The sequence below is a fragment of the Monodelphis domestica genome, chromosome 1 (assembly GCF_027887165.1).
Source record: "Monodelphis domestica isolate mMonDom1 chromosome 1, mMonDom1.pri, whole genome shotgun sequence".
Taxonomy (NCBI): domain Eukaryota; kingdom Metazoa; phylum Chordata; class Mammalia; order Didelphimorphia; family Didelphidae; genus Monodelphis; species Monodelphis domestica.
In genome coordinates this window covers 123,229,992-123,361,558 of record NC_077227.1, presented here as the reverse complement: position 1 = coordinate 123,361,558, position 131,567 = coordinate 123,229,992, and the positions used below count along the sequence as shown (strand labels likewise).

General features: G+C 34.7%; 1 protein-coding gene across 8 annotated transcripts; it reads left to right on the top strand.

Annotated features, from left to right (window-relative positions):
- Positions 1–14,655: 14,655 nt before the first annotated feature.
- On the top strand, positions 14,656–115,507 carry ZFAND6 (zinc finger AN1-type containing 6). Of its 8 annotated transcripts, none has more exons than XM_016424971.2 (9): positions 14,671–14,880; positions 61,422–61,519; positions 63,896–64,056; positions 86,848–86,977; positions 97,032–97,202; positions 99,762–99,873; positions 101,282–101,382; positions 112,826–112,939; positions 114,363–115,507. In XM_016424971.2, the coding sequence occupies exons 5-9, from the start codon at positions 97,049–97,051 to the stop codon at positions 114,509–114,511; spliced, it is 630 nt and encodes a 209-aa protein (XP_016280457.1). In that variant the 5' UTR covers positions 14,671–14,880; positions 61,422–61,519; positions 63,896–64,056; positions 86,848–86,977; positions 97,032–97,048; the 3' UTR covers positions 114,512–115,507. The 8 variants fall into 8 exon arrangements, with proteins under 8 accessions (XP_056662069.1, XP_056662068.1, XP_016280457.1 ...); XM_056806076.1 differs by lacking the exon at positions 14,671–14,880 and adding an exon at positions 20,268–20,489; XM_056806090.1 differs by lacking the exons at positions 61,422–61,519; positions 63,896–64,056 and adding an exon at positions 88,607–88,710 and having other exon boundaries at positions 14,668–14,880.
- The last annotated feature ends 16,060 nt before the right edge of the window (positions 115,508–131,567 follow it).

The following is a 131,567-nucleotide window of genomic DNA, read 5'->3' as shown; positions in this document are numbered from 1 at the left end:
GACAGTCATATAAGGAATAACAGAAAGACAAACAACATACTGCAACAGATACCCATGTAAGGCCCCTTAGCACACTGACTGGGTCCATTGTGGAGGATTTATGGGAAGACATAAACAAAAATCACACAGGATAAAGAAGTATGTATGGATTGCAATCTGTTTCACTGGAGGGAATACCAATGTAAATGAATTCACAAAGTCAATCAAGACTTTTTTTTGTGTGTTTTCAAAATGCTTTCCTTACAACCACCTTGAAAAACAGGTATAATAACTACTAGCACTCCCATTTTAGAGATGAGGAAATGGAAAGTTTTCTACTTTTATGAATTATAAGTGTCAAAGGGACAGGAATTCTTTTTTTCTTTTAAATAAGAAAAAGTGACTTTCATGAAGGGCAATTTGTTCTCAGGCCTTCATTAAGGATACTCTTGATATTTGCATATATCATCATCACAAATATTGTATATCAATGGGAAAATAAACATAGGTTCACATTCATTGATCTTTTCTTGATTCTTATTTTTTATTTATTAATTTTTTCTAAACCCTTGCCTTCTGCCTTTGAATCAATACTGGGTATTGGTTCCAAGGCAGAACAGTGGTAAGGGCTAGGCAATGGGGGTTAAGTGATTTGCCCAGGGTCACATAGCTAGAAAGGGTCTGAGACCAGATTTGAACCTAGGACCTCCAGTCTTTAGGCCTGACTTTCAATCCACTGAACTACCCAGCTGCCCCCTTGATTATTGTTTTTGGTAATATTAAGGTCCTCACTTTTGTACCCTAAGTATTTAGCATTTTTCTTTTTTTTCAGAAACCTTAAATTTTAATCCTTCAATACTAGTGTCATTCTGGTATAGATCTCTTTTCTATACATGTAAAAGATAACCTACTAAGCAGCTTTAATTAGGTTATATTCCTTATTTTATTATCTTCTTTTCTTCTTAGATTTATATCCACAGTATGTAATCCTATTATATACTTAATATGATAAGTTGTAATCATGATAGAATTAATAGTAATGAATAACCCTAATTCTTAATTAACTATATATGATAATCAATAATCATATTGTGAGCAGCATAACAAAGGAAATCACTTGAAGTGCCTTGCAAAAATATGCTAGGGACACAAAATATAAAAACAGACAAGGGGAGTTTTACACATGTCTCCAAGCCAACTGGAATGTGCCCAGACATTATATCTCAGTTGGCTTTGAAGATACACAGCGGCCTTGGCCGCCTGTATTTTCACCATATATGGAACAGATGATTACTTCATAGAACAGAGATAAGAAAAAGACCTGACCTTGAAGAAGGAGGCCTTCTAAAACATGAAAATTCTGGTTGCCCCTTCTGGGAAGAAATATTCAGAAGACCACTCCCCTTTTAAAGGGAGGGTCTATGTAATCTGACTCTATGCCAGTTGACAAATGACCTCTAGGTCTTTAGACTGCCCTGGGTGGGTCTTGGACCCTGATGCTGTAATTTATTAATAAAATATTCAGTTTGGCTCAGATAATTGCTTCCCAGTATATTTATTATTTCCAATAGTCTAATCTATTTTCTATTTTTAGCATAATTTCTACTTTCTTAGGTAGTATGGTTGGGGTAGTAATGTTAAGAATCCAGATATGATGGCTCCTATAGCATCAATGAAAAATAGTGAGTCTATATAGATAATTTTTCATTTTTCCCTGTTTATTATTTTTCATGATTTGATTTACTTGTGTTTCTTTCTAACCTTTCTATAATTTTTTTATCTACTGCTTCTTACCATGTTATGAGGTAATGGTACTTAGAATCTTCCATCACCTACTTCTATAAGATTTTACGAAATTAATATGCTAATCTAGAAGGCCTTTCATTGCCACATCTCTCCACATAGCAAGGATATCAAATGTTTGCTGACTGATAGAATTTCTAGTTTTTTGTTTTGTTTTGTTTTGTTTTGTTTTGTTTGGGAGGTCTCTCATTTTCATGGTGCTCTTTCTGCAAATGTTTACATGGGATGAAGTGTCCCATTAAATGATATTTCTTATTGCATGTGAAAGCTGGATAAAGTCCATTTCTTTCATTTCCTTTATTTTATTTTCAAAGGAGAACTTGCGATCTATCCTTCCATGCAGATGGAACTGCTTTTGTCTCTTATTTTCACTCATGCTGAGAATTTCAATATTTATATGACTCAATTCCTCCAGTATCTCTCTCTCTCTCTCTCCCTCTCCCCCCCCCCCCCTCTCTCTCTCTCTCTCTCTCTCTCTCTCTCTCCCCTTCATATCTATATTTAGAGTTGCAAGTCAGGATCTTAGCAATCACATGGTTGAACTTTACAGAAAGGGAAACTAAAGCCCAGAAATGTGAAATGACTGGCCCAAAGTCATACAATAACTCTAAAATAAGCACCCCACAGACCATGCTCATTTTTACTGTTAATGTTTATAGAAAGTCTAAAAAATATATAAATTCTAAGCATTTCTTCTTTATTGAAATTTAAATTTATTTATTTTTTACATTAAAATGTCCAAGTAACTTCCATCCTTCTGCCCTTCCCTTTTTAAGAAAAGAAATCACTTGACAAAAAGATATATGTATATATAAAACTACGTCTTGTTTGTTTCTACTTACCTATTTTTCTCTGGAGGTGGATACTTACAAGGCAATCTTCAAACAATATTTCTATTGCTGTGGATAATGTCCTCTTATTTAGGCTTATTTTACTTTTCATAATTTCATATAGATCTGTCCCTGTTTTCCCAAAATTATCCTGCTTGTCATTTTTTATCCTTGCCATAGAAGTAGAAAGGGACTCCATGGGAATGAGGATCATTTTGTATTTCTGTTTTTTTCCTCCCCTGGGTTCATCACACAGAGGACAGCCTTCTGGTGATTAGGTACTCCATAGTTAGCTAGTCTAGTCCTAGGAAAGCAGATACAGTCTGTTCCCAGGAATGCACTTGAATAACACCTGCCAATTCTCTGAAAGGCTCCAGGGACTGAACTAAACTCCTGATATATTTTGCAACGAATGCCAGGTAGACACCCTCAGCAGGTCAGGAAAGATATGACATTATCAACAGCTGTTTTCAGCTTCTCTTGCCTCTGTTCAGAGCTAACTTGGCTGAAATATCATGAGGACATATAAAAACAGGAGAGGCCAGGCCTTGTGGGAATGTTTGCATTAAAACTCTGTTTCTTTGTGGATAACTCAAATGTGAATGCTGCCTTTTTCATTAAAACAAATCCCTGAGTGTATATGTGAATTCTGTGTTTGTATTTCTCTTAAACATTTATCTTTCCAGAAAAATCCATCACTCAAATGCCTTTTGTATTTTTGTTATTCTTCACTAAGATGGGTGAGGTGCCAAGATGAAGAACATCCAGACTGTAAAAGAACCAAATGGGATCTCAATACATTCTGGTCCTAGATGATAATTGACTTGTATCTCACTGCCTGGCAGGAAGAGATATCCTTAACATAAACACTTCCTCATGTTTAAATAGCACTTTGCAATTTACAAAACATCTTCCTCACAAGACTGTAAGGTAGGTAGTTTTATTGCCTCCAACTTACAGATAAGGAAGCTAAGGTTCAAATAACTTAAATGATTTACCCAAAGTGACTTAATTACTAAGTGGTAAAGCAAAGCCTTAAACTCAAGCTCTCTGATTTACAGGTTATAAATAGCATAGGGCCTTGAACCAAGATCTTACCAACTGAGAAAATTCAAGTTTTAAAAAATGAATTTATTTTATATTTGTTTATATAATAAATATGGAAATGTAATGTCTTTATATTTAAGTAAAAGCATTAACCTCATGAAATAAATTATTACAGATATGAGAAATCAGTACATATTTGGAAAGTACATCATTTACAGGTACTTTTTCTGTGTCAAGAAGGCTGGACTGTTTGATCTTTGCTAAGTACAGGAGAGAGAAGGAGGGAGAGGAAGGAAAGAAAGTAAACCTAATAAAGAAAGCATGAATTTAAGAATAATGTAAAAACAAGTCTAACTAGAATAGGGAATCCCAATTGCTCATTTCCTTTTAAAGTTTTCCATCCCATTCAGAATGATCAGGATATGTAATTATAAATAATGGCCAGCCCAATATGCTGAATCAGTCAGTCAGTCAGTCAAGAAGTATTTAGTATGAGTAGAAGAAGTGATGTAGATCCCAAAAATGTCTTTGCTATTAAGGAGGCTCTTAAGGAGCTCAAAGTTGAATGGGGGAAACAACATTCAAAGCACTGGGTGTGGCCAAGATATACATAGTCAGATGGGGGTAATCTCAGAGGAAAGGCCCTAAGATGAAGGCTTGGGAAAGGCCTCTTGCAGAAGATTGGACTTCTGCTGAAATCAGAAGGAAGCCAGGGTTGCCAGGAGGTAGAGAGGAAGAGGGTGAGAATCTCAGGCATGGGGGACAGTCAGGAGATGGAGGGCCATGTTCTAGAAATAGTAAGGAGGCCAGCATCACTGGATCCCAGAGAATGTCCAAAGAAATAAGGTAGCAAGAAGCAGGTGACATGGGGCTTTCAAAGCCAAACGAGAGGATTTTATCTTGGATCCTGAGGGTAAGAAGGAGTTAATAGAATCTACTGAATCCAGGGATGATGATGTAGTCATACCAGTATTTTAGGAATACCGCTTTGACAGTTAAGTAGAAGATGGACTGGAATGAGGAGACACTTGGGGCAGGTAGATAAACCAGCAAGCTATTTCAATGGTCTAGGTGTGAAGTAACAAGGACCTGATGTGAAGATGGCCACATCCTCAATGGTAAAAGAAAAATTGGGAAGAGGAAAGAGTTTTTGGAAGAAGAAAATGAGTTATTTTGAACATGTTGAGTTTTAGACATCTAAGGGACATCCAACTTAAGATGTCCAGTAGGAGGTTGGAGATGGGAGACTGGAGGTCAGCAAGAGTAGTCAGGACTGGATGAGTAGATTTGAGAATCATTTGCATAAAGATGATAATTGAAACTATGGCAGCTGATGAGTTCACTAGTCTAGTCTAGAGGTAGAAGTCTAGAGTAGTTCTAGTCTAGAGGTAGAAGAGGACAGAATGTTAAGGGATTCTTTACAGTAGAAGGAGGAAAGGAAAGAGTAGTCACAAAAATTTAGAGACGATTGTATTATTTCTTCCTCTCCCCTTTCCCTATCTTCCCAATTCACTATAAAAACTTTGTTCCTTCCCATCTTTTTTTTTTTAAATAGACTTTGGTCTCCTTCATAAATTGACCCATATGCCAACTTTCTCATCCCAATGAAACACCTACAAAGTAAACTAAACACAATTTGAGAGAATCCTTGATGAAAAGATGTGATAGTACCAGGGCATATTTTTACAGATGTATTTCTATAGTATATTATATCTTCACAGTATACAATAAAAAAGATTTGACCTGGTAAAGCAAAACACAGTCTTAAAGGGCCTCTTCCAACAAGATAGTTTTCCCATTCAGTTGGGATTTCTTCAAAGGTACCACTACAAAGACAATCCTGTTCAATGCTATCAACTGAGGCATAAAAAAAGGTTAGTTAAATATGTTTGCCAAAGCTATTAGCACCAGTTGTGTACTGTATTCCTCAACACATCTGGCCCCTTTATCACACTGGTGAGCACCTCTCAGAAACTATTTTGAAGAAGGGCCCAGACTATCCATGTTCCCATTTCTGCTTCTGATACTCTGGACTTTGCCACAATACTAATCCCAGTCTCCTTCCTCCCACCCAATTCCTTTTATGGATTTCTATGCCTTTCTCAATGAGAAAATAATGTCTTTAAAGATAAGAAGTGCTTTATATTTAGTTATTGTATTTATTTATTATTATATTTTATTAATATATTATATATATTTATATGCCTTTCTCAATGAGAAAATAATGTCTTTAAAGATAAGAAGTGCTTTCTTTTTCCTTGTTTTTGTGATTACCAGCATTTAACATGGTCCCTGAGACACAGTAAACATTTGTGGACTTAACTTTCTTCTAGACTTAACCTGACAATTATCTGTACAAAGTCTAAATTGAGGAGGTCCTTCAGCAATTCTTGCTTATAAATGATATTGTGCTGAATGCTTCAAGTTACAAAATACTACAGGACTTTCTTAACAAGATTCACAGACACTCTGAAGAGACTGGCCTAGAAATCTACATAAGAAAAAACAAGTAGTTGAAAAATACTAACTGTCTAAATGATATGCAGTAACTGAATTAGTTCCCCAGTGTGTGTGTGTGTGTGTGTATACACACACATACATAACAAACGTGTGTGTGTGTGTGTGTGTGTGTGTGTGTGTGTGTGTGTGTGTGTGTGTGTGTGTTTTGGACCAGCAGCTCTGATGGTCAGGGAGCTATACTCAAAATTAAATAGGAGGTAAAGTATTTTGGACTATATCTCAGAAATGGTTCTGAGCTTCTCCCTAGTAAATACTAGATCCTAATCCTGCCTAGTGGTTAAGACAGGAGTCAGTGGGGTTCTAGGACCTGAATATTTATAGAGGGTTTGAGGCAAGTTTAAGGTGTTTGCCCTCGAACTGCAGGTTTTGCTAGTAGATGTGATTGAAAGATTGATTCATCGTCCTATAGGCAACCTGGTAATGAGCCTTGTTGAATTTAGCTAGGCTGGCCCTTGGAAACCCAACAAGGAACCATCATCAGGCATTTATTGACTTTCTTTGGGGAAGAAAATTTACATGTCAACACCTGAAGCTACTTTTAAAATTTTTGAGGATAGTTTTTTTTTAAAATGAGGTTCCTGTAAGAACATTAAAAAATAATGAATATTTGAGGCTGTTTTTGTTTTTGTTTTTTCAGGGAATCAGTAGCAAGGTTAATCCTGTTGAAAGAATCTGGCACAACTATTTCCTAGCCACACTGAATAGAACGCCAACACTAAATTACCCATGGAATACTGCAAGTTTATGAAAGCATGAAAATATAGTTTAAGGACAGATTATGTTATGGTCCTGGCATGTTGAATTACTTGCCTCAGACATTAGTCATTGGTTGAATTTTAAATTGGCTACTTCCTGATGACATATACAAGCGCCAGGCATATCATCAGTGAGATAGCTCTATAACTTGCTATAGAATGTGTATTTCCACATTCATCAAGGATCTCTATGATCTGACCTCAACTGACCTTTCAAACAGAATTCCCTGCTGTACCTCTTCATACCCCTATACTCAAACCAATAGGACTAGTTGCTTATTCCCTCAACATGTCCCTAAGGTCCTTCCTACCCAGCCCAGCCCAATATCAAAATATTTTACTCATCTCTGTATTGCATCTTCACCAACAGACCAGCAGCATTCATAACAATAATATCTACCATTTCCATATAGCACTTTATGGTTTGCAAAATGCTTTATCAAAATAATTTTATCCTCATAACAACTCTAGGAGGCAGATGCTATTATTATCCTCATTTTAAAGATGAAAAACTGAGGCAAATTGAGACTAAAGGACTTGCCCAGGGTAACAAAGCTACTATACAGTTTCTAAGGCCACATTTGAACTTAGGGCTTCCTGACTCCGGGTCTAGTGGTCTATTTACCTAGCTGCCACTAGAATTTAATAAATTAAATAAATATTACATAAATAATAAAATATCTACTAATACATTTTTAATAAATAGTACATAAAGACATTGTACTACATTATAAATATAATGCCCAGTAATCATGTAGACATACGCAAAGTTATTGGCAGAAACACAAGATAATAAACTGAGTAAAAGTCACAAAGTGTTAGTTTAGTAGAAGGAGATTTTACATTGCTTTTGATAGCAGAGAGGGAAGGCTTCTTTGAAGAGATGATATTTTAACACATTCTAGAAGGATGGGCAAGTTTTCAGTAGGAGATGGGGGCTAGCTTTGGCAAGAAGGACCTCAGGGACATATTGAAGGAATAAGCAACTAGTCCTGCTTGGTCGGACTATAAGACTGTGAAGATGTACAGTAGGGAATCCTGTTTGAAAGGTTAGTTGAGGTCAAATCATGGAGATCTTGAATATCACTTTAATGAATTTGACCTTTATTTGCTGGCAATGGGGAGTCTGATAGTTTCTGAACAAGGGAATATTACCAGAACTGTGCTTTAGAAAAACACCCACACATACCCACAATGGACTAAAAGATAAAGAACTGGGGAGAAAAATTGAGTCAGAAATCATCATCAAAAGGCTATTTATTTTATGATTTGATTGATAACTTTTGTTATCACCTTCATTTCTTCTTATATCCTTCTCCCCTCCCCCCACTCAGAAAACTATCCCTTAAAAAATTTAAAAGGAAAAACATTTTAAAAGCAATTTAGTAAAATTGATCAACATTCCCAGCCTCTCTATTTTGAAAAAGAATGGGTGGGGGTACATTCTAGTATGTCTTCTTTGGAGCTGAGGCTGATCATTATAATTACACAGTTTTGCATTGGTTTTGTTGATGTTATTCTTCCATTTTACATTACTGTAGTTGTCATAAATATTGTTTTCCTGGTTGGGCTTACTTCATCTTTCTTCCATTCATGTACCAAGCAAGAGGCTATTATAATACCAGGTGAGCCATAAGAACCAAACTTAGGGTGGCAGCAGTAGAACAGGTGGGGGGTATGATTCATTGGAAGGGTTCAAGCAGAGGTTGGATGACCACTTCTCAAAAATGTTAGAGTCAGTTCCTACTTACATACAAATTAAACTAGTTGACCTGTGAAGTTACTTCTAGTTCTAAGATTCAGGGTGATTCTGTGATTGGGAAAGAAGTTGAAGAGGTCCAAATAGGGCCTAGTAAATGACTAGATGTTGGGGGGTGAGTGGGAGGAGTCAGAGATGCTTCCCAAATTTTGATACTGAGTTGTTGAGAGGAAAATGGTCCTATCAACAGAAATGGGCAGACAAGAAGGGGAATAAGTATTTGCACATCACCTACTATGTGTTGCATACTGTGCTAACTGCTTTATTAATTTCATTTGATCTCTATTTGAAACTAGGATGGAAGAAAAAGGAGCATATTTGTGGGGAAATAGCTTAAATTTTAGATTTAGTTGGAAATGGAAGTCTGTAACTCAGGAGAGAAATTGGTATTGATTATATACATTTTGGAGTCATCTTTATGGAGTAATAACCAGTTGAAGCCATGAGCCATCAATCAATAAGCATTTATTAAGTATTAAGGAGTGTGTGAGGTATACAGGGAGGACTAGCACCTCTACTGTGAGAATTTATTAAACCCTTTAAAGGGCTGTTTATCCACCCTTGGTATTATAAAAATGGAGACTTGAATCCAGGACTTCAATCCCCAGAAGTCCTTGCTCCACTTCCCCAAAATGCTTTGTAATCTCACTGAATTCTCACCTGGGCCAAGAGCAAATTATTATTTAAAGGTCTACACCTACGGCGGGGTCTCTCTGCTTTCCTGTTGCCGCTTCCAAGCAGATAAGTCTTTTTCATAATGTAGGTGAGGTTGTCTAGGCCTCTCTGGGCCATGTGCTTTCTTATTCTGTATTTTCTTTAATCCTTAACCTTTAATAAACCTTTAAAAATATAATACTCCTTGCAGAGAGAAACTAATTTCTACCTGCCTCAGTTTCCCCTTAAATTTTAATCTTTACAGTTTGGCTTACCACGTCGGAAAAACAAAATACTCTCAATGTTCTGATTCTTTTCTTTACTGATCAGCCTTTAATAGCTACTGCCTAGAAATTTTTTTAAAACCATGTTTCTCCAAGATGCTTTTTTAGAAAACCATCTTGATCAGCTCCTGCCAGCAGCCATCCGCTTCAGACTTTCTTGATTCAATATCGATCACCTTGTTCTGGCCCTGCCCACCCCGGCTAGCCACTCTGGCTCTGGCTCCTGCTCCTGGCCTCTCTCTGTTCTCACCTGGTGCTCCAGCTCCCTGTCCTGCTTCCTGCAATCCTGACCCAGATGAACCTCCCGGCCCAGCAATCCTGACTCAGGCCCAGGACTCATTTCTACCAGCTGGTAAAGATGGGGTCATTTTGCCTAAGGCTAAGATTAGCCACTGACTGGGGCAGGAGGAGGTATCATAGGAGGGGAGAGAGAAAAAAAAGGAGAGAAGAGACTTATGAACAGGAACTTAAAAACATGGCTATTTTACAAGAATATCTTTTAATTGCATTGATCCTTTTATTGACTTCACCTGTGTATCAGGGAAAATATTCAGCTCTGTACAACCTTTTAGCTAACTTTGGGGAGGCAGCTGAGTGTCTCAGTAGACTGAGAGCCAGGCCTAGAGACTGGAGGTCCTGAGTTGGAATCTGGCCTGAGACACTTCATGGCCATAGCTTAGACCTCATTGCCTACCCCTTACCACTTTGCCTTTGGACAATAGACATCTAAATGGATAACAACTCAAGGAACTTTAAAGACTGGAGGTTATATATTTTAAGGCATTTCAGACTCCAATGGTTTATAAAAAAATCCTTGTATTCTATTGCATTTTATTGATTGCTTTAAGGTTTAACTTTGTGATTTTAAATTCATATATTACTGCATTCAATATTATTCCGTTACACTGAATCATTTTAATGTACTGAGTTTAACTGTTAAATTCTGTTGCTTTTCCCCTATAACCATATTGAACAAATATCATTGTAATTAAGCTCATATATGAAAAAACAGCTTTTCTATTTTTGCCTTTCTAAATTGTCACATAGAGGATAGATGGACTTCATCAGAACTGGTTACAATTGTATAACAACCTTTGGAAAATTTACTGTGTTAAATATCTCAAATGATTTTAAGGGTTTTTTAAACATGATTTTTTGAATTTTTTTTTTTTAACAATCTCTGGTTATTTTGCCTGCCCCTAACACGAGGTGTAAGGCCCATTCTAGTAGCTGAAGTGAAATACAATTATAACCCCCAACCTTCCCACATTTCTAAATACGTGAATGGAAGTTGGGGCAGTTAATCTCAGGGCATTTATATCCCTAAAAAGCCTCCAAAAAGGAGCACCTCTCATTTATAACTCTTCAGCTCACTACTTTACTTCCACCAGAATATCTAGATTTCTTGATGATGTTCTAAACCCAAAATGAGTTTTACTTTGTTTAAAAATATATTCACCAAGGTTGAAAGATTGCTATGTTTGTAAAAACTTGTGACAAATATCCATTGGTTCATAGGCTTTTAAAATGCCATACAGCAACTTATATGAAATATGATAGTGTGTTTGTTTGCTATTGTAATTAATTGGGCTATTGAGAATTTTGGGGATATTGATATCTACATATTTGTACTACTGTTCTTTAAAAATGAAAAAATATTACCTTGTTCAATTCATTTGCTCATACTTACAGTAGATCATGGCCAGATATGAAGAGGAAATGAATCTCATTTTTGGAGAGAAAGTTTCTGATGTCTTTTTAATTTCTCTTACCAATTGATTCATATACCTCATACCTCAGCCATGCATCCCTATGTGATCCTGTATTTTTCAATCACCCACAAAATGGGGAAATGTAAAAAATATTATTATTTAAATTGCAAAGTTTAAATTCCTTTTTAGAAGAACTTTAGGTAAAGAAAGATGATACTTCTCTGAATCCAGAAAGTGAACTGTTGGAGAAGACACCATGAAGAAGCCTCCAGATCACAAGCTGCACAAAAAAAAAATCCAAACTGAACTTTGGGTGTAGTTGATTGAACATTTATTTGTATGTATACTTTCATGCCAAAGGGGACTGCCCCCTAACTGGTTTTTTGTCAATGCGTTCAGTAATTATTGGTCTTGTTCTTTTTTTTCTCTTATCCTTGAATTATTGTAATCCTTAAATTGATTAGGTTTTCATGATCCTTTTGGGGAAAAAATTTTCTTTTTTCCAAAAATGATCACAGAGGAAAATGTAAAAATGGAGACTTGAATCCAGGACTTCAATCCCCAGAAATCCTTGCTCCACTTCCCCAGAATGCTTTGTAATCTCACTGAATTCTCACCTGGGCCAAGAGCAAATTATTATTTAAAGGGTCTCCACCTACGGCGGGGTCTCTCTGCTTTCCTGTTGCCGCTTCCAAGCAGATAAGTCTTTTTCATAATGTAGGTGAGGTTGTCTAGGCCTCTATGGGCCTAGACATGTGCTTTCTTATTCTGCATTTTCTTTAATCCTTAACCTTTAATAAACCTCTAAAGATATAATATTCCTTGCAGAGAGAAACTAATTTCTACCTGCCTCAGTTTCCCCCTAAATTTTAATCTTTACAGTATCCACCTTTCATATAGCTTTTGTCCATGGTCCCAAGAAGGAAAAGCATGCCCATAGGCTACAACCAGGTAAAATCATCTTGGCAGATAGGCTAAACCAGGTTGAGGTGATTGACAGCTGAGTTAGGGGGATATCTACCTCAAACATATGAAGCTTTCGCTAGGTCAGAGGGGATGAGAACAATTTGTCCCTAGATGGTTGAAGCAGGTGCTGTGATGCACTTAGGACTTGGTTTGACATTGAAAATGCCAAAGTATCTACTGCATCCAGGGCCATCACCAGTTGTCACTTTTATCTTGCCCAAGGACATGAACAACTCTGGAAGAAAAAGTATGCCAATGACTTTTCACAACTCTCCATTTCATAAATCCAACTCATGAGCAAGTCAAGACATCACCTTCTTGATTTCATTGGTCCTCTTTGAACATAAAAGAAGAAAAATAACATTAAGCATTACAAAGTGACAGGATCTGAGCTAGGTAATGGAGATAAAATTATATAAAGAACAATAGCCCTTCTCTGGCAAGCAAGTAACTTGCTCAAGGTAAAGAAAAGAGGTCTGGAGTAGTAGAGTAGTAGATAAGAGCTTTCCTTGAAGTCAGGTCCATCTGGGTTCTAGTACAGCCTCTAATACAGACTGGTTATATGAACCTGAATAAATCATTTAATCTCGATCTCCCCAGGCAACTCAGTAAGACTATAAGTATCAGATCTGCTTTGATAGTCATTTTTCCTCACCAAAGAGCTCCCTACACCCATAAAATCTGAAAAAAAAAATTATTGTAAAGGACTTTATATTTATCTAAAAAGAAGGGAGGGGAATATTATTCCCATTTTACAGATGATAAAATTGAGCTCAAAGAGGTTAATGGAATTGTATAAAATCATAGAACTAATTAGAGTAAGAGACCACATTTGAATATGACATTATATCTTGCTGTCCATGGAAAGTATAAAGTGAGAACTTCATTTTCTATAAAAACATAGACCTATTTACACACATATATTAAACTATTCATCTCAATCACTAAGGGTGGGAGTTTATTGACCTGATCTCTAGTACTCTCTGTCCATGATGAAGTCAATTATCAGTAGTTTGATTCAGAGTAATACAATGCCCTGTGCAATCAGGTAGAAATTTTCACCAGTAGAGCCTTTGCTAGAGGTCAGTCTCAAGAGTATATTTTAAAATGCATGTAGAAATTTATACTAAATTCTAAAAAACTGTGAAAGGTTGATTCTCACAACAATCTTGTAAGAGGCTTATTCTGACTTTACAGATGAGAAAACTGGCTCAGGTTTTTTTACTTATTTGCCCAGGGGCCACATGGATGAACTTGGTGTTTAGTTAACTTCAGAGTGCACTACATTTGTTATTAGAGGGCTACAAAATGGACAAGATATAGATTAGAGGACAACTGAGAAGTTAATCTTATATATATTTTTATTATCCCTGCCTGTCATTCATTCTACCCATATACAGGTACTCTTTTTGGCTCAAACTAGAAGCATAGCTGTAGGCTTAGAGTGTAACAGGAACAACAAAAAAAGCGAGGGATCTAATATGGGCATAAACACAATTTCCTTAATAGTGAGTATTGGCGAATTTAGGGAGATTGGACTCCGGATTGGAAAATATCTCCCCTACCCTTTGCAAACGTGATTTTGCTCTAAAGACCCATCGGTCCGTGTAGGTGTGGTGGGGTTTGTCTCCAGCCTCACCTGCGTAGATGGGACAAAAATGCACTTGGAGCCAGTCCCCTGGATTTACGGCTTCACCCCAAAATTGGGGCAAATTTGTGTGTGTGTGTTAACAGTTTTGCAGCAGAATCCCCACCAGGGGTCCTCTGCTTGTTTGCCACTGCCCTTATCAGTTTATTTTAAGTAAGTTTTGAAGAAGGGGGGAATGTTCAGCAGCTGAGCTCGCAGGTGCAACTCCTACAAACACCGGGAGCTTTCCACTTCCCCTGACTCTGGGACAGAAACGTCCCACCCGCCTCGCACCAGCAAGGCAGGAGGAAGAAGGTGCTGCTTCTCCCTGTATCTGTCTCTTTAAATTTTCACTTCGCCTGGGAAAGCCCAGCGCGTCATGGCCACACCCCCTCCGTGCCAGAAACTATTAGATGCCTGGAACGCAGCTGGAAGTGGGGGTAGGAGTAGGACCAGAGGGTGAGGAAGGAGTGGGGAGGGTGGAGCTGAAGGGAAGAAGGACCAGGGAGGGGGCGGGAACAAGTTAGGAGGGGGTGGGAATGAAGAGGTGGGGGGGAAGGAGAACGGAAGAGGGAGGGCGGGGGAGCATCGCTCCGCGGGTTCGGGCCAATCGCCGCGCGCTCCGAGTCGTCGCCCCACCCCCACCCCATCCCCCGTCTCCCGGCTCCGCCTCCGCCGGTAATAATTAGTCTGCGGGAGGGGGGCGCCGCGTCAGCGCCGGGCGTCGGCCAATCCCAGAGCTCTTCCCGGCGGTCGCGTCACGGGCCGAACAACCAAACAGAAAAGTTTAATAAACAGCGGACGGAGGGGCCGGCGGTGGAGGCGGCAGCGGCGGGGCCGGAGCCGGAGCGAGTGGGGGGTTCGGCGGCCTCACCTGTCCCCATTCACCCGCGGCGGGGGCGGCGGTGGTGGCGGGCGCGTCAGGCGGAGGGAGCCGCCGCCAGGTAAGAGTGGTCCGGGACCCTTGTCGGCTGAAGCTGTCCCCTCCCCCCTTTCGGGTCGGCCGGCCGGCTGGCAGCCTAAGAGGCTGGCGGGCGGTGCTGGAGCAAAGAGTTAAGCACCTCCCTCTGCCCCTCCCGGCTTCGGCGGGGAGGGAGGGAGCCGGAAGCGCCCACGCAGCAGGTGGTGGGGCTGGACCTCCCCCTGCCTTGTGGGTCTCTTACTCGGGGAGGGGGGGAAGTGCGGGGGGGAGGTTGAGAAGAGGGAGCGAGTAGGGACGTTTGTGGGGGAGGGGATTCCTGTCCTAGAGGATAATGGGGGGAGGGAAGAGGGGGCGGGGGCGGGATGATGGGCGGAGGCTTGGAGGGGGCCGCGTGTGTGTGTGGTGTCCAGGGGCGGGGCCAGCTGTAGGGTGGGAGGATTAGGTTAGGGTGTGCTGTGGCCTGTGGGGTGGAGAGGAAGGGAAGGAGACTCGTGGCCCAGCCGGGTTAGGGTGGGGTTGAAGTCTACTTTGTTTTCTAAAAGCTAGGTCAGGTCCAGGGTTTTGAATTTGGAGGGGCTGACCCTTCGAATGTAGCCGAACCCTGGGCATCTTTTCCCTTGGGAGTGGGGGGCGGGGTAGGAGTAGGCTTCCATTGGGCAACTGATCTGTAATCGACCTGTTTACCCTTTTAGGTTTCTGGGTAACTCCTTTCCGGCCCCAGTGTTCCCCGACTTCTTGTTGCCCTATTAACCCCAATTTTTTGGTGGTGTTGGGAGTTTCTTGAGACGCATGGTGTGTGTAAACGTTTTTAAGCACCTTTAAAAACCGATTCGATACCTTTCGTGACTATTTCTGTATAATATCTCAAACTACTTGCTCTTTAATTCTTCTGAAGTCTTATCTAATGCTTTGGTGATATCCCTTTACTAGGGAAGGACACTTTCTTGATTCCCTCTTACATACAAGTCTTCGACATCTGATGATCTCTCCTTTGTAATTCTCTCCAGGAGGTGGTGACTGGCATAGAATGTGAACATAGTACATTGGTGTCATTCTTTACACGCAATTGCTTTTTTAGTTATAGCTGTAATTTTAGAGTTTTCTAATGCATTTTTTAAAATAATGCCTTTCCAGGTCAAAACCTTATTTAAGGCCTCTGATCCAAGTGAGATTAATTTTTTTTTTCTCATGGGAGAAGTAAGGCTTTTGAGTTTAATATTAAGTTATAGTTGGGAAAATTAATTATCGAGATAAAAATTGAGTATGCAATGGGAAAGAGATTGTTAATGTAAGAAATTTAAGAGCCTTCCACCTCCTAATAAGTAGCCATTTTTATGCAAAACGTTTGAGAATATTAATAGCTGGAATTAAGACATTGATTTTAAGTGAAAAGTAAATTTAGCTACAGAAATTAACTGTAAAAAGTTATTTCTAACCAACACTAATTACAAATGAATGCTTTAGGTAAAATTGGTACATAAAATGTTTTTTTTTTAATTGTATTCTGAAAGGGATTTTAAGACTTGTCTATTTCTAGTAACCAGAAGTAAAATGGACTCAGTTTATGACTTTTTGAATATTAAGAGAATCTTTAAGAAATTTTTATTTGCATCTTTAAAAGAAGGCATCATAGTGTGGAAAGGATACTTAAGAATACAAAGAAAACTGGGTAGTTGTGATCTTGGGCAAGTGTGCTACCCTTTTCTATTTATTTCCCCATATATTAAATGGAAATGACATTCCCCTCCTTTCCCTCAAGTACTAAGTAAAGGTCTGTAATGTTAGGGGAAAACTTAAGTTGAGTCTACAAGGTGACTTCTGCTAAATTACCAAGTTGTTGCTGGAATTTGTGTGTATGGAAACTAGCTACAATGACATACAGTGGATGAAGAAATAACCCAGCACCTTGTGGTTGGTTTTTTTTTAACTTTTAAGTTTAGAGGCAATATCTAAATAAGGAAGTCCTCCACCTACATACCGGACTGTGACTGTGACCCTGGGCTAGTCATTTATCCCTTCAGTGCTCCAGGGCGCTCTTCAAAACTCAGTTGCTGAAAAGTGCTGACCTGTATTGGTAGAGGGAGTTTACTTACCCAGAAATATCTCTATAGTATTGAAATCACAGGTTCCACCTCTATCCTTACTCATATGGTAGAAATTGCCCAAGCTACTGTCAAACTAAGAATTGCCTTTCTCTTCTATCCATATTATTCTGTCCCAAAGGGCAGGAAAAAAGATGCTAGTCAAAAGTTTTAAAAATTCTTAAAGATAACATTACATATAAAATAAGCTTTGATTGGTTCGCATAGATGGTTAACTTTTATAATTTGAAAGGAAAGAAATCTCAGTAGTATACTTTTAGTAACTTTTCAAAAACTTTTTGGAGACAGCAGCTAAGTGTCTCAGTGGATTGATAGCCAAGCCTAGAGATGGGAGGTCCTGGATTAAAATTTCACCTCAGACACTGGGCAAGCCCCATTGCCTAACATTTACTGCTCTTCTGCTCTACACAATATTGATTCAAAAACTGTGAAGGTAAAAGAAAATTTTAAAACTTCTCATTTCATCTATTGCAGATTTCATTACAGTGTTCATTCAAGAAATAATTTGCTATAATGTTATAAAAGTAATGTGAAAAATTACTTTTATCCTCCTTTTATCAGATAGGCCTGATAGTGTTTGTGGGCAGTAGTGTTGATTCTCCTGCATTGTTCTTATTAGTGAACTCTTTGAAAGAGCTTTTTTTTTTTTTGGATAGTATCTCTTTTCTATAATTACCCTTACAAATAATGCTTTTTTGGCTCTATCATGGTGACCCAGTAAGACCTGTTTAGGCTCCCTAGTGATTCCAAATTATTTTAAGAAGTGTTTTTTGGCAGACCCCTGTGTCTTCTGAGAAGTGTGACTCTTTAGAAAGCTCCCTGCGACTTTTAAGTCTCCTTTTGAGCCATAGATATTCTATGAAAGTTCTCTTTGCACCACTTGAAAATTAAGCTACAATAAATTTAGTATTACTGAAAGTGCTACCTCCTACTTTTCTTCTTAGGGTCTTGGAACAGTAAAAAAATTGGATGTGGCTTATTTTTCAGATCCTTTCTAAGAAGATCATATTAAAAAAAACTCTTGGATTTACTTAGTGAATGTACTTTCTGAGGATACGAGTACTTGGTTTTTTGGAGGTAGAAATAATCACATCAAATTGAAGAAAAACAAACTGATGTCCTTGTTTTGGTAAAGGGTCTTTTTTCACAATGTTCCTTGGTGATTTATTTACTGATAATGGATTTCTTTGTGTCCCCTTTTAGTTTACCACTCAGCTTTCTAGATTAACCTGGCCCAGGAGGGGACTTCCACACTGTAATAACCAGTTTTGAGGTTTTTTTAATGCTTGGGGTGAACTTTTGGGGGACAAAGTATTATTCCTTTTGTCTTTTTTAGGAAAACAATATTTGAATTTTTTATTTTTAAATTTTACGAAATTGAGTTTGTCTTCATTAAGTTTAATGTCCTAGTTCAATCTTTGTTTTCTAACTATGAGTTGCAGGTGTGTTGATGACATCCTGGTTAAGCAGGATTGCTGAATTGTAACCTATATCTTAGGTTGCTTGTGTCTATTTCATACCAATAATTAACTTTTGTGGGTGAAGGATTGTGGTCAGATCAAAGGTTGTTTTGTTTTGTAACTAAGCTATTTGCTTCTAATTTCATGCTTACCAAATTTGATGTTTAAAAATGCTTGCCCTTTGTATCTTCTTGTGACCTTAAAATTTACTAGTCACACGTACACCACATATACAGTATGTGTTGTGTATTTTTTTCTTTTTTTCCATGGACAGGGTAGTTTTTTCCAAGAACAATTGGTAAGTTAGGATAGGAAGAAAACCTAATGAACTTTACTCTTGCAGTGCTGTGATTCAAAGCACTGAGTTCATGCAAAGCATTTTGGGATTAGAACTCTCTGAATTGGCTCTTTCAATTTGTACACTTAAACAGCATAATAGATTATGCAGCTGTCTAGGGCTTCTTCAGTTTGGTTATTTTTTTAATTGCCTCATGTTTGAGCCTTAGAGACAGATATGTGAATTTTATTTTGTTAAAAAACAGACCTTGGTTTGGTATTCAAAGTACTTGGTGTATGTCTTTCTTTAAAATAGCATACTATAAAAAAATAATTGTTTTGCAGTGGCTTGAAGTTAGTTGAATCTAACTGAAATGAAACGATGCCCTAATTTTAAAAATCTTTTTTTAAATCTCCTTTAATTATAAATTTTTTTGTTAAAAATTAAAGTTGAAATATTTTCCAGGTGAATCTAGTTGACATCAAAACTAAATTCATAGATTACTACAGTAAACATGTTTATCAAGTTTTATTCTTTGACCCATTAAAAGGGTGTTTGGTGACCTGTTATTTAGTGCTAATGGAAAATTTCTTAAAGACAATTTTTGAAAATTGGTAAGTTAGAAAAAAAATTTACAACTTATTCTTCAGTCTCCTTTTGACAAAATCATTTAGCAGTATATTCTGAGCATATAGTTCCTTTAGCTGTCTGTAGGGCCCAGAGATACCAAAGAAGAAAAAAATGGTTCTTAGGTTACTAGAACCTTGGCTTTGTAATAGATGCAATAACTTTAAATAGTTTAGAATAACTATAAAAAGACATGTAACATAAGACAACCTTTTTAAGTTATATTGTAAAAATACTATTTCTCCCTATAACATTTTCCTGTAGTCTAAAATGTTATTGAAAACTTATGGTATTGAAGATGATCTTGTCAAAGAATTTTAGAAATATCCCAGAAATGAATTTTATTTTTAGTAGTTTATGATGAGCTACAGTTACGTTATAGTGAATCTTCTGAGTGGTTTTCTCCATGGTAGAAGTTGAGGTATGAAAATAGTTTAAAAATGTGAAAGCTAAAAAAAGTTGCTGAATCATTTCCTCAATTAGTATACTGAAATTAGTTGAAACTTAAAAAAGCATAACCCACCTGTTATTCATTGCTATTTCAAATGAGCATTATTAGTTTTTAATTAATTTCAAGTTAGTATCTTTTGGTGTGATATTAATTCTCCCTTTTTAAAAGTTGACAGGAAGAATTTTTTTTGAGGGGGGGTGCATTCTAATTTTTAGACAGTAAACAAATACATAACTTCTATTACAATCATGATGAAAAATCTAACCTTATTTTTAGAGATTGAATATTGCAACAATATTCAAGCATAAACTTAAGTACTGTGTTCTGAATGGTTTGACAGCATTAACGTACATTAAAGTAGTATGCATGATTTTGTTAGCAATACAGTTTTATTTTTTTGAGCTAGGTAAAAAACATTTTTTAGGTTGGTAAAAACTGAACCCTTATTACATACTGTTTCTTTAAGGAAGCAGCTTTCCCAGGGTGTTTTAACATGCTTAACCTAACCTGCTAGCTGAGAAAAGTTCTTTAAAATAATGGATATTACCGTTTACCAATCAAAATGAAGAGTTTAACCAACAGGGCGGAGATTTGATTCTTCAACCACTAACCTCAGGGAAGGCTGGGCTTAATCAGGGTTGGTTGCTTTGGAGTACAGCTTCAAGTGAAGTTAATCTGAGGTGAAGCAAACAGAAAATTGGGGAGGTTTTGTTGGTAGGATTTTTGTTCTCATCTCATAATGTTCTTCTGTTTCACATTCGTGCACCTTTAGATTTATGTGATCGCCAGATTTTTCCATTGTTTTTATTTTTCATTGTTAGTTGAACATAAGAATTAAGCAGGGAAGCAGAACAAAAGGGTTGTTTGGACAGGAAATAGGGTGCAGAGAATCCAACTTGACTTTCCCTGGTGATTTAATTTAGTGTAGTGCCTGTCTTTTATTTAAAAACTAGCCCCCCATCCTTACGAGAATCTTGTTATGGATTGCTCATGTAAAAAATAATTCTTGTTGAAAAAAATAACTTTAGGAGATCATCTTGATTTCTAAAAATTATAATTTCTTTGATTTTAAGAGATTAAGTAGCTGAATGAGCTGTATGTATGGAATGGATATTAAAGTATTGAAATATTGTAGTTTCATTTGTATTCTAGTGCCATCTTTAACTTTTAATTATACCAGGGAACTTTAGATTTAAAAATATTCATGGTACAATTTGATCTTTCTGAAAAGGTCATTTGTTTCCTTTTGAACTGAAGCAAAGCAACACTTTCACCTTGATTCATTGAAACATCTTAATTGCTTTGAAAGATAGTGGAACAGGGAAAGGTTTTTTTTTTTTTTTTAAGTCTTACAAGTATGTTCTAATTCCGATGGGGAAAAATCTTTATTAGGAAATGACAATCGTCTTTTATTAAAAGGATTAGAACATATTTTAGTTATTTGACATTTCTTTGTTTAAGGTGTGTTTTCTTTTTAAAAACTGCTATTACATTATATCTGTGAATCCAGGGGACTTAATAATAATTTAAAAGAATGACGTGTGCTTTTTAAGTAACACTCAATAGTCTTAAATTCTTAAATTTATAGACTCATTTCTTAAGGTACTGCAGTAAAAATTCACTGCTCTTTGTTAAAACTTTTACTTGGAAATAAGAAATTGAATTCTTTTGGAGATTATGAAAACAATCAGGAACACTGAATTAAATTGAGGCTGCTTTAACTAGATTTGCTTTCTGGAGTTAATATCCTTGATCCCAAGTTTCCTTGCTGTGTTTTAAAATAGTTTCTTGTAATGACCAACAGAAAGAAACAGAGATAATACTTTGTGGAAACCAAGAAACATCTTTACTGTCCATTTTTCAGTAAGAGTAGTTGTTTTCATATTCACACTGTCTTTGCTCTTGTTTTAGGTCTTATGTTTTTAAAGATAACACTATTTAAAAGACATTTTTATTCTAAGTAAAGAGAACTGAAAATATCAAGGGAGTCTAAAAAAGCTATGCCAGTAACCATCTTTCTTTATGATGATCCATATCTATGCTGCATAATTCTCATGTAGCTACTGGGAGTGTTTATGTGGACTTCAAGAGCAACAAAAATAATATTTAGTTTAAGTAATAGGCTTAGGTTTAAAAGGTGATATCAGTGCCCTTTCAGCGTTTTATTAGTTTTCATGACACAGGTTTACCCTTAATTGCATATACTATATATAGACAATATTGTATATCCTTTTGCCTTTAATAGTATTCTTTGTTTCCTGGTGACTTGCAGATTATATTTATTCCTCACTACTAGTCTTTTGATGCTAAATGAGATATAGTAGAAACAGTTTGGTTCTTAGTCTGGATATTTAATGTTGATTCTTCCCACCCTATCACCTTCCCCCAAAGCAAAATGCAAAACAAATGTAAGTAGTATTTTAAATGTTAGATTTACCAATAAAGGTGGTGGTTGTGAATAGAAATTAACTGTCTTTTAAGCCAAATATTTTGTTAAATATTCTTATTCTATAGATTACATACCTTAACTAGTCATTGTGAAAAGATTGATGTTGAATAGCTGTAAACAGTTCTTTTAGAGGCCTTGGTAGTGATTATATGTCTTGTGTTTCTGACAGTTTTATAAGTGGAAATTATATCTGTCATGACTGAAAAGTTGGTTTTTTCTGGCTATTTAACTTAATAATTTTGTGCCAAAAGGATAGATATTTAGCTTTCATTGTTGAATAGGTTACTTGACCAGTTTTACCTTAGTGAAATAGTTTGAGGATCTGTTGTACACTTGTATTTAATTTTTTTAATATATAAGCATTTAGGCATTTTCTACCTTCTTATCATTTACGTTTAATTTGAATAATTGAATCTAAAGCTCCATTCAGTTTTAACTATCTGAATGAAATATTTATTACCTCATTCAAAATTTCAGAAAAGGAATTGATGTTAATTTCGTTGCTTCCATGTTGAGAATGAACTTTTGATTAACTTTCAGACTATTTTTTCCTTCAAAATTTTTATTTAGAATATTTTTCCATGCTTACATGATTAATGTTCTTTCTCTCCCATCCCCCTCCCATAGCCAATGAGCAATTCCACTGGGTTTTACATGTGTCAATGTGTCAGACAATATTATTTTAAAGCTCTTTTACAGTTTGTTTTGTACGTGGAATATCAAGTAAGGACTGCCAACTTTTCTTTATATGGTAGGAATATCCAAATCCTTTTAAGACTTTTACTGACTGGAAATCGAACCCCAGGATTTGGCAGGGAAAGCACAGAAGCATAACCAGTAGACCATCAGGGAGAAAAATCACAAATTGCTAATATAGTTTATTCCTGTTTCCTACTAACTATAGACTATGTCTTTGAATTGTGGCTAATCATAATTCATTTTTTTTGTTCTATAGAACATAGCTATTTCAGTCTTATAAAGTAGTCATGAAGGTTGCCTTTCCTGTTTGTCTTCTCTGTGAAAGTAGATAAATGTTTAGTATAGGTAACTTTTGTTCCTAATTCCAGAGAAGCTGTTAACCATTTATACTCCCAAACCTGTTTTTAAATGAATGTCTATTTTCCTAATTACTAATAATTAGGAACAAACTAGAGGAGAAGAAAAACTATGTGGGGCAGAGGAAACTAGGGGACAGTGAGGTGGCAACTAGAGGAAGCAAACTTTTTAATGCTCCATTTTATTTTTGCATCTGATACAAAAGAAGCTTAAAATTATCTCCTCATGATGTTATTTTTCAACTATCATTGCCTTTTGTCATGAACTAAAAAAGTATTATTTAAGCACATAGCTGGAATAGGAGACAGAATGCTGGCTTTGGAGTTGGGAAGATCAGAGTTGTAATCCTGTTGCAGAAACATAGTAGCTTTGAGATTGTAAATCATTTTATTTCTCTCAGCTTCTTTTTCCTTTTCTGTAAAATGGGGAAAATAGTACCTACCCCACAGGGTTATTGTAAGGATTAAATGAGATACCATGTAAAAGTATTTTGCAAAACTTATATGTGCTATGTGCTAAATTTATTACCAGTATTACTAAAAAGGGCACTGGACTAGATTTCTTCTGATGCCAAGATTTGAGCTTGTCTTGTACTCATCTGACTCCGTTTCCTTATTTGTAAAATGAGGATAAGAATACTTGTACTTTCTTGATTTGTATTGAGAACAAAACGATATGAAAATCCAAGCTATTATATCTCTTAAGGCCTTACTGGACCCCATTTCCTTAAAGTCCCTAAATTGTTCTAAAGGTACTTTTGACACTTGAAATGTTATAAAAGGTATGTTTTTCTATTTGCTTTGGAATTAACAGCTACTCTGTTCCCTCTTGAGTGACTAAATCCTAGGATTGAAATGGTGTGAACAGAGATTAGGCAAAGTATGAAAGCACTATAAGTCCCTCTGCTGTTTGAAATACTAATGTCCTTAGAATTCACACTTAGTCACTACTTTTGCATACAGGTACAAACTTACCTCAGATATTGTGGGTTTGGTTCCAGACCACCTCAATAAAACAAGTCACATGAATTTTTTGGTTTCCCTGTGCATATAAAAGTTACATTCACATTTTGCTGTAGTTTATTAAGTGTGCAGTAATTTTGTTTAAGAATATGAAAAACCCTAATTAAAAATACTTTATTGATAAAAAAAAATACTAACTTTCATTTGAGCCTTCAGCAAGTAATAATCTTTTTGCTGGTGGAAGGGGTCTTGCCTCAGCTGCCCACTGGATCAGCAGACTGAATTAAAGGTTGGGGTGACTGACAATTTCTTAAAATAAGATAGCAATGAAGTTTGCAACATAGATTGACTCTTCCTTTCACTTGAAAACTTAGTAGTCATTAGGGTTATTAATTGGCCTAATTTCAATATTGTTGTATCTCAAGAGAAAGGGAATGCCTGAGGAGAGGAAGAGGCTGGGGAATGAAAGGTTGATGGAACAGTCAGAACACATACAACAGTTCTCAGTTAAGCTGACTGTCTTGTGGTTCATGGTGCCCCAAAACAATTACTATAGTAAGATCCAAGACCACATTTACAGATCACTGTAACATAATGATAGAAAAGTTTAAAATATTTCAAGAATGACCAAAATGTGAGCATATATAGTATTGGAAAAAAGACACCAATAGACTTGCTTAGCCCAGGGTTACCAGAAACCTTCAATTTATAGAAAATGTAATATCTTTGAACTGCAATAAAGCAAAGTGCAATTAAATGAGGTGTGCTTGTATTTGAAGAATCCACCTGTGAATACAGCATCTTTGAAAGCAAATTGAGGTTAACTTTCAAAAGTTTAACACAGTTGCTTTCCCTTCCACATTATGTGCCTTCCACATAATTTGAACTCTCATGCTCTTCCATACCCACTCACCCACCCCTAATGCAAAATACAGTACCACATCTTGTGCAAAGTGACTCATGTGGAATAAAACTACAATCCTATAAAATCTAGATAGACTTATAAATAAAACAGTGCCCTTGCTATCCTAAAAACAACTGCCTTCTCTCATTAGGTGTAAAAACTTAACTTTTCTCATTATGACTAATCCTTAAGAAGTTTGAAATGGACTACCCTGAAAATTAGAAATTTGAGTAAACCTTGCATGGTTTATTTTCAAAAGAGTTTTCTTTGCCTAAAGCTTTAGATTATAGGCTTTTGGGCCCTGTTTAGACTTGCTTTTTAAAGATATAAAATCCTAACTTGTTCATCAACATTTATGTATAAGGCATTTTGGTATGTGCTAAGGATACAAAAATGAAAGCACAACAAATTCTTGCCTCTAGCAGAAATACAATCTATGGTGGTAGGAGGGAACAATACATTTTCATAAAATGCAAGGTAAATGTAAAGACAAAGGGAGGTATCTAGACACAGTGTTGTCCAACTTCCAAATAGAAATAGATCCCCCAAAGGCTCCAAAATAATTTAGGAAATCACAAATTAACATATTGTGTTGCATTTTTATTTATTTTAAACTTTGCCCAATTACATTTTAATCTGGATCAGGCTCCACTGCAAAGTTTTTCAGGTCATGATTTAGACACCCCTATCTAGACAGTTTGCCATTGGGAAGGAAGGAAGGATCATATCCCTTTTCTGGGAAAAGAGAATTGGTGGGAAGTTAGAAATTACAAGGGGGGAATAATTGGAATTAAGATAGGTGAACACACAGATTGCTATTCATATCATATTCATTGTATGAAGCTCATTGTATAGGATCTTGGATCTAGAAACTGAAACCTCATTTGCTGTGATCAGGCTTTTCATTTTATAGATGCGGAAACACATATTTAGGGAGATTAAGAGACTTGCCATACTACCAGTAGTATCAGGGCCAGTGGACTCAATTCCACTGACTCTTAATACATTAAAGCTCTGGTTTTGTTTTTGTTCCAAATATTGTCCTTCACTGGATCAGTATTGGTGGCCATAGGGATACAGCTGAATTGCCAAAAAGTAGAACTTCTTCTGAAACCTTGACTTCATGTGAGGGTAATTTTTTTTTTAATTATCCAAAATTTACATTTTAGATTTTGCTTGACAGTATTTTGCAATTGCTTGAAAAAGTGGTTTATTTTTTAAAATTTGAGGTTTGCAATTATTTATGGTAGAAATCAAAAACATTTTCTTCTAACCATTTCCTTGCTACAACTATCCCAGTTGAAAAAGAAAGAAAAACAAAACCTTTCTAGTCAAGCACAAAACAAATTTGTACATCGGTCATGTCTAAAATATATATTTATATCTCAGTCTGCAATGTGACTATCACCTTTTTGTCAGGTCCAGGGAGCTGGAACGTTTCAACATTAGTCCTCTGGAGCCAAGGCAGGTAGTTATGTGAATCATAGTTCCTCATTCTTCAATTAAAATATTTTTGTCATTGCATAAACTCTTCTGGTTCTGTTTGCTCCATGCTGCATCAGTTCATACACATCTTGCCAGGTTTTTCTTAAAAACTGTCCCCTTTATCTTTTTTTATTGTATAATAGTATTTCATCATATTCTTGTGCAATAACTTTAAAACATCTCCTAATTAATGGGCACCTCCTCAGTTCCAGTTTTTGTACATTTGAGTTCTTTTATCTTAGTGAGTTAGGGAGGAGGCAGGGGAGCAATCAAGTGACACACAGTAGATTGTATTTAGGAAGACCCAAGTTTAAATGTTTCCTCATCTGTAAAATTAACTGGAGAAATGAATGACAAACCACTCCAGTATCTTTGTCAAAAAAAAAAAAAACCCAAAGGGGTAACAGTCAAATATGACTGAAAAATGGCTAAACAGCAACAATCTTGGCACAGGGCATGTGTTTGGTGGGGTGCTGCTACTAGTAGGACACCACTGCTAGGACACTCATCTAGTAATGATATCACCAGGTCAAAGGTTACAGTTTTATAACATTTTGAGCATAGTTCCAAATTGTTTTCCAGAAGATCTGAATCAATCCACAACTCCACCAACAGTGTGTTAATAGTACCTCTTTTCCTTCAGCCCCTCTAGAACCTGAGTTGTTTCAATAAACATTTCTGTAATAATGATTTAAAACATTTATATGGCCTTTGAATTTTTAAATCCTTTGAAAACTGGTCTGTTCATAACTTTTGACCATTTATCAATTAATTGGATAATAGTTTGTAGACATTTCTACTTCTGAAAAATAAAGAAAATTCAAATGAGTAATTCTTATATAGTTTATGTTTGAATCAATACTAATTGTATTTTCTGAATGATTGGGAAGAAACCAATACTTTGAGAAGTGTGCCATTTTTAAATGAAACATCTTTATCCAATAAAACATTTCACAAGGAACATTGCACTTTTCTTCAACATCTACTACATCTATTCTAGTTTAGGTAAAATGGCTTTGTAGCTATTGGCCCTGCTTCTAGTTGTAATCTTCCTAATATACTCTTCTGTTGAAGTTTTTCTTTAAAAATCTTTAGTGACTCCCCATTGCCTATCAAATAAAATGCAGACTTCTTATTTTGACATTTGAAGTGCTCCATAGTCTAGTGTTAACTTCTTTCCACACTTAACCTTCTTTGTGTTCCATCTAAATTAGACCAGTCACTATTTCCAGTTGTCTTATCACACTCTCATCTCAGTACCTGTCTGCTATAACTTCAGCCTTGAATTGATTCCTCTTCCTTCTCCTTCATACCTTCCTTCAGTGCCTAATTAGAGTTTCATTCTCACTGTGAAGCCCTGTATGATTTTACTTCTAAGTTGGAAAAGGTAATTTCTCTTTCCTTGAGTTTCCCACTTCTGTGCATTGTGAGGTACTCTTCTCTTCACTTTGAGGTTGCTACGTAGTGCCATTATTAGTTTTGTGTCTGAACTCAGGAAGATCTCTGTTTAAATGTGACCTCAGACACTGGTTGTGTGACCTTGGGCAAGTCACTTTACCTTTGCCTCAGTTTTCCCAATTATAAAATAGGAATAATAATAATAGCACCTACATCCCACATTTGTGAGAATCAAATGAGATATTTGTAAAGTACTCAGCAAGGTACCTGACATAAAATAGGCACTATACAAATGCTAACTATTAATAATAATAATTATTATTATTCATACTCACTAATTTTTTTTTTAAATTTTAAAACCCTTACCTTCTGTCAGTCTCAATTCTAAGAGAATGACAACGGCTAGGCCAGTGTTGGTGGAAGTATTGGCAAGCCTTACACCTGCAGGTTTGGGGGGGTGCTGTAAGGGACAGGTCTGCTCCATTCCTTCTCTTCCCAGTGTCAGAGGACATTTTTTTGCATGCCCTGCCCCTCTGTCCAGCCATTCAAAGTGAGCACTTCCTCCCTCTACTGTCTGGGGTAATGTGGGGATTCACATCACTGCAACTTGAAGTTGCAGTTTGGGCATGTGAACTTGAAAACATTTGCCAACACTGGCTAGGCAATCAGTTAAGTTATTTGGCCAGGGTAACTCAGCTAGGAAATATCTGAAGCCAGATTTATCTACTTTGCTAACTAGCTGCCCCTTATCTTATATTTTCTACTTTGGATTGTCATATTTATCTTATTCAAGTTATTGCCCCATGCCTCTTCCTTTTCTTAGCTAAAATACTAGAAAAGGCTGCCTGTGACTCTTCTCTGACTTTACTTCTTCAATTCTCTACCTGGTATAGTCTGACTTTAAATCAACCAACAAAATTTTTTTACCTGCTTTGTTCCAAGTACTAAAGACTATAGATGCAAAGACAAAAGTGAAACAGTACCTGTCTCCAAAGAGCTTACATCTTAATGGAGAAAAGAACACATATAAATATGTAAATAATATGTACAAAATAAGTCACAGGAGGTTTGTGGAGGGAGTTCATGAGCATTTGAGGTGATCAAGAGAGCATCAATATATATAACTAGCTTTTTCATATAAGTAATTTATTGATTTGAGGATTTTTTTGGTATTAATAAACTTAGAGTACTTGGTTTAAAAAAACTACCAATTATGCAAGTATTTGAAGAAATTTTTTAAAACTTAGTTATTTTTTATTTTTATCTTTCCTTTAATTCCTAATATCCCTCCCCTTCCCTTGTTCTTATCCTTTTTTCCTTTTCCTTTTAAATTTTATTAAATATTCCTCAGTTATATATAAAAACATTTTTGACAATATTTTTTTAAAAATTCTGAGTTTAAAATTTTCTCCATCCTGTTCCTTCCCTATTCTTAGAAAACAAGCAAAGCAACTTTATTTTAGTTTTATGTGTGAGATCCTGGAAAACATTTTTACATTATCCATTTTGCAAAAGAAAATAAGCTAAATAATAAAAAGTACTCCAGTCAGCATTCAGAGTTCATCAGTTCTCTCTGGAGGTGGATGGCATTTTTCATCATGGGTAGTCCCTTGGAATTGTCTTGTCATTGTCTTGATTAGAGAAGCGAAGTCTTTCAACTTTGATAATTTATTACAATATTGTTACTTATACAGTGTTCTGGTTCTGCTCATTTTCTTTTACAAGTTCATATAAGTCTTCCCAGGTTTTTCTAAAATTGCCCTGCTTATCGTTTCTTATAATAAAATAGCATTCCATCTCTATCATATACCATAGTTTATTCAGCCATGTTTCAGTCATGATCATCCTCTCAATTTCCAAATCTTTGCAACCACAAGAAGAGATGCTATAATACAGCATTTTTATACAAATAGATCCTTTTCCCTTTTCTTGGATATCTTTGGGGCATGGGCCTAGTTAGTGGTGTGGCTGAGTCAAAGGGTATTCACAATTTTATAACCCTTTGGATGTAGTTCCAGATTATTCTCCAGAATGGTCACAATTCCACCAACAATGCATTAGTGTCTCAATTTTTCCACATCTCCAGCATTAGAGGTAGCATCTGAGTTGTTTTAACTTGCATTTCTGTAATCAATTGTAATTTAGAGTGTTCATGTGACTTTTATTTCCAGTTATCTTAGCTCTGCCGTTTCCATCCCCACATCATAAAAGGCACCAGCTGGCAAACTGATGTGTGGGGGGGGGGTGTATAATGTCTTTATTGTTTCTTCTTTTCAGTTCATTTTCTGGAGGGTGAACATTCACAGGTTATTCTTCAAATATTAAATCTGTAGCTTTTTATAATTTTCTCTTGGTTTAACCCATTTCACTCTTCATTATCTCATGTAGTTCTTTCCTGGTTTTTAAAAAATGAATCTGCTCATTGTTTTACTGTGTAGTAGTGTTCCATCACAATCTTATACTATAGTTTGTTTAGCCATTCCTCAATTGATGAATATTGCCTTGATTTCCATTCCTTTGCTACCACAAAAAGAGCTGCCATAAATATTTTGGAACACAGATTCTTTTCCTTTTTCCCTAATCTCCTTGATTTGTAGATTGAACAATGGTGTATTGCTGGGTCTTGGGTATACAAAATTTTATAGTTCTCTAGGCATAATTCCAGTTGCTCTTCAAAATGGTTAGATTAGTTCACAATTCTACCAACAGTGTATTAGTGTCCCCACTTTTAAGCATCCCCTCCAACATTTGTCATTTTAACTAATCTGATGGGTGTGATGGCACGCAAAATGGGATGAACTGGGTCAGCAATCCAGGAAGGGGGGAGGGGATGCAAGGCCCTCAACACAGTTTCATCTCTCTATAGCTTTGATTTTTTCTGAAAATTGCCTATTCATATCCTCATATGAAATGTGGAATGTTTTTATTTTTGTAAATTTGGGTCACTTCTCCAATGCATTTGAGAAATCAGTGCTTTATCAGAGAACCTTGGTGTAAGATTATTTTCCATTTCCTATTTTCCTTCTAATTTTTACTTTTTGTTTTGTTTGTATACAGGCTTTTTTATTTGATGTAATCAAAATTATTTAACCTACTATATTCCCCACAGTCTCTTGTTTGTTTATAAACTCTTATTTATAGATCTGATAGGTTCATTTTTCTCTGCTCTTTTAATTTACTTCTATCATTCTTTATGTCTAAATCATTTATCTGTTTTAATCTTGTCTTGGTATATGATATGAGATGTAGACCTATGCCTAATTTTTACCAAGTTGCTTTCTAATTTTCAAAAAATAGTGAGTTCTTACCAAAGACCTTGCTCTTTTATTTTTAACAAACATTAGATTACTGTGGTCCTTTACTAGCTATTGTTACTTCTGATTACTAATGTAGTTGTGTACCTAATCTATTCCACTTTATTATTCAGTACCATATTATATAGTTTGAAATATGAGACTGCTAGGCTACCCTTCTTAACATTTTTTCATTGATTTTCTTGATATCCTTGACTTTTTGTTTTTCTAGATAAATTGTTACTTTTTTTCTAGTTATATAAAATAATTCTCTGATAGTTTGCTATGGCACGAAATAATTTAATTAACTAAGATAGGATTGTTTTTTTATTTTTCTTCTATTGGCTCAACCTAACCATAAGCAATTAATAATTTTCTGTTTAGATATGACTACTTGTGTGAAAAGTGTTTTGTAATTGTGTTCATATAATTTCTGGGTTTGTCTGAGTTTGTTGAGGCTCCCAAGTATTATATATTGTCTGCAGTTATTTCATCTTAATCACTTTCATATTTATAATTAGTGTTTTTTTCCCTTCATCCTATTTTCTAATATATATCTTCTTTTTATCCTGATCCTCCTGCTTTTGTTACCTCCTTCTAACCCAACCACTGGTGTTTCATCTAGTTGGGTTTTGGGTCAGCATCTCCTCCATGTCAAAGATCTCCCTTTCAGACCTCTTGTGTTTTCTTGGGTTAGAAGAATGTCCCACTCTGACCTTTTGGTTGCTCTTGCCACTTAAAATTTTGATTTGAGGCATTAAAGTTGTTGAGAGGGAATGTTGGAAGAGCTCAACTGAGTGCTTCTTTATTCTGCCATCTTTGTTCTCTGCTACCCCCTCCATTTTAATTTATTTTATAATCAATCTGCCAACCAAGTCATATATGCAATACTATATATTCATTGACCGTCCATTTTTTGCTAAGTGAGGAAAGAACATTTTTATATCTTAATTGGGCTAAGCTTGGGCATTAAAATTATGCTGTACTTAGTCTTACTTCTCAATATTATTGTAATTGTTGTGTAAATATTTGTTCTTCATTTTGCATCATTTCACATGCTTTACAGTGAAGAGGCCCAGTACATAGAATGCTGAGCTTTGAGTCATGAAGGCCCAGATTCAAATTTTGACTTATTTATTGGTTTTGAGACAAGCTACTTTTAACTCAATTTTTTCCTCTGTAAAATGGAGCTAACAATAATGTCTAAGCCCCAGGATGATTGAGGATCAAATAAGATATCACTTTTTTCTTTGAGTTTAATCTTTCAATGTACTCTGACTTCAAGAAAACCAACAGGTTTTGCAATAATATTGAAATGTCTTATGCTCTTTCCCATATTTTTTTTGCAAAAAAATTTTTTTCCACTGGACTATTGTTGTCAAGTTGACTATCCTCACAACCTGTAAAACTGTGTAGCATTTTCCTTGTATTTTTTAGTTTAAGCAATTATGAACTTTTATGCAATGCATCTACATTGCTTTTAGATCAGTGCTTTATTGATATCAGTTGAACTCTGTTCAGAATCCATTATAATTAATCAACGTTTATCAATTTCATATACAAAAAATTCACTTTAAGTTCCAGATTTCCCTCCTTCTACTCTGCCCATTGGCAAGAAATCCAAAACCCATTACAAAATATTGCCATGCAAAACAAATTTCCGTGTTAGCAGTCTTCTAAGGAATTTTTTTAAAGGAAAAGAAAAGATTCTTCAGTCCTACTTTGAGCTAATAGTTCTCTATCTGAAGTATGTATCATCTTAATAAATCTTTTGGAATTATAGTAGGTCATTTTGTTGGTAAGAGCTACCAAGTCTTTCAAAACTGATTATCTTTGTTATTATGTTTTCACTTCTTTTTGCATCAGTTCACATGTCTTTCCCTATCTTTTTGAAACCATCCCCTTCATGATTTCTTATATCGAAATAGTATTTTGTCATCTTCATATACCATAATGTTTAGTATGATAAAGGATTGAATGGTGCGCAAAAACTGAGAGGTGCAAACATCAGAGTGAGTGATTGACAGGAGCATGTGACTAAGGGTCACATGGGAGCCTAAGGCTAGATAGAGATCTGGGAAAGATTCTATGCCCAACAGACTTGATCAGATCTCTCCTGGAAGGACCTGAGTTTGAGGCTTGAAAAAGGCTTTCTCCTGAGACCAACAGAAGAAAAGAAATCTTTTGGATCTGGCTGCTGGCAGCTTTGAATCAAGAAGATTGAAGATAGAGTAACCAACTGAAGATCATGGCCCATTTGATTGTACTCCTGGTGTGAGAATTGACTATTGGGGAATTTACTGTTTAGCTTAATAAGATAGTTTAGATAGTTTATAGATATTAGATTGTTAAGATAATTAGTATAATTTTCTCCTACACACCTGTTCCTTCCTCCCCCTTCCCAACCAATAAATCTGAATTATTTATATGTTGCTTCTTGTTCTTTCCTTACCCCAAATCCCAACATAACAGTTTTTGCAAACCATTCATCCTTTATCATTCACCAATTGATGACCATCTCCACATTTTAAATTCTATGCTACAACCAAAAACTGCAAAAATATGTCTTTCCCCTCTTTAATCTCTCTTAGGTGTATACTTAATAGTGGAGCCCCTAGGTCAAAAGATAAACATAATATAATAACTATCAGCACATATACCAAGTTGCTTTCCAGAATTGGCTGGATTGATTCATAGCTCCCCCTCACAGTGTGTACCGTATCCAATGTTTCACATCCGTTCCAGAAATTGTCTATTTTTCTGTCATGTTAGCCAGTTTTGATTTGTGTAAGGTAGTGATACGTCAGTGTCTTAATTTGCATTTTCTCTAATTATTAGGGATTTAAATTTATATGAATATTGATAGCTTTGCCTTCTTCCTATGAAAACTATCTTTTCATATCTTTTATTTATTGGGAAATGTCTTATTCTCTTAATCTCTTTAATATTTTAGAAATGTAACCTTCATCAGAAACTTGCTACAAAGATTTCCCCATCTAAGTTCCTTGCTTTTAATCCAATTTTAGCTACATTGGTTTTTTTTGTGCAAAAACTTTTTAATTTCATGTAATCAAAGTTAATCATTTTACCTTCTGTGAAACCCTTCATTTTTTGTTTAAACTCTTTCCCTTATCCATAAATCTGACAGGTAATTTATTTTCTACTCTACCCTAAATTTACTTAGGAAATTTCTTTTCAGCCTATGCCTATTTTTTGACAGAGTACTTGTCAATTTTCCTAGTAATTTTTGTCAGATAGTGAGGTGTGGGTTTTTTGTCTGTTTGTTTTTTTGGTTTTGTTTTGTTTTTTGGTCCTACTAGCTGGAATCTTTGGGTTTATTTCACATTAATTTATTGTGGTCATTATGGTATACTAAATCTGTTCTTTTTCTCAACAGAATCCTGACTTGCCTAGAATCCATTGATCTTATTTCTTATTTAATACCAAGTTATTTTTTATGATTACAACTATTGTAGTATAATTTGCAATTTGGTACTTCTAGACTCCTTTCCTTCCCACTTCTCCCGTTCCCTTGGTATTTTTTTTAAACCCTTACCCTCACTCTTTTGTATTGATTCTAAGTCAGAAGAGCAGTAAGGGCTAGGCAGTGGGGGTTAAGTGACTTGCCCAGGATCACACAGAGGTCAGATTTGAACCTAGGACCTCTCTTCTCTTGGACTGGCTCTGAATCCACTGAGCCACCCAACTGCTCTCTTGATATTCTTTACCTTTTTTTTCCTGCAGTTGATTTTTGTTATTTTTTTTTTTAGTATTATGAAGTATTCTTTTGGTAGTTTGGTCTGGCAGTAAATTAAAATAAATTTTTATAAATTTAGATAATGTTGCTTTTATTATTTTGACTTGACCTATGTGTGAGCAGTTAATATTTCTCTGATTGTTAATATCTATATTTGTATGAAGAATATTCTGTAATTGTCTTCATAGAATTCCTCTATGTGTTTTGTCAATTAGACTTCCAAGTATTTTTATATTGTCTGTATTTTAAATGCATCAATATAGTTTTTAAAAAATCTACCTATTGTACTGAAAATTTATCATGGTACAGCAATGCTTACCAGATTGCAAATAACAATTTTTCCCTTATATCAATTTCAACATAGCATATTATATCTGCAATTTTCTTCACCTGCAATGAAAAATAGGCAGATGTTAATTTCTTAAGTATGGTCATATAGCTCTTAACCCATATGGAGCCATGCTTGATTCTCACCACATTATTAAAAAATGGATCCATTTGAAACTGTTTTGCACATGATATTGCTAAGCTTTGTTTCAACTCTATCAAAGGTGAAGGTATGCCAATGTTTCTATATGATGTGACCTTTCATACTTAACTATTTTCTTAAATGACTTTTTTATGATTCAATCCCTTTGCTGTCTGAGACTTAACTTTTGAAAAAGTTTTTGTTAGAAATATACAATTTTCTCTGGAAAAACTTAACCTACTTAACTTTCTCTATGTACATTGTCAAGATATTAGTGTTTTTTATGATACAATCTATGCTGACTCATCCTTCTCGGCATTTTTTTTTACTTTTTCCAGATAAAACGTTAATAAAATGTTCTTATTTGTTTATGGTATCCTTTATTTCAAAATCTTGACTTTACTTTGTGGTGGTATATGATGTGAGGTGTTGATCTCTACCTAGTTTCTCTCATACTCTTTTTTGAGTTTTCCTTGCAATTTTTGTTGAAGTTCTTCCCAAACCTTGGCTTCTTCAGTTTGTCAAGCAGTAGGTGGCTATGGTCATTTACTACAGGCGTGCCTGATCTCTTCCATTGATCACTACTTTATTTCTTAGCCAGTACAGGATTGTTTGATAGCTGCTTTTTTTTTTTAATATGTGGAATTTACTATATATATACATATATGAAAATAAAAAAGGAAGCTCTTTCAAACAGATTCTCAGCTTCACATACAATCTACTTTGTTCATAAAAATACTGTATGCAGGTTATTTAGTGGTTAAGTCCAGAATAAATAAAAAAAAAGAAACAATAAAAACCTTCACAATATGGATCAAAACCAATGGCAAAAACAATGGTATCCTGAAACATAAAGTTGAGTCTCAAGTCTCAGATCTGAACTCAATTTTCTTTTCTTTTTTTTAAGTTTAATTAATAATTTTAGAATATTTTTCTGTGGTTACATGATTCATGTTCTTTCCCTCCCCTCCTCTCACCCCCCCCCATAGCTAAAACCACTAGGTTTTACATGTGTCATTGATCAAGACCTATTTCCATATTATTGATATTTGTATCAGGATAATCGTTTAGAGACTACAACCTCATTCATATCGCCATTGAACCCTCTGATGAAGCAGTTGTTTTTCTTCTGTTTTTCTACTTACACAGTTCTTTCTCTGACTGTAGATAATGTTCTTTCTCATAAGTCCCTCAGAATTGTCCTGGATCGTTGCACTGCTGCTAGTAGAGGAGTCCATTACTTTGATTGTGCCACAATGTATCAATCTCTGTGTACAGTGTTCTCCTGGTTCTGGTCCTTTTACTCAGCATCAATTCTTGGAGGTCTTTCCAGTTCACATGGAATTCCTCCAGTTCATTATTCCTTTTAGCACAATTGTATTCCATCACCAACAGATACCACAACTTGTTCAGCCATTCCCCAATTGAAGGGCATCCCCTCATTTTCCAATTTTTTTGCTACGACAAAGAGCAAGGCTATAAATATTTTTGCACACACACATATTTTTGCCCTATTATCTCTTTGGGGTTCAAATCCAGCAGTGGTATGTATGGATTAAAGGGCAGGCAGTCTTTTAAAACCATTTGGGCATAGTTCCAAATCGCCTTTCAGAATGGTTGGATCAATTGACAACTCCATCAACAATGCATTAATGTCCCAATTTTGCCACATCCCTTCCAATATTTATTACTTTCTTTTGCTGTCATATTAGCCAATCTGCTATGTGTGAGGTGGTACCTCAGAGTTGTTTTGATTTGTATTTTTCCAATTAGAGATTTAGAACACTTTTTCATGTGCTTATTGATAGTTTTGATTTTTTTATCTGAAAATTGCCTGTTCATGTCTTTTGTCCATTTGTCAATTGAGGGATGGCTTGATTTTTTTTTTTGTACAATTGATTTAGCTCCTTGTAAGTTTGAGTAATTAAACCTTTGTCAGGTTTTTGTTATATTTTTTCCCAATTTGTTGCTTCCCTTCTAATTTTGGTTGCATTGTTTATGTTTGTACAAAAACTTTTTAATTTAATGTAATCAAAATTATTCTTTTTACATTTTGTGATACTCTCTATTTCTAGTTTGGTCTTAAATTCTTTTCTTTCCCATAGATCTGACAGCTATACTATTTTATGTTCCCCTGATTTACTTGTAATTTCCTTCTTTATATTTAAGTCATTCACCCATTCTCAACTTATCTTGGGTTAGGGTTGATAGCTGCTGCTTTGAGGTCCACTATTACTAAGTCTCCTTTCTTTTTTTCTTTATTTTTTTATAAACCCTTACCTTCCATCTTAGAATCAATGCTGTGTATTGGCTCCAAGGCAGAAGAGTGGTAAGGGCTAGGCAATGGGGGTCAAGTGACTTGCCCAGGGTCACACAGCTGGGAAGTGTCTGAGGCCAGATTTGAACCTAGGACCTCCCGTCTCTAGGCCTGTTTAAGTCACTTTTCTTCATATTTTTTCCATTAATTGCCTTATCTGATATTCTTTTTGTTTTTCCAAATGAATTTTGTTACTCTTTTTCTAGCTCTATGAAATAATTTTGGGGTGATTTGATTAGTAAGATAGTAAATAGGTAAATTAATTTAAGTAGAATTGTTATTCATATTATATTGTCTTGATCTACTCATGAACAATTAATGTTTTATAGTTCAGATCTGACTGTGTGTGATGTATTTTGTAACTGTTTATATAGTTCTTGGATTTATCTTGACACCTTGACTCCCAGATATTTTATATTTGCAGTTATTTTAAGTGGAATGTCTCTTTCTATCTCTCTAGCTGTTGGGCTTCATTGGTAGTACAGAGAAATGATGCTCATTTATGTGAGTTAATTTTATATCTTGCAACTTTGCTAAAGTGAATTGCTTTGATTTTCTAGGATTCTCTAAGTATAATATATCATCTGCAGTGATAACTTTATTTCTTCATTGTCTATTCTAATTCCTTCAGTTTCTTCTCCCATCATAACTAGCATTTAGTACAATATTGAGTGGAATAATGGGCATCTTTGCTTCACTTCTGATCTTATTAGGAGGACTTTTTGTGTATATGTGTGCTTTAAAGATATTTTATCAATTAAATGTAATAAATTTCCAACTAAGTTTTCCAAAGTTATAGGATCCATATTGCTTCCTCCCTTCCCTCCCCACCTCCTGGGGCTGGCAAGCAGTTTGATTTGGGTTATATTATTATTACATATCTTATCCTGTAATATTATCCTGTAAAACATTTCCATATTGTTCATTTTTGTAAGAGAATAATCATATAAAACCAAAACCCTGAAATAAAAACCCAAACAAGCTAAAATGAAAAACCATGTGCTTTTGATCTGCATCCCGAGTCCTGCAGTTCTTTTTCTGGAGGTGAATAACATTCTTTGACACGAGTCCCTCAGAATTGTCTTGGATCATTTGTATTGCTAAGAGTAGCTAAGTTTATCACAATTGATCATTCCACAATATTGCTGTTACCTGTATACAATGTTTGCCTGTATTCCACTTATTTCTCATTCTGTTTGTTTAACTTTGCCTCTGTTCATGTCTTGGTTGGAAAACTTATCTTTTCAGCTCTCTGAAATCAACCGTTCATCATTTCTAACAACACAATAGTATTCTATCACCATTATATAACCATAATTTGTTCAGGAGCTCCCCAATTGACTGGACATCCCTTCAAGGTTGATTATTTGCCACCACAGAAAGAACTGCTATAAATATTTTTGTTCAAGTAGGTCTTTTCCCCCTTTTTACAAATTTCTTTGGGAAATAGACATAGTATTAGTATTTCTGAATGAAAAAGGGTATGCATTGTTTTGTTTTTTTAAGCCCTTACCTCCCATCTTAGAATCAATACACTATGTATTGGTTCCAAGACTGAACAATGGTGAGGACTGGGCCAATGGGGGTTAAGTGACTTGCCCAGGGTCACCCAGTGAGGAACCAATCTGAGACCAGATTTGAACTTAGGACCTCCTATTTCTTTCTAGGCCTGACTCAATCCTCTGTGCTACCCAGCTGCTCTTGTGCATTGTTTTATAGCCTTATACACATAGTTCCACACTGTCCTCCACTATAATTGAATCAGTTTGCAACACCACCAGCAATGCATTAGTGTCCCAATTTTGTCCCCTACAACATTTATCACTTTACTTTGTTGTCATATTGGTCAGTCTGATAGGTATGAGGTGGTACTACCTCATATTTCTTTTAATTTACATTTCTTTAATCAAGAGTGATTTAGAACATTTTTATATAACTGATTTCTTCATCTGAAAGTTGTTCATATTCTTTCAGCATTCATCAATTGGGAAATGGCTTGTATTCTTATAAATTTGACTTATATTTTGAAAAATGAGATGTTTATCAGAGAAATTTGTTTAAAAATTTTTCTCAGTTTGTTGTTTCCCTTCTAATCTTGGTTATATTGGTTTTGTTTGTACAAAACATTTTAAATTTAATATACAGTCGTCCCTTACTATATTGTGGTTCACTGACCACAGCTTCACTGTATCGTAGGTTTTTATATTTATATATATATGTGTGTATGTGTGTATATATATATATACACACTCCATGATACAGAAATATATATATCATATATAATTATATACGATATCATGTAGTGTATAAATATATATTATGTATGTATATATATATATAATTCTGTATCATGGAGTTTTGTCTATATCATGGGATTTTGCAGATGAATACCATACTGTACACAATGGAAATGCAATACTCCACTACTGCTTCCACAAATTTGCCAACATGAGATTGTACACATCACACTATTGGCTGATGGAATTAAGGTGACCAACCACAAAGCTGTGTTCTGTATCCTGGGCCCTGATTGACTCAGTGACTCTAGCAGCAGTCTGTTTCCTCTCCAGTATTGTTCCCATACATTCAGAAAGTGTTTAAGAGCATATGAAGTGTTTATAAGAGTGTGGTTAACATTAGTAAGAGTGTATAAATAATAAAATAAATATAATGCCTCTACTTAATGGATTTTCACCTATCTCAGGGGTCTCTAGATTGTAACTCCCAGGATAGATGAGGGATCATTGTAGTCAGTTATTCATTTTATCTCTTATAATGTTCTCTATCTCTTTTTTGGTCATAAATTCTTTCCTTTTCCATAGATAAAACAGGTAAACTATTCTGTGTTATAATTTATTTATAGTATGACCCTTTATGTCTAGATCATATACCCATTTTGACTTTATCTTGGTATAGAGTGTGGAATACTGGCCCATACCTAATTGTGGGAATGCCCTGAGGCTTTGCCCTGTTTCCTTTCCTTTCTCTATGTTTTCTCAGGAATCCTATTATTTTATTTCTGTTGTTTTTTCTTTTTTATTTTCTTTTTTTTTTAATAGCTCCCAATTCTTTTCCTAAGCTTCAGGCACTCATTGCCAATTGCCCTGGACATTTCAAACTAGATGTATTATAGTTAGTTACATGCCCCAAACAAAATTCATCACCACGTGTTTAACCTTTCTTTTGAATTTGCATATTTCTAGTCTGTCAGGTTTGCAGGTTTGGCATTATTCTCATGTCATCCCTATTTTCCAGTTATTTGCCAAATCTTGCCTTTAGGAGGACCTCCACCATATCTCTCCTATCTCACATAGCCACCAATTTAGTTCAGACTCTCACCTCTGCTTGCCTGGACTGTTGTAATCTAATAATTGATTTACATTTTTCAAGTCTTTACCTATTCCAATCCAATTTCCCCACTGTTTTCAAATCATTTTTCTTTAAATTTAGATTTGTCCATGTCACCTTCCTGTTCAATAAATTGCCCTTTTTATGCCTGTTGTATTGCCTCTCGGATGAAATAAGACTGTTGTGTTTGACTTTTAGAGATTTTAACAGCCTGATCAATATCAACGTTTCCAGCCAAAGTGGCTTTCTTACTGGTGTGTGCCTTTGTACTTAGTTTAGTCTTCCATGCCTGGAATGTATCCTTTTTGTCTTCACCTCATAGATTTTCTTAGAGGTAATCACCACTTTCTACCTGAAACCTTTCTGTGTTAACATTCCTCTGTCATATTTATTCTATATACACTATTATATGGACTTATTTTTCTCTTCTACTCAAATGTAAGCTTCTTGAGAGCAGGGATTGTTTCCTTTGGATTTTATATTTCCAGTGCCCAGTACCTGGTAGTAAATGCTTGTTGATAAGTTTCGTGCTAAATGCTCTTAAAATGTATAACGCAAACCTAGTACATGAATGATGAAGAGAAATTTAACATAATTATAATACTTTGCACTTTTACAAGAAGATTTTTTGAGTTTTTCCTTTGAGCTCCAAATAACACTAGAACGGGATGGCACATGCATGTACGTACCTACTGACTAAAATTCCACCTCGTTTGCATGTACCATTCATTTGCTGTTCTGGATTCATAGTCAATTAGAGCGAATTTGGGTGTTAATTATTGTTGATTTTGACAATTGTTTTCTTTGAAAAAATTATATTTTGGGGGAGAAAAGGGGCATCCTTACAAATTGTCTATAGTTTTGGCTATTGCTTCTTATACATCCCTTATACAGCTTATACATTTGGAAAACTCTGGATTAAGATATTTAGAAACAGATTGCTGGAGATAACCAAAGCTTGGTTACTCTTTGTTACTTTCAAAGTAATGTCTTTATGGTACACCTTACTATGCTTTTTGCTAGGATATCTATGTGATTTTTATAAACCTTCAGGTAGGTGAATGAGTAATTTCATGCCAGTCAAAATGCCTTCCTATTGGTTGGTCTCTTTCTCCCCTCTGACGTGTATTGGGAAAACTTTTGAAGAATTGGAGAAGAGCAAACGGTAAACGTGTTTTTACAGTCATTGAGACAATACTTTTCTATAATACTTGTCCTTTGTTCATCTTGATTCTTAGAGTAAGAATAGATGAAAAGGAAGCTAGCATGGTTGAAAGCACCATAGAATATGGGCAACAAGAAATAATGACACCCCAGGGTTCTTATAAGTTATTAGCAACAGCTGAGTATCTTTTCTAAAAATCCCATGAGATCTAATTATTTTATAGCATTCATATTTATCTCAGTTAAGCAAAATTGAGAGTGAGGGGTGTCATCTTCTTCATGGAAAATTTAGTACTTAATTGGAGGAGGCTCATGTTAGACATATAAGACAAAAAAAAAAGAAACTTGGAAATTCTTCGCTATACTTGGGCAAATTTTGAACCAATTCAGGTTAATCTAGTCGTTGTTTTATCATGATTTCAGTCTCTGAAGAGAATAATTTTATTTACTTGTTCCAATTGTTTAATGAGAAAATGTGAACCATCTGCTTTTCCCTACTCTTCAGATGCCAAGAACAGCCCAGAACCCATCTAGTGGCCACTAAAAGCTTTTGAGGTATTCCAGAAAGAAATGGTTTAAGTAGGGAAGCCTAAGCTTCTGGGAGATTTTCTGGAAAACATATAGGAAAAGGAAGGGAATAAACTTAAGCTTTGTATTCCAGTATAGCAGATAGCATTGGTGGATAGCACATTCACATAACCTACTGACTAAAATTTTTTCTCTTTTGCATGTACCATTCAATTGCTATGCTGAATTCATAGTCAATTAGAGCAAATTTGTGTTTTAGGTTAATCTTTGTTTATGAGATTTATTTTCTTTGAAAAAATCAGGTATATTTTTTGGGGGAGGGAGGTTGTCCTTGAAAATTGCCAATAGTTTTGGTGCTTGATATATGGAAGGTCCTAAACATTTTAAAAATTCTGTCCCTTTTTGATCCTCATAATAGTCCTATTAGATAGGTTCTAGAAGAATATAACTACACTGGAAAGGCTGAAAAACAAAGAATTTTAAATGCCAAATGGAAGGGATTAAAAAAGAAACACTCAAATATGCTGTTGGAAACCAATTGGAAAATATTGTAGAAAGTTATTAAACCTTGACTTGGAGATAAGCATATACTCCAAGGAAGTCAGATATAGAGGGGGAAGACGGTCTGTATCCACTAAATTATTCATGGCAGCATTTTTTATTGTGGTAAGAACCTGAGACAAGATAGATGCCCTTCCAATGGTATGGGGAAGCAAGTTATAATTACAAAAGAAATGCTATATCACTGCCCCATAAGAAACAATCAATATGAAAATTCAGTGAAGCATGGAGATTGGTTCAGAGTGAAATAGTAAAACAATTCTCAGAATGAAAAGGTATTGTCAAGTGCTTATTATGTGTCAAGCACAAGTGGGACAATGCATATAGAAAAAGTGAATCCCTTGAGATCCAGACTCATTTGGTTTGGGGAAGTAGTATATAAAAGAAAATTCAGGTTTAAGACAGTTGAAAAATTCCATAAATTCTAAGAGATCAACAGTGGCAAATATTTTGATGTTGTCAAACTCAAATAGAAATGGGCCCACTAGGGCTGCGTGTTGACTTGCAAAACAACACATTAATATTGCCAGTGTAATATTGTATTTTTCTTTATTTTGTTAAATATTTCCCAATTATATTTTAATCTTTGTGTTTGACACCTTTGATCTACCATCACCAGAAGAAATAGAGTTGGTGACAGTACCTAAGCCATATGAGCCATCAGGCAGCAGTGGGAAAGGACTCTCAGGTGATGGCAGATCTTTCTACCTTCCTAGATGGGTTCTGGACTCTCCTGGAGCCTTGGTGAGTAGAGAAAGGAGAATCTTCTCACTATTTTATTATAGTGACCAAACTTGGCCATTCCTCCCTCTTTTTCAGGTATTTGAGTCTGTGGGTGTTGGAAACTGCATATGCTGTCAGACTAGGTGATGTATTAGATTTGCTAGACTACTTTTCTCTTTTTGTTATGTGGGATAGCTCACAGGATAGGATAAGGATATATTCAGAAATTAAAGTGATATATAAAAAAAAAGAATTACAATCTTTTCTAAAAGGAAAAAATAGGGGTTAGTGTTTTATTCTAGACAAAATGAGGAGCCAATGAAGCTTCTCTAATAACTGTTAGGCCTTTATTTAGTAATGTCATTTAAGGAACAGTCTGTAGCATTCTTGTTGAGGGTAGTATGTAAGGAAACCAAATAGTATGCTATTGAAAGAGGACCTAATCTTTGAGGCGGGATGGATGAAAGAACTGTTGAGATGAACTTAATGGCAAATTATTAGATATAAGAACAAAGAGTTGAGATTGAATTTGTCCTAATCCAGCAAAGATTTAAAAAAAAGTTACCTCATGGAAATATAATCAAGAACTTTTAAAGTGGAAATCATTACATTTTACCAGGTCTGGTTAGCACTTAAGAGACCTCCAGAAGCTTGTGGGCAGTAGGAAAGAAGTCCAGACAAAAAACTGCAGCTCATGGGAGCCTCCCAGTTTGAGATTAGGAATGATTAGTCATAAGCAAAACAAACTCCAAAGGAGGACATCCTCAATTTCTTTTCAGTTTAGCATGTCCAGCTGCCAGTTTAGACACCTTCACCTAAATGTCATGTCGACACCTCAAACTTAAGTCTAAAACAGATCTCATCATCTTCCTGTTCTTCAAATAATTTAGATTTATTAAGTTCCTTGAAACCATACTCAAGATTGTGACCTTGAAGACATTTAGGCATTTTAAAAATATTTTTTGAAAATTTTAAAACAGTTTTTAAAAGTGATCATTTCCATATAAAGAGTAGAAAAATATTAAACATAAAACTTTTAATCTACTATACATGGCTTTTTTTTATTAATTTTTTTCAATTGCATTTGAAAACAGTTTTTGGCAATTGTTTTCTGACATTTTTCAATTCAGATTTGCTCCCTCCCTTTACCCCACTACCAAGATGGCAAATCTTGTCTGATATATTCCCCATGTCATGACTGAAGACATCACATATAAAATAAAAAATTCATGAAGGAAATAAGTGAAGGGTGGCATGCTTTGATCTGCAATCAGATTCCAAAAGTTCCTTCTTTAGCTGTAGGTAGATTTTTTAAAAAATCAAGTTTCTTGGAATTATCTTTGAATCTAGTTTTGCTGTTAATATTGTAGTCCTTCACAGTTGATCAATATAAGGTACTTATTTTCCTAATTCATCAGTTTATATAACATTGTAATTAATTGCTCTTTGAATGTTTGATAGAATTTAATTTTAAATCTCTTTATTCCTGCATATTTCCTTCCTTCCTGCTTCTTGGGAGTTTATGGACTTCTTCAGTTTCTTTTTCTGAACTTTTGCTATTTAAATTTATTTTATCAGTTTATATTTTTGTAACTACTTATCATTTTCCTTGAAATTACTGCTTTCATTGATATAATTGGGTAAAATAGTTTCTAATTTCCTTGTGTTTCTTCTATTTGTTGTGAATTCCTTTTTTTAAAAACTCATATCTCACTTTAAACCCTTAAGTCTTACAATCAATGTTGTATATTTATTCCAAGACACAAGAGTGGGAGGGACTAGAAAATGGTAATTAAAGTGATTACCAGAGCTATGACAAGTTTGGGGATAGATATGAGCCCAGGACCTCTGCATCTTTAGGGCATAAGCCAACTAGCTCCCCAGTGAATTCTTTTTTACTTTTGTTTTTGATAGTTTGGTTTTCACTTGTTTAAAATATATTACCTATTGGTTTATGGTTTGCTTATTTTGTTTTTACTCTTTTAATATCTTTAATTTTCTGATTTTATTTTTATGTATAGATGTGGTGAGGTTTGCAGACTCTAGGGGTTTTTTTGGTTTGCTTTGTCTGTTCATTTTCTTGTTGATTAGTGTCCAGAGCTATAAATTTCCTCAGAAGGACTTTAGGTCTCAAATGTTTTTCTTTGCTGCCTTGTTCTTATCATTCCCTTTGATTAAATTATTTATTGTTTCTATTTGTCCTTTGATCCATTAGTTCTTTAGGATTAAATGGCATGGTTTCCATTTAAGTGTTAGTCCTTTTTCATATGCCTTTTATTATTGTTATTTTTTATTGTATTGCCAATATTTTTGCATTTCTACCATGTTCAAGAGTTTTTATGCTGATTCCATGATCTTTTTTTTTTTTTGGTAAAAGAACCAGATATTGCTGAGAATTATGTCTTCTTTTCAAAAATTGTTAGGCATATCAAGCTTTTGTTAAGTTCTATATAGGATTTTAATTTATCTTTTAAAAAAGTCTAGAGTCTGAAAAAAGAATTGTGGGGTTCCTGAATATTATAGTTTTGTTGACTTCCTATAATTCATTTTAGCTTTTTCCTTTAAAAAAGTATTTAGATTCTATGCCATTTGGTGCATATTTAATAAATATTCCTTCTGTAATGCATTTGGACATAATGTAGTTTCTTCCCTATTCATCTCTTCTACTTTTACTTCTGCATTGTTTGAGATCATGATCTTTTTTTGAGTTTGCCTAAAACACAAATTCCATTCCACCTCTTCAGTTTTAACTACATGAATCTATTTCAAGTCTATTTCATGAAAAAACAAAGCATGTTGTTCAGTTGTGCTTTTTTAAATCCATTTTGTATCTTGGCAACATTGAAAAGTACTTTAAATGTTTGATTCTTAAATTCTCTTCCTTCCCTTCCATTGAGAAGACAAGGGAGAAAAAAACTACTACAAATATGTATAGTCATGAAAAAGACATTTTTCCTTTAATCATATTTATACACACAGAACAAGAAAAGGGAGAGGAAAAAATACTTCTCTACTAATTAATTGCTTGTGATATTACTGTTTTTAGGACTAAATCATGTGTCCATTTTGGATTTCCCACAGTTTTCTCAGCAGTTTTTGTCAAATAGTTTTTGCCCCAATAAGTAAAATCTTTTCACTTTATCAGATGATAGTAATTGTGCTTATTTGCTTATCTGCATATTGTGTACCTAATTTGTTCCACTGATCAACCCCTCTACTTTGTATTTGGGTGAGCTTAGCAATTCATTTTTAAGGGCTTATATCACAAGGAAGTTCGTCAATTAAAGGGGAAAAAGGTACCACAAATATCAAAATATTTATACCATCTCTGTACTTAACAAGAAATTGGTCAGGGGTGGGGGGAAGCACTTAGGCCAATTGAATAGGGAATGACTGAACATTATTCAATATATAAATACAATGGAATATTCACCTTAAAAATAATAAATAACAGGACATTGAAAGAATACGAATTAGGAGTATAGGAAAACTTGCATGAAATGATATAGAATCAATGGAGCAGAACCAGGAGAAAATTTTATTTAAATGATGATGATGCAAATAAAGATGACAGGATGCTACAGAATTTAGATCAATTATATTGGTTCCAGATGACTGTTGAAAACACATGATCTCTGTTAAGAAATGATTACTATAAACACACATTCTTTCACAATTGCCACCTCTGAACTTTTTAAAGGGAATGTAGGGACTAGCTAGGTGACTCAGTGGATTGAGAGCCAGACCTAGAGATGAGTTCAAATTTGGACACAGAGACTTTTTAGTTGTATGACCAGTAAGTCACTTAATTTCCATTGGCTAAATATTGATTCTAAGACAAGGTAAGGGTTTAAAAAAAAAAAAGGATAATGTAGGATGTAATACTGGGAAATACAGTGAATCAAAATCAATTAAACTTTTTTCATTTCATTAGAAAAAAGGATTTTATAAGGCACCAGAACAATTATATAAAAGAAAACAGAAGAAAAACAAATGCCCTCATTTGTCCCAGGTTATATATAAAGAACAATAATGCCCATGGGCACAAGAACATAATATGAAGAGAAGGAAATAGGTTGGAAGCTTGCAAATACTCAACACAGAAGAAGAGGGGCAGCAACCAGGTGGGAAAACCTCAGAGAATTCTAATGGGGGAAGCTCCAGGGAGTTCTGAACTCAGCAGGATTGATTGGGACATGGAGAAAAGGGGTTAAGAAGTTACAAGATTGAGAGATGGGGCACAGAAGTCACAGAACTCTGAATTTAGACTGTAACCCTGGTTGATGGGAGGTGACAGAGGAGGAGGCAGGAAGGGAAGCAGGGAATAAAACTTCCCCTAGTGAAAGGAATTAAGACATGTTAGGACAGATGAATTCAGGATGTGAAGGGATTAAAAGCAGAACCAAATGAGGCACCCCATGCAAGTGAATGCAGTGGTAGAGCCTGGCTGCTCTAGCAACAAAAACCCAAATTAGGGATCGAGACTAGAGATAATTTTAAAAGAGGACCACACAAAATAATAGAGAATTACTATGAATCAAGAGACTTCCAAAAGGTAAACCCCATAAAGTAACTGTAAGTGCAAGTAAAGCCTCCGAGAAAATAACAGTCTGACCATAAGAATTACAAGAGTACTATTACCCACATGAAATCAAATGGGAGGGGGGGGGAGGGGGGGGATAGAAGTAAAGTAGTTTAGAATAGACAGAAAACTTACCAAAGGATTCACTGGAAAACAATGAAGCAAGGCACATCCTGTGATTCTAGGAGGGGAAAAAGTCAAAAGTTGAAAAACTAGAAAATGAAAGATGTGTTATGCAATACAAAAAGGTTAAGAGAATTTAAGAATCATTGAAATCATTGGAAATAATGCACCTGAATAACCAAATATTTGATAAATCTAGAAATATAAATTATCTAGGAATTCCTTATTTGAGAAGAATGGCCAGGAAAACTAGAATACATGGCCATTCTTCTCAAATAAGGAATTTCCAGCAGTAAATATTTGATCCCTCTTGACCTTGTCTCTTCTCTTCCTTTCTGACTTATAGAAGTCCATTTGGTTGGGGCTCTTCTTTATGCATAAGCTTTTTGTTAACTGATTTAATTTTAAGTACTTTGAATATTCACTGTGGCACCATCAACTTGAATCATACCACTTATTTTCCATTTTTTATATATTTTTTATAATATATATTTTTTATATATCACTTCTTACTTCATCAGAGTTAACTTTTGTGGAATTTGACTACATAACATTCTTTTCTGGAGCACATATAAATTATAGCTGTAGTGAATTATGCACAATTTTAGTTAATATTTGTCTTGACTCCTTTTACTGAGTATAAACTGGAATATGAATATTTAAATCTGATAACTTGTGGTGATTTAAGGAAAATTGATCTATAATCCAGGAAGACTACAGCCCACAAATTGCTGTGGAATTCTGTAGAATTTAATCATTTCTATTGGTTTATGGTGCTATTGAACTTCGTTCTGAAGCTCTTGTTACCTTTTAAAGAAGTAGCATCACACTATATTGCTTCTGTGATCAACTTGGAACCAGTTGAACTTTATCCAGAAACAGATTTCACAGAGAAAAGTGGGACAGCCGGTCTAAGGTTTATTGTTTCTATAGAAATTAAATCTACATCTGAATGTCAGCTATAGATTGGTGTCAGTGAATTCCATGGTACTTAAACAATTTCTAATATGTTAGGCCTAAGAATGCTGTAGAGGTTATTATTGATATGTTTTCATAGCCTAGGTACTGTACAGGTTTGATGAATTTTTGGAATAGTTTTGGATTTATTTTCTTGGATCTTTTTAACATCTTTCCTAATTAAGGGAAATTTGTGAAATATTACAAATAGTAAATTTGTGAAATACTTCATTTCATTGTGAATATTTCATATTCTCTAATTTGTGAAATAATAATAAACATTAAAATGTAGGACTTCTTAAGGCAAGTGATTATTTTTATACTCTGTAGATGCTACTGATATTTTTAATGCCTTTTAAGTGACCTTAATTGTTTCTGAAGATCCTGAAGTTATATAAATGAAAATTTAGTGAAAGAAATTTGGAGCATCTGGTAGCCTATTTTCAGATCATCATATTGCTTAAATCTAATACTATAAGTCATGGAGTAGTGGAAGAAAGGTTAGAGAGGCTCTGTTTCTGCTTTAAAGAATTTATTAAATTACCTAACATAAACCAAAGGTGTAAAAGATTATTCCAGGTGGTTTTTCTATAGCAGACATTTTTTCCCTCCTGTTTTTAAAAATATTTATTTCAACAATTGTAAAAAAAAAATTTACGTTTCAAATTCTTTCCCTCCAGCCCTCCCTCATCTGCTGACAAGGCAAGTAGTATGATACTCTTTCAACCAAAACATATTAATAAATTAGTGACATTGCAAAAAAAAGACAAGAAAAATTATATTTCCGTTTGAGCTTAGGAGTTCATTAATTCTTTTTCCATAGGTGGGATAGCCATTTTTATTTTAAGCCCTTTGAATGAACTTGGATCATTATATTGTTCAGAGTAGCTAAGTCTTTCATAGTCAAACATCATCATGCTATTTCTGTTACTGTGTGGCAGCTAGGTGGCTCAGTGAATAGAGAGCCAGGCCTAGAGATGGAAGATAGCTTGTTCAAATCTGGCTTCAGCAACTTCCTAACTTTGTTACCCTAAGCAGTTGCCTTACTTCTTTTCTGCCTTAGGACTAATATTTAGTATTTAAAACAGAAAGTAAGAGTTTTTATGTTGCTGTTACTGAGTACAATGATCTTGTGGTTTGCTCACTTCACTTTGCATCAGATCCTACAGGTCTTCCTAAGTTTTTCTGAAACCATCTTCCTCATCATTTCTCTGTTCATCACATATACAGTGTAATGGGGAAACGGAGTTAAATTTTAAATGGTTGGACTGGATTATTTGCATGTGGTCACCAGGAATTTAATTTATTCCAAAGAGATTTATTTACAATTTATTTACAAAATGTAGAAAGAGTGAAGTAAGAAAATCAAGAGAGAGGTTAAGGTAAGAGATATCTAAGTCTTTCTCAAGAGTTAAGTCTCACCTGAGGTTAGTTTGTTTTGTTTTTGTTTTTGTTTTTGTTTTTTTTTTTTTCAGAAAATCTAGCAGAGTCAGCTTTTCACTAACCAAGTGTCAGTTCAAAGGAAGAGTTTTTAGAACAGCCTCACCGGGAACAGGTTCTTGGGTCCAATATCCACTTCCAAAGAAGAACTGTCCCTCACAGGAAGTAACAGCTTCTTTTAAAGAAGCTTCTCTTGTGTCACTTCCTATGTCTTCTCCTAATTTTACATCTACCAATCACAGTTGAAGCTTTGCTTTAAGACTGCCTAGGGGGCAGTTAGTTTAATTCTGATTTATCACCCACTATTGCACACATGGGTCTCAGACCTCCCACTTAATGATTAAGCGGGATATTTACACTTTTGAGGATTAGATCTAAGCATGGGCAGATCTCCATACTCACCTTTTAAGTAGGGTGTTTACACTTTTGGTGATTAAAAATAGGCATAGGTTAAATTTAATCTTTACAACAGCCATTCCCCAATTGATGGCCAGTAGCTTCTCAATTTGTTATTCTTTGCCAGCACAAAAAGAACTATCATGAGTATCTTTCTATTTTTTATGTCCTGTTCCTTTCTTTTTTCCTTTTCTCTTTAGGGTACAGACTTGGTAAGGGTTTGCCTAATTTTGTAGCCCTTCGGGAATAGTTTCAAATTGTTCTTCAGAATGGTTGTACCAATTTACAACTTCACTGAGATTTCATAATTATACTTATTTTTCCACATCCCTTCTAGCATTTGTCGTATTTGATAAGTTTTAAGTGGTACCTTAGGATTGTTTTAATTTCTACTCAATCATGATTTGAAATATTTTTTGATAGATAACTTTTAAAAAATAGATAGCTTTGATTTCTCCTTTTTAAAACTACCTGTTCATGTCCCTTGACTACTAATTGAGGAATGGCTTATTTTGATAAATTTGACTCAGTTTCCTACATGTTTGAGAAAGGGGAGACCTTTTTCAAAGAAGCTTGCTATAAAAAAATTTTTTAAATTTCCTTATTATTTGTGGTATTTTGATCAAAATGTAGTTTTCCTGCTTATCTCTTTTTGATTAGGTACATTTTTGCTTTTGTATTTTCTGAGAACATGAATGTTCCCCCAGCCTTTTTTACTTCATCTGAAACATAATAGGTTCTGCTCGAGCCCCTTATTTTTTAACTCTGTGTTTTTCTGTTTTAAGTGTGTGTCTCTTGTAAACAACATATTTTTGGACTCTGGTTTTTAATCCATTCTGCTACTTGCTTCAGTTTTTTGGTTTATTTGTTTAGAATTATTTTATTTCATTAAATATTTCCCAATTACATGTAAAACTTTTTAAACAATCATTTTCAAAAAATTTGAGTTTTAAGTTCTCTCCATCCTGCCCCTCTCCTTAAGAAAACAAACATTTCATTAGCCATGTTGCAAAATAAAACAAAAATTTTAAAAACTATGTTTCAGTCTACATTCAGAGTTCATCAGTCCTTTCTCTGAAGATGGATAGCATTTTTTCATAAGGACTATTTTAATAAGAGTCTATTTACATTTTTTCCATTGAGTTCATCCCATTCACATTCATTGTTATGATTACTGTTTATTTCCCTCCATCATATTTTCTTCTATTTATCTTTCTCTCTCTTGTTTTTACCCTGTCTCCCTTCAAAAGTCCATTTTTCTCCTGACCACTGTGTCCTATAATCCACCTAACCTTTTAACATCCTCCCCTTCTCTTATCTATTATCCATTTTTTTCTCCAACTTTTCGGTCGAGTAAGATAGATTCTCATACCCAACTGTGGGTGTGTATAAATTCTTCCCTCTTTGAATCAGTTCCATTGAGAGTGAGGTTCAGGCATTGCCTACCAACCCCACGTGTCTGTCCCTCTTTTCCTTTCCACTGTAAAATTTCTTTCTTGCATACCTCTTTTTTGTGAGATAATTTTTCCCATTCTTCCTTTTTCTTCGCCTTTCTCCTAGTACATCTTTCTTATTATCTCACTCACTGAGTGAGACTATTGTGGATTCTGGCCCTGGAGATGTTTTTCAGTGAATCTTAGAGGGCAGTGGCTATAATTATGTCCCCTGACAGGAAGTTTACATGAAAAAGTTCATTGACAACAATAGTAGTCAGAGAATTTGGGAGACAGAGGAGACTCATTTTTTGGCTCCATTTGCCAAGCATCTGCCAATTGGGTAACCTTACTCTATTCCTAATGGAGATTGTCTAGAACACACGAGACTGAAAACTGTAACCTTTCTAAAAACCATAAAAGGTTTGACTTCGTCAGTTTTTTTTATTTGTGAAAGATATCTTTATTTTTGTCATTATGCATTTATTAAGAACTTATATAGGCACTATGCTAAGCACCAGGTAAAGAAAAGACTGTTCGTACTTTCAAGAAACTTCACAATCTGAGATTTACAAACAACTACATATATATATATATATATATATATATATATATACACACACACACACACACACACACACACACACATACTCACACACACAAATGTATACATATGATAAACTTGAGATAGTCAATAGAGTGAAGGCACTAGCATTACTGGGAATCTCTATTAAGGCATCTAGTAGAACATAGTAGAACATTAGCTGATACTTGAGGAAAAGCCAGGAAGTGGAGTTGAGTTTGGGGTAGAATTCCAGGTATGGGAGATAACCAGTGAAAATGTCCAGAATAGTGAGATATGGAGTGTCTTATTGTAAAGTATAAAACTAGAAAGCTAGAAAGGAGGCAGATTGAATGCCAAAAAAGACTTTATATTTGATTCTAGAAATCAGAGCCATTAGTGTTTTTTGTTGTTATTGCTGTTATATTTCCCTCCACTAGTTATCTCCTCCATACTTGATCTGGAGGCAGATACTTTCTATATTATTTTCTTTGTTTCTTGAAGCTTTTTCTATTTTCTGATTTTTTTGTTGTTGAATATAAAATCTAAGATTCATCATAACTTATTTATGGTGCATATCTGCATATTTCATCTGGTGAGTGATAGTTTCCCTGCCCTCTTATATATTGCTTCCATCTATCTGCACTCATTGAGACCTGTCTCTTTCTAACAATACTGAATTAAATCCATGGATATTTTTTTTAGTACTTATCCCATTGCATTGGTCTTGGAGGGAAAGTCAGAATATTCCTTACTCCCCTCTTGTTTCTTTCAAACTCCCTTTACTTCCTTTATTAAGTTATCTTTCCACTTTTGACATCTACTAAAAATTTCTCCCATTCACAATTTATAGTAGCTGTAGTATCCTGACCCCAAGTCATTTTACATCCTATCCCAAGGTGTACAGTACCATCCATGCTCCTCATCTTCTCTCCAATCCTTGCCCTTATTCTAGAGGACTTGGACTCTACAAAGTGAAATGCGTAGAATCAGAAGAACATTGTATACAGTAAAAGTAATATTGTGTGATAAATCAAGTGTGAATGACTTAGCTATTCTCATCAATACAGCGATTCAAGATAAATGCAAAGACTGGTGGGGAAAAATGCCTTCTACTTCCAGAGAAATAACTGATGGAGTCTGAATACAAACCAAATCATGCTATTTTTCACTTTTTCTTTAACTTTTTGCTTGAGATCTCTTCCATAAAATGACTAATATGGAATGTTTTCAAGGGTCCCAAAACTACGGCCCACAAACCACATGTGGCCCCCTGAGACCATTTATCCAGCCCCCACCGCACTTCTTTCATTGGTGGTCAGTGAGAGGAGCACTGTATGTGGCAGCCCTGCAAAGCGTGGCATCGGTCACATGCAGTACTACTTCTGCTGACATAATCCTTCGCATAGCGCCTTGTTCTAAGAGTAACCGAACGAGAACGGGGCTCTGTGTAAAGGATTATGTGGCTGCACAATGGGAGACATCAGCATGGTGAGCAGCGATCTGAGGGAGGGGATTCTGCACTGTGTATAATGCTACCCAGTATAGTGGTGGCTTTGATGGGCCTGTGCAAGGTGTGACAGGCCCATCACAGCCAGTGTTGCAACCTCCACTATCCACTAGACAGCAGGATACAGATTTGTTCATAGTTTTGTTTTTAATAGTCCAACCCTCCAAAAGTCTGAGGGACAGTGAACTCGCCCCTTTTGTAAAAAGTTTGGGGATCCCTGTTTTACCTGATTACACTTCTATATCAGTTTGCTTACCATCTTAGTGAGAGGAAAGGGAAAGGAGAGAATTTTGAACTCAACATTTTAAAAAAATGTTTAAAAATGTTTTTTACATGTAATTGGGGAAATTGAGTATCTATGTACATGCTTTCTCAAACTACCTAACTTCCAATTTCCTCAACCTCTTCGAGTGTAATAGTGTACTCCTTTCTACCTTAGCCACGCATAGCAATAATCATAACCTAGATCTCTTTACCTGCAATTGTTCCCACTTTCCTAATTAGAAATGCTCAAGTTCTTCTACCTGTCCACAACTTTGTCATTCTACCTCCCATAGAGGTATTTGTATCTGTTCATTGACACCTCCTTTCTCTCTACTTCTCAGAATTTTTATCAAGCCATTAAATCTGTTCTAAATTCACTTTTCTCTGTTTCTGACCTTAACCCAGTAGTTGACCGGTTAAATTCTATAGTGTTCTCTGCCCTTGAATCACTTTCTGCCATTGCCAGTTGTTTTTCTTCTCTTGCCAAACTATAGCCCTTTTATCAATCCCTCTCTCTTGTATCCTCTTTTTCTACCCAGGAACTGGTGAACAAAGCTGGAAGAAGTCTTATAACTATATTATGCTGACTGGATACATTACATATATTTTTATATATGTATATATATATATAAAATAAAGCTATCCTTTCTTCCCCTCCCTAATTGATCTTCTAGCTCAGTTCCTAGAGTAGCTATTTCAAATCTCTCCTTTCAAGTCTTCCCCATTGTTTCTCACCTTTTCTCAACTGAGGATCTTGCCTCTTTACTGAAAAAATTGAGAACATTTTGCTGTAAGCTCCTCCTCACCCTGCTTTTATTTTAAAAACTCTTGACTTCTTCCTGTTTCTCTGCCCTCTCCCCCAGGTTCTGAGAAAGTTGGTCCTTTTTCCTGCCAAGTCTAGATCTTCTATATGTGTTCTCCATCCTATCCTCTTTGATCAACTTCAACAGATTATAACTTCAGTCATCTCCCTACTTTCTTCAAATCTGCCCCTATTTACCTACTGTGTTCAAACATACGAAAGACTGTCCTTAAAAAAAAAAAAATCTTCACTACACTCTACCAACTCATCAAGCTATCATCCTATGCCTTCTCCCCTTTTCAAATAAACATTTTGAAACTACTTTTTCTTTCATGTACTTTTCAACCCATTACAGTTTCCAGTTATCTCTTAATTGTCATATTTCATGATCTTTTCTCAGTCTTTATCTTTATTGACACTACTTGCCTCCTATTTGATGTGATTTCTCCTCAGTCTAATCTGTTGAACCATCATCCTTAGTATGATCCCTTTATGATGGTTGGATTCTTAGGTTCTGCCCTATGCCTTCTTTTTTTCTCCCTCTCTGCTCTTGGTTATCTCATCAACTCCTATGGGTTTAACTCTTTTTGAAATGACTCTCAGCTCTTTGTATCTAGTCCAGACTCTCACTCCTGAGCAGTTGCCTATTAGATATTTCTATTGAATGTCTTGGAGAGACATTCTATAAGTGGGGAAATTGGGAATAAATTAAACTCATCACTTTTCTCCTCAAGTCTCTCTCTCTCTTCCAAACTTCTATTTCTGTTGAAGGTACCACCATCCTTCCGTTGTCTCAGGTTCATAATGTCAGCATTATTTTAGGACTCCTCACATATCCTATCAGCTACCAAATTTTGGTATTTCTAACCCCCATCATCTCTCTTCATTCTGACTCCTCTCTTCTTACATAACTATCATTTAGTTCCAGGCCATATCACTTCTTGCCTCGATGTAACAGCCTACTAATTGATTTCCCAGCTTTTAGTATCACCCCATTCCAGTCCATCCTTCACATGTAGCCACCATAGTAATTTTCCTTAAGTACACAACTGACTCTGTGTCTCCTCTATTCAAACTAATTATATCTCTGTGCCTTTGCTTTGGTTGTCCCCCATGCCTACAGTGCTTCCATTTTACTTCCACTGTAGAGTCCTCTCTTGAAAATGCAGCTCATATACCACCATCCCCGTCTATTAGTTCTGTCATGCCAAAACTCATTTGTATTTAACTACTTTGTATATATTTTTATTAACTTTTTATACCTTGTGCGTTCTATAATTTTTATGTACTTTCCTCCCTCTTCAGAATATAAAGTCATTGTGAATAAGAGCTATTTCATTCTTTGTACTTAGCACATTGCCTTCCACATAGTAAGCATTTAATAAATATTTGATTGTATATCTGTCTTTGAGAACTATCAATTTATCTCATGTTAAGTACTTGTTTACTGGGGAATAGCCTTCATTCTTATATTTGAGTCAATTCTATCACCTGGATATTACATTGTTTATCAGAGAAACTCACTGCAGAGATTTTCTTCCCCCTAGTTAACTATTTCCTTTTCTTTTTAACTGCATTTATTTTGTATAAGATTTTTCTATTTTATATAGTAAAATTGTCTATTATGTCTTCTATGATTCTCTGTATCCCATGTCTGGGGTCATAGATTCTTTTCCTATTTATTGTTATGAAAGATTTTTTTCATTTCTAACTTCATTTGTTTAGACTGTTACCTTTTATACTTAGGTCATATATCCATTTTAATCTTATCTTGGTGTATATTGTACATTATGTTGCTCCAAAACCAATTTCTGTCAGGCTATCTTCCACTTAGTCCAGAAGTTTTGTATAACACAAATCAAATTGCTTACCATCTCTCAGAGAAAGGTGAGAGGAAGACTCAATTTGGATCTTACCCTAGTGTTATCTCTTGCTCCTTTGCTATGAATAGGGAGGTTCTCCCAGATCTTCATTGTTTTTTCTTTCACTTAGAGTTCAATTACTTTTAATTATCTTTTCATGTACATTGCGCAGTCATTGTTTCTTGCTTTGATTCTGCTTATGTTGTCCTCTATTCATGCAAATATACTCATATTCTCTGAATTCCACCCATGTCATTTCTTGCTGCACACTATTCTACTACATTAGCATATCCCATTTTTAAAAATTATATTCCCCAATTGAAGAGCACAGTTCTTTTGAAACAAGTAATGAATGTGCTTTTAATTTTAAGTACCTACTATGGTACTTAAGTACTAAGGCACTGTGCTAGAAATTTATTCACATTTAAAAGTGATGCCCTAATCCTTGACTAAAAGCAATTTATATTCGCCTGGTTTAGATATCATTTAGGAGTAGACAAAATAAATCCAGAGATTTGTTCTTGTAAGTGCACATCCATTTGTTTATATGTACAATTGGGGGAATCAGGAAATCTTGAAGGATGTAGCACTTCAGCTGGTTCTCAAAAAGATCTAGAAGTACTAGATCATCCCAGGATTGTGAGACAACCTGTGCAAAGGCATCTTAGGTGGAGTGATGAAATGCTGTGAATGAGAGGAATGAGTTGATCATTTTGATTGCTGATGAAGTGTGGAAGGAAAAATAATAGTCTAGAAAAGATGGGTAGTAGTTAGTTTAAAAAACAAACAAACACCTTCAGATGCCATTTATGTTTTATTCCAAAGTCAGTGAACTACTAAAGCTTCTTGCTCATATGAGTGACATGGCTCAGCTTAGTTTTCAGTAATGCTGATTTGGCAGTAATGATGAGGATTGGAGAGGTCAAAGACTAGAAGATCAAATAAAAGGCTATTACATTAGACCAGGCTGGTGAAGATTATGTGTGTAGTAGGAAAAAGGGACGGTTGTTAAATGTGGGACTGGAACTTTGGAGAGAGATGAGGAGTAAAAATGTAGATCTGTATTAGAATAGTTTTATCCATTTGTAAAGTTATAGAGGATACTCAGTACAGAGCACTATGTAGTCCAGGAGAGACAGTATAAGGTATCATACCCTAATATGAAATTTCTACTTCAGAATTACTACTTTACAGGTACATTGGTATTTGTGTAATTTTAAAAAAATACCCCAAAGCCAAATAAAAGCAATTTAAATGATATTTTGAGATGATACATGTAAAGCCATTTGAAAACCTTAAAAATGCGATATATTTTTAAGCTATTTTGGGTTATCCATGTCTCTGCTGTCCATTATGATTGTAAGTTAGTGCAATAAACACATTCAGGGCATTAAAAAAAATTTTTTTTTTGTAAGCCTGTATCTTCAGTCTTAAATTCAATACTGTGTATTGGTTCAAAGGCAGAAGGAATGGTAAGAGGCTAGGCAATGGAGGTTAATTGACTTGCTGAGGCCATATTTGAACCCAGGACATCCTATCTCTAGACCTGGCTTTCAATCCACTGAGCCACCCAGCTGCCCCCCAGAGCATTTCTTAATTTTTTTGTATGTCATAGGTTGCTTTGACGGTCTGGTGAAACTTTAAGGCCTCTCCTCAGAATACTGTTTGGATATGCATAAAATAAGATACATAAGCTAGCAAAGAAAACAATTCTATTAGAATGTTTATCAAAATAATTAAAGTCCATAGGTCATAGTTTAAGAATCCCTCCTTTATGTCACAAGTTATTGACAGGCTGTATCTCATTTGGCTTGATGTTGGTTACTATTGCTTCCATTTGTTACTTAAAAGGAAATTTTATGGTTTTTTTAATCCAAACTCCCACTTTTTTTTCCTAATTGTTATTTGATGCTTTTATGTTTACATCACTTAATTTCTGAAGGTCTCTCACCTATCTTCTACTTGGCTATTCCTTGTAAAAAACTTTTAAGGAGAAAGAAAAGGCAGTCAGGAAAACCAAAACATCAAATATGATTGACAGTGTGACAGTCCCTGACCTTTACAAAGAAGGTGATATGTTTAATAGAACTTGATTGCTAGCTTGTTTAGCAGTTGTTTTCATGTTGCTGTTTCATTAAGCCTATGATAAAGCCTCCAAATTTATTTCACAAACATCAGTACTCTCATGTACTCTAATAATTGTGGCCTTGCTTTTATACTTTTTAACTTTAAACATAAGACTTTTCATTACCCTGTAATGATTTAACTCTTAACTTTAAGTCCTCTAAGTAATTGATAGACATGATTGAGTAGTATAGGGACAAGAAAAAGACTTTGAAAACTATCAGAAACCGTTTTCCAAACTGACTTGGAGCTGTTAATAGGTTTTGGGTGCATATGTTCAACCAGCTGGTACTTTGTTTTAATCTTGTTTAATTCTTATTAGAGTAATAGTTTCCAAAGCAGTAACAAAGTGAAAGACTTTCATCTTTAAAAGTCTTAAACACATCCCTTTGGGGATTCTCAAAATATAGTTTGGGAATAATTCTAGAGATTAGAGTTCTGTAGTATCTAGTGAATTTTTGAATTTCTACTGGCTTCCATTCAGGGTGGAGGGTGTTTATAAATTGTTATTGCATATTTGCAATCAAAGATTAGTACTTTGATAAACTGGAGACTCTTACTGTTTTTTGTTATCCTTGTAAAAAGGCATTTAAGTATGTACTATTTGAGAGTAAACTTTCTTTGTGTGATACATTTTCTAAAGGATATAGAAACACCAAGAATTATATTTGGTATAAAACACCTATTTTACTTTTCTTCTAGTAGTATCCTGCTTTTCTACCTTGTTTGAGTAGAAAATGTTTGTCAGATACCTGTGAAATTATTGTACATATTTACTAGTAATACCTAGAATAAAGCTGTCTTTCTTTTTCAACATAGTAAATTATGTTGAAATCTCTGGTTTTGCCTTATTATATGAAAAAGATTTCTAGGTAAATTTACCAACTTTAAAGTGTAGAGTCAAGGAAGAATTTCTTTTTAGGCCTAGCCATTTAAAATTGTGGGGGTTTTGTTGTTGTTTGTTTTTTACATAAATTTAGAGTAAATTTATTTTGTTTTATCAGGGAGATGGATTATAAAAGTCAAATGTATATTTGAAATTTAAACATTTTAATAAATATTACTGAAGCACATTTTAACAGAGTTTAGAAACAAATCCTTTTACAACTTCAATTTAATTGTTTAAAAGATGGTCAGATTGTAATATTCTCATGAGATTTTGGCTTATGTCTTTCAGTGCTGTAAATCGAATACCTGTTTATATACAATGTAACTTAGATTGTAAAGAAACTTTTGGAATGTTATGAGTGGACCTGTGCATTTGGTCACACACAGGTATGTCAGATGCTTCAGTGTAAAGTAGTACTTTGTTCTGAGTTCACTGATTCTGATTAATTTCAATTAGGTGATGCATTTAGTATGGAAGAGATGAGAGGAGAAATTTATTTTTTCCTAATAAGAGAAGGAAAAAGCCTTTGGAATCTCTTTAAAAACACCATAGCAAATACTGACTATAATAGAAATAGAAATCAAGAGGAAGAAGGCTGTTATCTAGTTATAGCTCTACCAATTCAATTTCCTTATCTCTAAAATGAAGGAATAGGACTAGATCTTTAAGGACCTATTTAGCAACAAGCTGGGGGCAATAAGAGAGAGTGTGGTGTAGCAGATAGACTGCTAGACTTGAAGTCAGGAAGACCTGAGTTCAAATCTAGGCTTTGATATTTAATAGATATGTGACCTGGGGGTGGCAGGGAAGTCCCTTAATCTCTCATTCTTAGTTTCCTTATCTGTAAAATGGGGATAATAACAACACTCACCTCACAGGGTTTGTTGTGAGGATCAAATGAGATAATAATAATAAATAGTAGAACACTGCAAACTGTAAAAAGCTCAATGTGAATGCTAGCTATTATTTTACCTGTCATTACTCAGCTAGAGAAAACATGAATGCTAATCAAAAGACACACAAATTCCTATAGGCAATTGCTATAACTACAGGAAACTCTTGGAGATACTTGTATTTATATCTCCATCAGTGTGATGTCATAGGGAAAATGCTTCTTTTTGTGATACTCATAGGAAGTGTTTGATTTGGAGTTAGAGGCCCTGGGTTTGAATATAACCTTGGGAAAATCATTAAACTCCTTGGATCACAGTTTCTTCATCTCTAAGATGAAAGCCCTACACTATCTTTGACAGTCTGTGAATCTTATTCATGGCATTTTAGCTGAGGGATTGGAACATAGCTTTAATATACCATTTTGAGGGTATTGTGAAAAGAAAAACAAATCAGAACATCTTAACCTTGAACTCAGCTGATTGATCCAATGGACTTAATGTATATGTAATAATTGTATCTACTGTTTAAACAAAGAAAATTATTGTAAGATTTAGTAATGGTGCCAAAATAGTTTAAAGTCAATTTATTGCCACTATAATTTAAAACTCTCCTATACTTTAAATATTTAAATAAACGTTCTTGGTACATAAACTCCTGCCTCCTTTTTATTTCCTCACCACAAAAAGAAAATTGAGAAGTTTCTTTGGAAAGTGGGAAAGGACAGAATGAATTGAAGACTGTTTTTCTTTAACATGTACTATTAAAGGTAGATATTATAATACCAAAATATTAGGCATAAGGAAAGAAAAGTAGAGAAAGAGATGTTATCTTGTTATTACAGGGCATTTCCCAACTTGTAGGATGTGTTCCAAAACTTTATGAAGTTAGCTATTTAAAATTCAGAACACATTTTCTGTTGAAATCACATAAATGATTAGGATCCCAGTGCAAACCTCCAAAGCTTATGTAACATACTGTTACTTTATAAGGCCTGCCATTTTATAACATGAATTATTCAGGGGAATACATTCTAAGGCCCAGGTATATTTCTGACCACTGTTCCTCCCATACAAAGGGGAAAATGGATTCTTTCCCTATTCATTGCTTGCAAATATACACATGCTTGCAAGGGCAGGTGAAAGGGGAACTTCATACATCCCAGTGATGGAGAAAATCAGGTTTTTTTGGTTTTAGATCTAGAACTTATGTGATGTTGCTTGATGAAGTCTTGCAACAGTCAGGGACTGTTCGTTAAATACCTCAAATGAATGTTCTTTATGAAAGAGTGATGATCTGCTTATCTTAATATTCACACAAAGGGGGGACTTAAGGTAGTAGCAGATATGGAGAGTGTTGACAAATAATTTCCAAAAGATAGCTCTTGCTCCTTATATATACACCAGACAGAATCAGAGAATATTGTGTACGGAACATTTTTTAACCTAAACCAACCCATAAATTTTTTTTAAACACTCTGTTTTAGGATTGACACTAGTTGCAATTCTAAAGGAGAAGAGTGGTAAGGACTAAGTAGTTGGGGTTAAGTGACTTGCCTAAAGTCACATCTAGGAAGTAGTTTTTGTGCAAATCTGAGGTCAGGTTTGAATCTGACCTGTTTGATCTCCTGTTTCTATATAGGCCTAGCTATCTGTCTCCAAACTGCCAGCTGCCTATACCCAAAATTTTTATTAACTACTTTATGAAAAGTTTCTGGTGGAGGTTTATTAATTTTTTTGGGTCCTCACAAGCAATCATTTTTTAATAAATAGAAATAGTAAAGAAACTGTTCTTAAAAATTTAGAAGACTTTTTAGAATGTTTATACTGGATTTTAACTTTGTCAATTCTTTCATATTAAATGTGTTACAGGAATGAAACTGAAGTCTGCTGCAATAAAACACTGAAGGCTTTAAAATGTTTTCTTGCATAAAACTCAAACTTTAAGTAGCTGCTTATGAGGATAGGGAAGTCAGGAAGCTAATGTCTGTCTCAAGATACAGGACAGCTGTTTGTTCATCAACCTCAACTGTGTGAGTAGAGCCTTAAGCCTGTAACCCTGCTTAATTGGACATAGTGAATAAAAATTTTTTTCTTGTGTTTCTGTGAAGATACAGTTAAATCAACTTGATTAAATATTTTTAAAGACTTTCTCTTCTCTTCTCCCTGCCCCCTCCTTACCCCACCACAGGCAGGATATTGAGGGTGGAGGAATAGTGAAAGTTTTAAAAGGTAATATAAAATTCTGGAGTGTTGAGCCATAACTAAGTTCCTAGTGTGACAATGTTTCTTCTTTTATACCCAAACATTTTAATTTTAGTGATTCTACTTCTTAGAAGAATACCCCAAATCTTGTTTAGAGATATGTGATTAATTTTTTACTTAATTTATGCTCTAAGAATAATTTTTTAAAAATATGTTTCTATATATTTTAATATACATGTGTATATATTATATATATTATAATGTATACATACACATATATTCATACATGATAGTGAAAAATAGAATTTCAAGAAATAATAGGTCTTATTCGAATTTGATACAGTGATTCTGAAAAGAAAACATTATTCTAAAGGTTGTACTTAAACTTTGCACCCCTTATTGACTGGCATTTCAAACTCAATAATTCTTTAAACATCGATTCTTTGAAGTAGTCAGAATATATTTGTTTTTAACTATAGTTGGAGTTATGCGTTAAAACAATCATTTAAAAAATTTTGAGTTTTAAGTTCTCTCCCTGTTCATATCCTTTAACCATTTATTAATTGGTGAAAGACTCAAATTCTTACAAATTTGACTCCTCTCTTTACTTGAGAAATGGCTTTTATGAGAAAAAATTGTAAAAAAAAAAATTCCCCCCAGTTTCCCTTCTAATCTTGGCTGCGTTGGTTTTGTTTGTGCAAATACTTTTAGATTTGATATAATAAAAATTATCCATTTTATGTCCTATAATTTTCTGTTTCTCACTTGGTTAGGAGTCTACTTTTAAAAAGCAAGGGTGCTTAATTGTTTTTTCCTTCCCTTGAATAATTTTTGGCATTTACCTGTCTAAAGTTGAGTTTGCTTTGCTGTTATTGTTAATAATGATTAAATTGCTCCTGCTTTTCACTTTGTATTTGTCATTGTTTGAGTCAGAAAGTTTGCAACTATATAAAACTATAAAATGAAAAACAGACTTAAATTCCTTTAAAAATTTTGTTCAGGCTATGGAAATTAAGTATTTCTTACCTTCCCTAGAGTTTGATAAAGAGGATATATAATGATAAGCCTAGAGGAAAAAGAGAAATGCTTTTGCCTGCATTTCTTTGAGGAGTTTCTATGATTCTTTACTGATTTCTAGGAGACAGATTGCATTATCATATCAGAAATTTTAGAGGTGTGGAACACACTTTAGTCATCACCTCATCAGATTGCCTCCTTTTCAATATCCTCACAGCACAGCTTGGTTGGACCTAAGATGACAGTACTACTTAGAGTAGCACAAATCAGCTTTTTCAACATATCATGGCTCTTGCTGACGTTGGCAGTTTGAGTCATTACCAACTCCACTGTTGCAGTCTATTAAAGGTTTGCTTCATATGTTCTTTGGGCTATATTTCATACTGTGGAGATAGAGGACCAGGTAAGTTTAAATTTGACCTCTGACTAGTTTACTAGCTGTGTGACCTTGGGCAAGTCATTTAATTCTGTTGGCTTCCTGATATGTCAAATGGACTGGAGAAGGAAATGACAAAACCACTCCAGGATCTCCACAGAGAAAACCCCAAATCAGATCAAGAAATGGTGGACACAATCGAAAACACTGATCTACCTAGTATGGTCTCCTTGTTTTACAGATAAACTAACGGTGAGAGTTGAAGAGAAAAAGATTGAACAGTGGATTATTGGAAAAGTTTGGTACTAAAATCAAACTCTTCTGTCTCTCAGACCTGTGTGTTCTTACTTTATGAGAAGTGACTCAGTGTGCTGGATAGAGAGCTGGCCTTCATGTCAGGAAGACCTGTACTGAGGTATGGGTCAGGCCATCAGACCCATACTGGCCATATAATCCTGGGCAGGTCATTTGATCCCTCAGGGCTCCCAAAAACTCTCTTTGAAACTCTTTAATTTCCAAAGTAGGAGTGGATCTGTATTGATAGAGAGAGGAAATTCTTTACAAAGATCAAATCACAAGTAGTGATAAACATTACAGAATGCTCAAAGTTATAACAAATTTAAGTAGTATGATAGCTATGTGTGTTATTTGACAGCTGGTAGTTCAAAGACTAGATCACTAGGCCTGAAGTAAAGAACACCTGAATTTAAATCTTTCCTCAGACACTAGCTATGTTATTCTGTGCAAGTCATTTAAACTGTCTCAATTTCCTCATCTGTAAAATGGGGATAATAATAACTCCTACCTTCCAAAATTGTTGCAAAGATCAAATGAGATAATAATTGTAAAGCACTTAGTATAGTACCTGGTACATAGTAAGCACTATATAAATGTTGTAATGGGGCAATTTTAGATTTAGAGTTCTTTCCTCTATAGACACCCCCCCCCCAAAAAAAAAAAAAACCAACTCTGAATTTGATTCAGTTCCACTTTTCCTTGTTGAAAAGTTTCCTTAAATATCAGGTTGAGTTAACGTTGCCTAAAATATTCATATTCCAAATGATTAGTTTTAAGACTCAGAGAAGCTTACTTGTTTATTCGCTGGTTACTATCCCTACTACTTACATGAAACTTGATAAATATTTGTTCAATTCAAATCCCCCCTCCCAAAAGAAATAATTCTAGTTAGCCGAGCTTTGTGAACAATAGGGTTAAAAGTTAGAAGTTTGTGTGAAAACTAAATTTGATATTGATGTCAGCTGTGTTTTGTTGATGTATTTCCAAAAACCATGCATTTTTCAGAGGAAATAGGCATGGATAACTATGTTTTTAAAAACGAAGGACTTCGATATTATGTAATGATTCAATTAGTTTCTGTATCACCAGGTCCTTTGGCCTAATTTTTTCCTTTATTGACAAAATTTGAACTTGACAGGAAATGCCTAATAGAAATAACAATAGTGTGGTAAAGAAGAGTTGAGTTCTGAATCCATTTTTCCCATAAACTAGCTCTTGTGACCTTAAGAAAGCTTCTCTTTTTCTCTTGACTCTAAACTGAAGGAATTAGACTAAAGCTCAAATGCCCTTCCTATTCTAAAATTCTGTAATGTCTTAGACAATTCAGATATGTCCTTTAAGTGTTTGAGATAGGAAAAGTTCTTCTAAGCAAGTGAATGAAGTGTTAATTAAGGATTCCTTTTCATGTGAAAATAGTGAAACAAGTAAGAAGTTGGAACTTGTCTATCTGGGTTAAACTAGTTGGGGTTTTTTTTGTTGTTGTTTTCTTGTTGAGGATAGATGGAAGTGTTGGAGATCTTAAATCTTTACAGGCTAGTTATAATTGGTGACACAAAAATAAGGATCAAGTGGATTGGAGGAGTCTTTTTTTTTTTTTAAACCCTTATCTTCTGTCTTGGAGTCAATACTGTGTATTGGCTCTAAGACAGAAGAGTGATAAGGGCTAGGCAATGGGGGTCAAGTGACTTGCCCAGGGTCACACAGCTAGGAAGTGGCTGAGGCCAGATTTGAACCTAGGATATAATTCCACTAGACAGGAACAGTATACTTTCAAAGTCCAGTATCTCTAGCAAAGATATTAAGCAGGATAGTCATCAGACAGATTGAAAATAATAATAGGCCCTGCAAATGATGACGAATTCAAACAGGTCTTTATATATGAAGTGAGGAAAACACTATTGGTGATCTAACTGATCCTACTTGTTGGAGTTATGGTCATTAACTCAATTCAATAAACATTTATTAAACACTTAAGATGTGCTTCACACTACTAAGCATTGGAGATACAGATAGAGACAAAAGACAGGTCCTACCCTCAGGGAGCTTACAGTATAAAGGAGGAGACAAATGTAAACAAATATACACAGATGCCACAAGCTAAGTGCAGAATAAATAAGAAATAATTAATAGGAGCAAGGAATTAGCAAGATCATAGAAGTGTTTTATGTATATATGATATATTTAAATGATAGTGCCTTTGAGCAAACACTATAAGTGTGCTTAGAGGGAAGAACTAGGCATATAAAAAGTAGGTTTTGTACAATGGTACTAAAAGCATTTAGTGCTTTGAGTGTTTGAACCCTGGAATTTGTTTCAGAATCTTAGAGATTTATACTCAAAATATTTTTTGAGCAGTTAAAAGATCTCTTTCATTTTTGTGTGTTATGTGAAATGCAAGGAATTGCAAGATATGGACATTGACCTTAGGATTTCATCCTCCAATTGGGGAGACAAGTTGTAGGTTTGTAAAACAATTAGAGAATAACTAAGTATATTTTATAGGCTACAAATGCAAAAAACAATTCAGAGAGAGGAGAAATCAGTAGATAAATAGGAGGTAAACATAGAGGTCATTCTAGAGAAAGGAGACTAGCAACAATGAGATCCAAGACTTGGAGGCAAGAATAGACATGGTTATGTTCAGAGAATGGAAGTGAACTTGACTGAGTAGAAGAGAATAAAGATGTTAAAGTTTTAGAGTTTTTAATAGGAAATGAAATTGGACTTTGATTTTTTTTCCATTTGAATAAGTTTAATCAATTTAGAACATTATTCTTTGGTTACAATAATCACATTATTTCCCTCCCTCCCCTCTACCCATTCTTCCCCTGCATCCAACGCACAATTTCATTGGGTATTACTTGTGTCCTTGATCAGAACCTATTTCCATGTTGTTGTTTACACTAGGATATTCTTTTAGAGTCTACATCCTGTGACAAGGAAATCACTTTAAAAGACTGATATATATTAATTTAAGGTCGCCAAGGAATTCAGCTATGTAATTCCTTAATGAAAACTCAAGTCAGCAGTCAACCTTTTATGGATTTTAATTAAAAATGTTTTTCTTGTTTTTCTTCGGTGTTTTTACTCCCGCAGTGGAGTCTGAATGTGGATAGTAGTTTTTCTCGCAGGTTCCTCCGAGTTATTTAGGGTCATTGCATTGCCACTAATGGAGAAGTACATTACATTCTATTGTACAACAGTGTATCAGTCTCTGTGTACAATGTTTTTCTGATTCTGCTCCTCTCACTCTGCATCAATTCCTGGAGGTTGTTCCAGTCCCCATGGAATTTGTCCACTTTATTATTCCTTTGAGCACAATAGTATTCCATCACCAACATATACCACAAATTTTTCAGCCATTCCCCAATTGAAGGGCATTTTTTGCCACCACAAAGAGCACAGCTATGAATATTTTTGTGTGTGTCTTTTTCCTTATTATCTCTGTGGGGTATAAACCTAGCAGTGCTATGGCTGGATTAAAAGGCAGACAGTCTTTTAACGCCCTTTGGGCATAGTTCCAAATTGTCCTCCAGAATGGTTGGTTCAATTCACAACTCCACTAGCAATGAATTAATGTCCCAACTTTGCCACCCCCTCCAGCATTCATTACTTTCTTTTGCTGTCGTATTAGCCAATAAGCTAGGTATGAGGTGATACCTCAGAGTTGTTTTGATTTGCATTTCTCTGATTATAAGAGATTTAGAACACTTTTTCATGTGCTTATTAATAGTTTTGATTTCTTTAACTGAAAATGGCCTATTCATGTCCCTTGCCCATTTTTCAATTGGAGAATGGCTTGATTTTTTTGTACAACTGGTTTAGCTTTTGAGTAATTAAACCTGTCAGAGGTTTTTGTAATGAAGATTCTTTCCCATTTTGTTGCTTCCCTTCTAATTTTGGATGCTTTAGTTTTGTTTATACAAAAACTTTTTAATTTGATGTAATCAAAATTATTGATTTTACATTTTGTGGTTTTTTTCTAGCTCTTGCTTGGTTTTAAATCTTTCCCAAAGATCTGACAAGTATACTATTCTGTGTTCGCCTAATTTGCTTATAGTTTCCTTCATTATATTCAGATCATTCACCCATTCTGAGTTTATCTTGGTGTAGGGTGTGAGATGTTGATCCAAACCTAATCTCTCCCATACTGTCTTCCAATTTTCCCGGCAGTTTTTATCAAAAACTGGGTTTTGGTCCCCAAAACTGGGATCTTTGGGTTTATCATAGACTGTCTTGCTGAAGTCATTTACCCCAAGTCTATTCCCCTGATCCTCTTTTCTGTCTCTTAGCCAGTATCAAATTGTTTTGAATAACCACTGCTTTATAGTATAGTTAGAGATCTGGGACTGCAAGTCCTCCTTCCTTTGCATTTTTTTTTTCATTATTTCCCTGGATATCCTTGATCTTTTGTTCTTCCAAATGAACTTTATTTTTTTTCTAATTCATTAAAACAGTTTTTTTGGTAGTTCAATGGGTATGGCACTAAATAAGTAGATTAATTTGGGTAGGATTGTCATTTTTATTATGTTAGCTCATCCCACCCATGAGCAATCAATGTTTTTCCAATTGTTTAGATCTAGTTTTAATTCTATAGAGAGTGTGTTGTAGTTGTGTTCGTAGTTTCTGTGTTTGTCTTGGCAGATAGATTCCTAAGTATTTTATATTGTCTCTGATGACTTTAAATGGAATTTCTCTTTCTAATTCTTGCTGCTGAAATGGGTTGGAGATATATAGAAATGCTGATGACTTATGTGGGTTTATTTTGTATCCTGCACCTTTCCTAAAATTGTTGATTGTTTCAACTAGCTTTTGGTTGATTCTCTACGATTTTTTAAGTAAACCATAATATTGTCCGCAAAGAGTGGTAGCTTGGTCTCCTCGTGGCCAATTCTAATACCTTCAATTTCTTTTTCTTCAATAATTGCTACTGCTAGTGTTTCTAGTACAGTGTAAAATAATAGAAGTGATAATGGGCATCCTTGTTTCACTCCTGATCTTATTATAGGGAAGGCTTCTAGTTTTTCCCCATTGCAGATGATGTTTGCTGATGGTTTTAGATTTATACTGTTTATTATTTTTAGGAAAGGCCCTTCTATTCCTATACTTTCTAGTGTTTTCAATAGGAATGGGTGTTACATTTTATGAAAGGCTTTTTCTGCATCTATTGAGATAATCATGTGATTTTTGTTGATTTGCTTGTTAATATGGTCAATTATGTAGATGGTTTTCCTAATATTGAACCATCCTTGCATTCCTGGTATGAATCCTACCTGGTCATAGTGAATAACCCTCATGATCACTTGCTAGAATCTTTTTGCTAGTATCCAATTTAAGATTTTTGCATCTATATTCATTAAGGAGATTGGTCTATATTTTTCTTTCTTTGTTTTTGACCTGCCTGGCTTTGGGATCAGTACCATGTTTGTGTCATGAAAGGAATTTGGTAGAACTCCTTCTTTGCTTATTCTTTCAGATAGTTTGTATAATATTGCGATTGGTTGTTCTTTGAATGTTTGATGAAATTCATTTGTGAATCCATCTGGACCTGGGGATTTTTTCTTAGGGAGTTCTTGGATAGCTTGTTCAATTTCTTTTTCTGATATGGGGTTGTTTAGGTAATTTATTTCTTCATCTGTTAGTCTAGGCAATTTATATTTTTGTAAGTATTCATCCATATCACCTAGATTGCCATATTTCTTGCTGTATAATTGGGCATAGTAGTTTTTAAATGATTGCCTTAATTTCCTCTTCATTTGAGGTGAGGTCTCCCTTTTCATTTTGGATAATGTCAATTTGGTTTTTTTCTTTCCTTTTTTTAATTAGACTGACTAGTACTTTGTCTGCTCTTTTTTTCTTTCAAAGTACCAGCTTCTAGTCTTACTTATTAAATCAATAGTTCTTTGACTTTGAATTTTACTAATTTCTTCTTTGATTTTTTTGGATCTCTAATTTAGTCTTCATCTGAGGATTTTTAATTTGTTCGCTTTCTAGGTTTTTAATTTTCATGCCCAATTCATTGACCTCTACCCTTCTTAATTTGTTTATATATGAACTCAAGGATATAAATTTCCCCCTGAGTACTGCTTTGGCTGAATCCCATAGATTTTGAAAGGATGTCTCATCATTGTCATTTTCTTCAATGAAATTATTAATTGTTTCTATGATTTGTTCTTTAACCGGTTGTGGAGAATCGTATTGTTTAATTTCCAATTAATTTTTGATTTACCTCTCCATGTAACTTTACTAATTATTATTTTCATTGCATTGTGATCTGAGAAGGTTGCATTTATTATTTCTGCTCTTTTGTACTTGTTTGCAGTGTTTTTATGCCCTAATACATGGTCAATTTTTGTGAATGTACCATGTACTGTTGAAAAGAAGGTATATTCCTTTTTGTCCCTATTTATTTTTCTCCACATGTCTACTATCACTAATTTTTATAAGATTTCATTTACTTCTCTTACCTCTTTCTTAGTTATTTTTATGTTTGATTTATCTAGTTCAGATAGAGGAAGGTTCAGATATCCCACTAGTATAGTTTTTCTATCTATTTCATCCTTGAGCTTCACTAGTTTCTCCTTTAGAAATTTGGATGCTATACTATTTGACACATACATGTTGAGCACAGATATTTCCTCATTGTCTATACTGCTTCTTATCGGGATGTAATTACCTTCCCTATCTCTTTTAACTAGATTTATTTTTACTTTGGCTTTGTCAGATATCATGATTGCAACTCCTGACTTCTTTTTGTCCATTGATGCCCAATAGATTTGGCTCCATCCTCTTACTTTTACCCTATGCGTATCTATCTTCCTCATGTGTGTTCCTTGTAGACAGCATATGGTAGGGTTTTGGATTCTAATCCACTCTGCTATTCACTTGCATTTTATGGGTGAATTCATTCCATTCACATTCAGAGTTATGATTACTAGCTTTGTATTTCCCAGCATTTTGATTTCTACTCCTGATCTTGCCTTTTCTTCTTTCACTATTTCCTTCTACACCAATGTCTGTTTTTAATCAATCCCCCTAGTTCCCACCCTTATTTTACTTCCCTTTCTACCCCCTACCTTCCCCCCCCCATGTTCCCTGTAGTCTTTCTGAAATTACCCCCCCCACACACACACACCCTGTCCCTCCCTTGTACTGCTTCCCTCCCCACTAGTCCTTTTACTACCCTTCTACTCCCCTATAGGGCTCAAATCTATTCTCTGTCCCAATGGATTGAATTGTTCTTCCCTCTTTGGGTCAATTTCAAGGCTCGTAATAGTTGAGTATTTCCTATCTCCAACCTCTTTACCCTTCTAATGTATTGATGTTCTCCCCCGTCCCACCATGAACTTTTTTGTGACATATGAATTTACCCCCATTTGTTTCTTTTCCCATTTATTTTAATATTAACCTCTCTTTTTTAGCTCTAGTTAAATACACACATGTATATGTAGTTATACATGCATATATCTATATACTTATTTATGTTTTGTCCTTTCATCCTATACAGTTTGTCACTATTCCCTCTAAGTGTAATTCTTCTAGCTTCCCAGGTGATAACAGTTTTGAAGAGTTTACCAATGACCTCTTTTCTTATAGGAATACATGTAATTTTAACTTATTGAGTCTCTTAAATTTTTTTTTGTTTTTCTTTTTTCCCCTCTTTTTAAATTACCTTTTGATGATTCTCTTGTGTTCTGTGCTTGGACATCAAATTTTCTGTTCAGATCTGGTCCTTTCTTTGCAAATTCTTGGAATTCTTCTATTTTGTTGAATGACTATACTTTCCGCCGTAAGAATATAATCAGTTTTGCTCGGTAGTTGATTCTTGGTTGTAGACCTAGTTCCCTTTCCGCAATATCATATTCCATGCCTTTTGGTCCTTCTGTGTGGATTCAGCCAGATCCTGTGTTATCCTCACTGTGGTTCCATGGTATCTGAATGACTTCGTCTTGGCAGCTTGTAATATCTTTTCTTTGGTCTGATAGTTCCTGAATTTGGCTATAACATTCCTGGGTGTTGTCAGTTGGGGATTAATTACAGGAGGTGAACTGTGGATTCTTTCAATCTCCACTTTTCCTTCTTGTTCTAGAATACCGGGAGTTTTCTTGAATACTTTTCTGTAGTATTGTCTAGGCTTTTTCTTTTGTCATGGTGTTCTGGTAGACCAATGATTCTTAAATTGTCTCTCCTTGAATGATTTTCTAAATTCTCTGTTTTGTGAATGAGATGCTTCATATTTTCTTCAATTTTTTCATTCTTTTGGTTTTGTTTTATAGTGTCTTGCTGCCTTGTGAGGTCACTTAATTCTAGTTTTTTTATTCTGGTTCTTCAAAACTGGATTTCATCCCTGGCTGTTTGGTCATCCTTCTCTTTCTGGTTTGATTTTCTATGGAGGTCATCTTTCATCTTCTTTGCCTAATCTTTCATCTCCTTTGCCTCATTTTCCAGCTGATTAATTTTGGCTTTGAAGACACTGTTTTCTGTTTCCAGATGAGTTATCTTGCTTTTAAAGTTGTCTTCAGCCTCTCTTAATTGTATTTTGAATTGCATTGTGAGTTCTTCCAAAGCTTGTATCCAATTCGCTGGGATTTCTGATTTATCATTTGCTAATTCCTCCCTCTCTGTTCTGTTCACTGTATAGAAGCTAACCATTGTAATTTCTTCTTTTTCTGTTGTTTGCTCATATCCACCCCTTCTTTCCTCCCCACATTTGTCTGTGCTCTTGCTCCTCTCATTTTTTTTGGTTTTGAGGGCTTCTGTCAATCTCCCCTCTTGGAGCTTTGCCAGAAGATATATTGGTGTAGTCTCTGGCGGAGGGTTGTTGGGGGTTTACGCTTCCCTGTCCTCTGGAGGCTTTTGATTGGATTAAAGTCCAACAGTCAATGAGGGTAGGGTGTGGAGCCATTAGTTCTGAAGACTTTTGATGGGATTAAGTTCAGCTTGGTTGGGCTGGGTGTGCTCTGAGGCCAACACCTTCTGTAAGGCTGGAGCAAATATGGAGGATCTCCAAAGCTCTGGCCAGGCTGCCAGCTCTATGCTCCCTCTCTAGCTTTTTCCCTGCTATCTATGTTAGATGTTTTGAGCTTGGCACAGCCCTGCCCGCAAGGTACACCCTCCAAATCAGCACCTTTGCCCACCCAGCTGATACTGGAATCTCAGAGCTCTAGGTGGGCATCCTTGGACCTTCCTTCTGCCTTCCCCTTAAACCGGAGTGTTCTCGGATTCTGGCTTTTGAGGTGGGATGTACCTTTTGAATTGAGTCCAGCAGGAGGGTTCCTTGGCTCTGTCTTCTTTTTAGTTTTGATTTTCATTTCCTTAGATGCATTCAGTTTGTTATTGCTAAGGAAGGATATTCAGAGGTCTGAACTTCTGCTCCTTCTAGGCCGCCATCTTGATTCCACCTCTCTTGGACTTTGATTATGACAGGCATTAAAAATAGAAGTTGTGGTTTAGTGTAATTGGTAATAGGGACTTAAATAGTTTGGGGGGGGTTCTCTTGTTTTGTTTGTTTGTTTTTGTTTTTTGAGCAGGAGGCAATGATAATAGCTTTAGAATGTTTAGGGCAGATTTATGTGGAATGGATTGTGGGATGAAGGAAGTAGGAGAGACTTAAGTGTGTTGTTATCTGTATGAAATACAGGGGGCCTATATTTAAAGTCACTAAGTATAATTACAAATTAGGCTATTTTTGAAGGAAAGAATTAATAGGCCTTAGTGACAGTGGTCATAAAGAACAAAAAGGAAGAAAAAAGCATCAGAAGTGATGCTAAGATTTCTGATCTGAAAAGCTGATAAGATCATTGTAGAGATATCAATGTGTTTATAAAGAGATCCTAATTTAAGGAAAAGCACTGAGCATAGAATCTAATTCTCAGCACAGAACATGCATGTAATATATACTTTTTTGTTTTCTTTGTTGTTTTTTTTTTTGTATTTTAAAAGTGGGAGGGCATTTAAATTGAATATGTTTTGTTTTGTCCATGGCCTGAAGGAAATAGAAAGAGAGTGTAGGTTAGTGATTTGCTTCATTAGGCAGCAAAGAAATTTCTTCAAGTGCTAGAGGGGCAGAGCTATAATGAGCTGAGGAAGGAGGTGGGGATTTTGAGGAAACTTACTTTTTATCTTGTCCAGAAACTGGGTAATAAGAACATTTATAAAGAGTGAAGGTATTGAGTGAAGGTATTAGGCACTTAAAGAATTTAGAATGATTCTTAGAATACTGTATATGTATTGGGTACTCCAAAAAACAGTTCGAGTACATTTATAAAAATTCCTGATTCTTAGCAAGAGCCAATTTTAATAACCAACCACTAAGAACAGATCTGGAGAAAGCATGTTGGTAGGATTAAGGATTTGACAAGATAGTTCCATGCAAAGTCAGAAAATGAGGAAGGATTTGTGGGAAGAGTAAGAGAGACTGATATTGAAATATTTGACCTTGGACTATGGGGTAGGAAGAAAAACCATTGTAATCATGATAGGGCTAATATAATGGGGGTGGGGAGAGTGGGGAAGTATGAAAGAATGAAAATCTCTTTGGAGGTGCATAAGAAGGGCCATGAGAGAGAAATCCAGTGAGGGAAAGGAAGGAGGGAAGGGTGACATGATGAGAATGGGCAATATGGTTAAGGTGGAAGAGAAGGAGCAGTAAATTTGAGAGATCCAAGAAAGAAGGATGATGCTTGTAATGATGGATATTGAAGGTATATTTAATTTCTTGTGTGACTTTTAGCGGTCTGCAAAATAGGGAATGGTAAAAGGACCCCGAGAATATAATGTTTCCAGAAATAATCGTAAGATACATGATAGAAAAACTATGAGCCAAGTGTTAATCATCTGGAGAAGAGGAAATCATGTAACCTTAGAAACAATGATCATTTCAATTAATAGGGTGATAGATAACGGTCGCTCTAAACCAAACACTATACATGTGCATAAATAGAGCTGAATCAAAAATATTTTTACTTCTGTTGCTAAAAAAATTTTTATGTAGTTTTTCTTCATATGTAAACTTTAAAGGGATTCTTCATAAAGAGATGGGCTTTTTTCCCCCCATTGAATGAATTTCCTCTTCTAGCGCAGAGATAGAGCTCATAGGATACTTCACCATCATTTGGTCTCTTTTATTCTTGGGGACGAAGCAGGGGTGTTCAGTTTGTTAGGTTTTTCTGTGCCTTTCAACCTTCTCTTACTGAGCTTTTTTTTCCCCCCTTTTCTTTTCCAAGAATGAGAAATGACTTTAGACTAACCTCACACTCTAAATGTTTTCTACCTAAATCCCACACCTAAGACCTATCTTTCCTCGGAAGTTCTCATGTATTTTAGATTTTTGTATTTTCTTTCCTCTACCCTTATCAAAACCCTGATTAGTAGAATAGTTAGCATTTATATACTACTTACTTTGTGAGCAGGCACTATGCTAAATGCTTTACAAAAATTAATTTCATTTGATCCTTAAAACACCCTGGGGAGATATAGGTACTATTATATCATTTTTATAGATGAGGAAACTGAAGCAAGCAGTCGATTTGCCTAGAATCACAAAGATAATATGTGAGATTTGAACCCAGGTCTTCTGACTGGGTCATATTTCATCCATGGTGCCACCTACCTACTTCTCAATTCTGTCAGTATTTTTGGGCACATTTTGCTGTGGGGGAAAATATTTTGATAGATTTATTCATGAATGAAAATTTTACTTAGCACTTACTATGTGTAAAACACTATATATATCAAGTGTGCTGAGGCATACAAATAGAAAAGTCAGACAATCTCTGTTCATGGACCTCTTGGATTCTAATATAGGAGATAAAAGATAAAGTTTCATCTGTAAATCAGATGGAAGAATCCCAGGGTTCTTGGGGTACAGTGGCAAAGCAGATGGTAATACCTTTTCTTAATAATTTTTTTACAAAGATTAAAATGATATCAGATTCTAGTCTGATGTTGAACTATCTTTACAGTGCCATGGGCTCTGGCAAAGACTTTCTTTTCTAGGTTTTTTAGTAACTATGGTTATGGCACCTACAGGAGCAATTGCTGGACTGCATTTCTCAGTACAATGTTTAAGGGTAGTGGATAGGAAACATTCTCTTATATTCTAAGTTGTAAGTTATGGTCATCAGGGTCTGAGAGGAGTTTGTAATTAAGGTGCTGGGGATAGTTTGACCTACCTAGCACATGCTGCCTCCTGTATCTACCTCAAGAGTACCTTGTACTTCTTCCAGTAGGTTGAGTTGCCTTCATTTTGTGTAGCAATTGGTGACGTTACTAAGAAATGATGGCCTCTTTCCCTAGACTGTACAATAGTTAATTTCTGTATGTGTCTATTTGTATGAATATCACAAGATAGCTGGGGTTATTGGAAGGGATTTTTTAACTTTTTGAGAGTAAATAGGGATGGGCTAGAAGAGACTTCATTGTCCAGATCCCTAGGAATTTTCAAAGAAAGCTCAGTGCAGCTTTCTGTCCTCCCCACAATCATCCTCAAAAATGTCCTAATCATAAATGTGTATACCATCTTCACTCTCTCAAGGCCCAAGTCCTTACCCATTTACTTTGTTTTTCTGGAGTTTAGTATGTGTGATTCAGTAAGTCGACCTGGAGTTATCTGTTTTCTACACTAAAATTTACGTGATAGCCCACAAGGTTCTTTTTAACACTTAATATGTGCCAGGCACTGTGATAAGCACAAGGAGTACAGATGTAAGTAGAAAGACTATCCTTGTCCTCAAGTAGTTTACATGCTAATGGGGGAAGACAAAACGTAAAAAGAAAGCTAAAAATCAGATGATGGGAGTTAGGGAGAAGATAGCCGTGGGGTTATTATGTCTAAAATTTTTAGATAATCTTCATTTCCCAATAGATCTCTCTTCCCATATTCTCCCACAGTCCTATAAGAAAGAATGAAAGAAAAAGTGCAGAGAGAAAGAGGGGAAAAGTTCAGTAAAACTAATGATAACACTGGAATATCTGAAGCTAAATGCAGTGTTCCACACCTATGGTCTCCACCTTTGTAAAGAAATTTGGAGGAAGATGTCTCCTCATATTTCTTCTTTAGAATCAAGATTGATCATAATAATTCTGCAGCATTCAGTTCCATTTTTTTCATTGCTGTCATTCTCGTGTATATAATCCTCTGCCTTCGTTTTTTGCTTTACATCAATTTTTATAAGTCTTTTCCATATTTCTAGTCTTTATGAGGAGAAAATGAAATCAAATTACTTTTTTTGATTAAGAAAGAAATCAGATATGTTTCAAATTCAGTTTGTCAAGTGCTAGGTAAGCACAGTGGAAAAAGCTCCAGTCCCAGAGTCAGAAGGAATTGGGGCTAAATCTGGTCTCAGATATTTGGTAGCTAGGTGACACTTAGGCAAGTCACTTCACCCTGATTACCTAGCCCTTGCCTCTCTTCTTCTTTTGAATGATACAGAAGTTAAGGCTTTTTGTTATTTTTTTTTTAAACAAAAACAAAAAAAATTTATTAAGTAAGCAATTTACCATGGTTAATGCACTGTACTATAAATCCTGATAATATAAAGACATAGGTAATGTTTCCTACTCTAAAGGAAATTAAATTTTTACTGGAAGGGCATGATAGGTACAAGACTTATACAAGATAAATCGACAAAGAAGACATTAACAATTCAGAAGAGGGAATATCAGGCAGAAAGTTATTGAAAAATCTATGCAGTTGGGAAATATATTTGCCAAATTCAGAAGGTAGCTAACAGTCCAGTTTGACTAGAACATACAGTGAATGAAGAGAAGTAATTAGAAATAAGTTGGTAAAGTTATATAGGAGTCAGAGTTTTAAAGAACAACCTGAGAAATTCATATTTTATCCAAGAAGCAGTAAGGAATAATACTTGGTACTTCCTATTTCATATACAAAAGTTGTTGTTTTTTTTTTTAGCAGAATAACATAAAATAGGCTTCTTTGAAAGACTTATTTTGAGAACTCATTTGTAAGATGGATTAGGAAGATAAACTGTTAAAAAAGAATCTCATAAAAAAGGTGTTTAAGACTTGACCTTGATTAGTGACTGTGTGAGTAGAGAGAATGGGAAAGCTATTAGAGCTAAAGAAGTGACATGACTTGACAAGAAGGAGGCAGATGGAAAGACTAGGAATGAAAGATGATTTTAAGGTTAACAAACCAAGATGACTGGACAGATAGCGTTGCCCTTGACTAGAAATGAGGAAATTTGGAAAGCGGGGGTTGGGGATTTAGAAGATAAAAATGTTGGTATTATTCAGATTTTGGCAAGAACCTTTTATAAATCATTCCTTCACATCTTTTGAGACAGAGTTGGCATAGGTAGCTTACTTTCATTAAATTCTGAGTATATGTGTATGTATGTATATATATGTGTATAAACCTAATCTGGCAAAGCGTTGGAATTCAGGTAGGCATGAGTCTTCTATTGATTTTTTAAAAAACTTTGTATACTTTATTTTTTTTTTGTATGAAAGCATAGATATTTTTATTTTTTCTATGTCCAGATTTGTAATTTTTTTCCTCCTTTCCATCCCTCCTACCTTTCCAAGAAAGTGGGTAATATTATATAGGTTGTACTTATATGATCATATTTCCAGGTTTGTCATGTTGTGAAACAAGAGACATACAGCTTATGCTAGGAAAAAATTAAAGGAGAAAATAAAGTGAAGAATGGTACATTTCAATCTACATTTGGAGTCTGGCTGTGGCATCATGAGTCTCTTGGAATTGTCCTGATTGAAAATAGTTGCCATTCACAATTGTTCATCAGTACATTATTGTTATTTCTGTATGCCGCATTTTCCCAGTTCTCATTTCACATTGCATCAATTCATCTGCCTTTCCAAGGTTTGTTTGTTGTGTGTGTGTGCGCGTGTGTGTGTGTGTGCACCATGTTGCCATTTCTTATGGCACAAGAGTATTCCATTACAATCACATGCCACAACTTGTTCAGCAGTTCTCCAATTGATGGACATCTCTTCAGTTTCCAGTTCTTTGCCACCCTGAAAAGAGCTGCTATAAATATTTTAAAACATATATTTTCCCCCTTTTGACTTTATTACCTTAGGAATAAGCTTTAACAGTGATATTACTGGTTCTAAAGGTATACACAGTTTTTTAACTTGAGTCTAATTCCAGATAGCTTTCCAAATGGATCAGTTCATACCAACTACCAACAATGTATTCATGTCTCTGTTTTTCCACATCTCTTCCATTTGTTATTTTGCCCTTTTATCTATTTATCTATGTTATCACCAATCTGACAGGTGACAGATGATAATCTCCCAGAGTTTGCATTTCTCTAATCAATGATGATTTAGAGCAATTTTTATGTAATTATACATCTTACATTTCTTCAAAAACAATCTGTTCATATCTTTTGACCAAACATTTATCAATTGGAGAATGACTCACATTCTTATGTTTAAGTTCTTTAAATATTTAAATATTTTAGCTATTTAGATATTCTCTATCTGAGAAACTGTCCCCAAATTTCTTATTGCTTTCTTCCTAATCTTAGTTATGTTCATTTCATTTGTAGAAAAACTCATTAATGTATTCAAATTTTGTGTCTTTTAGATTATTCAATTCTTGTGTCCCTATGTTACCCAATATTATATTATTCTGTCTTTTCATGTTATCTCCCTTTATACCTAGGTCATATATCCATTTTGATCCTATTTTGATAAATGGTGTAAATCATTGGTCTAGATCTAGTTTCTGCTGAACTGCCTTCCAGTTTTCCCAACAATTTTTGCTTGGAACTTTACTTTTGCCAAACACAAGGTTGCTAATGATCTTTTATGGGTGTTACTTTTAATAGTGTTGTTTTCTATCATCCACTTACTAAATGGACTCCAAAAGCTTTCTTTTGTAATAAAAAGTACTCAGAAGGCACATCATCACTTCTCTAAATTCTACAATCATACTTTTTTTTTGGGGGGGGATAAAAGAGTGCTTCTTAAATCATAATTTGGTAGATTTGCTGGTGTTTATTATTTTAGTATCAAGGTGCTTAATAAGATTTGCTCTTCAATACAGAAGGAACTGTCCTCAAATCATATCTGATATTTTTACTTTGTTAAAACTCAGTTCTTGTTTTCATGAATTAAAAAAGAGTCCCTATTATTTTTACATTTATTTTTTTTCATGATTTCTTTGGGTAAACAGGCAAAAATAGAAAAGGAAATTTTGTTAACTTTTATAGTTGAGTTTTATATAGAATAACTTGTATGTCATTTTGAAGGCTTATTCCATTAACTTGAGGGGAAACTGTTGGAAACCATTCCTTATACTGTCAATCAGGAAAGTTTTACTCTCTTGCCCCGCAAATAGAAGCCTTATTCTAGAGTTTCTACTAACAATAATTAACTCCTGCATGTGTGAGAATTACTATTACATTACAGTCCCTTGTATTCTTTTTATATGTTCAAATTTTTTGTTTTGTGACTATGGTCTTTTTTAGTGCCTGTTACTATAAATCTATATCTTGTGGTTGTCATCTTTGTTACCCATGCTACATAACAAATTTGTCCATCACTGTTACCTGGATTAATGATTAATATTGATGCTAGTTTTCACAGAACTAAAGTATTATTCTGGCTGCCTTGAGCTTCCCCAGAACAGCTATTCTACTTGAGTGTCCTGCTTTAGTTCTTATAGGTCTGTTTTGTAAAGATCTTCAGTCTAAAAATTCATTTGAATTATCATAATGTTTTACTCTCATCCTCAACCTGATCTTATGAAAGTAGTGTAAGTATCATTATCTCGTATTTTACAAATGAAGAATTTGAAGTTAGAAAGGTAGGATGATTTGGCCAAAGTCCTGGCTATTAGTGACAAGCCTAGAGCTTAAATCTAGAACTAGTTCCAAATATAATTTTTTTTCATTGTATTGTGTTCTCAAGCCTACTACTTTCCAGAATTTTATTTTTTATTATCATAACTTATATATGACTCAGACTGCTCATGGCTTCAGACTTTGCTGAAGACTTTCACAAAATGTTGAACTCAAACACTTTTATATACTTTCAGTGTAATCTGGAATTTTACACCTCCTTTGAGAAACTTTCTAATAATAGTTAGGATAATATTAGTATATAATTTTAAAAGTCTACAGAGCACCCTTATGTAACCTGATGAGTTAGGTAGCATATATATTATTCTTGTTTTGTAGCTGAAAATCCTGAGCCTCAAAGAGATGAATTAAACTGTACAAAAATATTTACAAAAATGAATTTAGAATTCAGAACATGCTATGCATCTAGATTGAAATCTTATAGAACAGGTCATTTAGTACAACATATCTTGAATACATAGCTCAGATGAATAATGTGCTTGGTCCAGGAAAGAAGAAAGTAGGTTAAATTGAAGTTGGTAAGTGGTATAATAATTAAAAGAACCTTAGATTTCTTCATGAAACAAACTCTTCTTCTCAACACCATTGTATCACCCAAGATACTACATAGCTTGAAAATAGAATAACAACCTTTGAAGAGACACTTAGTGGATAGAGACTACAGAATTTTGCCAAGCGTGAATTTCATGTGAGATGTGGTATTTTAAAATTAACATGAAAGAAATGTATGGCCAGAAAAGAAAGTGGTCTGGCCAGTGTAGCAACAGGATAGCATATAAACAGACCATGTTTTACATGGGTACCTATATAGTGATAAGATGTCTAAATGGAAATGTTCCAGTATGTTGGGTATATACATGAGGCATTTGTGAACAGAACATGTTAGTGTCTCTTCTCAAAATGTAACCTGGGACAGTCTTGTTTATACCTATTTGCTTTCTCCAGTAGACTAAGCTCTTTTAGGGCAAATAATCTTTCATTTTTTTCTTTATTTCCCTAATCAATCAACAAGCATTTATGAATTCTAGTTGTACATGTAGCCCCTGTACTGGTTCTTGCGAATACAGATATAAAAAAATACAAGCTATACTTCAAAAGCCTGCTTTTTGAGGCAGATAATAAGTAAATACAGAATTAATATAGAATGTTAATTTGCATCGGCCTGCACTAAGACTTTTGGGACACTTGATGAATTTCAAAAGGGAAATAACCTGAGATTAGGAAAGAGGTATTCAAAAGGAGGGTGGAGAGATGTAGAATTGCCGCAGGCAAACAAACTTACTGATCTTTAGGGGGCATTAATTGGAAAAAGGAATAGGGAGAGAGATTGGTAGCAGAAAGAAAAAAGATTGATCTAAGGGGAAATCACTTGGGGAATTGCTGAACAAATTATGGTATGCAGTGTTTGTATGCTCTAAGAAACAATGAAAGACATGCATGACTTTAGAAAACTTTGAGCAATAGTAATTAAAAGCATAGTAAAGTGAGCTGAACAAAGAAAATCGTTTACACAAAGACAAACATTTTTGTAAAGGAAAAAATTTTAAAGACTTAGGAACCTTATCACTCGGTGCAATGACCAACCAGAAGACTTAAAATTAATCATGTTATTTATTCACTTCCTGACAGAGAAATTATTAACTCCAGTGCAGAAAGAGATATGGACATGGCTAATATGTGGATTTTTTTGCTTGACTGTTTTGTTACCACTTTCTTTTTTTTAGTTTTTAATTGGAAGGTAGGGTAATAGTCATGATGCAAAAAAAGAAGACCATTGAAACATTTTCTAAAATGAACAGAAGAGAACAGAAGGAAGTTCAGAAGGAAGCACAACTAGTATAGTTTGTAAAGTAACATCTAATTTTGTACTTTTTAAAAAAACATGGAGTCTGAAATGGAGATTCACAGTTATGATATGAGGTATATATGGAAATGGAATTTTTGGTGTTTAATGATAAAAAAATAAGTTTAAATGCAAGTATTCCTTCCACTCAAATTTACCTGTTGAAGTTTTACCCGTCAACCTTAAAAATTAAAGGGAAATTTGGGGGAGTTTTGTAGAAGCTGCAGATAGCATTCAAAGGTGAACAGATGACCCAGAAAAAGCTTAGAAACTCAAATACATAAAATATATGTGGTATATATTATATAGTATCAACATGTTTTATTTTTAATACCATAAATATAGGTTCTTTTTAAAAGTTAAAATAAGTAAAAAGTTAGTTTGTGAAAAGAAACACAAAATCCAGCAGATGATAAACAAAAGCTAGAAATTCAGAGCTATCTTAGCATTGACCTTCATATAGCCTTTGACCAAATATTGAACCCAAATTTTTATATTAAGGTACTATAAAAACCTCATAAAAGAAAAATAAAAAAATATGCATATTTTCCCATATTGTGCCCCTTACTCCTCTGATGTGGAAGGGATACCTGTAACTGTACTTTTTTATGTGATCCTGAAGTCATAGAGGTCCCCCGTAATTTCTTAATACAAAGGGCTGAGATTTTTGCTTCAGAAAAAGCACTTGAGAAGCTATGTTGTGGTAGATAGATTGGAGTGGGGAAAAACTTAAAGTAGAGAAATTATAAGCCTATCACAATGGGCAGGTAAGTGCTCATTGGATAGAGAACTACACCTAGAGATGGTTCAAATCTGTCTTCAGACACTTCCTTGTTATGACCCTGGGCAAGTAATTGAACCCCATTGCCTAGCCCTCACTGATCTGCCTTAGAACTGATGCTTAGTATCAATTTTAAGACAGAAGGATTTTTTTTTTTGTAGTTGTTGTATTGCAATAGTCCAGGTGAGAGATGTTGAAGTCCTGAATCAGAATAGTTACTGAATAGGATAAGGAGACAGATAATAGAGATTTAACAAGTAGAAACTACAAAATTCAACAAATCCCTCAGCTATATGAGAGTGAAAGAGTCAAGAATGATAGGGTTGCACACCTGGATGAAAAGGATGGTAGTGTCCTTAACAGTAATAGGAACCCTGAAAAAAAGGAAAGGAAAGTTCGTGGGACAAGATAATTTCTGATTTTGGCATGCTGTTTCTGAGATGTCTACTGGGCACACAGTTGGAAATGTCTAATATTTAATGATAGAGTATTAGAACTTAAGAGAAAGACTAGGACTGGATTTATAGATCTGGGAATTATCTGCATAGAGATGGTAATTAAATGCAGATGAGAGAAAAAAAGAGAAATGGGCCCTGTACAGCACCTTGGCACATGCATCGTTGGAGGACATGAAAAGTTTGAGAACCAGGAGATACAGTCCTGAAAATCTAGAAGAGACAGTATCCAAGGGGAAAAGGTAATCTACAGTGTCAAATGCTACAGAGAGATTAAAAAGGATGATGATTAAGAAAAGATCTTTAGATTTGGCAGCTAAGAGATCATTGGTAACTATAGAGAAAACCACACCTGCCATTATTATTGTTAAGCTAATGGGCATAATCAATAACCAAGAAATATTTAATAATGGATTTATAAATGCTTGTTAATTATTTCCATTTGATACCCCATATGTAAAGGATACCAGATACAAGAACCCAGTTATCTCTTTTAGATGATAGTCAATGATTAAAGCATATTTTCTGGTCTTACTCTTTTATATGATACATGTATTTCTATGAAGACCTACTTAAATGTTGAATAAAGGAAGAAATAATATTCTGAAGTTTCAACTTTCTTTAGGGTTGTATTTTAGAAATCCTTAATAGGTCAAACTTTTTGAGTTTTCCCAAGTGTTCTTTCTCCAGCGCAGTCTTTTTTCTTTGTGCCATACTCAGCAACAACAAGTAGCTCCTCTGTGTAGAGTATGGAATCAAGCAAGCTATGATGATTTCTGGGGTCTTTACTACAAACTTGGTAGCAGGGATCAGGAAAGCAAATGGGGAGGTGTTTTTCTAATTACTAAAATGAACTTCAATGTTCTCAAATACTTTTTTGTGTGTGGCTTAGGAGGTTGGGAATGAGTTGATTATCATTAACTAAGGTGGGGGAAATTGATCCATGAGTCTTCTACCCACATTAGCTAGATGTGTACCTTTTGTCTTTCAGCCCAAGCTGCAGAGGGAAAGACAGCCTGACATAGGGAAGTGGGGACAGCTACTCAGAGAACCGCAAAACATCATCGGTACAGTAGCAAGCCTGTACTCCAAATCCAAAATCCCTATACTTTTTCACCAGAGTGAGTAACATTTTTCCATTCTCCTTTGTTAAAGTAAGTCATTAAAGCATTTCCTAGCTAATTCTATTACAGCTTTTTCTTCTTTGACCTCCACAGATAATTTCTTGACCTCTGGACCATCCTTGTTGTTCCCATTACATGTCTATCAGTCCCTATCCCTCTCTATCTCCGACTGTCTTTTTCTCATTCTTTGTCTACCTGTGTCTGCCTCTTTCTCTCCCCTCTTGTCTCATTCTCTCTTGTGAAACTTTAATATGAAATGAGTTGTTGGCAAATACCTGTTTATTTTCCTGTAAAAGATATTATTCTGCTCTCTTCTGGTTTCAAGAGGTTACTGCGCATAACCCTATTTGTAAGTTTTGAAACAAGTCACTATTCAAAATTGGTTATTTGTATCAGAAAAGGTGGAGCATGTACCTAATAATCAGTGTGATCATAAGTCTTCAGGCTTAAAATAACTTCTAGTTTAGGTTTACTAACATGCCTTTGTTTTCTGGAAAATTGAAGTATAGAAAAGTCAGTTTGGATACCAAGTTGAAAAAAAGATCAATTTTACCACAAATTGTTCTGTCCTTATGAATTAAGGCAGTTTCCCATCCTGTTCTCTTCAAGAAACACAAGTAATAGTATTGAAATCTGCATTCTTAATTCGTTGCCTAGCAGCGAAGTCTATTTAAATAGGTAGACATCTATCTGCAAAATTAAATTAAGTCATAAACAGATGTGTTCATTTTCTTTGTGACTAATTTGTCTAAAGAGGATAATGTTGCTTTTGATCTCACAAATAAAATGAAAACTTTAATGTTTTTGGAATTAAAGTTAAGAAGGAGTTTCACATGTGACATTAGCACTAATCTTATTTTTTTATACAGTGAATATTAATGGAATACTTAAGATGGACAAGCATGGTGGGAATTTCTTTGTTGGGAAATACAAAAAGGAAGTAAATCCTGTCCTTCAAGTATCTTGTAATCTAATTGGGACAATAAGATCTATATACTTAGCAAACATTTTTTAAATACCTCTGTGAAAGATATTGTGCTATCTACTAGGAAAATAGAATTAGATAAGATCAGGTCCTTGTCTTCAAGGAGCTTTTACTCTAGTAGATACATACAGAAGTTAAATCGCTACAGGAAGCATATCAGAAGATGTCACAAATGGATGGTGTAGACAACTATTCAAATGGAAGTATGATTTCATAAATTTTGAAGTACCTTCCAATTATGCAAATCACAACTCATCCATACCTGCTTCTCTTATGTAACTTTTATTTTAATTTTACTATAAATTCACTACTGTAGTCCTTTCTTGTTTCCTCTTGAAACTACAAGAATACCAATGTACAATTATAATTATTGGGATTCAGGATGGAGGAGAGAGTGTTGATGATGCAGTGGGCTGTGCCTCCTGGAAGTCAATAATGGGGATTTACACTATCACCTTAAAAAAAAAAAAGATTGGGTGATTAAAAAACTGTAAGGAAACCAACCTGATTGACATCAAAGTGTTTGCATTAGGGAAGAGTGGGAGATAAAGTTGGATGGATGAATTAATGTCAAAAAGAGTTTTGAATGTCAGACTAAAGAGTGTTTAAACTTTATATTGACATTTGGGCTTCATTGGCAGGTTTTTGAGCAAGAGAATGAAAGACATCATATACCTGTTTTTGAAGTTTTATCTATGTAAAGAAATATCTATACAGAATGGATTTTAGCAAGGTGAAACTAAAGGTAGGGAAACCAGTGAAGACTTCAGTTGTTGGTGTGCTAGACTATAGTAGATGGTTACAGTAAGAATGAATGCAAGTGAAGATGATGTCAAGAATATTTTAAAGTAGTCATTGATAGAATTTGGAGATAGCAAAGAAATGTAGCTATTAAAAGTTATTTGCATGAAAATGGAATCATCCTTTATGTTTCCCTTTTGAAAGAATATGCATATAAAGTTGGGTTGAGTTGAGAGTTTGAATCCAAGTTCTGCTGCTTACCTCCTTTGTGACTGAGCAAGACACTTAATCTCTCTAGGTTTCAGTTTTTTGTTTTTGTTTATTTATTTTTAAACTCAAGGAATTGTACCTTCAAGGAGATTTCCAAGGTCCCTTCAAACTCTATATTTATGATTCTAAATTGTAAATTTTAAAGCTTCCTCTTTAAAGACATTTGAATTTTCTTTTTAGAGCCTTCCTAAATCTTAGCAGTAATGTGTTACTGTTCATTACTTAAGAAATAAAAAAAGTTAGGGAGAGGAACAGATTTAACAAACATTTTCTTCAGTCTTTTAAATTCTTTAAGGCTATAAAATTACCTTCACAGAATAAATATAATATTTTAAAAGTCTTTTAACATTTGAAAAGAATGTTTTAAAATTTACAGGAGTAATGTTTATTGATTTTGTCATACCCTTTTATTTTATGGACATGCAAATTAAGCCCCAGAGGTGTTAAGGGACTTTGCCATGTTCATACAGATAGTGACAGAATTAGGCCTGTATTTTTGTTGTCCTAATTTCTAGTCCTACCCTTGCTAATGAGTGACTGCTTTTTTTTTTCTTATTACCTGTCATTGTTATTTTCCAGTTTTTGTTTTTTTTTTTTTTTGCCTATCATTTGTAGCTATAGATACTAGGGATTAGACTTGTGGTTTCATTTATATAGGAAACTTCCTGTTTTAATGAATAGACATCTCTGAATTTTATAAATTAGAGATCTCAAATAGAAATGGATGTCTATGGGCAACATATTGACATATGTGTATATATGTGTATGCATATATGTATACATTACATATTGGGGGTTAAGTGACTTGTCCAGGGTCACACTGAAGCCAGATTTGAACCTAGGACCTCCCATCTTTAGTACTCTGGTACTCTAGCCACTATGCTACCTAGATTCTTCCCCACCTCTCCCATCATTATATTTTAATCTGGTTTGGATTGTACTTGGAGTTGTTGTGAGGCATATGTGGATGCATAGTCTACAGGACTTAGAAGTTCATTGGATTGCTCAATATTGCTTATCCACATTGGTCAGGCAGGTGTTGAACTTAAGTCTTCTGGATATAAAGCTAGCTCTGTCTCTTCTTAAATGTATCAGTATAGCAATTAAGAATTTGCTTTCCTATCCTATTTTCTTTACCTAACTTCTTCCTGGGAAATACAAGGCTAAATGTCTTTGATATGTATGATTATTCATCTGCCAAATAGTTATGAGAAACTATAGTTCCATATTTTCCTTCCCTGTTTCACTTCCCAGCCCATCTCTTTACCATACCAGCCTGGTTTATACTTAGGGGCCTATAAACAAGAATTCAAACCATAGAAAGTATTAGCCTCCTTATAATTTGTTTCCTTGATATTTCTTTCTTTTTTCTTTTAAGCTTGAGGGCTAGAAAATAAAGGAATATTTATAAGAAAATACTGTATAACTTTTTTTATTCTTTTTTCCTTCTTTATATCTCCCCAACCCCCAAAAACCTAGAAAAGTACTTGTAAGTTATCAAAATGAAGATTATAATTCAGGCTTTAAATTACTTAAAAGTGGTATTTTGTGTTTGGAGAAATGCCAAAATGTTTGAGTTAGATACCCATTTCAATTTAACTATGATACATGGTTTTAAATTTTGGTAGAATTGTACTGGTGTATGGTTCTAATGAACATATTATAATTACTTTCAATTTATGGCAGTAAGTATCAATGTAAGTGTAGTATTTATAGAACTCAAAATTGCATGCATGTGTATCTGTACACATATACACACGTGTTTAGAAGTACAGAAGATTTTTTTTTCTGTTTGTCAGTATTTTGTTTCTTTCACATAGTACTCTGGCAGTTAATTGATGCAACAAATATAATACTAGACTTGAGAAGACCTAAAATTCAGATCCTATCTTAGACAATTCACCAGCTTTTGTGATAGGTGCTTTGTGACCAGGCAAATTACTTCATCTCTTTCAGCCTCCATTCCTCATTGATAATTATAGCAACTACCTCACAGGGTTGTTATGAGAATCAAATTAGTTAACAAAGTACTTTGCAAACTTTAAAGAACTATAAAAATGCTACCCTTTAAAAAAAATACTTGTATAGCAAGTACTCTTTGGGCTCACTCAGTCAGGCTACTACATCCCCATCTCAGGATTCTGGGGCTATTCCTGAAGAATTGAGAGATATCTACTTTACTGCATTTAACTCAAGCCCCCATTATGAATGTGTTCTCCTCACTGCTAGGTGACTGATTTAACATAAGTTGACTTTCACAGATGGAATTTGCTTCTATAATAAAGCAAGAACAAGATACATTCTCAACCCCAATACCTCCGGAGCATACTTCCTTATACTACTGCCTAGGTCTTGGGGAGAGAGATTTAGACTTAAAGCAGTTTCTATGCAGCATTAGTCTCATGAAATTTCATGTCCAAATGTGGCATTGCCGACTCCTCAATCATTTTGTCCTTTGTCCCAAAGGTCATTCCTCACTCTTAACTACATCAGAGCTGGGCTAGCAGCAAAACCCAAGGGGGACTGTAGGGACTATATTCCATGTACTCTTAGACTTTAGGTGGCTCTTTTCCTAGCTTTTCAGAACTTAGAGGTTGAAGCCCTCCATCTGTTCACCCAGAATGAAAAAGTAAAGGTAGAGGCTGGCCGGCAAGCAATGTCAATGGAAACACACCTCCACCTCTGACAAGAGAAGGTCCTAGATTTCTCCCTCTTATACCAGTATCTTCCTCTGACAGAATCAAACCAAGAGAGAAAAAAGCAGAGCCTGGGGCCTTTTGAGGAATGTCCCTAGTTTTGGTTTTATACCTGTAAGCAATCAAAAGGCTGCTGTTTACTGTGTGGTTAGGATTCTACAACCAGATATAACATTTTCACACATTCTTCAAAGTTTCTCCAAAGTATTTCATTACATGTCATCATGACTATCTTGGAAGCAGTTGTCTTGGAAATACTCTATACAGATGCTAAGCTCCCTTTACATGTGATAAATACTATCAGAACTGTTTAGAACATTTTGAGTAAAAATGAAGATTTGTGAATCGGTCAAATAAAGACAATAGCCCAAAATGGAGGGAGCAATTTAGATCAAGATTTCTAAAGCATATTCACATCTATTTAAAATAATTAGGATATAGGTCTTAATTGAAAGCACACATTAGTTGGAGGTTGTTATCAAGGGAGAGTGTTTATGTCAAAAGTAAATGGTTGAAGATGAATGAGGATGGGGAATAAAACCCTGCAAAAAAGAAAAATTTTGACATAAGATTTAGTGAATGTAGCAAAAGATGAATTTGAAAAGTTCATAAAAGAGGACAAAATAGAGTTATAAGACATGCTATTATTTCATTAAAGAGCTTGTAATAGATTTTTATTAGTAGATGAATTCTTTTATGCTTTTGAATCTAAGGCACATTTTTAGTAAATTGAGTCAACTTTAATAGTCTTTGGAAAATGTTTTTTGAAAAATACTGTCTGAATGTCAGTTTTCCCCAGCATTTCCATTCTTCAGTATCTTCAATTTTTTCCTTATCAAAATTCCAACATGTCAAAATTTCTAGCAATTTTGTATTTCTAGTGTCAAACATGTTTTAGCATTTTAAAATTATCTTTTACAAATCTAATACCATGGTTAATAAGAACAATTGTATGAGACTAATCATAATTCTCATGTTTCACATATTACAATGAAAAGTCCGTCTATGTGCTAGGCACTGTACAAAGTATATAAAGAAAGGTGAGACAGGCCTTATTCACCAGGAGCTCATAGTCTACAACTTCATAGATAACATACAAGAAACTATGTACAAAAAAGGTATATGCAGAAAATTTGAAATAATCAACAGAGAGCAGGCAATAGAATTCAGATGACTTAAGAACAGCTTCCTTTAGAAGATAGCAATTTAGCTAAGACTCAAAGGAAGATAGAGGGCAGAGATGAATATCCCAGGTTTGGGGAATAGCCAATGAAAGTACCTAGCATCAGGAAATGGAACATCTTGTTTGAGGAACAGCAAGATTGCATAGTATATGGAAAAGCATAAAGTATAATAAATCTAGAAGGATGTTTGTGGAGGGGGGAAAGATCTGGGGGACCTAACATTTAGAAGAGCTTTGAACACTAAACAGAATGTCATATTTGATCCTGTGGGGATAGGGAGCCACTGGAATTTATTGAGCACATAAGGGTGACATTGACAAGTCCTGTAGTTTTGACAACTCAGTGGAGAATAGACTCCAGTAGAGAGAGATTTGTGATAGGAAGACTGCCCATGTTTTTCCTTTAGTAGTCTAGATATCAGGTGCCAAGGGATGCTGACAGTGTCAAAGAAAAGAAAGAGACTCACACAAAGATTGAGAAAGTATAAAATCAACAGAATGAATATGAACATGAGAGAGTAGTTGAGGTTAATATGGTTGTACTGTTAACAGTAATAGGGAAGTTAGGATGAGAGGAGCCATCAATGAAGTGGAAGGAGTCAAGAGATAATGAGCTCAGTTTTAGACATGAAGTTAAAGATTTCTATGACACATCTAGTTGGACATAGAAAACTGGAGGTCATCAGAGAAACCAAGGTTGGATAAGATAATTTCAGGATCAGCCTAGAGGTGATGATAATCAAATTCATAAGATCACCTTGAGAAATAGTATAAAAGGAGAAGAGAAGGATGTAGAAGACAGAGCTTTTCTGAGAAATTCATAGCTAATGGATTTTATTTGAAGATTCACTAAAGCATACTAAGAAATGATCAGATAACATTAGGAGGAAGACCAAGTGAGAGTAGTATCATGAAAACTACAGAGGGTGACTGTGACAGCAAAGGTTACAGAGAGGTCAAGAAGGGGCCATTGAATTTCACAATTGATCATTGATAATATTGGAGAGAGCAGTTTCATTTGCAAGATGAGGTTGGAAGTCATTGTAGAGAGTTGAAAATGAGAGGAAATAAAGTTGGAGAGACCTATTGTCAATAACCTTCTTTAGAAGTTTAGCTAGAAAAGAGAATAGAAATTACGGGCTCTAGCTTGCCAGGAATGGGTGATCCAGTAAGGCGTGTTTTTTTGAGGATAGAGGAGACAAGGACATATTTGAATACAGTGAACAAAGAGCCAGTAGATTGAGAATAAGATTAGTGAAAGTAAGGATAGTAAGAGTAAGCAGGGGGCAGTTTGCTGAAGGAGACAGAATAGAATGTATGTAGAAGAGTTTGCCCTGACAAGGGGAAAGGGTCAACTCAGTACATGAAATAGGAGTAAAAGAGATGATAGTGACAAAAAGCTTCTGGATGATTTGAGATGAGGAAGATGAGAGAAAAATCTCAGCAATTAGTTCAATTTTTTTTTCAGCGAAATATAAGGGAAGGCTCTCAGCTGAGAGGATAAGGGGGAAGGGGATACTATAGAAAGTCTGAAGAGTAATGGAAGGGTTTGGAATGACTGCTGTGGAGAGTGGGATAGTGAGTTAAATAAGTGGAGGCAGGGGGTAAGGATTGCCTTATTGAGTGCCCAGTTTAGGTTATATAACATAAATTTGTAGTGGGTTCAGTCAACATGGTATCATTTTCAGCAGCATGTAGTAATTTCAAAATTATCAAAAGCATTTTAAAGTAAATTCAAATTGTTATAAATATAAAAACAAGTTGCTGAACTTTTAAGGAACTCACTGTCAATGAATCAAAACAATTTTTATTAAATACCTGTTGTGTGCTTGGCACTATCCTGAATATTGAAAATATTAAAGAAAAAGCAAAATAATCTGGCCTTGAGGAGTTTGTTTGAAATAGGCAAAAATTTAAAAGAAAGTATTATAGTTATCCCTTCCACATCACTGGGGATTAGGGGTATGGTACCCCTACATTGTGGAAGATTGCATAAAATCTTTTGGCCCTTCCATACCAGAGAACTCTGATTTTTTTTCCTTTTTCTCTTATAGGGAGTTTATAGTACATTATTGTAAGTTTGAGGTTAAGTATGCATTTGGAGTTTCTAAATTTTTTCTGTGTTGCTTGCTGGCTTTTGTGTGTCATCTGTATCTTTCACAAAACTCCCCCCAAAATTCCCATTTAATTTCTTAGGCTGACCTGTTATATATCAAACCTCGATGGGAAAGAGAAGGGTATTTTCCTGATTTCATATTCCCTACTAAGTCCAACAAGTAGTATTAAAAGGAACTGGATATGGGTGAAGGGAAGAGAAACTAAATCATAAGGCAATCCATCTAATTAATTGAATAAAATTATTGCCCTGTCAGAGTTCATTGACTTTGTCTGATTTTCTGGAATTTCACTCTTGATTAGTTTCTGCTCTTTCTAGAACTTTATTTTCATCTACTGAATATAAAAATAGTTTGGAATTTTTTTTCCTTTAGATTGAGACAAATTGCCTTAGTTTTTTTTTTTATTAACTTTTGATATATTGGTTTAGTAGTAGTACTTTTAAGTATAAACTTCTTTCATGTGCTGCACAAAATGTAGGAATGTGAAACAGGTAAAAAGCTAGGGGAGTCAAAAGCTATGTTAAAGATTTAAGGATATATATGCTTTAATGAATTTCTGGACCAACACCTGAAACATCTTTATTTTTTTCACCAGTTGATAATACCTTTCTACAGCAAGTCTTATATGCTGCTTGTATTTTAATCCCATAATCTGTAGCAAGGGTGCTATTATTGATTTTTTCCCCCTTTTGATTCTTGAACCCTGGCAGAAGACTTGGAAGCAATAGACTATAATTAATTGTCCATGAAAAATCTTCTTAATGCATAGTTTGCTTTTTAGGAAATCAGTTAGGCCCAGGAAATTAAGTGTATCATAGAGATACCAGCAAGAAAGACTTTCTTAGATCTGTTTCAGAGCAGACTAGATGATGAAGGTGTTAGACCTTGATGGGCTTTGTGCTTTCAGGGCTAAGAGACTAACCTAGAAAATAACTAGCAAATAATTAGCCTTTATCTAGAGCCTCTGCCTATATTACATAACTTTTCTCTGCCTGCCTCGGTCCAATATATAGGTCCTTTAGGCAAGTGGGCCATCTGCATTATGATTGTTCAGGCCACTGATTCAGGATTTCAGGGGGGAGACATAATTGCACCCCTTAACAGCTACTAATATAATGTAGAACTTCTATGACATTTAGCATCCCAGCAAAGTTCAAGACCTTTTATCTCACTATTCCTGACTTGTATGTACTTTTTATGATCCAGTACTCAAACCTGAGAGTGATCTGAATTGATAGGGAGTTTTTTCACCTGGTAGTTACTTAATTTTATGGCAATAAAACTACAGGCAATTAACTTCTATTCCCATTCTAAACTGTAGACAAGTTAAGGATCCCTTTAGGAATTTTTGCAAGCATGGGATAGTGATTGTAATTTTTTTTTTGGTCATAAGTTAAGCATATCAACCATTTGTTTTTTGGGAAGAAAAAAGACATAATAGCTTTTTTACTCACTACAATTAATGATAACCTTCAGCTAAATGATACTATCATTTTGCTATGTTAGCATCATTTAATTAGAGAAGACCTGGTATCTACCCTGATGGTATAGAATGTTTAATTGTTTTAAAAATTATTTAAGAGCAAAATACACTTATAAATCTTAAAACTATCACTTAAAATTCAGAGCATTTAACTAATTGTGCTATTATTTCTCAGAATTAGGTTTTTGTTCCTGAGTTTATGTATCAAATATGAATCAGCATATTTTATCTACAGTGATTTCTTTTAACAGATGAAGCCCAGACCAGAAGAGTCCAAACAGAATTTGTTTAATTTAGGCTTCCCATACCTCTCTTAAATTTAAGAGCTTGAGGTTTATGATGAGTAAGACAGACTTTTCCCAAAATACCTTAATTTGAGCCAATAGAGTTCTGCTCTGACTCCATGTATGGTGGGACATAAAGAAGTATAGATTTTTATCTTGTTTTAAAAAAATTCCAGCTCTGTCACCTATATAATGCACTTTTAGAAATGTATGGTTTATTTTTTTATAATGCAAAACTAAATTGGATAAGACTTGGATTTTTATCTCTGAATGCTCTGTCTATAATTTTCAGGTGCACAGAAGAGGAACATGGCTCAAGAAACTAACCATAGCCAAGTGCCTATGCTTTGTTCCACTGGCTGTGGATTTTATGGAAACCCTCGTACAAATGGCATGTGTTCAGTATGCTATAAAGAACATCTTCAAAGACAGAATAGTAGTAATGGTAGAATTAGCCCACCTGGTAAGTAGTTCTTGTGAATTGCATATCTATTTTATTTATTTATTTTTAGGGCCCGTACCTCTGTCTTTAGAATCAATACTGTATATTGGTTCCAAGACAGAATAGGGATAAGGGCTAGGCAATGAGGTTTAAGTGACTTGCCCAGGGTCACAGCTAGGAAGTGACTGAGGCCAAATTTGAACCTAGGACCTCCTGTCTCAAGGCCTGGCTCTTACAATCCACTGAGCTACTCAGCTGCCCCCTAGCATACCTATTTTAAGTAATGTGTATGAACTAGAGCATATTTCCTCATTTACTACATCATATAAAACACACACACATGAATGTATGTATTTGTTGAATGAGTGAATTTATACATATATGTCCCTTGGTAGCTTTTAACTATTCACTCTGAATAATTATAGGATATATTAATATATTACAAATTTTAATGCAGACTTTCAGAAGAATTATTTAATCTGAAAAATGTAGAGGGTGGACATGGAAGAATTCATTGTTTCATATCTTTACAAGTATGAACAGCTTCAGGAAGGCATACGTTGGAAAAAGAAGTATCTCCAAGGTTTAATGGTTATGGATGACTGGTAAAAATATTAAAACAAACAAAAATTCCTTATGACTTTGTGAAGAGACTGGATAATCTTTTATGGCATCTAAAATAGTGTTGAATTTCATATTTTAAATCAAAATCTAGGTTGTTTTAATGGAAATATCTTCTAATTTTCCTTGAAGCTAAGATGAAATTAATATGATATTTTTCCCTGCCTCAATTTCCCAAGATAAATGAGTAAACAAAGGCTTGTCTTAGAATTGTAACCTCAAGATTAAATACATATTTGCCATGAATGATAGAACTTTTTGTTGTTGTGTTGATATTTCCAAAAGTGTCCTTAAGATACTTAAACAGAAATTAGTTTGAAAGATCTAGTTGTGATAAGAAATATCCATAGCATTTTACATTTATTCTTAAAACAAATCATTTATACATAAACACACAAGATCTCATTAAAAATAAGTGTGCCATTCCCTAAGTTTATGATTCTTCTCTAGACTAAATGTCTAGATTTTATTATTTGATTTTTAAAGAGTAGGGAGAGGCTGGGGTTGAAGATTTCTTTTGAACTGAAGTAGTAGGAAGCATAGCGTACATTATCACTACTTTAGGGGCAGGATACACCTCTTACAGAGCTGTCATTTCTGCTATACCTTCCAACTAACTATGAGGTGACTATAATATAATTTGACACTTTAAGACTATCATGGATAGCTGAAACTGGATATAAATGAATACCTGCTGTTAACCACTGGTTGTTTAGCCAGTGGATATAGGAGCACAACTGAATTACCACTACTCTTGTACTTCGAAGCTATTATTGTCATTATTACAGTAAATAAGGATTTTTCAAACAACACTGCAATAATGCTAGGTTGAGTAGAATCAGCAAGAACAATCAGTCAGACAAGGAACGTTTTTCATGGGAGTGTGTATGTGGACAAAAAGAGAAATGTTATGTATTGAGTTGACAGACTTTGCCATGTTCCAGTTTCTATTCTCTTGGTAGGCATGTATGAACTGTTTTTTTCCTCAAATTTTCCCTTTTTTCCCCTTGTGGTTTACCCTTGGGTTACTTAATCAGCTGATAATACCAACTCAGCAGAACATAACATAGTTCTTTAAAAGTTTTTTTTTCTCATTTCATCTCTTCTGTAGGATCTATGTTGTTATATCTAAACATAGTTAACAGTTACACTGTAATATTGCATCTAGATGGCTCAATTGATAGAGCATTAGACCTGGAATCTGGAAATTCTGAGTTCAAATGTGGTCTCCAATACTAGCTCTATGACCCTAGACAAGTCATTTAATATCTGTTTGCTTTAATCCACTGGAGGAGGAAATAGCAAACCACTCCAGTATCTTTGCCAAGAAAATCCCATATGGAGTCACAAAGAGTTGGACACAATTCAACAACAGCTACAATACTGAAATATATACAGTAGACCTTTTTTCATGCTATAACTCCTCTGTTAATATACATCAGAACTGATGATTAAAAGATCGTAGAATGGAATGATATGCAAGTTCATTAGAGGAACAACTGCCACAGGACTTAGAAATGGCAAAAATATCAGTACACATTTATTGTCTTCATAACATTTATGAAATACCTGGAAGTATTACTTACTAGACTGATAATGTATTTAATTCTAACTTTAAACTCTCAAGGCATTTTTGACAATAAGACCACTTTTTAAAATTGCTTACTGACCACAGATGTTTGGATTTACACTAGTGAAATATTTGTGGATTAAACAATAATAATAATAAAATTGGTGGGTTTTTCTTCCAGTGTATCATTCTGACCTTAAAACTGTTATTTTACTTAAAATTATTTAGTGGAGACTTTTTGAGGAAATATGTACATAATAATAAGGATCTCTTAAGTGAGCTAGTAATCTTTATTAATGTTTAACAGAAAACTAACCTTAATTTTATAGATATAATTTTGGATTTACCAAGATATAAAACCATTAATATGAAATGTGGTATTCTTACAGCAACTTCTGTCAGTAGTCTGTCTGAATCTTTACCAGTTCAGTGCACAGATGACAATGTCCCAGAAGCTCAGTCAACATTAGACTCCACGTCTTCCCCATCTATGCAGCCAAGGTAAGGTCTCTTTAAGTTTCAAAGTGATAATTAAAAATAAAGTATATAGTGCATAGGTTTGACCCATTTGCTTCATAAGGAATTATGTATGAAAAACTAGTTTTGCATGAAAAAGTGAGTTTCATTATGGTTGTTTTGGTCCAAGTCACTGTGATTTCCTTTGTTGTCATTTTCAATATAATTTTTATGTTGCCTCGGGTAACTTCCTTCTTCCTTTGCTCCCTCAGTGGTACTATGAATTAAAGCTGATTATATTTTCAAATATTAATTTATTTATAAAATACTCTTGTGTTTTCTCTTGTCTCAAGTTTATGTATATAAGATTTGAAGATTTGTTTTCTTCCTACTTTTAAGTTGGATATAGTGAACATAATATCAGGACCCAATTTTACAGAGAAGGAAATTGATGCTTAAATGTTCAGTGACTTATGCCCCAGGTCACAGATCTTCATAGCATCATAAATCTAGAATTGAGAAGGACCTCAAAAGCCATGTTGCCCAGCTCTCCCTCATTTTACAACTGGTAGAATCATAATTATGATTGACATTTAGTTCTTTTGACTCTAAATTTTGCATTTTCCAGTATAACAAATTGCTTGTTTCTAAAGAATGTAATATGCCTATTTCAAATTGTCTTATAAAACTTACTACCATGTACTGAGTGAAGATTAAAAATAAATTTAATAACCCTTCATTCATGTCTACATTGGTATGTTTTTTACTTTGAATTTTCCAGTAGCTTAGAGGCTTAAAACAAATTGCATTGCATCCTATCTTACTCCACAGTTGATATAGTGTGCCAAAACTAGTTTCCTACTTTCCTAGGTTCCTAAGACCATAGATTATTTATAGACAGAAGAAACTAGTGATCATATATTCAAACCATTTTCCCGGTGAGGAAACTTGAGACTTAGAGAGGTTAAGCTGTTTGCCCAGGATCACACAGTTACTTCCTCCTTGCTCCAAACCCAATATTCTTCTCCATTCTTCCATCATCTTAGCATTTGTGACTTTTTATATTATGTAGTGTTCTGGTTGATTATTTTGTAATGACAGGGAATTGCTATAAATAGCATGTCTTAAAACATCAATCATATCTGTCATACTAGTTTCTTGTGGTGCATTAAGCATATTACAGATTTGTCCTATGTTTTACCTTCTGATGGAAATAATTGCTTAATGGATTATTTGACCTTTACCAATAAAATTATTTTTAACTAAAGTAGTTTAAAAAAATATTCATTTTTAGTTTGATTTAGGTATGCTAAAAATTATTTTGGTTGAATCCATATGTTGTAATAATTTACAGTAATCTGCTGGATTTTTGCCTGATTATCTAAAAATACTAGATAATTGAAACTCAAACTTCAACTTTTTTAATCTAAACATGTACCTTTCTTTCTTTTAGTCCTGTATCAAATCAGTCACTTTTATCAGACTCTGTAGCATCTACCCAAGTGGAAAGTACATCTGTGGACAAAGCAGTACCTGAAACAGACGATCTGCAAGGTAAGTGACTAAGCAGGCACCCAGTCATGTAACATGCACACAGACATGTCCCCCCTTCATAAGACCCTTTGGTATTTAATGCCTTCCCCAGGCCCTTGAGTAGATTGATTTACTAAATGAATATGGCAAACTTGACTACAAGGTTGAAAAAAGCTTTCCTATTTTTAAGGGTGCTTCAAATGGTACAGTATTATTTAAAGTATTTTTATTATATAGAAATAAAAATACTCAGAGCTAAACAAAATTAACTGGCATTTGCTTAATTTATAACTTTAAAATGATAGGTCTTTGGTTCAATTTGCTTAGGACAGGGGTTTGGTCAGACCCATTAGATAATCTTGAAACCATACCTAATTATTCTTAAAGCTAGCTACCTCTGTCATATTCTTTTCTCCAAAGTTTGAGATTCCCACTGGGGAGGAGAGCATATCTATTAGCCACCATGTTTTCTATCCCTAGCAATGATAGGCAATTTCATTAACTGTGATCAGCATTTTGTATGTTAAGCATATTACACACAGTATTCATGACTTAATTTATGAAAATTTATAAATCATCAGTATGGAAGATAAATTTAGTGGGAAGAGTCACAGTGGCTATATAGGATGCTATTGCAGTAAGCCAGTAAGCTATTGCAGTAAGAACTAAAGTAGTGGGAATGGAGATGAAGGGACAGAAATATTTTTTTAAGCTCTTACCTTCCTTCTTAGATTATTGATTCTAAAGTAGAAGAGCAGTAAGGGTTAGGTAATTTAGGGTTAAGTGATTTAGTACAGGGGTCACACAGCTAGGAAGTATCTGGGGTCAGATTTGAACCCAAGATCTCCCGTCTTGGATAAAGACAGGATAAAGCATGGCTCTTTATCCAGATAGCCACCTACCTGCCCTTGAAAGAGATACTTTAAAGGATAAATCACTAGACTGTTTACTTAATCAAGTATAAAAGATGAACAAAATTAGTAAAAGTAAAAGTGACTTTAAATTCTTCTATAGATGTTAGATGCTAAGAGAGATGCCAGATGCCATTGACAGAAGTAGGATGATTAATTTGGTTTTAAATTTGGAGAATTTGGCCTGCAAATAGAAATTTTAATATATAGTTGGACTCACAGGTTGCAAGTGAGAGATCAGGATTCATACATATAAAAATCATCATCATAGATAATTGGTAGTTGAAGGCCTAAAAATATATGAGTATTCCATTGAGACAATTTGGAAAAATATAGGAAGGACTGATCTTGAACTTGCCTATTGCTAACCAGAACAAAAGGAAGCTAGCAAATAAAATGGGAAATAATAGAATTTGTCATGGATCTGGCCTTAGAAATCATGTTGTCCAATTCTGCCATTGTAGGAAATTGAGGGCCAATGAAGTAAAGTGGCAGGACCTCAAGGGTAACTGGTAACCCTAGGAATAACCTAACTTAACTGAAAAAGTTAAGCCAAAATTTAAACCAGGGCCCTAGCCACTGAAACAATTGAAAAGAAGACATATCATGAGAAGTTTAAATAGGAACAGTCTGAAAAGAGGTAGAATAAAAGCCAGAATAATATAATATCCTGAAGTGAGAGGTTAGTGATAATCAGCAGTGTTAAGTAGAATGAGGACAGAGAAAAGACAATTGTATTCAGCAATAAGAGTCTGTTGGTGACTGACAAAAATGCAGAGGGAATGAAAGTTAGGTTGCTAAGGTTATGAAGGGAATTGTTATAGGCAGTAAATTTTTATACCTAATTAGAAAGGTTTGGTATTTAAAGGAAGGAAGAAAATCTGTTAACTAGCATATTTTTAATTTCTTTCATAAATATCAATGTTAGAACTGATAAAATAGAGGAATAAGTTTCCCAGCTGATATTACTTTTTCCCCTCCACAATCTACCAAGAACTAATTATATACTTTTTAGAATAAGAGTACAGAACACTACATAAATAAGAATGGGATGAAGTTCTGAGTAAATGGGCTTTGAGATTGGGCTGCTCTACCTCATAGATGGCATCCTCTATCCTAAGACCAATGTAATTGTTTTTTAAGTTAAGTTAGCTCTTATTTTAATTACTTGTTATTATGTTTATCTTTATTAAAGGCCTGACTCATTGAAAGAGAAACACCCTAGGGAAAATTTGCAGTCTTTTTGGCTAGTTCACTAACCCTTTTGATCTGAGAATATAATATTTAATGGTGGAGGATGGCTGAGCTTTATACTCTTTCTGGGTTGATGGGTGGGAAATGGACATAAGATCTACATGGGAGACCTAAGCAACAGGAACAGGCGGGAAAATTCTTTAACAAACTGGATTCTATCCTCAGTAAGAAGTTCCTTCTTAGTTATATGCTTGCTCCTTTCTTTATACTGACATTCAAAATAAAATAATGATAAAGTGCTTAAATGTCCTAAAAATAGCTTCATGTAAATATGTTTAATATTTACTTTTTCCATGCCTCCTCACATTCACAGATAATTTAGTTTTCTTCTTTTCATATCCAGAAACCCCTCAAGATGAGCCTAGGCATAATAATTCTATATGGCCTTCTGACATTTAATGCCAAAGGAAAGAACAAATTACCTGTGAAAACTGTTGAACCTAAGATGATAATGATGCTAAAATAGTAAATTAGTAAAATAGTTTTTTAAATTTTTAAAGAGAAATATGTAAGACTTAAATTTATAAATACTCCAATCAGGGTAAATTTGAGATTTAAGTATTTAACATTACACACTGCTGTAACCATTTCTCAATTAGAGTTCTAAAAAACCACTCTTGATTTCATTGTTCAGACACTGAAACAGACATATCTTACTATTTTTAAGTCTGTTTGAATTTAGTTATCCAGAATTTGTCAACAATGATTTTTAGTGTACTTTAACCCTGACTCCATCCCTTTAGATTAAGTTAGCATGGTCTTTGGGTTCCCACCCCTATCCCCACTCATGTCTGATCACTTAGTAAATGATTTTTGATGAAAAATTAGAATTTATACAGTTTCTGTTTTTTATAGTAACATTGAATTTCCCTAATACAATGGTATTTAACATGTGATTCTCTAATAGACTTGGTCCATGCCAGCTGCTTGTTTGCAGACAGATGAAGTTCAGCTTTTACTGATGCCACTTTGCTGTTGCTGTGCTGCTTCTTTGAGACTAAGGACTGAAAGGAAGGGGACAGCCAGCGTTCAGACTTTTCACCTTGGCCTGATGTTCCTATTTTGTTCCTTACTCTTATTTTCCCCCTCCTTACTTTCCTCTCCTTAGGTGACCATAGAATGGCATTTAATAGGAATTAATGCCATTTATAAAACTGCATGCTATTTTCTGCATTTCTCATAGTCTTTATTATTAGTGAAATAAAAGGGGGCATTTGACCATATGTTTCATACAATCACAGGAAAATGATGCTATAGTGGAGTTAAATATCATAAGCTTAAATTAAGTCAGTAACATTTCAGAGCTTATTTTGTGAAAAGTTTTATAATAGGTGCTGTCAAAAGAGGCAGAATGAGTCAAAGTTTTTCTTAGAGTATCCAATACTTAATGGTATTGAATTATCATAAATATTAACTTACATTCTAGGTCTGTTAGTGTAGTTATTGTGTAGTATATTCCCTGCCTAAGAAGGGCTTTGTAATCTTAATTGTCCATAAAAGACAGCACATGCTTACAAAGGCATAAAAAAAGCAAAGATGAGAAAATAAAATACATGGCATTTTAATTGGAAGAAGGAATATCAAGGAGAAAGATGTTCATGCAGCTGCATCTTTCAATAAGTTTTTGAAGGTAAAAAAATAATGTGTTTTTTTCCAAAGAGAATGTGGGATGGGAGATTACAAAGTGATAGTAAACAGATATACAGAAGCCTACAAGAAGTTTTGCAGGCTAAAGCAGAATCTGTGTTGAGAAGATATTAAAATCACATTACTTGGCATCAAGAAACTTGTTTGTTCACAAGACTGGCATTGGCTAAGTAGGAAATTTTTACAGAAAGTTTGATAAATGGGATTTGATGAAGAACTAAATAGGGAGAGAAATGTTAAGGAAAAATTCCTGTGTGTGCCTAATTTTAAAAAATCCCATGTTCTCTGCACAGCTAACATTTCTGATTAAGAAATATTTTATGTCAAATACCTATATAGAAGAGTCACCAAAATTAATGCATAATTATATCTTTCTGCCATGGTTTGTGGTATCCTTCAACCCTCAGATTTTAGTTCTAATATCTTTGTATTTCCTAGTCAAATAGTATTTTAATCTTTATAGAAAGTAGAGGAGATAGTGCTAAAAAGTGCAGATCAGAGGATGCTTCTTCAGTGATAAAAGAATATGTTTATTTTGGAGACAGGGGCTTAGAAACTAAAGAGAACTGGAGGCAGTAATCTGAAGGAATGGGATCCAGGTCTGGCCATTTTAATGAGTAGACAACTATTTGGAGTCTAGGTTTATTACTAAGGTGATTGTGGGTCAAGATTGTTCGGTGGTAGAAAAACTCAGTAAAATTGAATATTTCACAGAATCCAGCTGAGTCAAATGAAGTTTTTTAGATACAACATAGTGAACTTGGACAAGTTCACTTCTCCCCTTTAGATTCCATGTCTGTAAAAAAAAGTATATTTTTAATTAAATGATAAATAAATTAAATCATTTCTAAGGGTTCTTTTCTTTTAAAAGCCTTTTTTAAGAATACAAAGGAATAAGAGGCAAGATAAAGAGTCCAGAAAGAATAGAAAATTGATGGTTATATTAAGCGTGAAAGTTCTGGGAATTTTTTAAAAAACTCTTTAATTTACCAGAAATTGAGAAAAAATAACAGTTTAAGAAAGAAATTTAGCTCAGTTTTCAGCATTTTAAATAAATTTCAAGTATCGGTGAAACACCTAAATAAAAACAATTTTTCAAGACAACTGAACATTTAGGGTTAGGAGTATAAGGGATAAAAGGCCATTTAATATGTAGGCATCATCTGTATAGGTAATGCTGGCTTAATAAGTGCAAAATGTTTTACATGATAGCTTATAATCTAATATTCTAGCTGATAAATATGATGAGAAAACATACTTGTATGTTATTTTCCATGTTGACTCACTTCTTTCCTTCCCCTTCTTGTTACTTTGACTAAAACACCTTTCAGTATCACTTGTAAGTTCTTGAACCATCTCACTATCACTTCCTATTCTTGTACACAGAAACATTTTCTATTTCCTAAGGGGGAAATAACTGACTTTGGGTGGGAGTGAGGGAAGATTATTAGTTTGTAGAAAGAACATTGGGCTTGGAACAAAAAATCTTGAATTCCATATACATTGGATCATCAACCACGTAAGCCTCAGTTGTCCCATGTTTAAAATAAGATTATTTATGTTGCCCACCTTATATTTTGTAAATTGTAAAGTCACTCTGTAAATGTGGTTTATCATAATACCTCAAGCCTCACATCTCAGAATAACTTAGCATTTGTTGTTTAAAAATTGTAAGGAAATGTAGTAGAGTGGGAAAAGCCCTGGATTCAAAGTCAAACCAAGCCCTCTCTCAGCTGCAAAATGAGACAATTGGGTAAATTGATTTTTTAAGTCTCTTCATAGTATTCTATAAGGAAGAAGTTTAGGATTGGAAAATTTTCCAACATTTCCAACTTGAATTTTTAAACTTTAAAGTTATTGGTGGTCCTTAGGTTTTTATTTTCCTAATTAAATTAAGTAACATACTTGAAAGTGCTTCACAAACCTTAAAGCACTATTCAAATGTTCACTGATACTACTATGATTCAATTGAACATAATACTGCTATATTTTTATGATTTTGATATGTATTATTTCCTTTTTTTCCTAATAATTTACATTTGAAATAGAAAGGCTCAGGGATTTCCCTTCCTTATTGCCTCATTATTTTTTGATGAGGGAAAAGGAAACACAGAAATACTACAATTTCTTGCTTGAAGTCATAATTGATTTTAAAATTAGAATTGGGACCCAGGTTTTCTTACTCCTATTCCAGCGTTCTTGTGACACCTACTCTCACTCCATGTTTTGACTTGCAAAACTGGTTGTGTCTTCCCAATTACTTTACCTTTGCAAGAATACTTTATTAATATTAGCAGATACAAGAGACAGAATAGAATTTTAGTAAAAAGAGATCTTGAGCTAAAGGCCCTCTGTTCAAATTCTGACTGCTTTTTTTTTTCCCTGTAAGTCCAGGAAAGTTCATTCAAATTTTAGAGGGAGTTTAGTTTATTTATAAAATGAAGATTAAACTATCTGGTCTTCATAGCCTTTTCCATCTCAACTGTTAAGATTATGAGTAATTTATTCAGTGTCATTGGGAAATGAGAGGTTCCACATAAATTAATAATAAATGCAAAAGTATTTAAGAGTTTGACTACATATGATTAAGCTTCAGTTATTTGGAAAATTACATTTCTTAAACAGACATTAAGTGCCTACTACATAAATATGCTTTTGAAAATACTACGCTGAACATAACCAGCTTCTCACAGACTTAATTATAAATATCCTGAAGAATCTTGGAAAAATATAGGGCTATTTACCTTATATTTGAGTGATCCCAGGTAGCTCTTCAATATTTGGTGATTTTGCTGCTTCTGGTATTTCTCCCTTGTTATAATCTGTACATTGCTAACATTTATCCCCAGTCAAGCTTGGTTATAGAATCATATATAAATGAGGAAACTGGGACCCAAAGAGAAGTGACTTGCCCAGGGTCCCATAAGGTAGCATGTGTGAAGTGGTTTATTCCATTGTGTTAAAGATTAATAGGCTTATTTTTTACACAAATTAGTGAATCAACTAGAACCAGATTGTATTTCTACTGAGTAAAGGGCATAGGTCTTTTCTACCCAGGCTCTTTGGTCAGTCATTTTCAGAGGCAAGAACAATTTTACAACTCAAATGATGTTTTCAAAATAAAATACTGGCTTTGGACATATTTTGTTATTGTGATATTGCCAGTTCTATTTAATAAATGGGGCGGTAAGTGAAATCTTTAGTATTAAAAGTTAAGTTTACATTTACAGGGCCAATATTTCACTTAAGTTTAAGGCATACTGATGCTATGAAAGCAACTGGTGGGCAAAGGACTTTAAGGACACTTACTTTTGTCATCCTAATGGGTGCTTTGACAGTACTTAATTTACATTTCTGTGTATGATAGAATTTTGAGCTGGAAGAAAAGTACTTCAGGGATCATTTAATCCATTTCTCTAATTTTATAGGAGAAAAAATTGAGACTCAGAGAAAGGAAGTGACTTGTCCCAAGCCATAAAGGTAGTAAGTAGTAGCAGGACCAAATTTTGAACCTAGATTCTTCGATTCATATCCAGTGTTCTTCTCACCATACCATTCTGTGTGCCCCTAGGAAAACAGGCCTTAAAAATGCTTCCTGGGTCTCAGCACCAAGTTTTTTTTTGTTTTTGTTTTTAATGGAAGCCACCAGAATTTCTCAGGTATCATAAATAATCAAGTACTTTAATTTTTAAATTGTAGATTTTTGCTTAGAGACACATTCCAATGAATGCTGTTTTCTTTGTCATTTTGTCTGTTATATCTCCGAAGTTTTTTTTTAATCTTACAACACATCAATAAATATATGTGTAGTGTTTCTATGTGCCAGGTGTTATATAATACTGAGAGATAAAAGGAATGATTTTGCATAGCCTCTGTCCTCAAGGGATATGAAGTTCAGCTGAGAAGAGAGAAACATGAAGTTAAAGAAGAATAATCCAGTACAATGCAGGAGATGTCATGGTTTGTGAGCATTTAAGAAGAAACTGGTGATTGAGTTATTAGTACAGAGATACTTTTTGAGTGTTAAACTGACCTCTTGTTAAACCCACAAATCAAGCCATGTTGTAGACATAGTATATAGTATATTTCAATTTTAGCAAGATGTATACAAAGTTTTCACCCTTTTGGATAAGATAATGACATGGATTGAATACTCTGTAAGGATTTTTAATGAACTTAGTTACGTAAGCTAACAATGTGACCTTAGGCTGCACTGAGAGACATGGAATCCAAAAGGAAGGAAAGAAGTAGTCCTACTGTTAACTATATTTTAGGAAGGCCATTATCAAGCTGTATTTCACCCAGAAGAGGATGGTGAGGAGACTCAAAATTATTTCATACAAAGATGATTTGAAGGTATTTGGGATGTGGGGTGATGTTTAGTTTATAATTTAAAAAAAAAAGGAATCTTGTGACTATCATATTTTTCTTCCTCCTAACATTCTCCTCCCAACTTCTTCACATTCTCCCTGCCCCCCAAGATTGCTATTTGAAAGAAGAATTATGGGGCACTTTAGATGGCTCAGGGGATAGAGAGCCAGATCTGAAGTTGGAAGGACCCAAGTTCAAATCTGGCCTCAGAAACTTCCTAGCTGCTAATTGCCTACTCCTTACCACTTTTTTGCCTTGGAACCAATACTTGCAGGGTCTTTAATTAAATAGGATCGATTTTACGACAGAAATTAAGAATTTTTTTTTAAGTAAGAAAACAGTTATGTGGTCAAAATTTTCCTTTAATGAGGATAATCTACTGGAAGTTCTTTAGATAACAAATAGTAGAAAATCTGTATAAAGATTCATTCTGCATTTTAAAAAATATGCATTACTGCTGAAGTATACATTGTAGTAACATTTGTTTTATTTTTGTTGAAGTTTACTTTGTCCAAGAAAAGCTTTCATTATTATATATCAAATATATACTTCTCTTACCTCTCATGCTTTTCATTCTACCTTACAGAATTGTGAAGAAACTATAAAATATGCTATATTAATGTACCTTGTTATATTTACCATATTGTTGTATACTGTTAACTCTCCTAAGGTAGTAAGATACTGATATGTCTATAGTTTGGGGACAAGGGATATCTGTTCCACTTAGTAATTTTGCTTATTTGAGTACACAAATAGATACTGAAGAGTTGTCTTTACAAGTGCTAATAAATTTGTGTACTTACTTTTATTCATGCACTTCTTTTTTTTACAGGACCCAGAGCAGAGGATCTTGTTCCTCTTGAGTGTGATCCTCCATGTGGATAGTTAATCTTATTTTACCTGCCTGGTGCTTTTGTAAACAGCCATAATTACTAGTGGTTAACAGACAAAATTTGATTTGCCCCAAATAGTGAAAGCTGCTGAACAAGAGAGCCACATTTTCCCCACCAGTCTTATCCTATTTCATATCTCTTTGCTCTCCTCTTCCCCTCATCACAAAAATAAATTGGGGCTAAAAGAGTTTAATATACAAGGGAACTAACATCTCTGTAAGCTTACCAAAGAAAAACAGGTGACATTGTAAACCTGGCTTGATAATGTTTCTCACCAGAAATAGCATCAGGTTTCATTTTGACTCTGGGCCTGATAAAGTTTTCCAGGGGAATTCTATTGAACTTGCAGGATCTTTAGATTGAGCTCTTCGCCCCCAAATTAAAGCAAATCACTTATTTAGGAAATTTGTTTCATTTATTTATATTAGCTTTCTGGTTTTTACTTCCAACCTAGAAATAGTCATTATATGAGTCTGAGATGAGAAAGTATATATCATTTTGTCTACTAGCCTAACGTTTTTAGCTTTATTGTTGAATGCACTCTTGGTGACAGATTTGTTGGCCTTTTTCTTACAACATATTCTTCATCATACACAAAATACAATCTCATCTTATACTCATTTTAAAAATATTTAATATGGCAAAATCTTATTAAAATTTGATGAGCTATTTTATTACAGATTAATATTTTGTTTTTGTTTCATGTAAAAACTTTTCAGAAATTTTTCATCTTCTCTGGCTAAACCAGTTTTGATGTTGATAATACAGTTTTCTGGTAGAATTTTCTGTTTCCAAAAAGTACTAGCTGTCTTCAGGTGGTTTGCATAGCATACTTTCATTGGTGTAAAAGAACACACAGTATGCAAGATTTTGAACTGTCAAAAAAAAAAAAGATTGGATCTTAGTATATTTGATCTCTTCCACAGAGTCAGATTTTGCAAAAAGTGGAGTCTCTTTTCCTTCTTAATTGCCTGAACTTGTATCTCTTATTTTCCAAAAGGGATATATTTTTTTATGTTGTGTCTTCCAAATATCACTTCCTTTTTCTACAAAAAAAAACAGTTTAATAGAATGAGATGTATGCTACTTGAAATGTTAAGTTTTATATTTTTGGCAAGTTAGTTGCTTTGATCTCAGTTGTATTTGGTTCAGATAATGAAAATCTATTAAATTAACCAAGAAAACTTTTAAAAATAATCATCAACATCATTAATAGCTAATATTTATTGAGCAGATGCTCAATATAGAGCATATAGATATGTGTAGTTCTACTGTGCTTGATATAGGTGAGACAGAGGATAAAATCAGCTACCTGCCAGCAAGAAGCTTACTATCTAATTAGGAAAACCAAGTTAGATACCTCAGTCATTTATTAAGTAATAAATGTGGTGTAGTGGTTTACTGATATAAGGTATTCAATAGAAAACTTTATGAAAAAAGATTAAAAACTCTTAACCTTGAGTTTTGAAGAAAGACTAGAACTTAAAGATGTGTATGCAGAATTGACATGAGAATATTTTGGATTAATCTTATTACAGATGATAGGAATAAACATGTCATCTTTGGAAAACAAGATAAATGAGTTCAACAGGAGCAAAAAATTTGAGTTTAGGTGTTCATGAGATCAGACTATAGATAACTGTTGTCCTGTGGGCTGTGGGATGCCATTGAAAGAGGACAGAGTACAGTGGCACATGAATTTTGTACAACTGTGCAGCTAGTAGTTAATGTTGTGGCAGAGTTTTAGAAGTCACTAAAGGCAGATACACTTGCTTAGAAGACTTTGGTAGTTAGAATTGAGTAAGTGGTTTTCTCTCATGTCAAGGTAACAATTCTAATCCTAATATTTAAAACACACACACACCACCACCACCACCTCCATGCCTTCCCCACCTTCCAACCCCAACTGCAGACACAAAGAAACATTTCTGTTCATTTTAGAATTTTATGTCTTCATCCATATTTCTCTTTCTCAGCCCTTAAATTATGTGGCTTAAATTTTTAGCCTTAGTCAACCTATCGTTTTTAAAACTCATCATGGGAGATTTTAATTTTTATATCCCTAGGATAACAGTTCAAAGCATCCCCCTTGTACATGCACTTTTTAAAAAGAAATTTTGCTGTTTTTAAGTTAAATCTAATAATGAGCACATGATATAGGGAATTTGGAGTACAGGACTTGGAACTGGTTGATCTGAACTGAGAACTTTCCCAACTTAAGCAGGTTATTGCAGGTCCCTTTCTAAGGCCTCACTTAACGTTTCCATCATGAATTGTTTGGATGCAGATAATATTTCATGTCCTTTTCTAGCTTTGACATTCATTGATTCTATGACACCAAGATTTTATAAAATGATCATTTCATCATCACATTCCTATTTTTGTTAGCTTCAGTATCGGACACTGCACAGCAGCCCTCTGAAGAGCAAAACAAGTCACTCGACAAACCAAAACAAAAAAAGAATCGCTGTTTCATGTGCAGGAAGAAAGTGGGATTGACTGGTAAGAAAAAGAAGGACATGCATTATCTCAGATTAAACTGGATACTTACATAACAGGCGTCTAAGTGTGGTTTCCTATGAGTGACTTCAGTTTGCATTGTGCCTCGAAGTATTGCCATAAGAGGGAGAAATTTCCTGGAGAGGTCATGATATCCAAACCGCCATTTAATGGTAGTCATAGAATTGGTAATTAATAAGATGACCCCACTTGTTCCTTTGGAAGCCTTTTCTATTTTACTGGTCTATCCAATAACTGTTTTTTAAATTGGAACTATTTTTCTCTAAAGAATACCAAAGTGAAATATTGTGGGAGATTTTATTCACATAAATACTATTAAATATATGCAATTTTGACTTTTTTGTGGTTAACACTTTTAAAAGACATTCTTAAATTAGCTACTTAGACATATAAAGAAGAAGGGAAGTTCCAGAGATGAACGTTTTATACATTGTATTTTCAGATTGATTCCTATTGTTCATCTTCCAGAATCTTTGATAGCATAAGAATAGATGGTGAGATTGCTAGCTTTTAGACATTGGGGAGAAAGGAGTAGTTGTGAAGACCATATTCATTTGTGGATTATCCACAGTTTCTTTTTTTTCCCCCTTTTCTTTCTTACAGCTGCTAATCTTTTGGCAATTTCTTTCACTAATCATTAGCACCTCTGTTGGAGGCTGGTAGAGGGAAGCAAAAGGAGATGAAATCAACATCAGTCACATGTTGTTTGTTACAGTTTTTATGACGGTTGTTTTTTAAGAGGAGGAAATTTAAACTTAGAATGTGATAGTATGATGTGTAGTGGAAAGAGCATTGGATTTAGAAAGGACCTATTTTTGAATTCTGGCTCTGGCTCTGCTAATAACTCCCAATGTGATCTTGGACAAGTCATTCTCTGGGCCTCAGTTTCTTCAGCTATAAAAGTGAGAGGATTTGACTAATGTATAAAATTCCTTCTAGTTCTAAATCCATTATATTCTTTAATTCTATAGTCCTATATTAGGATCTCACTTATTTCTTTCATTAGCACAGATATTTATTTCTGCATACTTGGTTGAGCATTCATTTGACTTTTAACTTGAAGTATTTTTCATTGTAATTTCATTCTTTCAGCAGCTCTATGGGATAGGTCACACAAGAATCACACCAATCAGAACAAAAATTGGAGCTCTCTGTTTTCAGAATATCATCTGACTCACTTGAGTCATGCTTTCCATTATTTTGATTAGTTTAGCAGTTGGGATCATACTGCTTGCCCTAAACACAGGATTTGGCTTGAGATTTACTCATGTTTCGAAATGGTTGAAGTGTTGATATGACCTGTTCTTATTGTTAAGTCTTTTCATTCAGCCATCACAGCCATGATGTTTTAGTTCCATTTGGCTAAGATCCTGTGCCTCTAATAGGCTGATATTTCTGTTTTCAGGGTTTGAATGCCGGTGTGGAAATGTTTACTGTGGTGTGCACCGTTATTCAGATGTACACAATTGCTCTTACAATTACAAAGCTGATGCTGCTGAGAAAATCAGAAAAGAAAATCCAGTAGTTGTTGGGGAAAAGATCCAGAAGATTTGAACTCCTGCTGGAATACAAAAATCCTTTTGACCATCTGCAAACTAAATTGACTTGAGCTTTTTTTTCCTAGTCATTGGGAATGTAGAGCAATGTATCTTGCATAGACCTTTTAATCATGCATGTCATCAGAAGAATAGATTTTTGTTTTGTTTTGAAAATGACTCTGAACATTTATTTCCATTGCAGTTTCTGTGGCTGAAAAGACTTAAGTAAACTTTACAAGTATTATCCTTTTAAGATCATTTTAATTTTAGTTGAGTGCAGAGGGCTTTTATAACAAACATGGAGAAATATTGGAGGGCTGTGCTTTTCCAGTATTAAACATGCATGCGTTAACCTTGCAGCAGTTTATTTTCTCATTGTGTGTGTATCTATAGCTTTTCTCTGCAGCACGATTTCTCTTTGGATAATGCCCCTTATGGCACAACTAGTTATCAGTAACTGAATGTATTTTAATCATTATGGCTGCTTCTGTTTTTCATTAACAAAGGTTATACATACGTTAGCATATTAGCTTCTTTGCACCCACGACCTATTTATGTATGAATCATTTGTAATGAGAGAGTGTGTGCCAATGAGATATTATAAGTTTGTGTGGTTTTTAAAAATTCTTTTTGAGTGAGGGGAGGAAAGGCTGTATGCACTTCATTGCTGACTGCAGGTTTCACTGGGATTAAGTTCATCAGTCTGTATGTACACAAATATGAAGAATGATCTGAAGTAATTGTGCTGTATTTATGTTTATCCACCGGTCTTAACTTTGATTAAATAAAAAAAGAAAAAAGAAAAAAGAAAGGCAAAGCAACTCCCATTGTGTTTCAGCATTTCTCAGACACTACCAGTTGATTTTGACTCTTGTCTTTGATTGTGATTTTCTAATGTAAGCAATGAGAGATACCATAACAGTCTGTTCCCCCCCGGGAAGAGCAATGTCTTACATATCTATTTATATGACTAGCTAGGTGATTTAAAAATAAAATGAAATTATTTACTACACTCTTGTGAATTATAAATGATAAAATTATGAACAGCAGAGAACATTGTCTACCTAGAAATGCATTTTAATTCAGGGAAATTGAAAATATTTAAAAAAAAAACTTTTCTCTCCCTAAATTTCTGACCCAGTGTTTACAAGTTTAGTTTTTGTGACACTAGGCAGTCACCTTTTTTCCCTCCACTAATTTTAAATCTTTTCACCAGAGGAATGACTGGTAACCCATTCCATTAATAACTATGGTTTTGTTACCTTGCTGTATATTCTTAGTGTTTCCAGGACTAGACATAGGACATAAATTCATTGGGAGAAAATAATTGAGAACACTTCTTTTAGCTGTTTTTTATATATATTGAAAACAAACTTGACACTTCTATATGCATTCAGCTTGATCTTAAGGAGTACAAGGAGAATTAAATTCTCTTGGTCTGCCTCCAAGTATAGAATATTCAGTTGGATTTTCTAAACCCTCTGTTTTGATTGGAAAGTGGTTTGGGCATGGGGCTGGGCATTACAGGGTGGAACAGAAAACTTGAAATCACTTTCACAAGTTTTTGTTATGTAAATTTATATTTGAGTTTTTCATTCCTCTACCAGACAATTTTAGTGTTAATAATAATTTGTATTTATAAGGTGCCTTAATGTTTACAGTTTTTTTTTTTCTTTACAACAACCAGGCCAAGGAAATTAGTGACATTTTATGGTTAATGAAACTGAGGGTCAGTAAAATGAGTTGCCCAAGGTTATAGGTTGGATTCAAACCCCACTGTCTTTCGACTCCAGGTCTAGGACTCTTGCTACTTCCAGTGACAGTTTGATAACAAAAGAAGTGTGAAAGCAAATTGAGCCAACCAGGGGGAAAGAAAATATGAAGTAAACAAAATAGCCATTTTACAACTAAAATGAATATCCCCAAATAGCAGCACATGCAAATATGGCTTAGGATGGCTTCCCATTCCTTATTCAGGGTTCATTTACTCCTTATTTTAGACACAATTAGGATCAACTCAGTGGCTTGGTTTTCCAGCCTGCAGCTAGAAGCAAGCATACTTACATCAGAATAAAGTGACAGCCAATTAGCCTACCAGTATGTGGTGTTTTAATTAGAAAGACAACTTCAGTAAATCTTGAGGATCTTGCAATATTATAACATATCGTGATAATTGATTTCTCATGGAGATGATCTGTCATTACAAAAAAAGGGTTAGGGTTATGCCTTGTACCTTGTTTTTAAGAAAGTAGGAAAATTAGTCATGCATTTGACAAATTTCCAAATGGTTAAAATAAAAAGTTGTGACACTTAAGAGTGGTCAATTTTAGTTGTCTGGAATATTCACTTTTGTGGAGTGCTTTATTCCCTTAAAATGCCAAGTAAATGGGATATTCTTTGAGTTTAATTTAGAGTATCATGTGATGTGGTATTCTAGGGTAGATACAAAAGGAAATTTTTCATGTTAAAGGAATCCTGGAACAAAGATGTTGGTCTGGTGGTCATGGGGAGAGAATAAATATCTATGTGTATTCAGAGATCAATTGTATATCCAAACTGAAATTGATAATGTGTGTCTGATGCCAAATTTTATTAAAATTCTTTTACCAAGGCAGGTGCCTTTGCATAGTTATGAATAGATATATTTGTCAATACTACAAAATATCTTTATTTTGACATTTGTTATTAAAGAAGATAATTTCATTTGAAGAAGATACACTCATTGAAGAAGATATGTTCAGTTACATGTGGTCTCTGTCTTCCTCTGCTTTTACCATTTTTTATCCCTGCTAATGACAAATCTTTCTTCCTTCCCTGGGATCTTTCCTTTCAGCGTATGTCTGCTCTTTTTTTTTTTTTTAAACAAATGCATGATTTTGACAGATGCCAAACTGCAAGCGAGTATTGTGTTTCCCAACAGATTCTTGTGTACCATTAAGATCTCAATAGTATTACAAGATTCAGCTCTCTGTAACTGACTGCCAGTGTCTCTATTGTCATGTCTTCTAAGTGCTTTCATTTAAGTTCCATTTTTATTCTTTTGGAGATCATAGACTAAATTGTCTACTCCTTTTGACATGTCATGAATTACATAAGTTTCAATTTTCAAGTTCTTATCATAATTGACTTTCTCTTAAGAATTAGATAACCTAGGTAGCAACCACCCAAGTAAATGATACCCCTTGCCATCACTGTTATTTAGATACATAGGCTTTCTCCATTTACATAGCTAGTACCAATAATTGAGACAGAATATGCACAATTTGCTTCCATACCTAATAAGGATTTGGGGGGCATAAAGCTTTTTTTTTTTTTTTTGAAAAGGAATGGATACAAACTAGTTCTCACTTTTTTTCTTTTTAATCCCCAGTACTTTGTATAAGGCCTGGCATATGCAAGTACTTAATAAATACTTAATGCTTGTTTAATAAAGAATTTAGGATTTTAAAAAAAAATGTTTTTTAATTAATACCAAAGGTAACCTTTTGAAATTTCATTTTCTCTTGAGTACTCTTAACAAAAGTGTTATGGTTTCTCCACAAATATAGATCACATTTTTCCAACTAATCTTGAACTCTTAAATCACTACTACAAATGTAATGCTAGACTTTTTAAGGACTAAGAAGGCAATAGTTTGACCAATTTTCTTCTGTTTTGGTCCTTCTAAGGAACTTTTTCATCAGTAGTCCAAAATATAGTTTTGAATTGTGAAGACACTATGCCTTCTGAGCACCAACCAGCTGGCTTTCTGCCCCATATAACTTCTCTGTATTATAGAGCTTTGTTTTCAGAGGCACCTAATATCTTTGTAGTATAATAGATCCATAGTGAAAGATTTCCCAAGATATTCTTTGGGAGATTTTCTTCCAATTTGACCTACTTTGATGGCTTAACATCTTATCCTTTTGTAGCTAGATTTTATATGTAAAAGCTAATTTACATAAATTTCCTTAAGATTGTACATTAAACCCCCATTTAAGCAGAAAAGTAGGGACTCCCAACATTTAACCACTTGTATTTATTAGTTCCATTTCATTCTAAATAATTCTCTTATGTCAATTCTTAGTATCTTTTGGTAATCTCCATTAACTTTCAGAGGTCAAGTTACCCCAAAATACCTCTCCTGTTATCTCAAGTCCCATCTGGTTACCTTCCTAGAAACAGGAGAACCTAGGTTTCAATCTGGCTTCAAATACTTCCAAGTTGTGTAATTCTGGGCACGTCACTTAACCCCTGTTGTCTAGCTCTTGCCACTCCTCTGCCTTGGAAGCAATGCAAAACATCGATTCTAAGACAGAAGGTAATGGTTTTTTTAAAATCCAGAAAGGTACTTAATGTATGAATACACATGACACATCTCTGACTACTGTCAGGAGCATTGAAGCTTAGAATGAGCAGAGATTATCAAGGAAAGCCAAGGATGATGAAAGGGTTGGTTGAGTGTAAATATATTGGGAGAAAGTGGATCAAAGAAGGGACTGACTCACTACTTGGTATAATCACTGATGAGAGAGGAAACATGGCCATTCAACATTTATTTTTCAAAGAGAATGAACTACTCACCTTTTTCATATTTTAACTATCTGAACCACTTTATGTTTCCAGGTTTGTTATGCATATGCCGCCTCCATTATATTTCTAAATAAACTGCCTTACATACTATATTTTAGGTCCTACTCAATTGGGGGTGGGGGGAGGATGGTCCTTTGATCAAAAGCATATGTTTAAAACCAAGGATTAACATTGTCTTCAATGGAGAAATAGTAGAAGCTTCTCCCAGTACAAACACAGGTCAAGCAAAAGAGGCCCCTATGTCTCCATGATTATTTCATCACAGTTCTAGAAATGCTGGCCATAAAGGTAGGAAATAAAACCATTTCTATTTGTAGATGACATGACAGCTCACTTAAGGAACCCAAAGAAACTTTGAGATGATGAATGACTACAAGAAAGGTGTAGGATAAAATACAAAATAATATTCCATTCATACATATTAAAGAAGGGTCAAGGGGCAGAGTCAGGATGGACATACTAGCAGCGACAGCTGAAACTTCTCTGACAATGTGACATAGCAGTCTTTCAAAAGTGCCTGAAAACGACAGTAAAAACTAATAGTAAGATGAATTAAGGGGACTCTCCTGCTGAATGCAACTTGAAAGGTTGCCAGAGAGTTGGTTTTCATTTGATAAGGGGAAACCAGAAGTAAAAATGCACACAGAAGAGTGTTGGCCAACCACCCCTACAACTACTGCTCTAAGTTCCCCTACTTGGCATAGGCTAACTTCCAGATCCTGGGATATGGGCTACAGTACACACACACACACACACACACACACACACACACACACACCTCAGACTCATCCCTTGAAGTTCCAGGCCTTTCCACCAGCCCACAGTGAGGCCTGGAAATCCATAGCACTGGGTCCTTTCAATCCTGTACTACACCGAGGCAAAATATCTCACAGGGCCAATCCCTGCAAGCCATTAGCAGAGGAGACAGGAGAAACAAGTAGCTTTCAGAATAGAGATACTTGGAATAACAGAATCCCATCTTCTAAAGAATGGTCTGAGTAGGGTGGAGTAGTTTTGAAATTCACACAGTTCACAGTCAAGAAGCTAGGAAAATTAGCAAACAGCAAAAGAAATACAGCACTCAACTTATGGGGACAGAACAGCGCAGAATCAATGGAATGGTGCTATCCTAGAAACTACGTGCAAAACTTCCAAAAAAGGAAAGGGTGTGTGAAATTGGTCTGAAGTTATGGAATGACTCAAAGGAATTCAAGAAGTAAATAGGACAGGTAAAGAAAAAGAGGGGTGGGAGAGAATGAAAATAATGCCAAAAAAATAAAAAACCTACCTGCTTAAACAAAATTGGTCAACTGGAAAAAGGTAAAAAAATACACTGAAAAAAAGTGCATGAGAAGTGGAATGGACCAAATGGGAAAGAAGGATCAAAAGGTCGTGGAAGAAATTCAGTCTTTAAAAATTAGAATTGGGTATATATAGAAGCTAATGACTTCACAAGACATCAAGAAACAAAACAATGAAAAAATGGGAGAAACATGGAATATCCCAATTGAAAAACTATTGACCTGCAAAGATAGATCTAGGAAAGATAATTTAAGAATGAATTCTATGAGTCATGATCAAAAAAAGTCTAGACATTACCAAGAAATCCAAGAAAACTGCCCTGATATGCTTAAACAGGAATGTAAAATACAATCTGCAGATCACCTACAATAAATCCCCAAATGCCAACTCCTAGAAGTGTTATAGTGAAGTTCAAGAGCTCCCAGGTCAATGAGAAAATACAGTAAGTGCCAGAAAGAAACAATTCAAATATCATGAAGTCCCAGTCCCAGGATCTTGGCTTCCACATTGAGGGACTAGGAAGGCCTTGGAATATGACATTCCAGAAGACAAGGGAACTGGACTTACAAACAAGAATCACCTACCTATCAAAGCTGTTTCTTTTTAAAGTGTGGTCGTTTAATAAATTAGATTTCCAAACATTCCTAAAAAATAAAAGGCCACACTTTAACAAAATTTTATATCCAAATACAAGATTCAAGATAAATATAAAGAGGTAAATAAGGAAAAAAAGGGCTTCAACAAGGTCAAATGGTTTATATTTATATGTGGAAAAATGATATCTGTAACTTAAAAATATGATAGCGGAAGTATACATAGAGGGTGTGGTAGTAAGCCCTTTAGGATATGTTTTAAAAAATGAGATGGAAAAGAGGATTGTACTAAGAAATGGGAAGAGAAGTAAAATGGGATAAATTATATCACATAAAGAGGCACAGGGCAGGGAGGATACTATTATATTGGTGGAGGGGAGGATGAGGGCAGTGACAAGTAGTACTTTAACCTTAATCTCATTGGAATTAACCCAGAGAGAAAAGAACAGCCAGACTCATTGGTGTGTAGAATCCTATCTTACACTAAAGAGAAGTAGAAAGGGAATAAGAAAGGGGTTGGTAGGCAGGGGAGTAATATAAGGGAAGGAGAAGTTGGGGGGGGTGGCATGTGATTAAGGTCCCTATAGAGAAGTAGAAGGGGAATAAGAAAGGGGATGGTAGGAAGGTAAATAATAAAAGGGAGGGGGAAATGACTAAAAGCAAAACATTGGTTTGGAGTGAAAGAAGAAAGGGCAGGATTAAAAGGAAATCAAGATAGAGGGGAATACACAGATAGTAATCATAACAATGTAAATGGGATAAACTCATTCATAAAATGGAAGGAGATAGCAGAGTGGATTAAAAACCAGAATCTTGCCATATGTTGTTCACAAGAAACACATTTGAAGCAGGTAAACGTACAGAGATAAGCTGGAGCAGAATCTATTGGACTTCAACTGAGACAAAGAAAAAAGAAGCAATGCTGGAGTAGAATCTATTGGACTTCAACTGAGACAAAGAAAAAAGAAGCAATGATGATTTCAGACAAAGACAAAGCAAAAATAGATCTGATTAAAAAAGAAGGAAAGTAATTTCATCTTGATAAAAAGTAGCATAGACAATGAAGAAATATCAATATTTAACATATGCACCAAATGGCGTAGCATCCAGATTTTCAAAGGAGAAATTAAAGGAATTTAAGGAGGAAACAGATGGTAAAACTACTAAGTGAAGGACCTCAACTTTTCTCATCAGAACTAGATAAATCTAACCAAAAAATAAAAAGAAGGGAGAAAAGATTAGACTTAATATCTGGAGAAAATTGAATAGGATTAAAAAAGGAATATGCCTTTTCAGTACCACATAATACATATGCAAAGATTGACAATGTACTGAGTCATAAAAACTTCACAATCAAATGCAGAAAAAACAAATGCAACTTTTCCAGATCATAATGCAATAAAATTATAATCAAGGGTTTGTGGAGAGGCAAATTAAAAATTAATTGGAAATTAATTCCTCAAAATGGGTCAAAAAACAAACTAATCACTTATTTCATTGGAGAGAATGACAATGAGGCAATATATCAAAATTTATGAGTCAAAGCAGTACTTGGGAGAAATTTATATTACTGAATGCTTATATCAATAAAAAAGTAAAAGATCAATGAATTGGCCATGCAACTCAACTAGAAAAAAAATTTAAATCTCCAGTTAAAGACTAAATTGGAAATCCTAAAAATCAAATGAGAACTTAATAAAATTGAAAGTGAAAGAATTATTGAACTAACAAATAAGACGAGGAGCTGGTTCTATTAAAAAAAAACAGTATTGGTTAATTTGGTTTTTAAAAAGAAAGAAGAGGATCAAATTACCAGTATCAAAAATGAAAAGATTTCATCTTTAATGAAGAGAAAATTAAAGCAATTATTAGGACCTATTTTGTCAATTATATTATAATAAGTCTGATAATCTAGGTGAAATGGATGAAATATTTACAAGAATATAAATTGCCTAAATTAACAAAAGAGGAAATAAAATACTTAATCTCATCTCAGAAAAAGAATTTGAACAAGCCATCAATGAACTCCCCAAGATGGATTCACAAATAAATTCTAATGAACATTTAAAGAATAAATAATCCCAATATCATGTAAGCTGTTTGGCAAAATAAGTAAAGGAGTCCTACCAAATTCTTTTTATAACACAAATATGGTGCTGAGACCTAAGCCAGGAAGACCAAAACCAGAGAAAGAAAATTACAGACCAAGTTCCTTAATGAAAAATCAAATAAAACACTAGCAAAGAGACTACAGCAATATACCACAAGGATTATTCACTATGACCAGGTGAGATTTATGCCAGAAATGCAAGGCTGGTTTAATATTAGGAAAGCCATCAGCATAACTGAGCATACCAATAATCAAACTAACATAAATCACATCTCAATAGGAGCAGAAAAAGCCTTTGACAACATACATAACACCCATTCCTATTGAAAACACTAGAAAGCATAGTAATAAAAGGGCCTTTCCCTAAATAAGTAATATAAACCTAAAATCCTCTGCAACTGTCATCTGTAATGAAGATAAGTTAGAAGCTTTCCCAAAAAGATCTAGAGTGAAGCAAGGATGCCCGTTATCATCACTATTATTTAATATTGTACTAGAAATGCTAGCTTCAACAATTAGAGGAAAAGCTATCACTGTGGATGGTGTGATGGTATACTTGGAGAATTCTAGAAAATCAACTAAAAAACTAGTTGAAATAACTTTAGTAAAGCCGTAGGATACAAAGTAAACCCATGTAAATCAGCATTTCTATATATTTCCAACAACTCAACAGGAAGAATTAGAAACTCCTTTTAAAAACACTAGACAATATAAAATATTTGGGAACCTATTTGCCAAGACAAACATGTTGGTTAGATGAACAAAATTACAAAACATTTCACACAAATAAAATTAGATCTGAACAATTGGAAAAACATTAATTACTCCTGAGAAAGCCCAGCCCAGAATAATAAAAATTACCATCCTACCTAAGTTGATTTACTTAATAAGTAAAAAGGTGACGTACCTATCAAACTAAAACAAAAAACTTTTATAGAACTAGAAAAAATAACAAAATTTATGTGGAAGAACAAAAGGTCAAGAATATCAAGGGAACTAATGGGGAAAAAATGTGAAGGATGGGGGCCTAGCAATACTACATCTTAAACTGTTCTATAAAGCAGTAATCAAAACAATCTGGTACTGATTAGGAAATAGGAGGGTGAATCAGTGGAATAGACTAGGGGTAAATGACCTCAACAGTGTAGTGTTTGATAAACCAAAGATCCCAGCTCACTATTGGGGCAGTGGGGAGGGGGAACTGCTGGGAAAGTTGGAAAAGAGTATGGCAAAATTAGATGTCAGATCAATATCTCACCTTATATCAAGATAAGGTCAAAACAGGTATATGATTTAAACACAAAGAGTGGTATTATTAAAAAATGGGGGAAACATAGAATAGTTTGCCTGTCAGATTTATGGAGAAGGGAAGAACTTATGACCAAACAAGAAATAAAGAAAAATATAAATGTAATGATTAATTTTTTATTATATTAGATTTAAAAGATTTTGTACAAAGCCAATGTAAACAAGATTAGAAGGGGATCAACAAAATTGTGGGAAAATTTTTATAACAAATTTCTCTGATAAAGGTCTCATTTCTCAAATGTGTACATGTGTACATATATATAAAATATATAAAAATATATAAAGAACTAAGTCAGATTCATGAGTCCAAGTCATTCCTCAATTGATAGTCAAAGGATATAAATAGGCAGTTTTCAGATAAAGAAATCAAAGCTTTTAATAATCATATAAAAATATCCTAAATTACTCTTGATTGGAAAAATGCAAATTAAAACAACTCGAGGTACCACCTCACACCCATCAATCAAATTGATCAATATCATAGTAAAGAAAAATAATAAAGTTAGAGGGTATGTTGCAAAATTGGGACACTAATGTTTTGCTGATGGAGTTGTGAATTGATCCAACCATTCTGGAGGGCAATTTGGAATTATGCCTAACGGGCTACAAAAGAATGCATCCTTTTGATCCAGTAACACCACTAACTAGGTCTGTATCCCAAAGAGATAAAAAATAAAAGGAAAGGACCTATTTGTACAAAAATACTTATAGCTGTTCTTTTTGTGGTGGCAAAGAATTGGAAATTAATGGGATGCCCCTCAGTTGGGGAATGACTGAACAAATTGTAGTATATGATGGTGATGGGATTCTATTGTGCTATAAGGAATGATGAACAGGATAATTTCAGAAAGAACTGGAAAGACCTTCATGAACTGATGAAGAGTGAAATAAGCAGAACCAGGAGAATGGTCAAATGTGATAGACTTTGCTACTAACAGCAATACAATGATCCAGGACAATTCTGAGGGACTTATGGCAAAGAATGCTATCCACCTCCAGAGAAGAAAAAAAAACTGTTGGAGAAGAAATGCAAATGCAAATATATGATTTATCACTTGTTTATTTGGGTATATGATTTGGGGTTTGGGTTTTCTGAGATTATTCCCTGACAAAAATTAATATTGTGGAAATATTTTGCATGATAATACATGTATATCCCAGAAAAAAAATTTTAAAGAAGGATCAATAATAAATGCCATTTGAATTGCTATTAAAATTATAAAATATCTGAGAATTCACCTACCAACCCACAAAATTTGTATAATATGAAATACTTAAGAGAATAAAGGGAGACAACCATGGAAAGAATTCCGCCCAGCATGGTAGAATCACACTACTATGATAAAAAATAAATGAAAGTACTTCATCCTTTGCACAGATGCCTTCATATCTACATTTTTCTCACCTTTGCCTTGGTCTCTTATTACCCCTTCAGTTAAAACTATGAGGTTTATTCCGCTTAGCCCCAGAGAGAAACCTACAAATGATGGTTAAAAGTTTGAGGGGCAAATTGCAACTTGATTTAAGTAGCTAGCATTCCCCAAAAGTGGAATGAATCACACTTGGAATTAGGTTGTTCCGTGATTAGGAAACGAAGGGTGTCTTGCTTATTTTGAAGTTGAAATAGACGGATTTCTGAGCCCTCTTTTAATTAAGACGATTCAGTAATATATCCCCACTTTGATATTCTGTCTAATCTCAAACTCATTGTGTTGCAAGCTGAATTCATTATTTTCCTCTTTTTATCTACTACTTATGTAATTAGCACTAACTCCTCGGCCTCTCAAACTCTTAACCTCAGAGTCCTATTTGTCTCCTCTATGCCTTAACTCACCTTCGCCCATATTCAGTTGGTTACCAGCCAATTAATCAGTAAGCACTACCATGTATCAAGCACTGTGGTTGGTCCCAGAGATAAAAACAAATCAAATAATTCTTCCACTCAAGATTATTTTTTAAACAATAACTGCATAAATATATATAGAATAAACATAAAGAGAATAGATACAAGTAATATGCAGCAACTAAAGTACAAGGAGGAAGGGGAGAAAAAGAGGGCACTAGCAGTTCAAGAGATCTAGAAAAGATCTTTCCTGAAGAAAAGATGGTGCTTGAGCTGTCTTGACGTAAGAGAATGAATCTATGGAGTTGAGAAGAGAATGAATTTCAGGGTAGAAGGCAGGCTAATGCAGAGGAATAGAGATGGGAAACGAAGTGCCTAGTGTGAAGACCAATTTGGATGAAACTATTTAGGTTGGGGTCTGGTTCTGAAGGACTTTAAAAGCCAAGTGAGAATTTGTATTTTGTTCTAGAGACAATAATAGGAAGCTGCTAAAGTTTATAGGGCAGTAGCATATTCAGATCTTCACTTCAGGAAAAGCATTTTGATAATTATGGGAAAATGGAATGGAATAGACTAAAATTTAAGGCAGGGAGGATGTGTAGGAAGCCATGGTGATAATTTAGGTAATGAGTGCTTCCGTATAATCCAATTAGGTGATGAGTGCTTAAGGTGGTAGCCTGGTGACTTGAGAGAAAGGTCTGATATGAAAGATGCACAAACGGGAATGATATTGGGTCTTGAAGAATGGAGATGTCTTCAACAAAAAATGGATCATTGGAAGATGAGTAAGTTTGGAAGGAAAGGCAATTTAATCAAACTACTTGGGACATGCTGAATAAATGATGTTTCTGAAAGGTCTAGTTTAAAGTGTCCAGTAGGAGGTGAGAGATGTGGGACTAGTTCACAGGGAAGAGCCTGGTGCTGTCATCTGCACAGAGATAGTAATTAAAGTCATGAATCTGATGATGTCTCCAAAAGAGAATATAGAGAAGGCCCAGAACAGAACCTTGGGTAATCACAGATTGGGAGTGTAATATAGATGATGTACCAACAAAGAAGACCAAGAAAAAGCAGGAAACAATGGTTAAGAGATTTAAGTCCAAATTTCAACATGTCTTTCTAACACCTGCTTTATTTGTGACACTTAAAACATGCTTTATTTTCATTCATTCACCTACTAGGTGCTATGTTTTGTGCAAGAGATATAAAGAAATATCACCCTTCCCTAAACATGGACACACTCTAGAACACACCACCTCATAAATTGTCTTGAAGTCTTCTCTTCCCCCAAAACCTGGTTCAGATAGTAACAATAGTTAGCAATTATATAGCTCTTCAAGATTTGAAAAGCACTTTACAAATATAAAATGTTATCATCACAACCACCATGAGAGCTAGGTGCTATTATTATCCCATGATGCCCAGATAAGCTTGGGCAGATGGTAGTTAAGTGACTTACACAGAGCCATATAGCTAGAATGTGCCTGAGATTGGATTTGAACTCAGGTCTTCCTGATTCTAGATTACATATTATATCCACAGAGCCCCATACATGCGATCTCCTTCATGTACTCCCTGCCCCAAAGATGAAAGTGATGTTTCCCTCCTTAAACTTTTCATTACACTGTGCCCGGATCTCTCCTGTGCCCCTTTCACACTTCACCACCATCCTTTTTTGTTTATTTGCTTTCCCCACCTCCATTAGATTATAAATTCCTTTGGATCTGGAGTATCTAATCTATCTTTATAATTCTTCAACTCTTAGTTAATAGTGCCTTGTACGTAGTAAGTGCACAAAAATTAAAAGGGCAGTAGGAGAAAGGGAGCCAGGGATGTTGCTTCGGCACTGCTTGCCTATGCAATTGTTGCAAACCTGTAAAGTTTCTTTGCAAGCATTAATCAAGTACTCTCTATGTACTAAGCACAAAGGCCAAAAAACAAAACAAAACAAAAAACCCACACTCTCCAGACTCGAAGAACTAATGGTCTATTGGGGGGGAAAAACCAGAAAGGAAAAAAAAAACAAAAAACAAACAGATGAGATCTACCCAGCGGAAGGGGAAGGTGATCCCTAAGGGAAAGACATTCTGAGAAAGCAATTCTGAGGAAAGGCTGTTTCAAAAAGGAGGAGTTGATCCAGGTCTACAAGGAAACCAGGGAAGCCACTTGCTCATTGGCAAGGAAAAATGACACTCATTTACTCCTACCTAATCCTTGCCTAATTTTAGCAAATAACACTTCCCCGGAGTTAACTCTGATATTGTGCGCACTACCTTGCCATATTGATGTCCTTGGACTTCTCTGTCTTCAGAGTAGGCATACCATCTTTTAGACTTTGCTGCTTCTGATGAGAGAAGTCTTTTGGCTTATGGTGTACTAATCATCACCACATATTCCTGTGTCTTTCAGTGTCATAATACAGGAAGTGCTGGACCTAGAGCCAGAAAGACTTCCTGCCATTGACATTTCTTAGTTCTGTGACTATGGACAATTCACAACCTTTCTGAGCAGATATTTCCTTTTCTGTAAAAGAAGCAGAACTATTACTTTGGTTGAGCAGCTAGGTGGCACCATGGTAAGAGTGCCAGGCCTGTGTCATCTTCCTGAGTTCAGATCTGGCCTCGGACACATACTAGCTGTGTGACACTGGGCAAAGTCACTTTCCCCTGTTTGCCTTCGTTTCCTCCTCTGTAAAATGAGCTGGAAAAGGAATGACAAATCACTCTAGTATCTTTACCAAGAAAACCTCAAAAGGTGCTATGAAGAATTGTACACAACTGAAAAAAAGAAATGAAAATTCTTTTGGTTCCAATCTCACGGACTTCGTGTATACCCACAAAATCATCTCAAATGAGATAATATAGATTAAAAAAACCTAAATGACAGGATAAGTTAGCACAGTGCTGGCACATTGTAAGCATTTAATAAATGTTTATTGATTGTCTGAGGGCTTGTATTTTGATTTTGCCGTAGAAGGTTGGCTTTGGAGCCAAACCTGAGTTCAAGCCCCATGTCTAAAACCTACTGACATGGTGACCCTGGGCAAATCCTTTAACCTTTCAGTGAACTGGGCAAGTCTTTAATTTGCAGACATTCACTGGTAAAGGGAATTTCTCACTTGGGAGTTCCCTTTAAAGACAGCTAGATAGTACAGCGGATTGAGCACTAGAACTGATTGTTCAAATCTAGCCTCAGATCTTAGACAAGTCATTTAATTTCTGTCTCAGTTATCTCAATCATAAAATAAAAATAATATTATATATTATATTATAATAACATTATAATATAAAATAATTATTATAATATAAAAATAATAGTATTGGTGAGGATCAAGTAGGATAATATTTGGAAAGTGCTTAGCATGACATTACAGGTGCTTTATTGAGGCTAAGTATTATTATTACTGATGTTAGCACCTTAATGACCCTGGGCAAGTCATTTGACCTCTGCTTCAGTTTCCTCAGTTCTAAAATGGTTATAATAATAGCACCTACCTCCTAGATTTGCTGTAATGATCAAATGAGATAATGTTCGTAAAGTGCTTGGGATAGTGTCTGACAAGATATTAGAAGCTTTTGCCATTTGGATGGGTAAGATCCCATGATCTTCACTTCATGCATCAGGGAAGCCAAGCTGTACACTAAATGTTTTATAGGAAGAGGTAAATTTTTAGGTGCAATTAATCATTTTACTGCCCCACATCAGGGCCTTGAAAGTGTTCAGGTGGAGGCTACATGGAAGGTAGAAGCTGGGGGAAAGGGTTAAAACAGAAAAGAGGGTGTACCCAGGCAGGAGAAGAAGGTATGACTAGAGCAATAACACCCTATTGGGTTTTTTAATGTGTTTTAGTAACCCTTATAATTAGTACTGTGAGGTGATTCTAAGGCAGAAGAGTGGTAAGGGCTAGGCAGTGGAGGTTAAGTGACTTGCCTAAAGTCATGCAGCTAGGAAGTATCTAAAGTCACATTTGAATCCAGGACCTCCCATCTCTGGGACTGACTCTTAATCCACTGAGCCACCTAGCTGCTCCTGGCAGCAACCTATTGTGCACCAGACACTCTCCTTGGTGATGGGGATCAAAGGGCACAAATAGTTTTTAGAAGAAGAAATTAAGCCATGATAGCCATTTGGAAAAATGTTCCACATCAGTAATAATTGGAGAAATGTAAATTAACTCTGAGGTTCTACTGCACACTTATCAGATTGGCAAAAATAACAGAAAAAGGGAAATGACATATGTTGGAAGATCTGTGGGAAAACAGACACATTAGTGCACTGTTGGTGGAACTTAAATTGATCACCCATTCTGTAAAGCAATTCGGAACTTTGCCCCACAATATCACTAAATTCCATACCTTTTGACCCAGACACACTCTCTGTAGGTCTGTGTACCAAAGAAAGCACAAAAATGTTTATAACAACTTTTTTTTTTTTTCCAGAATCAGTGAAATGAAACTATGGGATGGCTATCAGTTGTGGGACTAGATGAACAAGTTATGCCATTTATATGCATGTAAGGGAATATTATCACATTATCAGAAATAAAATGATGCTTTGACCAAAAGCTGACAAGAGTTGTGGGAACTGATACAGAATGAAGTAAGCAGAAGGAGTAGAACAATTTCTACAATAGCATTGTAAAGGCAAACTTTGAAAAGACTTGAGAATTAGATCAATACATTGATCAAACTACAATTCCAAAGGACTCATGATGGGGCATACTTCTTACCAAAAGAAATAATGGACCCAAGATAGAAAATGAGGCACCCTTTTGGATGTGACTAATCTGAGAACTGATTATACATAATTGTTAAAATGCATGTCCCCTCCTCCTTTTTGTCCAAATGGTTAAGGGTTGGGGGAAAAATACCAATGGAAAAAAAATTAATGGACCCATCCTTTCTCTGAAAGAGCTTATTAACCTCCTATTCGAGATAATTACATATACACATGCATACATATACAAATACATATATAAGCAATTACAGAACAAATACAGACTAACTTAAGGAGAAAAGGCTCTCAAAGTTTTAGGGATCTAGAAAAGTTTCCTGTAGAAGATGGTTGAGTTGGATTTTGAAGGAAGAGAGGGATTTTATATGGTGAAGGCTAGGAAGGGAATCTGAGTCCAAAGGTTTAGCCAGCTTTCAAGTGCCCCCGATCAGGAGCAGTGTATATTATTAAGCTACACAGAAGGGTCACACAATTTGATAGTGTTAGCATATTTCGTATTCTCCAAGGATGGCTGGGTTTTGTTTTTGGTTAACTCCTGTCTCTAAAATCAATAAAAGCCTGTGGGCTGTGGGGGCTGTGCACCTTCTAACTTAGACTCTGGACATTTCGG

What these genes read in the sequence shown, in the direction of transcription:
- ZFAND6 (XM_056806090.1), top strand. Translation starts at nt 97,049, where the DNA reads ATGGCTCAAGAAACTAACCATAGCCAAGTGCCTATGCTTTGTTCCACT. An exon ending in TCCCCATCTATGCAGCCAAG is followed by an intron (nt 99,874 to 101,281) that starts GTAAGGTCTCTT and finishes TCTTTCTTTTAG; the next exon opens with TCCTGTATCAAATCAGTCAC. An exon ending in GAAGAAAGTGGGATTGACTG is followed by an intron (nt 112,940 to 114,362) that starts GTAAGAAAAAGA and finishes TTCTGTTTTCAG; the next exon opens with GGTTTGAATGCCGGTGTGGA.